We start from the raw sequence: 110,382 nt of genomic DNA, 5'->3' as shown, positions 1-110,382 counted from the left end.
GCTCCCAAGAGCTTTTTTAATGTAAATAGAAGGATGGAGGCAAGGTTTATTTTGCTGTGGAAGGCCACCTTGGCACTTGTATATACTGACCTGTTTCTCAAAGGAGTGGTCACAGGATTGTTTTGTCAAAATCTGCCTAAAAATCTTTCTGGTATGTTTTATCTTTAGCTTTTTCCTGGCTGTCCTGTTAGCCTATAAATATATAAGCAGACAATGTGTTTAGAGGAAACAAGATATACAACTTAACAAAGCAGGTTTTTCTGGTTTGAGACTGTATACAGTAAGCCTCTTGAAAATAGACATAGGAAATCACATTTATCTGGAGAGTCAATACATCATATTAAAAATAAACAATTTCTCAAACTCAGAACTAGCCTGAAAATTCAGGATCTATGTAGGGTTGACACGTGTCTTCGTCCTCTGATTTTTTTAGGCCTCATTTATTCTTCCCATGCCATACCCATTGGGGATTTCCCTGCCCAGCATATGTGCCATAAACAGAACAAATGGATCCAAAGTATACCTCTAATAACCATTATCTAAATAGGATAAGTATACCTTGTCAATAATATGTGTAGATTTATCCTAATAGGTCCAACACAGACATGAATGCTTGTAATAGTCCATTAATATTCAGTGATGCATAAATATTATGTTTATATACAGAGACAGCAGGCCAGATACATACACTGCATCCTGGAAGCTCTGTATGTCAGGGCTTTGACAACACCGTTTTGTCACAGGATAATTCACTTTTTGTAGGAATCAAAATTATTTCAGGAGAAAGCCAACTAAATAGACTTCAATCCTCCTCTTTCTCATTCTTGCCCTTTGGGAAACCCAAGTGGAATCATCATTTAATTGCTTACTGAAATTCAATGATTCAAATCCCATCAGTGAAAAGAGTGGCTTCTCTCTCAAAGTAATACTTTACCTTTGATCTTTGAGGATGTACCTCCCATACAAAGAGCATCAGAGAGTCAAGGCAGCTACCTAAATCACACAAATTCTCAATATAGGACGTTAGGTGATGGGATCTGACCCATGTAGCTATCAGATTCAATTTTTTACTTCCTACTGGATGTAGAAATGCAGCCTATGGTCTTGTTGTCTGTGGAAGTTACCATGCCCCATAAAAGACAAGTATTTATTTCTCCCCTGGAACCACTAGTCAGCCTGGATATTCATGAAAGCTTAAAGAAAGGGTGCCAAAATGACTAGCTCCTGGATTTAGACTCGTGGAATCTGAGAAGCACTTAGGGAAAATTCAGTCCATGGAGGGATTTCTGGTAGGTGAAGCCAGGAATCCCAAAGGCCAGTTGATAAGACGGTCTCAGGTCAGTTCCACTTGTGCTTGGAGAAATGTGTCATTTGCAAATGTATCTAGTCAAGAAGCCCTTTTGGAGTGAAGTGGTTGGGAAACTCATTTACTGGATCCCCCCCGCCAAAAATACCCCCAATCCTGCCATGGTTTTGCAAATACCACACTTTCCTTTGCTCTCAATAGCAAAAACCATGTTGTAATTTTTCACCTTTGTCAGAATCAAGGTTTCTGCCACCTGTGCAATATTTTCCCATGGAATACAGCAATAAATCCATGTAGGCATGTACTTGCACAGAGATGATTCTCCATAGTTCTGACTCCTGAAAAACAAGTCTCAGCAGCTCTTGCCTGGTGTGATGACTAAAAGTGCACAGCAGTTACACCCTAGTGGAGGTGGTTTTTCCCACTGAGCTGCTGTTTGACTCCAGGGGCCGTCCAGTTGTCCGCCTGAGCTGCTGGTTTGCTTCGCTTGTTCTCCAACTGAACCTCTCCAAGCCAAGAAAAAGGACCAAATGGGATTTCTAGTTTTTATTATACTTGCTATTTGAATCGGAATACTAGAGTCTGGGGGCATAAGAGGATTAAGTTAAAGCAAAGAATCTGAAAGAATTCTGAAGTGAGAGTTTTGAAAATAGAGTTGTCAGAGAAGACGAATGGTCTCAGTATCTGTCGTAATTTTGGACTAAACCTAGAAGAGTCACTGAGTGCCAAGCCAGGCAGGTGGCACTAGAGGCAGACTGTTCTGTTTGGGTGGAGTGAGTTCAAAGTTGCTCATCAAACATTTGCTTATGATTTTCTCTAAAGGAAAACCCAATTTCCTACTCTTCCACCTCCTTTCCTCTTATTCTACATATTGTTGCTGCTTTACTAAGAGACAACTTAGTAAGCCATTACACAAGCTAGTGCAAGGGTTGGTTTTAGAATAGATAACAGGGAATCTTAATTGAATAGTATCCAATCTCATAGCCTAACACAGCTAATTCAGGCAATGACAGAAATGAGAAGAAACAACATGATTTGGTAGAGGGAACATTTGATTTAGACTCTGCTCATTTTTCACCGTGTGACTTACACAAGTCACTTTATGTCCAACCCTCATTTTCTCCCAGATGAAAAGTTAAAGGGTTGGATTAAATGATTAAAACCCCCTTCCAGCCCTACGAATCCAAAGTATTATGATCTCTGTTTTACTTTCTTCTTTAGTAAGAGGCTCACTACTATAAAATGTTACTTATTTATATCTTAAGCTGAAGGAGCCCTCAATAATGAATAATCAATTTAGATTTTTCTCATCTCCTTTGGGGGAAATTAAATTCAAGCCTCTATTCATTTGACGTTTTACAAGCTTGGAAGGTGGCCACGTACATCCACAGTTTGGTATTTTGGGACACCAACAAGCAGCCTTTTAGAAAAGTTCCCTTTGCCTAAACTCACTGTCCTAGCAGAAGCAGCAATTCAGCTCAGGGAAAAACGCTGCCAGAGTTACCATGAGGGGACCTGATGAATCTGTAGGCCCACTCAAGCTCTTGCATCATTTCTGCTGTAGCAACAGAGCCCACTCTGAATACTCAAAACACTATTTTCTCCAAGTAGTCCTAATTGCCAACTCAGTATGGGAATTTGGGAGCCTTTGGCAAAGAAACTTGAACACTCTTATGAAATTTGGTGCAAGACTTACACAATCACAGCAACTGTCTGTAAATACCTTCCCTCTGCCTGTTTGCAGACATGCACATCCATTCACAAGTAAGCCGGACTGAGTTCTTTCTCTGAAGGGATATGCAGGAATATTTGATTGAATTCATTTTCTTGGTTTGTTTTTCATCATGGGCATCCCATTGCAGGTAGTAAAGCTTACAAGAATGGAGTTTTGTGACAATCATCACCCTCTTCAATGCCTGAGGAATTTCCAGGGTGGATGGGATACAATGCATGGTCCACAAGGTGCATGTCACCAGCCATCATTTTTAAACAACCTCTTGCCCTTTCTGGCACTGTCGTAATGGGCCATTGCTTGCATTTTTGCTTTGTCCAAATTTTGCTAAATACAGAGTAGAATTGGTATTTATTGTGTTATGAGCACCTTTATTGCCAGAGAAGACTTCAGTTCTTTAGGTTTTAGGGAGTGAGATCTAAAACTAGGATTAAAAGGATTGGGTTTTGTATGTTTGTTGGTTTTTTCCATTGGCACAAAAGACCTGATTCAAGGGCCACAAGATAAACATGCTTTTTTAATTGACCCGTATAAGAACCTGTAGAAAAGTGAGTTCCTATTTCATTCATTCTAAGTGATATCCTGAATAATTACGGATTCCTTTTTTTCCATATCCAGCCTTGCTTCACCTTCCAACCTCCAGGCCAAGTGTCCATTATGATATTTTACAAAGTCCTTCTGGTTGTTATGCAGGGCCCTTTTGTGCTGAGAATAAAATCTACTACTGGAAGAGAGCTCACTGCTTTGCAGAGTCAGCACTTGACCTAGAGAGTGGGTAGCCACGGGTCCTCAGTTCCTCTGGAGACACCCCCAGTCCCTGGGGAGTGTCGGAACCTGACAACGGACTGTTACCCTTGTTGTCATCCCCTGTGGAGATGGGGATGATGCAGTCAGAGCCTCACTCCTCTTGGGGCTGTTTGTTCTCATGGCAACCATTTTGCCTGCCTGGAAACAGCCTATTGCCTTTGGGAGGGGACAAATGCACACACTAGCCAAGGAAGTTGGTCCAGCACATCTCTGAGGTTTCTCCCCCATGGACCAAATTCTCTGAGATATATCAGAAATTTGGCTCTCTGGTGGTTTAATACTCCATGAGAGTTACTTTCCTTACTAGAAACATCCTTTGCCATCTAGATTCTTCTACAAATCACCTTAACTCCCTTCCCCCTTCTCCTGGAAAACCTCAGCATTGCATCTCCATGTTGCACAACACAGATCAGATTATCTGGTCACTATAGAGATTTGTATATAAAAAACTACTTTTTTGAGGATTTTTGTATATTGTTTTTCTATTTGTTTTCTACAGCTTGAGGAGAGAGCTGGCAAACTGTGAATCTAATTTGATCTTGTTGCCAGCAGATATATTTTGGCTTCCTGGTAAGAATCTCTGTTACCAGGGATAATATATTGCCCTCTGATCAGTATTGCACCCCAAATCCACAAATTCCTCCAGCCCAATCTTACATTCTTTTTTAACTAAATCCCCAACCTTCTTTGCTATTATTTATAAAGAGCATGAGAAAATGTATTTATAATCCTAGATATTATATGTTTAATATTAATTTAGCCTTTAATAATGTTATAGGTTTGTATCTATTCTTCAGAAATCATAAAGAACTCAGTGTAGACTGAATTAATCCATTTAGTATCTGTAATTTTACAGACAGATATTTTCTTACGGTATTTTCTATATAACCACACATGTAGAATTATAACTAATTAGAGCACAAGAAGTTTCTACAGCAATTTAGAGCTATCAATTGTTTCCTGACTATGTAATCACACTTGAAAAATTTAAGAACCCAGCCCTTAGTGATGCAATGAACAAAATGACCATTAAGAACAAGGAATTGTTTAAATTCTTTAGCTGGTTAGGATATATATCTAAATGATTAATCTTTTTAACTCAAGGAATGGTGCTGATTTCTTATTTTTGGTACCAGCCCTTGTTTTTCCAGCTGAGCATTCTAATTTAGCTTTTCTCTAAGACTATCAAAGACAAGGTAATAATAGTGGGATCATTTCTATATTAGAACGTTTCATGCCTTTTTAAATGTTTATGTGAAAATTGGCTCAGGAAAACTTTGAGTAGCAGAAACTGAGGATGAGTGCTACAGAGGAAATCAGGACAGATGTTTTGCATTTAATTCTTGCCAAGCAAATTGGTAGTAAATGTCACATTGTTACATGAATTGAGCACATATTTTTTTAAGAAAGTTTAAAAAAAAATTCTTTTCAGTACCAGCTATGAAGCAATACTGTGTCACTGGGGGCTGAAAGTGGGGGCTTAGAATCAAATTGAAATTGTTTAGAAGCAGCCCAGGTAGATTCTGTCCTCAGGTGAATAACAAACTATGTAACTTCCCCAAAAGCTAAAACAATAGCCACTGCAAAGACAAGGTGTCTTCCTTCCGCCAAACACACTTTCTGATCTGGTGGTGGGGCTAGTATTTTTACCATGTTTTAAAAAGTAGTCAGTTACATAGAAAATGTACTGGCATGTATTTGAACCTGCTCTTCATTAAGCAAACAAATTAGATGTGCCCTCAACTGGCAATGATTGTATCTGTTTTCAAGTACAGCTGGCTGTCAAAGCATGAAGCTCTTGTGTGTGCACACTGACACTTGGTTCACGCATGAAGAACAGTGCCTATGCACTTTGTGTAGCTATAATGTAGATATCTAGGTGTAATTTCAGTGAAATGGTGTATAGATGTATTGAAATTTAATTTATATGTTATTTTTGGCTATTCATCTAAATGCAGTAGCCATATTGATTGGTGTTTTGCAAACCCTTCTTTTCCCTTCTTAGATATCTAGCTGTGAATTATTTTTCCTCCTTGTCAATGTGGTTTGGGGGACCATATATGAGTGAAGAACTTATCTATGAATCCTTTGTACTGATGATTGTTTGAAAGTCTGTGTGTGTCCAGCACCTTTGTAAATACACAATTCAGAGCAGGGATGGGCTGGGTGTGTGTCCAGGTTCTTAGTGAAAGGTCATCCCATGTCTGTATAATATGCGGTGAATGCAACTGTGGAACTTTTGATTATCTAGGCTTAGGTAGGTTTAGAATGAGGACATTTACCTACAGTCCTCCTTCGCTTGGTGGATTGGGCTCAAAGAGACAAAAGGTTAGTCTGCCCCTGTGCATGTTAGCATCGTGTCCTTAGGGAAGGGTCAGCCTCTCTGGTTGCCAAATACTCATCATCATGCTCATGACTTAAAGGATTTGAAGAGCCTTGTCCCCCTTGGCTTCTTGAGTCAGGGTATGGGAAAAACATTTGCTGACTAACTGCCATGCAGGTGAAATCCCACAAAAGCACAGTTCAGGCTGTAAACTACACAGTTGTCTGTAGGAAGGTAGAACACTAGAAGCACAAGAATAGCCAGTGTGCAGATTTGGGGGTTGTAGAGGGACAACTGATGAAGCACAGATCCCACATATATGAGGGGGTATAACCTCCTCTACCTAATATGCTCTGTGTGTATGTTTTGAATGAATGCAGATGAGATTAACTAACGCAAATATACACCTGCCTCCTAAAACACATATTCTGTGTAGTTATCACTAAATACAATGCTGTGAGGTCTATAGTTCCTGTAACCCCTCTCTCCTCCCCAAGGACAGAGAAGAAGTAGCCATGTGCTTTAGGGAACACTGAGTGCCCCTCTATTTCCCAAGAGGAGTGAAGCCTAAGATATTACCCAAGGGCATGAAGCACACTAATTTGCAGTGGCTTCTTCATATGAGTGGAGTGAGGGGATATAGTGGACTGGCAAATTTTTCCTTGAAAATGTGGCTTCTTCAATGCCTGTCAAATTTACGATGGAAAATTTACTGAAAGAAAACCAGCCTGCATGCAGGATTCTCTTTGAAGATTCTTGTATGTCCAGAATGAAAGAATAATTGTTTCCCTAACATTCACAATCCCCCTTGGTCTGAAGTCATGTAGCATAGAGCATCAATAGCACATAGTGTTTAAAGACTAATGAATGCAGAAAGATAAAAGCTTCAACTAAATTTTTTGGTTGTTTCTTATATGTGATACTAGAAAATGCCTTGTTGGCAAAGCACATTTTGGGTAGTTGAGGTCTTTTGTTTTCACCTTTAGCTTTCTTACGATGTGGACTGATTACTGTAACATTTTCATGTGTAAAATAACTGGATATTCTTTATATACTGGAAATAACCTGTGAATCCAATGTTTCACTAAGTGTTTTAACTTTTATGTATATATCTCCCATCAATAAATGTGGATTCCAATTTCTCTTGGTGGTTGCCTCTTCTTCAATTCCCATTTTAGACTCATCCTTGGTTACACAGTGAGGGTCTCTAATGTTCCTTCTGGAGAAATTTATGGATTGAAGTCTACAGTATCCAAATGAATATTTTCTAGGAAGCCTAGATATATAGTGGAGTCACATCTTATGATTTAAAGTTAGTGAGTTGGACAAAAATGGTATATAATCAATGAATCAGGCAGTATGGGCTAGCCCCCAAATCTCAGGGCTTAAAACAACTGAAGTTTATTTCTTACTCATGTGACATGTCCATCACCAGCTGGCTGGGGCACCATGCTCCATGCTGTCCTCACTCAGGGAGTTCAGAGGGAGGCTCCGTCTCCATGTTTCTGCAGTTGCCAATGCAGAAAAAGAGGAACAGGGCGAATCTTACACTAACTCTTAAAGCTTCATCCTGAATGTTACAAAACCCCACTCCTGTTCATACTTCCATGGTCAAAGCAAGTCACATAGCTCCACCTAAGTTCCAGGGGGCAAGGAAGTGCAACCTTACCAGGTACACAGGAAGAAAACTGGAAATAGCTGGTGAATAGCTCTAATGACTACTAGCCCATGAAAATCCCTTAAATCATTCATAAAGGACAGTATACAAATACATAGTTTCTCAATAAGTCCAGCACAGCAAGCTTTTCCTCTAGTATTGGAAAAATCATTACTCTGGAAGTACGTGGAAAGCACTAAGTGATGTAGAAATAAAATGCATGATCTTTAACAGTAGGACCACACTCAACATGGTAAGAATCTTACATAGAGAAAGGTGTAGGTATAGGAATGGAGACCCTCCGAGAGAATGTCAGATTCTCTTTTTACACTCGAAGGCATTACTGGTAGATGGCCTAGATGCATTGCATTGTTCTCTTTCATTCTTTTTTTAGGGAAAAGGAGACAAATATTTGATTTTAAGTAAGTAAAATACATAGATGTGATACATCATAGTTCTTTCCCCCAGTGTCAGCAATTTATTTAAATCGTTGAAAATGGACACTTCACTTGAAAAGACACATTTTTTTTCTTTCCATGAATCCAAGTCTGCATCCCATCCTCATTCAAAATGTTATTAAAATCTTCATTACAGAAAATATGCTCATCAGTAAATTTACAAGCTGCCATTTTATTAATATTTTAAGGTAGCAAAGATCCATGGATCAGAGTTAAGGTAAAAAGTTCTTAATGCTTTCATATAGGTACAATTTGGTCAAAACCAGCCATTCCTTCCAAGGGTAACACAGCTACAGAGAAACTTGACTTTGCTTGCTCAAGAGTATGATCCCCTCTCTGCATCGGAGGTATTTAATCCATTCATTGTGAGAGCCTGTTAAGTGTTGCTTTTACTTACCAGTGCAAAAAATAAAAAGGAAAAAGAACTTGGGAGGCTGAGTGACTGGAAGAAGCAATTGTGTATCGAGAGTTACGACACAAGAGCTCTGATCTCTGCTCAGGCACTACCAGTCATACAAATATGCCCAAGTCCCTTTGCAATTTGGAAGTCATCTTGGCATCTATAAAATTCAGGGTCCAGATTAGATAATTTCCTTTTGAACTCTGAAATTTGAATTCTCTCACCCCAGGTAAGTCATCATGACTACAGATATATTTTAACGTTTAATCTTATTATCTTAACATAATATCTCCTCCTTACAAAAAAGTATATGTAACCTCTATCTCAGTCATGATATTCATGCCCACAAACCACTCCCCAGTGCAAGAACTAGAACATCACCAAGAGCGTTCCTTCCCCCCCACCCCATGGTTCCTCCCTGACCTCATTCTTCTGCTTGACTCTCCAGAGGAAGCTCGTGTTTGAATTTTTGTGTTTGTCATTCTCCTGCTTTTTGAAAAAATAGTTTTATCCCACACATATGCGTGCCTATGCCAGCTTTGCTTATCTGAGCTTTATACCAAGGGCGCCATACCGCATGGGGTCTTTTTGAACAACTGTTGTTCTACTCAACATGGTGTTTCTCAGTCCGTCCATGCTGTTTCAAGTAGTTGTGGTTTGTTCATTTTCATTGCTGTATAGTAACATGACAGTGTGTGAAATATGTCACATTTTGTCTATGTGTTTTGCTACCAATGGACAGGTGCCTCATTTCCAGGTTTTTTTTTTTGTTGTTGTTGTTTGTTTTTTTGACAGAGTCTCACTTTGTTGCCCAGGCTAGAGTACCCTAGCGTCAGCCTAGCTCACAGCAACCTCAAACTCCTGGGCTCAAGCAATCCTTCTGCCTCAGCCTCCTGAGTAGCTGGGATTACAGGCATGTGCCACCATGCCCGGCTAATTTATATATATATATATATATATATATATATATATATATATTTGTAGTTGTCCATATAATTTCTTTCTATTTTTAGTAGAGACGGGATCTCGCTTTTGCTCAGGCTGGTCTCGAACTCCTGAGCTCAAACGATCCACCCACCTCGGCCTCCCAGAGTGCTAGGATTATAGGCGTGAGCCGGCCCCAGGTGTTTTTTTAATGTCAAACATTCTATGAACATTCTTGTCTGTGTCTCCTGTGTATGACTTAGGAGGCTTTGGTACATGTACTCTTAGATACAATTTTTAAAATGTATGTGTGCATAATCAAAAAGTTCCTATTCAAACCTTCCCCTCATTCATCTACGGCCCCCTCGGTGGGCCCACTTGTGGACCACTTTGGCACCCCTAGTAACACGTGCACTGCTAGTAACACCCTAGTGATCCAGTCACTGGTAGTAATTTCCTAGTAATCCATACATGCACTGCTGGATGTTTAATGGAGTCCATCTTTCCAATGGGGATACTGAGGCAAACAAGCACAGATCACTTTTTAGGAGGGTAGTTTAAGGTTAAAAGCTAAGGCCTTCTCTCCTCAGGGTCACATGATAAGGCCTTTGAGCACAGGTCTGGTAGGAGCTAAACAGAGCCCACTTAGTCTTTGATCTCTTCTTTGAGCAATAATGTGAGAGGCCCAGCCATCTCCACCTGGTGTCAGCAGGATGTTCACCTTGATGTCTGCTGCCATCTGACAGATGAAGTTACAGGAAGTCACAAAAAGTCCCTCCACCTACTCCAAGAACTGCCAGAAGCCCCTTCCGCTACACCCCTGTCTTAATCAGTACCAGCTGCTGTAACAAAATGCCGTAGACTGGGTGCTTTATCAGCTACAGGAATTTGTTTCTCACGGTTCTGGAGGCTGGAAGCCCAAGAGCAGGGTAGCAGCGTGGCCGGGTTCTGGTAAGGGCCCTCTCTGGGTTGCAGACTGCCCACTTCTCCTTGGATCCATGGCAGAAGTGGGTGAGGGAGCCTCCTGGGTCCCTTTTATAAAGGCACTAATCCCATTCATGAGGGCTCCACTCCCATGAGCTAATCACCTCCCGAAGTCCCACCTTTAATACTATCCCCTTGGGGGTCAGGATTTCACCATATGAATGGGGGAGGCACAAACATTAAGTCCATTACAGCCCCCTGCCCCAAGACAGGAGGATCGTAGAACCACAAAGGGCAATGCATCTGAAGAGGGCGACCTGAGAGGCCTGCCACCTAAGGCATGGAACCTTGTGGGCATCTCCTTCCCAGCACAGTGACACAAACAGGAAGCCAGGGCTCTGTACATCAAAGAGCCACAGGTGACAGAAGGTTCAGGCACCACCAGGGGAGCTTTCCCATTTGTCACCTCTCAGCCCAGGCAGGAAGGTGTGGGTGGAGATGTGCACACATTTGACGTGGGTTGTGCAAGCACAGAAGACTGTGGAGTCCCTGGCAAAAACGCAAATGGTTTTAGCTAAATACTTTTTCTTCCTGGTAGTTTTCAAAGTTCATTTAATTCATCCTTCCACTGAAACAGTGCGAGGCCATCTTTAATTCCCGCTTTGCTGTGAGCACGCAGAATTAGGCTCACACTTAGGAGGGCTGATCGGGTCCATGCAGCTTATCCAAAAAGAATATAAAAAGAATAAAGCCATCCAATGTAAATACTGTTTTTACTCTCGAACATTGAAAAGCGGTGACTTTGAACCTTGAGGAAGTCCATAAAGCAGATAAATAAAACATTATTTCACTGCTTCCGCTTTCTTTTTACCAGGTGAATGAATCTGTAAAACCTCAAAGTCTTTTTTTGTCTTTTATTTCAGGGAATCAGATTTTAGCCTTCCAAATATTGTCTGGAAAAATCTAGCGGCCTCCAGTTAAGGGAAAAAAGGCAAATATAGAATTGCAGTCATCTGTGCTACACTCCTTTTGTTGCATGACCTGGCTCTCCTGGAATTCTCCAACGGCTTCTGTCGCTGCTCAGACGTTTCCCAGGCCTGGGTAACATACTGCCCAGAGGGGGAGGAGCCACAGAATCTCCCCTTCATCTGAGTGAAAAGTTCACTTGGAACACGGCCTTCCTTCTCCACCTAATCTCAAACTTTTCTTTCATCTTGACGAGGAGGACAGAGACCAATCCAGATTTTAAGGCTATAAAGGACCTCAGAGGGAGATTATTTGAAGTTTAGCCCATGTCTTTTTGCAGATGAGAAAGTGATACCCCAATTTAAATGAATCTGGATTAAATCTTGGTTCCATCCCTTTCCTGACCATGGGCCTTTGGATTGTTAACTTAGCCTCAGTCTTCTCACCTGTGGAATGGGACAGATCATGAGCTAGGGGATTTGATGACAGCACATCCATAAAGTGGTTAGCACAGTACTTGGCACATAGTGTTCAATCAGTGACAGCTGTCATTATCACCACCATCACCATCATCTTTATCATCATACTTAGCATCATCAATCACAACTGCTTTGTGACTAAGCTGGAAGAAGCCCCATCTTCTCTCTCCCAGCTTGGCCTTTCCCCCAACCATATCACATAGACACACCAGCATATAACCCACAGCTCAGCTGCTCTCCCAAATATCTGAGCTTTGTTGACTGCCCATGACCTCTCCTGACCAGCCCGGGATAACTCCTCCTTTACTCCAGAGGAGCTTCTTGGACGTGATGCGTTTGTGCTATCTGATGTTCCAGATGCCTTCTCTTACTTGCAGAGGCTCTGACGCTTGGCAGTGAGGAAGGCACTGGATTTCTTCAGGGAAAGAAAGTGAGTCTCAGCCTGGCCAAAGTGGCCTTTCACTGGGATGGGAGCCTGAGTTGGCCCTTCCAACAGGAAACAAGACATCCAGAGATGAAGCAAGTCTTTCCTTCCCTGGAGAAGTCCCTCAGGGAGTCCCCAGCTGACAGCCTTGCATGTCATGAGAAAGGCCATTTCTGTGGAATGTGCCTGACCCGGCAGGACCCTCCAGAACTCCCGTGGCTGGGTCTATTCCCAGAAGTTTCCCTTCCCATCACCATGTTCTCTGTTGCCCTGTCTTCTTTCACAAAAGATGTTCATTTTCTCACCCAACCCTTCCAAGAGCAGAACTTGGGAGAACCTCTTAGGAGCATTTTGGCTGGGGGAGCTGCTCCTTGGCTACACTAGAACCATCTCAAGATGGTGCCCTCTGTGGTTTGCAGCAGCTTCAGAGCACTGCCACTATCTTAAGAGTCTGCTATTTATTACTAATAGCAAATTGCTGACTAATAATTATGTTAATAATAATACAATTATTGACTGTATTAGGTGGGGATCCCTAGAGGCAGAGCCTGAGGCAGGACTCAAGTCCACATGATGTTTTGAGAGCGTGCTTTTCAGGAAGCCTCTGAAGGCATGAGGGAAGCAGGACAGGGAAAGGAAGGGCAAGAAGAGCGTCTCAGGGAAGGTCTCATTTTGAGTTTCCCCCCTTGAGGAAAGGAAGTGTATCTTCGGGCACCCGTATCAGTCAGTCATTGGCTGTGGGCTACTTACAGGAGCGGGTGGAACCTCTGGGTATAAGGGAGTGGCTCCCATCTGCAGAGAGCCATTTGCTGGAGAAGGAGGCAGCTGTGGGTTGTTAGCTGTCAACCCGGCAGTTGGGGGATGAGTGCACCAACCTGGGAAGGAGATCTGGGCAGAGCACCGACAGCATCTCCCAAATCTTCCATTCCCCACATGCCTACTATGCGGCAGGCTCTTAGGCACATTAGCTCATTCAGTCCTCGTAAAAACTCCGCGAGGTAGGTGCTATCACCCTCCCTGCTTTCCAGATAAGGAAATTGAGATTCAGAGAAGGAAACATTCACCCCTAGGAAGAAGCTGGCCTGGAAGTCTTTCTAGTTTCAACACTTCCCACTCGACTAGCTCCGTTTCCCCAAAGAATCCAGCGGAGTATATTGCCATGTTATAAGTTTCTGGTGGTGTTTGAACCTCTGTGCTGAGTGCAACCCTCCTTGATGTCTCATCTTGAAGCCCAATCATGCATGAGACTTTAGGGCATTCAAAGAGGATTGATTGTGTTTGTCACCCCATAGGGTTCCACATCACCTACTTGGCTGCCTCCTGGAATCATGAAACCTGTGTTTGATAAAGAAGAGATCTCAAAGGATTCCTGCAGCCCCTATATGCACCGGTAATAGTTGGCCTAGCTAGTTAGAACAGATTATTCTCTTCTCTAAAGCATTTGCTAAGTCAACAGGCCAATGAGTGTCATCTTGAGTGTCAAATCTGATCAACTGAGAACGAGGAAGATTCTCAGGCACTACCTGGGCTCACTAGGAAAGACTCAAAATTGACTGCAAAGGAAGAAGGAATGGGGAATGACTGATATTTTTCTTATATTTGCTATCCTTAAAGGTATCAGTCAGGATGGGCTGAGTTGTGCTGCAGTGACAAACAATAGCCAAATGTCAGAGGCCTCAACAATCTAAGTTTATTATTGCCTCTTATCATAATTCTACTGCAGGTCTGCAGAAGATTCTGCTCATTGTAGTTACTTGGGGACCCTACCTGACAAATCAGCCGCTATCTTAAACAGGCTTATGTTGTCATGTCAGAGGCAGAAAAGAGCTCTAGGAAAGTCCTTGTATGAGCACCTCAGCTCACAACTCACTGGCCAAAGCTAGCCACATAATCCCACCCAGCTTCAAGGGAAAATGAAATGCAATCCCACCATGCTCTCAGAGGGGGAATTGTGGGGGGGGGATTAGGGGGGATGAGGGAGATGGTAGGTAGAGGGAGAGATCCAGAAACATTTGGTAAACAGCACACATACATTACAACAGCCTGCTTCTTTGGCCACTTCATATTTGGTACACTCTGTTCCCCATATGCAAAATGTACCCACCTCCTCCCAAAGAGAGACCACATAAAAGTCCCATCCAGTCATGGCATCAAGCTCAAAGGCCAAGATCTCTGTGGGATGTGCGGAAGTCTCTACATACAGTTCAGATGTGGTTCCTGTTGCCCCATAAATCTGTCAACAGAAAACACAGATTTTCTGCAGCTCTTCCTCTCTCCCCCCCTCTACCTCATGCACACACACTCCAACGGCGAATCACAGACAGTTCAGTTACCATAAATACTCCTGTCTGGAAAGGGGACTACTGGTAGAGTCACAGGTCACTGAACCATAGCATTTCAGAAATCCTGATGGGCACACATGTGAGGGCCCTGACGTTATGCATAAGGAAAATTTCTTGGTTAGATCCGGATCTGGCCCCCTCAGGGGGGCTTCCCCCATCCATTTCCCCCTGTGGCCCTTAATTTCACCTTCTAGGAAGTCCTTCCTTTTTCTTTAGACTCTTTTGCTGCATCCAAAGAGAGCACTAGGGAATAATCTCTCCTTCAACAATATCCTCTGCTTACAGAACATTAGGGTTCAGAGCTCATTTTAAGTCTTGAACAGTTACAGAGTTTTCTAGTTGAGGTCCATGGTTTCTTTGGCACCACAACTCTTAATATCTCTGCTGGTTTTTATCTATTTGACTCCAATCAGCCTCAAATACCAATAGCCCTTTTAATTATGGGTAGTTTTAACCAATTAGGCTTAACGCAGAGAGACATATCCTCAGATTTATTGTTCCCTTAGCCATTTTTTAAATGAGAGAATATGCTGGATGCAACAATAGTTCATGCAAAGGTTTTAACAATAGTTATGGTGACCATGCACTTGAATTGATTTTGCCTTTGAGGCTGAGTTGGCTTTTACTGCATAAAGCATCTCTCTATTTTATCTTGTATTGTTTGGGATTGAGAAACAATTGCCTCTTCCAGCTCTACAAGTATTTACACTTCTAAAACCTCTCTTTCCCTTTAGCAAGTAATAGAAACATTTTTCATGGCAACTGTGCCATTGGTCAGGGTCTGTGAGGTACTATGAAGACAGAGCCTGTCTGGGACCTGTAACGAACGTATAGTAAGAATGAGCAATAAATCTTTGTTATTTTAGGCCACCAGGAGTTTGCAGTTGCTTATACTGCAAACAACTGACTAATACATTAGGCAAATTTATCTCCTGCTCTGGTGTTTCAGTTTAGATGTTTCTTCTCTGGTATAACGTCATTTGGAAACAAAATAAAACACTTCTTAAAGTGCCAGTAACAAATAGTGCCTTATGAAAATGATGTTTAACTGTCCTGAAGAAATCAGAACTCAATTACTAAATAAGGCTTCCAAAGACAGGATGGAGGAAAAAAAAAAAAAAAAAAAACCAGAATAGATAAAGTCAGTTTCTGCAGATATAATGTAATAGTTGTTTTCCTAAGCTTAAGCCTAGAGAGTTTCAGAATCACAGGAAATTATTTTTTCTACACCAATTTCAAATTTAAAATGAGATTTAAAGGCCAGGCGCGGTGGCTCACGCCTGTAATCCTAGCACTCTGGGAGGCCGAGGCGGGTGGATCGCTCGAGGTCAGGAGTTCGAGACCAGCCTGAGCAAGAGCGAGACCCCGTCTCTACTAAAAATAGAAATTATATGGACAACTAAAATATATATACACAAAAAATTAGCCGGGCATGGTGGCGCATGCCTGTAGTCCCAGCTACTCGGGAGGCTGAGGCAGTAGGATCGCTTAAGCCCAGGAGTTTGAGGTTGCTGTGAGCTAGGCTGACGCCACGGCACTCACTCTAGCCCGGGCAACAGAGTGAGACTCTGTCTCAAAAAAAAAAAAAAAAAAATGAGATTTAAAAACAGCTATGTTATTGGAAGCTAAAACAATGGATTGGTTGATTAAAAAATAATCAAAAACTAATGTTACACCGTTATTTCTACCTCCATGGGATGGATCTGTAGCTATCCCCTGAGAGATGGAAGTCTTTTTCTCCAGCTCAGTTCTTGCTATAGGAAAATGCCTAGTGGAGCACAGAGAGGATGCTCTCGTTCAACATGCTTTGAACATGTCCTAGATGCCAGGCACTGGTCTATGTGTATCTCATATGTATCGATTAACTGAATCCTCACAACTCAATGGCATAGGTACCTTTATTAACTCCATTTAAGAAACTGAAGCCCAAATGCATTAAGTAGGATGCTCTCAGGCATAATGTCCAGTAAGTAATGATCAGGAGGAAAGGATGCCCCAGTTCTGTTTTTTCTTTGATATTTGGAGGTTGTGAGGAAGACTAATTTTGCCAAAATGCAAACTACAACCAGTGAATTAGGTTCTTCTTTTTTTTTTTTAATTTTTTACTACATATGGTATCTCTTGCTATCATTCATTTGTGCATTTATTCAACACACATGACTGAGTATCTATGTGCCAGGTACTCCTCTAGGTGCAGAGGATGTTACAGGGAACATGAAACTTATTACGAAGATCAGCTACTGGTTGTTTGAAAGCCTCATATAATGATAGTAAGGGTGGGATGGGGGAGGGACACTGGGTTTCCTTACCCGAAGCCAGAAGCTGGCGTGTGTGTGTCCGTGTGTGTGTGTGTGTGTGTGTGTGTGTGTGTCTGAGAGAGATGCTTCCTCCTGGAGAGGGCAATGTGAAGAACACCTTCTTCTCCTCCTTTTAATTCCTGGACCTCATCTTTCTTCCTTTAACCCCATCTATCTCTGGTGTCCCCACAACCCTCCCTTTCTCCTCATACCCGCAGCCCCTTCCCATAGAAGACAGATGGTCCCCAACTTATGATGGTTTGACTTATGAGTTTTCAACTTTACAAGGGGTTTATTGGGATATGAAGTGCATTTTCGACTTAGGATGTGTTACAGGGACACAGTCCCATTGTAAGTCGAGGGGCTCTGTGATCCACTCTCTGCGCACTTCAGCTCTCTGTCTCCCCTCCGCTCCCCCAGCCTTCCATGTTGGCCACCAATTGCTCCCCTCCTGCATGTTGCAGTTGCTCCACAGGGATGAGGGTGAGCTCAGGCTCCGCGTCCTCTGGATTCTCCCGAGTTGAGAGCTTGTCTCTGGAACTGGAGGGGTAGGAGAGGGAACAAGGTGAGAGATGGCCACCGTGGGCTGTGCCGGGTTTCCCCTGGGTTACCTAAAATCAAATACATCTCACCACCTACAGGATTAATTTCCTTCAGAAACCCCCTGTGCTAACCTGTATGACAAATCCCATTTTCTCCCACTCATATTGACACTCTTCCTAGCAGAATTGATACCCTGGAATTGTTATGCTAAAAGAACATTTGCACCCAACCTTACCTCTGAGGTAATTTATCAGACAATTTACTGTTATTTAACAATAAAGAATATCTTGTCTGAATCATGCTTCCCTAACCCCTGGAGGCAGAGGGGAATCTCAGTTCAGCCAGTCCTGCTGATACAATTTGAAACGTGATCCATTTGTGTAATTTGTTAACAAGATTAGAGGATGCTTCTTAGAAGAGAAAACATTTCTAGCATAAAATTTCTGGGAATAAAAACTTTTCCTGAAAACAGATATTTGGTTGTCTATTTACCTTTCTGCAGAAATGGAAAATAGGTCATTGCTTTTGTATTTTTAATGTTAAATTCTTTTTAAGGAACAATAAAAGACAGCAAATAAGCCAATCTCTTCTTTGAGTAGTCCTAGATTCTTTTAGCAAGTCCATTTAGCCAAAAGAATCATTCCAAATGAAAACCAAGAGCCAAGGATTGGCATAGTATTGATCTTTTCCTCAAACACCAAATGGACAAGTAATCTGTGCTACTCTTAGAATTAACTAATAGACATAAACTGTTTTAAAGTCCTTAATAATTCTGAAACTTGTTTAGTAACTCATCAATGGGGACACCAGCTGTCTTGAGAGACTAACGAAAATTATTCCTGTTAAAAGGATTGGTGTGTTCAGGCAGAAGCGGCGTGGCATAGGAATTAAGAGAGCATGTTCTGGTTTTGGGCTGCTCATGTCGGCATCCAGCAGTTACTGGCAGAGTGACTATGCTCCCTGTGACTTGGATTTCCCATCTGCAGCTACAAGATAACATGTTACTTTATCTCACAAGGTTGTGCTGAGTCTCATTCCATTTTCTCATTTTAGTACACACTCACACAGTGTGCTCTGTGCCAAGCACTGTTCTGAGAACTTTAAGATATTAACTTGTTTAATTCTGATATCTTTTTAAACTATATTCTATTATCTAATAGAATTTAATCACAGAGAGGTTAAATAACTTGAGTTAATACATACAACATGGGCTGAGTGCAGTGGTTCATGCCTGTAATCCTAGCACGCTGGGAGGCCAAGGTGGGAGGATTGCTTGAGCTCAGGAGTTCAAGACCAGCCTGAGTAAGAGTGAGACTCCATCTCTACCAAAAATAGAAAAAATTAGCCGGGTGAGGTGGTGTGCACCTGTAGTCTCAGCTACTCAGGAGGCCAAGGCAGGAGGATCACTTGAGCCCAGGAGTTTGAGGTTGCTGTGAGATAGGCTGATGCCATGGCACTCTGGCAATCTAACCTGGGCAATAGAGCAAGACTCTGTTTCAAAAATAAAAAAAATTAAAATTAAAATAAAAAAAAATACATACAATCTGTTTAAGTGAGTGCCTGGTAGACGGGAAATGCCTGATGTCAGCCATTATAGTGTGATACTCTCCTATACAATCCTTTTTCATAGCAGGTACTTGGCTGCAATTGTCTGTGATGCTCAGATGAGGATGTGTAGCACAGCACATAGTAGGTATTCAGAAAACGATGATTAAATTGCAACTATAATGTCTCCTTCTCTTCATGATCCATACATCATTTTCAATACACAAAACGTTGATTATAAAGAATATCGTGGACCATCAGTAGTACCCTGACCTTTTGTCCCACCCAAACAACCCAGTCCCACTCCCATGTCACACTAAGCCTTGAGTTTGAGGGCACTCACCAGCACCCTCTTCTTCCCAGTTTTATCTTGGGGACTCAAGGACTGAAGTCAGGCAGCCGAACTCAATTTCCACGTGGACCAAGGGGACGTTCCGAAGCCTCCACTAGGGGGCGCGTGATCAACAGGCCAAAGAAGGCCAACAAGATGGCTGAAAATAGGAGAGAAAACAGTTTCTGGAAGAGATGTGAACTTGGATGGGGAAATTCCCATTCTTCACATCCTTGGCTTGCCAGATGAACACAGAGGACTTTTCTCAGTTAGCTCCTATGCAAAGGTCGAAATTTTGCCCTAGGGGAGAGTGATCTAAAACTAGGAGCTAGGGATTCCTTGTCTGTTGAGAGAGGTCCCAGTGCAGTGCCACACTAAGAGAGAGCCCGGTGTTGCCAAGGACTCTGCAGGCCAGGCCAGGCTTGGTACTTCTGAGCTGCTGTGCCCCTAAACCCATTGACAGTGGGTTCAGAGGGTGGAAGAGAAGAGAGGCCCAATGTGGCCAATCCAACCTGCTCTGGAAACGCAGCCAGCAAACCCCGCTGAGAATTAGAGAAGAGAGACTGAGACTCTTTGGGGATTACCTTATACCTATCAGGACTTATATATCTGCTATATATACATAGACAGTCCTATTAAATAGCTACTCACTTTATTTTATTCAGAACAATTGTAGAAATCTTGCTCTTCTTGGCATTTCTCTAATAATTTTTACCCTTCTGGCAGCTTTTCCTGACATTTCTCCCTTCATTTCTTAATGAGATTTAAAGAATCCTGGAGGAGTTGAAAATAAAAAGTAAAGCTCTTGCTGAACTCTAGTAACCCAACCTGAAATGTGAATTGTCCAAAAGCCTTTATTACTGAAAACCTGTCTCTCCACTTCTGCATGGACGAGTTCCCAAGGTCTAGGATCTTCAGGATCTTTAGAGCTGGAATTTCAACCCCATTTCTTCTCTCTCCCCATCTAGGAGCCACCCCAAACTTGGCTCTGGTAGGGCCTTTGTGTGGTAAGATGTTGGCAATAATAAATCTGCATATTCCATCTTTGCCCAGAAAGCAGGAGGGGGAGTCTCTTTTCCTTTTAATGGCTATTTGGAAATCTTAGGTTGGGAGGGGATGGGCTTTTAGGACCCCAATTCTTAGAATGGTTTGGGAGAGGCTCAGAAATTCTTGGAACACCTCTGACTTCCTACAAATATGGTTCATATTCTATCTAGGTCCCTGCTACATATCCACACACACAGAGTGTTGAAGATGGCAGGAATGAGGGGAGGAAATCTGTATACATCTATGATATTCCATCCTTTTACATAAATTATCTCATTTAATCCTCCAGCATTCTTCCCAGCAGAAATTATTATTCCCATTTTATAGTTGAGGAAACTGAGGCACAGAGCTGTGCAATAACTCAGGAGGTCCATACCTAAGTAAGTAGCAGGAGTTGGATTTGAACTGAGAGTCTTATTTTAAAGACCACCGTTTTATTAATAAAACTAAACTTTAGCTGCCTCTCCTGAGGTTCTTGCCATTCCTCTTTGGGGAGTGAAGAAGGAGGAAGTGGTTTAGACAAGACTTTTGGAAAACAGTAGTCAGTACATGATGAGATAAGCAGTCTGGAAGCCTAAGGAGGCGGGATGTAGTAGGCGGTTACAGTGAGGCATGACAGGCAAACTACTGGTGTTGAAGACCAGATGTCAACACAGGCAAGGAATGGGGCTTGAGGCTAGGGTACTCAGCCAGACTTCCTGCTCCCCTGACCCTTCGCCTGAGGCATCATGGCAACAGTCCTATTCACACATGAACTGATTCCTCCCCTCCCAATAAACAAAGCATCTATGAAGTTGTTTATGGTTTCCTAAATTAACTCCATTGTCAATATGGCCTAAATAATGAGTGTGTCTTTACTTACTCATCCCCACATCTTTCCAGTGGTTTCTGGAAGCCTCCTTGGCCCCACCAGGCACAGAAAGCTCTAGAGTGCTGACCTGGTTTGCAGCATTTGGAGACAATCCCTTAACTTCAACAAATTCAATTTACCAAGGTTCTGACAATAGGCAAACAGGCATGTTAGGTCAGAGACTTTGCACAGAGCTGAACTCCATTCCTGGTTCTACTTTGTGTGGTTTGGGGACCTTCATGAATTACTCTGCACCCTCCGGTGACTCACCTGTTATAAATGAGATAAGAACTTCTTTCTCATCGGTTTGTAGGGAAAATTCAAAGATATGTAAAACCAGTGCTCAGTATTGGTAATTTCTGAGACTATGGTTGAGCTGGGTTTTCTGATGTGCATTGGAGGTACAAAGCCAGATCCTGCTATCAAGAGGCTCTCCATACAGTGGAAGAGATGTGCTCATAGGCAGAATAATGAAATTCTAGAGTGAGAACTACATCAACAACATGTGGACAAGGTAAAGAGGTAGAACCGCAAAGAGGGGAATGAGGTCAGCCCAGTTAGGGGTGGGGTAAGACAACTTCCTGGAGATCATGATCAAAGGCATGGGCGGATGCCCAACTTTGGTTAATCTGCAGCCACAACTTGGATGGCCAAGATTTCATCAAAGGATGCCAGCTATTTGCTTCCTGGACTCCTTGCTCTTTAGCCTTGCTTTGAAAGCAAAAGACTTTCTATTAAAGTCAAAGGGCTTCCTTCAAGAAGAGTTTTGGATTCTGAAATAATCTGTTTCCAGCCACCCTAAGTTAAAAGCAACACACATTTGAAAGCTCGTTAGGGTTCAGAAAATTGGAGACGATGGTGAAGGAAGAAGTTAAGTACCTACTGTGCTTATGTGGAAGATGGCAGGTAGGAATTAATATTTTTGAGGACTTCATATACACCATGCACAGTCATGTAATTATTACCTCATTTAATCCTCATAGGCACCCTATGAAGGTTTTACTATCCCTCTCTTACAGATGAGAAAACCAAGACTTGAAGTATTTAAGATGTGTGAGAATCTAAGAGGGTTGCAGAGCTAAGCAAGTAGTAAAATCAGTATTAAAACCCTAGTTTGTTTTTGTCCAAAGCACATGCCTGTGCCAGGCAATCTCCCAAACATGTATTTGCACATGACTTTTCTCCTTCCTTTTCCAAGAACCATGGTATTTATGAAGTTGTTTATGGTTTTCTAACTTATTGCCAACCTGGCTCAAGTGGTGGGTGTTATTTTAAGCATAAACATGAGAGGTGCCCTTGAATCTTTCAATATATCTGTCAGAGATTGATTGTACTAATGACCCTGATAACTGGCCTCCTGGTAGCCAGAGTCTTTGTAATGTGACTTTGCAGCTTCTCCCGTTAGAAGGTAGAATCTATTTCCCTTCCTTTAAATCTGGGCTGCTCTTGTGACTTGCTTTGGCTAATAGAACATGGTGGAATGATGGAGCGCTAGTTCTGGGCCTTCACCTTAAGAAGACAAGTGAGCATCTGCTGTCACTTGGAACCCTGCCAGGCCTGGACCAGCCAGTTCTGGGCATATGATAGACACATGGAAAGGAGCTCCAATCATCCCAGATGAAGCCATCCTAGGTCAGACAGCTTCTAGCAGACCTGTTTGTTGATCACACATACATGCATGAGTCAATTCAGCCCTGCCCAGAACAGCAGAAGCACCCAGTCAACTGGTGGACTCATGAGAAATAAATAAATACATGTTTGCTATTTTATGCTACTAGTTTTGAAGTGTTTTTTTAATGCATCAATAGTTAGTTGATATAACCAAAAAGTAATTGTCTTTTTAATTAGAGGTCAATAAAGGGAAAACATTGATTCAATTACTAGTCAGTACTCCAACTGGGACTGATTGTTCTCTAGATCTGCTGTAAGCTGTCATCTCAGAATCTCCCTTTATCATCATTTTAGGAATGCCCTTTACTTTGTTTTCTAAGACTTGTGCCTTCCCCTTTCTTGGTAACTCCCTTGTTTTGATGGAGTACATCCTTTGGGAGTTGCCTGAGAATGCGTGAATAGTTCTGGAGACTATGAATACCTAAAATGTCTTTATTCCATCCTTATATTTAATTTGTGGTTTAGCTAAGTTAGAATTCTAGCTTGGAAATAATTCCCTCAGAATTTTGAAGGCACTGTTGCACAATCTTCTATCTTCTAATGTGGCTGTTGAGAAGTCTGATTCTATTCTGATTCTTTTTTTGTTTTGTTTTGCTTTGTTTTTGTTTTTATTATTTTTATTTATTTATTTTATTTCAGCACAGGGATGCACAATCTCACAATCTCACAATTTCAGCATATTATAGGGGTACAAATGTTTGATCTCCTATATGATACCTATTTCTCCTTTCTAGAAGCTTATAGGATCATCTTGTTGCCCTAAGTATTATGAATTTTTAAGATAATATCCATTAGTGTTAAGTCTGTTTTCATCCGTTGCACTAAGCACTCACTTGGCCTTTAGTCAAGATATTCATGTTCTCAAATTGGGGAAATTTTTCTTGATTTATTTCTTAGATGATTTATCCCTATTCATTTTCTTTGTTTTCTCTGTCACTCCAATTATAATAGATGCACGTTAAAGTTCCTGTACTGGGTCTCAATCTTTCTAATATAGTCCACTCTGTTTCCATTGGTTTGTTTTTGCTCTATTTTCTGGAGTATTTCTTCAGTTTTAGCTTCCAAACGTTCTATGGAGTTTATCTTTTAAATTTGTGATCACACATTTAAATGTTTAAAAGCTCCTTTTTTTAGGTGTTCTCTGTATGTTCCTCTTTATGCTAGCATTGTGTTTTTGCTTCATAGACACATTATCTCCTCTTATCTTGCCGAAGCTATTAATGATCTTTTTTAAAAAAAAGTTTCTTCTCTGTCAAGTTTTTTTTCTGTCAAGTTGTTTTTTCCTGTGTACTTTAGTACCTGTCATTAATATTGACACTTTCTTCAAATGTCTGGTGCTACTTGGCTGTGGCTCATTTGTGAGAGTGAGCCACACGAAGCTGACTGAGAGTGTTGTGTGTGTGTTGGGGTTTGAGATGAGATATTCACTGTAGATTGCTTTGTTGGGTCATTTCCTGGGGAACTACCATGTTAGTATCTTTAGGGTTTTCTCTTGGGCTTCTAAGATTCCCCAGAAAGACTGAGCTTCTGCCTGAAGGATATATTCCTGGCTGCCGGAATTCTGAGAGCCAAGCTCGGGGGAGAAGTCTAGGGAGCCTCAATATTCCTTAAGCATGGTTTCACTTTTTCAGTATGGAATTTCTAATGTCAGCTGTGTACATCATGCTGCCCTTTAACCAGAGACTCTCTATTTTGCCCTTTCCAGAGTATAAACTTCCAGACTTTTGCTGAGATTGGGAAAAGAACAGGACTCAGCTACATAGAGTCGGGAAGGGGACCAGGGGCTCTAACTGCTTCTTAAATAGACTTTAACCTATTCTAATTTTGGCCTCAGCTTCCCTGCCACTTCCAGAGTAGCTAATGAGCCTTTTGGTGGTTCCGCCATGTCAGTATAGTGGCTTCTCGACTTTTACCACCACTGGCTTCGGATTCAGTTTTTCCAGATTTGTTCAGTTTTACTAATTAGCCACCACCTTTCAGCTTCAAATTTTTGTTGCTATAGTTTTTTTCTTGCAAGCTCTTCAACTCCTTTGTTTTATTCCTTTTGGGGATATCTCTTCACTGTCTTTTTAAAGATGTAAATGAGGAAATGGAGGTGAGTGTGTTCACTCTCCTCTCTTTAACTGGAAGTTCAGGAGTAGTTCTTGGCTTTTAAAGAAATATCACTTCATAGTATCTCATTTAGTTTGAAAACTGTGGACCACACACCTCCTGTGGAAAAATCAAACTTTCTCCCTAAGAAGACTCTCAAGTGATGGAAACCTACGATTTTTCCTTTTAGAAAAAAATGAGATGAGTGTGAGCCTCAGCTACCTCAGAAGCCTTTGACTTTGTGATTCTAAATCACCCAGACACCCAGATAATCACAGTTGTGCCTCTCTCAGCCTCCCAACCCCTTAAATTAGAGATTCCTGAGTCCATTTCCTTTAGTCTTTTAATGTTAGCCTTTTAATATTTTCCAATAAGTGTTTTCAACTGAGCAACATACATCTCATGCTTTCCTCATTATTGGTCCATCAATAAATATACAAAAACCATAAGAAGGGTGTGCTCTGAAAAATCAAAGTAGCAATAACAATGGTCATCGTACAGTACATGCATGAACAATGAGCTATTCTTTGAAAACTTAACACAAATGATTTGCAAAAAGACACATCTATGACAGAAAGGTGAATGGACTATGTTATTCTTGTTCTTAAGTACATTTTACTCTTCCAGAGAAGTAGAATATTTCCTTCCTTCTACTCCTCTGCTGTAACAGTATTGAATGAATATTGGCTATAAAATCAGTTCTTGGTCTTATGGACCTCCATGGAAAACTTTTTGAAAGGTTCTTCTGGAAAAATCTCTTCTGCTAGGCTGGAAATATGGATTTAAAGGTGTCTTTTGCGTCATTTGATTTTTTTTATTCAGAGCTAAATTTAAGAGAAGTCCTCAGGAGACATAAAGGATTTACAATTGCAGGAAAAACTACATCTTAAGCTCTCAGGTTGCTTTGCAAAATAATTAAATTCTGGCCCCTTACTTTTATTAAGACCCAGTTTAATGAATTAGCCCAGGTCACCTGGTAGGAATGTAGTCAAGTTGTGCTTCCAGAGTTAAGGCCATTATGGTCAAGGGGGTGAGAAGGCATCCTAGTCCATGAACTTCAGGCAATATTTCAGGGTTACAACAAAGACTTGGACAGCTCTCCACTCATGGTGGCCACAGAAGGGAAGCTCTAAGACCTCCCTTATTTCTTTCTTTCTTTTTTTTTTTTTTTTTTTGAGACAGAGTCTCACTCTGTTGCCCAGGCTAGAGTGAGTGCCGTGGCGTCAGCCTAGCTCACAGCAACCTCAAACTCCCGGGCTCACGCGATCCTCCTGCCTCAGCCTCCCGAGTGGCTGGGACTACAGGCATGCACCACTATGCCCGGCTAATTTTTTCTATATATATTTTTAGCTGTCCATATAATTTTTTCTATTTTTAGTAGAGATGGGGTCTCGCTCTTGCTCAGGCTGGTCTCGAACTCCTGAGCTCAAACAATCCGCCCACCTCGGCCTCCCAGAGAGCTAGGATTACAGGCGTGAGCCACCGCGCCCGGCCTCTTATTTCTTTCTTGAGGACACAGAGGTATAGCCAATTGGGAGACTACAACAATAAATAAAAGGAAAGATGATATTTAATTCCAAAATAAAGTTGAAAACAATCTCCTATTCTAGCCTATTTGTTGGGAATGTCTAGAAGGGGTGGAAAACCATCCCTACCTGTGAGACTTGTGTGACTATCCATGGCCCCAAGCAGAATCTGGGGGACAGGTAGAACCTGGCACAGCCCTCTTGACTCAGGTCCCAGAGTGGCATGTTGCGTTTGTGTTAAGGAGCCTGAGTGAGCCTGTTTGGCTCTGTGGCAAACCCAGGAAAGCTCTAGGAAAATAAGGAGCAGTTAACACTAGTGGCAGTAACAACACAGAGTGGTCTAATGTCCTCTTCTTTCAACTTGAAAAGAGAATATAAAGAAAACCAGACAGCTGAATATGGAACTGGCCAATGATATTCACAGAGGAAGAGAAAGGAGGTTTTTCAAGATCATGGGGTGGGAGGGAGGGAGGAGAGAGGAAAGATACGGAAGAGCAGAGGTTGGGAATGAGTGCAGAAAGTTGGCATCTCTGCTTTAAAGATATCTGTCCTTCAGATCAACTCTTTGTATAAACCCAGCCCTGATTTAGGTTGGAGCTTTTCTTCTTTTCGCTTTGTGGTCTGAGAAACGTTGCCTGTAAGCCTGTAAGTTTAGGTAACAAGTGACCTTTTATGGGAGCCTAAGAAAGGGGGTCCCACTTTATAGGAACCCTTACTTTAATAGATTCAATGACTTCTATTGCAAGCGGCCTTTGGAAGTTCCAGGACCAATGGGACATCCTGACTAATGAATAAATGCCACAAAGAATGGCCAAGTGGGGGAAAATATGAGGTCAGAGGATAAAGCTATTCTTCCCTTGTTTGGTCCTAAGCTTGCCTATCTGATGATAAGATTCCAATGGTGAGAAGCCCTGTAACCTTTTGAGGGACTTCCCAGGCACTTAACTCATCCTGAATAGCAACTACCTCAGGGACAGACAGAAGCTTGTTAAAGTATATACACCTACAGCCATAACAATAGTCAAACAAACAGGAGCTATACTTCATCCTCCCCCTCCACAAGCCATCCAATCAGTTGGCCACTAACTGTACTCTTTCATTTCTATTGGCTTCTCCTTTTATTATCACATGTCAAAAGGCACTGCGTATCATTTATGGAAATCACTAATAGGGTTAGCGTCTATGAAATGGAACCCCACAAATGATAGGCCATGCAAACCTAATGTGGCTATTCAAAGCTCTTAACGAGAGAGAAAAGGTGGCCGTTAAACCACAAAAGTGGCTGAAGCTCCTCCACTCACAATTCTGACTCCAGGACAGGATGGAAAGCTTTTGGGCATCTCAGAAATCAAACAGTGCTGCCTTCCTTGATCTCCTATGAGATTTGGCTGAGTGGGTCTGAGTGGGGACTGAGGGGCTCAGAGATGAAGACTTTAAGGAGTCTTCCTCGCATTCTCAGATCTTCCTGGTGAGCTCTAGGGACCCAGACCTTGATGGTTTAGAAACTGAAGGATCACAGCACAAAAGGTTAAAATGGAAGAAGTACAGATGTTTATTGTGACTCAGTTTGAACCCCTTTATGCCTCTGACAAAGTAACTTTAAAAAAATCATACTGATCAAAGGACCTCCAGGGTTTAATATCTCAAAAACACAGATAAATAGCTTACTACAGATAAATAGCTTCACCCTTTGGGTGTCTCCCAGAAGCATCTGAAAATTTTCTAGGAGGTCTGTAGAAGGGGATGTATAACCAGTACACCCCAATCCCCAAACCCACGGGAAAGCGATGCCCAGGGATTGGGCTGCTGAGGGGGCAATAAGGACCAATCCCTCTTAGCCCAGGGGAATGTCCTTAGCTGATGGCTGTTACCTGGGGGTAGGGCTGGGGAAGGTTGGGGATCAGGACTATGTATTTGTAGCCTTTGTTAGAAGCCATCCTTAGCACACCCAGCGGAGGAAAGGCCTCTAGGTGGGAACTGGAACAATCACTGATTATTAACTGGGCCCTCATTTCAGAAAGCAATGCTGTTTTTATAAATTGGACCTGACTTTAAAAAACAAAACACAAAAAACAAAAAGGAATAGAAAACTTTATGCTAAAAAAAGATTCCCAATGAAACAATCAGTAGCACATTGCATCCATTAAGTGTCCCAGTTCCCTGTAATATAGTTATGTCTCCAACTGTTGTTTCTTTTCAAGATAACGGTGTCAGTGTTACACCCCAATCTTCATGTCCACATTCTGCAGGTTCCGTGTCTCATCGGCTGTCATAAACTGGTCTGGGGTCTCCGATGGTTCCTTGTTCACCAAATGCACCATTTCCTGAGACTTGCTGGCTTCTCCGTTGAGTCCACTTGGCTTTCTGTCCTCCACGGCTCCATTGCCATTGTTGATCACCAGCTTTTTCTTCTGCCCACACCTAGTAAGTTTTGGAAAATGGTATGAGAAAAGTGCAACGACTCAGTCATCATCATGATGAGCATCGCCCTTGTAGAGCATCATCACGATCATTGCTGTGGTTTATGATGGTCTTAGTATGTGCCAAGCACTGTGCTGGGTGCCTTCCTGACTTTATCTAAATGACTCTTGACAACCAGCACTTCTCCAAGTTAGGTCCCTGTGCCAGAAGTAAAAGCATCATCTGGGAACTTGTTAGAAATGCAAACTGCTAGTCCCACTCCAGACCTATTTAATCAGAAAACTCTAGGGCTGGGACCCAGGGTCTGTGGTTTAACAAGCCCTCACGGGGCTTCTGATACACAGTCAAGTTTGAGAATCGGCACCCACAACTCCAGGAAGCCAGCGCTATTATTATTCCCCTGTTACAGGTAAAGAAGCTTTAAGGGTCAGAAAATTCAGTAACATGTTCCCGAAGTTACTGAGCAAGTAATAAAAGAGTCAGGATTCAAACCCTGCTCTGCGTGACTCCCAAGTTCTAGTTCTCCTTCCACCATACTGCGCAATGGAAATGTTTGTCTCTTTTAACCACTCTAGCAGTCTCTGCAAGCTGAGCTCAACCATCAACAGGATGATTGTAAATCATTCTGATTTGTGTATTCAAGAAAGTCCTGTTACTTCCTCTTCCAGTCAACACTCTGTTGGCCTTGCTGGTGTTATTATTATAAGAACTGAGAAGAATAAAACATTTTTCTAGAAGTATAAGGTCATATTGATGTTCCCCTAATGTTGGTTAACTTCCACGTAATCCTGGCATAGGACGTTTAACAACATAAGACAAAGTGTTCACTGTTACTTTAAGGTTTCTCAAACATCACTTAAAGTTTAAATGCAGACGAGGGTTTCTGTGGAAGAGCATGACCTTGATCTTATCCCCCAGTACTGTCCATTGCCTCATCCCACCCAGCCTGACGAAATGCTTCCTCTTTCCTCTAACACATCACTGCTACGCATATCGGTAATAGAAGCAAAGTTGCACAGCCTCACAACTACAAGCGAGATGGGGAGGGGGAAGTGGACTAACATTTACTGGACACCTCCTGAATGCCAGACACTTCACCAGTAATTTCCTATAATTCTTAGAATAATCCCACAAAGCAGCTACTATCCCCATTGTAAAGCAGTGGAAACTGAGGCCGAGAGAGGTTTAATAACTTGCTGAAGGTCACAGAGTCCATATTCAAATCTAGGCCTTTATGACCCACAGCCTGGCTCTGCCTGGCTCTACCCATGCTGCCGACCATCTGGAGATTTGGAAACGTATGAAGTTGGAATCGTTCACTTTGCCGCTGGATATTTGGGAGCAGTAGAGACAAAGCCTCTATTATTCATGATCATGGGCCATTCCTTGTAAAACTGCCAAAGCCATAAACTTTAATCTCTTGTTTGGGGAAATGGAAATTATACCTCCTCAACAAGAGGTAGATCCTGTCTCCTCTGGCGTAAGGCTTGATGGTGGGGGGAGGAGGACGCGAGAACCATGAAACAGATTCATGGAGGCTGGGCATAGGGATAGAGACCACAGAGACAGCAGAGCACACTGGTCAAGCGGAGGGCTTTGGAAGACCTGGTTTTGAGACCTCACTGCTGTGTGACCTGGGGCAACTCACTTAACCTCTCTCAGCCTCAGTTTTGCATCTGTAGCATCAGGCTATTAAGAGTACCAATTATCGCAGGATGGTGAAAAGCCCTTGAAACAAGGCCTGGCAGTCAATAAATGAGTCTATTGTTGTTGTTGCTCTTACGAACAATGTGGGGCAACAAAACTAAGGCCTTGTGGATAAGCACTTAGAACAGTGTGTGGAACTCAGTAAGTGTTCAAGAAGTGCTGGCTGTAATTGTTAATATAACGAGATCCACAAGAAATCAATTTCACTTGTTTCTTCTGGCTACCTCCACCTGCCTTGGGATATTTACTATGAAGACGACTTAAAAGGCTGAAGGCAGAATGCTGCTTGTATTATTTCACATTCTCAGGTGCTACCATGTGTTCTTTGGAGGAAAGTTGTCTCATTAAAGTAATTCCCATTTGCCTCCCCAATGGGTAGTTGAGAGGTGGAATGAAATATTGTGGGCAAGTAATTTATGAGCATAAAAATAGGTCTGTGCATGGGCGTGGGGTGGAGATTAACGTTATTAATCTAAATGAAGCTGATTTCGAAAGGAGATAACACAAGACCTGCAGAACATGGGAATGTCGTGCTTGGGCTTGGGCTTCCCCCATTTCCCTTTGGATTTATGTATCTCTATTACCTGAATCTTTCAGGAGGATAGGACCATTCTCATACATAACTCAGTCTGATGTTTAGTGCTGTACGTATCTACTAAGTACTTTTAAAAGACAAATTCTAGTTTTTTCATTCTTCTTATTTATAGGAATTCAAGAAGGAACACTAGAGCCAAAGGTGCTCCTGAGATGGAGCCCAACCTCTTCCCTATGTAAACCAGACACTGAGTCCAAGAAGTCAAGGGTATTGTCTAAAGCCACTGCTAGCGATGGCACGGCCAGAATCACAACTTGGATTTTCTAACTCCAAAGATCAGAGATCCTCAGTGAACTGCATATTACCTTTATCTTCTCTTTGCTTAAATCTCAGGCATTAGCTGAGCATACGACAACCACAAAATGTGGAAAGAACTGGACTGGGACCTCACCAATGAAGGTGGGCAGAGTGGGTGGGATTTAGAAACCTGGCAACATACGTTTAGGGCATAGTGGAATTTATCTTAAAAGACTTACGTGGGTCACTTAACAACTAATTTCATCTCTCTTCTACCTGGCAATCCTTAAAGATATTTAGGGATTTATTTTGCATTGTTTTAGAGCAGTGCCACCCAATACAGTAGCCAACAGCCACATGTGGCTTTTTAAATTTAAACTAATTAAAATTAAATAAAATGAAAAATTCACTTCAGTTGAACTAGCCAGAGCTCGAGTGTTCTCTAGCCAGAAGTAGCTAGTGGTTATGTATCAGACAGGTGCAGATATGGACCATTTCAATCGTCATAGAAAATTCGGTTGGATGGCACTATTCTAGACAGCAGGACGAGATCGGGTGAGCGTAGATTACAGGGAGCTAGGCTGTAGCATAACAGAAGGAAGATGCTTCTAATTCATGGAAATTTATAGAGGGGACCTAACCAAGCAGAGTACGGGTGACACCCTGCTGGAGTTTATAGAAAAGACGATTATTCCCATGAAAGTGAAGGCTGGTGAATGCCTCTTCTGCACCATCAGCACAGAAACATTTTTAAATCATTCCTGTTTTGTGAAGCCTTCTCTGGTAAAGTCCTCCTATTTTTCCTGCTCTTCAGATGAATCAGATAGATTCTCTAAGGCAAAAGACCTCATCCAATATCTATCAACCCAACTGACACCCGAAACAATTGTTGAGTCAATAAAGTACGGTTTCCATCGGGAAGCCGTCATTCAGGAGTCAGGTGACATGAAGAACAGCAAAGAAAGCTGTTGTGAATGATGGCGGGGGCGGGGGGGGGGGGGGCAAAGCTGAAGAAATAACAGAACCCCCTAAACCAGCATCTTTAAGACGAAGTGACTCACAGATTGCTCCATCATGGGAGTCCTTGGTCAGTCCTTATACGCCCACTGCAGTGACTAACGCTTTTCCACTTTTGTCGTTTAACCGTAATTCATATAACAATGCCTGGCACAGAGAATGTTCTCAGTAAATATTAGCTGACTCCAATTCAACAGGCCAGTACTGCCACTAACCCTCAAGATCCTTTTAGGAAATGGAAGTTACTCTTCTCGTGTTTTACTTCCCTTCCTCCTCGCTGGTGCGCATAGTCTTAGGCGCCGCTCAGAAGATGTTTGCCCAATAGGTGAATCCCTGTTGGAGGCCCCCTTTTCAATCAAACTTTCCTTGATGAAAATAGGATTCTCTATCTCTCTTAAATGTAATGCTCAAAGCAGCAAGGCCTCAGCCTTTTAAGAAGATTAGAAATGGGTTGTCAGCTTTAGAAACACATTAAGGGGCCCATGCAGCCGTTAACCACCCTTTAGCTGCGTGGCAAATCTGTTTTCAATTATCAAATCAGGACATAGTAATTTATGGCATCCAAGCAGCTACTTTCCTGGTGAGATACTCGCTGTGCTGGGTCCTGTGTGTCCCTGTTTGCCTGTTGCTAGGGCGACTGCCTGTCTTGGGAGGCAGGAGAGGGTAGCAAGGAGGCCTCTTCTCTGCTGCAGACAAGACAGGGAGTGATGTGGGAGTCACCCAGCCACAATGCATGGGCTCCAGCTGCTCTTGGGGACAGCTGAGATGCTTCTCCTAGGTCTTCCCCACATCGACAGCTTATGAGCCAACATTGCCATGGTGACATGTGCAAAGCTTAAGGATTGTGTATATGAGCAGAAGTAGTGTATTCTAGGGCCTGGAACAAAAGGGCTGGTTCCAAACAATAGGAAATTCATATTTAATTGAGCAAGAGCAATTCAAGGGAAAATAAGGAAGCTGAGGGGAAGTATAAAGACTCTTTGTAAGGACTTCCCCAAGTCACGTTATTTAAATTCAACTGAAAAAAGAACGCTTTCCATTTAATCATAGGAGCCCTTTAGGAGGTCTTTTAAATTTTTTGCCCTAGTTTTTGTTCCTTATGTAATCAGCTATCATGACTGCTTTTTTTTATTATGCCCTCAAACATATAGATAGCAGCACAGCTATTTGATTTCAACATAGCATTTTAATTAACTTGTACCAGTGTAAAACGGCATTATCTGATTTTCTCAGATAATTAGAGAGGCTCCGTGGACTGCGCCTGGCATTGAAATTAGCTGTTTGGTGCTCTCCAAAAGCCAACAAGAAAGAGTCTATAATTCCCTTTATGTTTTCTCCCAAACTGAAGGCCCTTTTCTGTACTGTGAGATAATCTAGGGTCAATGAAGGTGGCCCTGCTTGGAAATAAGATTCTTTTACCTTATAAGAAGCAATCTCAAGGGATTCAAAAGGTATAATGTTCCCATGCATATGCTCGGAGAAAAATCGTGTATCTTTAAAGCATCATGGATAGGAAATTTAGACTTACACTTTTGGAGTAGCCCTGTTAAATAAAGTTCATTTCCTCTGTTGCTAGAATTATTATTTTCCTTCATTTCACTTTAGGTAGTGTTATTTCTGGAATCTGGTTATGGCTAAACCAGGTGTGTGTGTGTGTGTGTGTGTGTGTGTGTGTGTATGTATGTATCACGTAAATAAACTCCAAAACAATAGGACTTGTTTGGGGTAGGGAGAGAGAGTGGCTTTTAAAGATATGAAAACAGCCCACATGCTGGTTCTAGGAGCTGACTGTCTTCATTCAGACTTTCCTAAAAAAAGGCTCTTCATTGTTTCCTAGACCTCACTGTTGGGAAGCTCTTCCTAGGCTATAACCTGAATCCTTTCAACTGCAGCTTCCAGGAATTAGAAAATGCCATCATTATGAAAACAACAACACACAGAAACACAAAACCAATGCCTGCTTTGGGTAAAGGTTCTCAAAGGTTCCGTGGGCCTCAGATAGGCTATAGGAGATGACCAATTCCTAAATCTTCACACAACATTTTGTGTGCTGTGAATGTGCTTGCTATTTGTTTAATGAATAATGATGAATATATACTTTTCTATGCCTTCCTGGTGAGATATTTCATGACTTTTATCAGATAGAATCTCCATAAAGTTTAACTCTGAAAAAAATTAAAAACCACAGGATTCAACCACTATTTAAAAGTGGTGGTTGAAACAATGAGATGTGTCTTCATTCCCTAAATAAAGGGACAGACAAGGGTTTCTTAAACTGTACCCTGCACACAAATTCTGGGAATCTTGTTAGAATGCAGATGCACATAGGAGGTCTGGGCTTGGGTCGAGATTCTGCATTTCTAACAAGCTTCCAGGGTGCCCAGGCTGCTGGTTCCAGGGGCTACCCTCTGAGCAGCAATACAAAGCCTACGTTTAAATGATGCTCTTTCCAAGTTGAAATCCCCGAGGGACATCTCCTTACCTTCTTCGACTGTTGACAGCAATGCAAACTGCAAGGATCAAAGCCAGGGCCAACAGGGATGCCAGGATGATCAGCCATTCTGGTGTGAGTAAACCAAAAGACAGGTATGAGCTTCAGGAATATGCTTTGTAAAAACAAAAATGCACTCTATAAATCGACCTGGTCCAAACAAGAACCACAGTCATTTGACACCAATTGGGTATCAGACTGAGGTGGGGGGTGGGGGTAGGGGATGGGTGTATACCTACATGATGAGTGCGTTGCGCACCGTCTGGGGAATGGTCACACTTGAAGGTGCTGACTTGGGGAGATGGGGGGAGGGGGAGGGAATGGAGGTATAACTACATGAAGAGTGCGATGCGCACTGTTGGGAAATGGACACGCTTGAAGCTCTGACTCAGGGGGATGGGCGGCACATGGGCAATATATAAACCTGAACTTTTGTACCCCCATAATAAGCTGAAAAAAAAAAAAAAAAAAGAATCACAGTCAGCACTGCAGAAGGGTCTGACCAATACGTCCAGCCAATAGGCAGAAAATTCTGGAAGAGAAATTTTGCTGTGTTTGTCCAACAGGCTTCTTGCTTTAATCTTTCATCAGCAGTCAGGATTTTCAAGTTCCCCCAAGAGAAACATGTTTCCAGAAGTTGAAACTTGTAGACGCCTTTGGTGCAATATTATTAAGTAGATTAAAGGAAAGTATGTGTCCTTTGAAAGGAACATTCTTTTCCTATATAAGAGCACCCAGCTTACATTTTACTAAGAAACAAAAATGGAAGCCACCTCCTATTGATAGTGTATAGAGCAAAGGACACTCCAGGGGAGGGTGGAAAGAGAGTGAACTTGTGCCCACTCATTGGAGGGTCATTTGGCAACACTTGATAATAGCCTTCAAAATATTCCTGCCTTGGATCCAGGAGTCACACTTCCAGGAATTTATAGGACCTCAGAATTGGCTATAAAGATGTTTATTACATTGCTATTTATAATAATAAAAGTTGGAAACAACCTAATATCCAAAAGTAAGGAATTGGTTAAATAAGTTAAGGCATGTGTATTATGTCTACAATATATAAAAAAAATTGTATATGTTTAATCACATGCAAAGCTGTGGTCAACAAGCAGGGAATGTTTACTAAGCAGCATGTATGAATCATATTTTCGTACATAAATTACATTGAAAAAATGACAGGAAGGACATATAATAAAATACAGTAACCATGGCATTTCTGGATAGTGACATAGATAACAAATGATTTACATTTTCATCCTTTGTCTAGTTGTATTTTCTAAAATATCTTCAGTAATTATGTATCACTTGTGGACTAATAAAATATTATGCACATGTTTTAAAATCAGGCTTTAATAAAATTAAAATATGACTTGACAACTCAAATAAATTCAGTTGCAAAGTGGGTTTTTATATGGGTGCAATGAATCGGGGCCTGAGAAAGAAGAAGGATGGTAAGTCATTCATTGTCCCTTTCTCTTTGGAAGTCCTGATTTTCCTCTGATTTCCTGCTCGGCACTACCTTTGCCTCACCTCTATCTGGTTTAAAGTCTGGGGGCTGGCAGGAAGGTATCATGCTGTCCCCCCTTCCTACTCCACCCCGCCCCTGCACACCCTGGCCCTGGTCTCCAGCCCTGAGATGTCCCACGCACTCTCATGACAGCAGAGAATCCTGATGCCTGATGACAGCCAAGCCTTCCCACTTCCCCTTCCCCCTCCTCGGGGCAGCCCACCCATCTTTCCATCTGCTCTGCCTGGAGGTGCGCCCGGGCAAGTTGTGGCAAAGCAGCAAGGCCACAACAACCCCTTCTCCTTCCCCAGGGGTGACTCACTCTGGAGACCCCTGAAGAAGGGAGAATTAGAAGGGTAATTTACAACCTTAGGAGAACTCCCTTTTTTTTCTGTAATTTCCTTTTACAAATGCTCAAATTTGACTCCAAGCAAATAAAGACTTTACATCAAATGCCTTAAATCCTGACTCTCAGGAGAGCCTGGTGTCTCGGCTCCCTCACTGCACACGTAACACTTTCTCGGAAAAGTTTCTTCTGTCTGGATCAGCAGACAGACCCTCAACAAAAACCATGGTTTAGGGACCAGAAGAATGTTCTCACGCTACCAACACAAATGGCTCTTGAAGCTCCTCCCCGTCTGCAACATGAGAGGAAAATTGCATGCTTCACCCAGACCCCAGAGATAAAGGGGAAACTGGATTGGGACAGGAAGGACCTGGGTATGACATGGATGCGCCCGGATGATCACTCATTTGGGAAAGAAGCTTTAGTACCCAACGCAGTACTTCTCTGGGACAGGCCTGAATATGAGCTTAGCCAGTGTAAGGGACCCAGGGAGAAGAGAGTATTCCACCCTTTCCTACCAAGACTCTGTAGTACTCTCATCCATCCTTTAACTTCCAAAACAGAGCAATCGGGTTCAAAAGTTGGGCATTTAGGAGATATGCTTTCCAGTGGGTCTCTTCTTCCTTCCTGGGACATTCTGAGAAACCTGCTTTGAGCACCTTTTCTGCTTCACGGTTCGAAACTCACCTGGAATTTGGGGTCTCCTCACAGGACCTGAGGTTGTGTTTGCCCCACCTTCTTGGCTCCCACTTGAGTGTCCTAAGGGGAAAAACAACAACATTTCTCAACCGAGTTTGGAATGCACAACCGTGAGTTCCCTATAGAGCAGCACAGAGGCCCACTTGCCACTTTCTGAATCGCTGAGAAGCTATTCATGGATTAAAGCCACAGATGTTTATAAAGTGTTATATAAAAGATATTCCCCCCAAAAGTTCAGTTTGATTAAGGCTAAAGTTTGAAATGTTAATCTATATCAAGGAACATGAGAATTCTCAGTAGGAGTGTGCAGTGTTGAAGACTTTGGGCTCAAGAGCTGGGCAGCTCTGGATTCAACTCCACCGTCTGTCTCTTGCTAGCTAGCCATGTGTCCTGGGTCAGGTCACCCTCTCCAAGTCTCGGCCTTTCTCACTCACAAGATGATGGTGGTAATAGAATCCACTTCATCATAATTTTACAGAGGTTTAAAGAAGTTCGTAATGATGGTAGTCATGGGTAGTTTTCTATTTTCAATTTAGGCTATTGCTACTCAGAGTGTGGTCCCTGGACCAGCAACACAGACATCCTTGGGAGATTGCTATGAATGCAGAATCTCAGGCCTCCTCCCACACCGACCAGATCAGAATCTTCATTTTAACAAGCTCCCTAGGCAATTCATGTGTTCCAGAAAGTCCAAAGTGAATCTGAAAATGCCATCTAATATCCTCATAGAAGCCAACATCAACACTAAAAAATAAGGGTTGTGGGGGGGCAGTGGCTTTTCCTATGAAAAATCACCCTATTAGAGTCCCTCCTAATATATTACTGAAACACACCTTGATGGAACAATCATTTTCTACTGCTAAAAACACAATAAGGAAATGAATAAAAAAGACTCAAACTGGAAGGAAGGATCCCAAGTCCTTCCTAAAATGACAGTGGCATAATGCTTTAAAAGAAACTTCTAAGACATCTTGTGAAAAGACTCCCCTAAATTGAAGCTTTATGGATTTTTAAAAATTCTTTTTCCATTGCTTCAAAACAAAATTTGGAAATGTCTCATTAAAATGAACTTTCCCCCCCTAACTCTTGGGAACCCACTGCAGAATCCTGAAGGTTACCAAGGGGAGAAAAAAGCCCAGGGCCGTCTGTTGGGCTAATCAATGAATGAAGATGGTGAAAGCTTTCCTTAGAGAGTCAGACTTCAGACTGTGCACACTGAAATCTTGATTGCAGTGGTTATCTGGGGGTAGGATGGCTCTTGGGTATGCAATTTGATGTTTTGTTAGAACTCAAAAGAGAGCAAAACAAGTTCTTACCAGACGTCTGGCCATTTCAACATACCCCATCTCATTTTGACAGCAGCCTTTTATTTCCCAAGCCTCTAAAGGAGTCCAAGGCACTTTCCCTCCCCGCCTTCCAGTGTCCTTGGTGGTTGGCAGGTTTTCACCTGCACAAGTCAGGGGACATTGGCCAACTAAACTGGAGATCTTTGGCCTTGAAAACCACCTAGGCAGTACAGTCACTCTCGCTGGTTTCTTTTCTGACTCACAGCAGCCTTTGATATTTCAGAGAGGCCATTAGTGGATCATAATCTCTTTATTTTGATTTTCCAAAAAAAGTGCTCCCAGCAAGGAAAGATCTGGGTGTGTGTAGAACAAGATGAAACCTCCTGTTTGAACAATAGACACCTGCACAGGAGCCAAACAAAAGAGCCCAGCTCCCGCCCACCTGATTCTCACTTCAAGCAAAAGCACAAGAAGATGGACGAGAGACATCAGGCCCTGCCTTGGGCCCCAGACGTCCACAAATCCAGCCAGGGTAGGACTGGCCACGGTGACAAGTTCCCCAAAGAGAAGGGGCACTGGATATTCCAGTTGGGAAATGAGATCCATTCTGAGACATGTGCACAGAGATCATTCAATGGCTTCAACTGTGAGGAAAGCAGGCCAGGACAAGCTTCTCAAACTTTAATGTGCCTACAAACCACCTGGGGACCCTGGAGGTGGAGTGGGGGATGGGGGAGTCTGGTTAAAATGCAGATGCTGAGTCAGTAGGTCTTGGTTGGCCAGAGATTCTGCATTTCCAACAAGCTCCCAGGTGATGTCTGATGGTTCAAGAACCACCCTTGGAGTAGCTAGGTTCTCCCGACCTCCTAGTGCTCCTCCATAAAGGGTTATTCTCAAAGCCACCAGGAAGATATCCATCTTCATACTTGCTTTAAATGTGTGAACATTTAAACCTGATGGTTACCCTCACTGCAACTTGGGCATTAAAAAGGGAGGATGATAACGTATATGGATTAACTGGTTTGCATGGGGTCACCTGGGTTTGTGATGCCCCCAGAGACCACAGGTAAGGCAGAACCTTTCAGTAACCCCAGCATTAAAGGTCATTAGCAAATCTGCCTCATGTCAGAGTTTTGCTGCCTGGAGTAATGTTTACAGGGGTGTGATCTGAGTCACAACAAAGAGGAATCTGTTTACCAATGGATACCTGGCAGTGATTGTGGTCATTATGGAATGTTTTATCCAGACTGATTATAAGAAGTGATACGAGACCCCCGGGCCTGAAACCTGGCTCCACTACTCACTGGTCATGCCAACTCTGCCAAGCCACTTACCCTCTCTGAGCCTGATCCGTACTGGGCTAATAATAGTACTTATGTATATCAGAGTGTTTGTAGGGTGACTGAATGCGTTAATATTACGTGAATTCTGAATTCTACGAGCTTGCTGATACTGACTATTCTTGACCTACAGTGATGGCAGTTTCATATGGTCCAACCTACTACAGGTAAAGTATTTGGAGCAATGCCTCTTGTGCAGAGTAAATTCTCAATAAATTCCAGCTAATATATCATGTGCTGGGATTATGCTAAATGCTTTACATGTATTCTATCATTTAGTCTTTAAAACAATGCCCTGTAACGATTATTATCATCCCAAGTTTATTAGTGAGGAAATTTTGTCCCAGACCCTTTGAGCATCTTGCTCAGTTCATATGTGGAGCTGGGATCAAACTCAGGCCATTCTTATTCCAAAATCCATGCTCTTAATCACTCTGGCATAATGCAATGTTAAGTTGGGATACCACGTGAATTCTTCCCAAGCCTTTCAGACATGACACTTTTCTCCAGAGCAGCAGTTTTCCAAGAGTTGTTCCTGTCCCAGCAGCATCAGCATTTGTATCAGGGAACTTATTAGACATGCAAATGCTCGGGTTCCACCTCAGACCTGCTGAATCAGAAGTTTTAAGGGTGGAGCCCAGCAATGTGATTTAAGGAGCCTCCCCTGAATGTATGCTAAGAAAGTTTGAGAACCACTTCTCCAGAGGCACTGACTCATATTTCATTAATAATCATCAGGTTCAACGATCATGACAGTAAATTACTATAGCGGTTCCACACTCACCAGATGATTCAGACCCGTGAGTGGTACGGCCGCCCCAGCCGGAGTCCATGGAAGGGTCTTGGTCTCCTGTAATAAGTAATCGAGGAAGGTCAGGACTGTGCATTTCCATCTGCATTTCCTTATGTTTGCATTTTCATACAGCCCATCAAAAGTTTATAGACTTTTAGAAGTAACTAAAAAGTGATTGCAAAAGTGCCTTGAATGGGTCCATGATATTAATTACTGCCAAGCCAGGCATGGTGGCTCATCCCTGTAATCCCAACACTTTGGGAGGTTAAGGTGGGAGGATCCCTTGAGGCCAGGAGTTTGAGAGCAGCCTGGGCAACATAGTGAGACCTTGTCTCTGCAAAAAATAAAAAAGTTAGCCAGGTGCAGTGGTGCACACCTGTAGTCCCAGCTATTCGGGAGGCTGAAGCAGGAGGATGGCTAAGGCCCAAGAGCTCAAGGCTGCAGTGAGCTGTGATGGTGCCACTGCATTCCAGCTTGGGTGACAGAGCAAGACCCTGTCTAGAAGAAAAAAAAAAAAAAAAGGAAAAAATTACTGCTCTTCTGCTCTTTGCTTAATCCACTGGGTAGTAGGCTAGAGCTTTACTTAAGGAAACCAGAACAGTAAGAAGGATGATCATAGGAAGTTTGGTAGAAACTTGGGTTTGGTAGAAATCCAAAACATGTGGCAAGGAACACTTTAAAAAAATATCATGATGTCTTCGCAGGTCTGAGGTTGAGACTAGACATTGTGTTTTTTAAATAAGGACTATATGAATTGGATTATGAGAAATATGATCCCTGGAAATGGGTATACTCTGTCCTAGGGCATGAGACATTTAAAGAGATTTCTCTGAGGCAGGAAATTGGTCTGTAATAAAAAATATTGGGATTGAATGACATAAAGATTCAAAGAGAAAAGACAACTACTTATTTTGAGAAAAAAGAGTTTGAAAATAAATGAAAAAAATAATTGGTGAGATGATAGCTAATAGGTAAACAATGTGTACCTGGGTATTAGAGTAAGTTTAAAATACTAATTTTTAAAAGTTAAGCCTGTACGTTCAACATGAATAGTAATATAATCCCATCTTCTCAAACTTCCATCACCAGAAGTCTTTAGATCAAGATAAACGTATGAATTGCTACAAATCTAAATCCACAGGTCAAATCTTGAAGCCAGGATATGGAAACTCCCTCCCCTGCCCTTATTTTTCAAGAGTATACTGGAATCTTTTTTTTTTTTTTTTTTTAATCACAGGACAATGGTTTCGGAAAATGGCTGTAGTCATCCATTCTGAAGGAGGCTGTAAGGAATGTATACAGTAAGCTGCTCATCACCATTTCCTTGATGAGACAAAGTGTGGGTGGGTGACCTGTAATCACTCATATAATTGTATTGAAGAGACAGGTTGCTCTGTTCTTTGGCTGACAGCTAAAATAACTGAAAACAACATTTGCTGAAGTGTCACCCCCATGCTCCCACGACCAAAGTCACCATCACCAACCCCATCACCATCACTGTCACCACCACTCACTGTCACCGCCACTGTCTCCACCACCACTGCCACCACAATTCCAAATGCTTTAGTTCTTAACATGAAGCATCAAGATTACTGAGAAAATGTATGGGCAGAAATGAGACTTATATGAGTGTTTTAGAAGAAAACCAAAGATGAGAATTGGGTCACTTAATCATTTAATCCATAGAGAATCACGAAAAATCTATCCATACCACTGTGAAATAGAGAAGGAATCAGCATGGGTGAATATCATATTGATTTTGTATAAAACATTTTATTTACTAATAAATTGAGGATGTAAGCCCTCGAAAATACTATAACTATTAAAATTGCAGTTTAAAATTTAAATTCATTAGGTTGCACACCAGGCCTTATTTTGTCAAGAGAAACCAGGTAGTGCTCTAAGATTTATTTTTGCAGATCAATATTGACAGTGGTACTTGGAATGTTTAATAAGTGAGAGCAGGACCCTGCTGAATAAAGAACTAGCAAGCATAAGGGGCTTTGTTTTGCCAATATCACTGAGGTAGGTATTTTCTTAAATTGTTTTCCTTGAAGCCCTGGGGTGAGCAGCCCAGAGGGAAGAGGACAAGCCTGTGGCATTCTGAATTTTCTGTACCCATCACAACTGTCATCTGTTTTATATATCGGGTTCTTATTAGGTATCTTTTGCTTCTTTTTTTTTTTTTTTATAGGCGAAAGGATCTCTGCTCCAAAAAATAAATATGTAAAGTAGTCACTAATTTCTAATATGCCTTAGTGACTGCATTCAGACGCACTTAAAAAACTGGTATTAGGAGGAGAGAATCAGTTTTTAATTTCTTCACCAGAGTGTGCATTTTCCAGTTCCCCTTTCTCAGAGTCATTTCCTAATGCAAATGGAGAAACAAAGAAAAGCAGAAGAGAGGATTGCTTATTTGAGGGGAAAAAAGTCTCATTCCAGGGCCCATGTCAGACTTAATTAAGTCATCTTCAGTCATCTCTGCCATGACAATAAGAGAAGTGGCCCCTATTCATTATTAGTAGATTGGATCATGAAGTTTTAAGTGTGCATTGGAACTAGAAGACATTTACCCACCGACCCATCACCAAAAGTAAAATTGATCAATCCATCACACCAGAAATAATTTCAGAGCAAAGATACTAGTATATGAGAATTATTCGTAAGTTGGATAAAACCTTATCAAAAAGGCAGCATATATTCATTGAATCAAATGAAAATGCTAATATTCAACTATTTTGACCCACAGAATGATCAATTTCATATGGTTCAACTGGATATATCACAGGATCAGGAACAAGACAAAGCAATTCCAGCATAACAACCAATCAAGTTCTCATACACACACACAATTGGAAAGTACACTGGCAAATGAAAGCATTATTTTATCTGAAATAAGTCCAAGTTTCCTTCCACTAGAATTGATGACTAGGGATGAAAGCCATTGCCTATCACAAACCAGTCTAATCACAGCCTATGCAGAAAATGCCCCCTGTGATATGGAAGTATATGTTGTTTCTCTCTATAGAGAAAGCAGACCCGATAACAAATGGCCAAATTACCTGGGAAAGCATGATCAAGTTTAGAGTTGGAATCTCCAACAACAGTAACTTCAGTAACTCCAGAGGACTCAGTCTTAGCAGGGGTCACGGGGATGAGGGTGTTGTTTTCCTTTGTGTCTGGGTAATGAGGTGTATAATCTTCCAGTAAAGTAGTTGAGCCTTCAGAAGGATTTTGACCTCTTCTTCCACCTCTGACAGGATTCCTGTCTGTGTGGAGGTGGAATCAATGATAAACCCACATTTGCAAGATTGCCACCCACCGTGTGCTCGTCTTCAGAACATGCAATTGCTGCAAAGGCTTTCCACTTGTTATCCACAAACAAGGAGCAAAGATAGTGAAGTTTGTCACACTGTTGAAGAGAATCAATATTTTGCAATAGACACAAGCTGGGCGTCACTCAACAGAAGAGATTTTGGTGATCCTAATACCCAGAAGAGGCATGTGTTGTAACATCTGCCTGGGTTATTAAAGTAAGGCTTATGCTACTACAACTGAGACCTTGAAGTCAATTCAGGTACTAGATAATCTTGAGCTCTTTCTCAATTGGATCCACCTTTGACGAAGTGGAGGCAACACACCATTGGATTGAAAGGTAAAATTATGCTGTCTGCAGCAGGAATAGCAAATGCAAAGTTTCAAAGACCTGAGGCTACTAATTTAATTATTATTTCCTTTGCCAGAAGGGAACTCCTTTTCAGTCACCAGCACCATGGAGTTGAGGTTCAGAGGACAAAGGGCAAAATAACTTTAATGTAAGGAATAGAGAGAGTGATATAATCAGACTTTTACATCAACTATAAATTGAATATATACAAGCCATTATTTTTAAACCAAGTCACTAAATCTACAGCGTAAGAAACCCAACCTTTAAGGAATTACAGTTTTCACTTAATATACAATATCTTCTAAGAGGTCTATAAAGCAGAAAAATTAGAGAACCATCACCAGACACACCTTTTGATCAAAAGTAACAGCATAACAGCAGCCAACTGATGCACCTCCACCAAAGACACTGCAAAAGCACCCATAATTTATTGATATTTATCATTAGCTGGAGCCAACCGGGCTTTATAATCCTTACTGCTTGTTGTTGGAGAAGAAGTTGTTGGATGGTCTTTATCTTCTTCCAAGCCTCCATGTGATGTAGAGAAGCTCTGAGAATGACTCTGCTCTGTTTCAACAAGGGATGAATCCACCATTATTTGAAGCCATGATATTAATCCTGTTATCTGCTAACGGGGAGGATATAGCTATAGCAGTGTCAGATGGGTAGGTACCCAGGAAGACCAAGATCTGTGCACAACATTCTTCTCTGATTGACAGAAATATGCAGATAAATTCTGTTTTACCCCCAGTTGGCCCCTAAGACCCTTGTTTCTCAGTGTAGTCTACAAAGGTAAAGTGGCAAAGTGAAGGCTGAGCTAAAATTTTGTCTACCCTGGATCGTTCTGGCCCAATTGGAGTATTGCTCCCAGTCACTCAGGAAAACCAGAGAACATAGAGACAAGGAAAAAGGAATGTCCGAATTCCAGTGTTTCTGTCAATAACCAAGAGCACCTAACTGTGCATCAAGAAGTGTAACTATAGGGAAAATAAGCACTATGATAGCCTATAGTATGCCTATAACCACAAAAGAGAAAGAAGCTCATCTAGAATGACCTGCTCAAGTACCTCAGATCAAATGTATACAAGGAAATACTTAGCTCCCTTATAAAGACTATTAAATTAAAGATACCATTTTACTCTATTATTAGGTTTTTGATCTCATCTGTGGACAGGGATTCTCATCATTGCTCCAAGGAAACACTTGCCTGGGCAAACACAGGGACCTCAGTGACATATATCAATCTCAGGTTGAACCATTGCCCATATCTGAAATCACTTTGACTGTTTGAGTTCATTTCTTTTGTGTTCTTCAAAGAAAGGGACTGACCTCTCAGTTGCAGGTGCAAGAACTTCATAAAGCATACTCATAAGCCATGTCCACCACCAAATAAATATTATAACCAGGAGAGAGACATTCACCAGATCCCAAACCCAACATTAGAACAAAAGCCAACACTGACATAAAATGGAAATACAGGCCTATTTGCAAATCCTTTGATGCTTAACACTGTGCTATTTATATTGCTGATGGTGAACACATGCTTGCTGATTTTTTCCTTTGTCTAGAGAGCTCCTATGAAGGACTTTGCCCATTACGTGTAGCAAGCAGTAAAATAAGGCCCTCTTAATTCTTCATTTCCTTTACATTCTGCCAAGAAATATGAAATTATGAATGACTTTGGGCTGATCTCTAGGATATCTCTGCACATATAGTAGAAATTAAGTGTACTGGAAGTTTAACATTGCTTCCTACCACTTGCTCACTGATAGAAAGAGATACTAGCAAATGTTTCTTTTTTTATTTCCAGGACCCTGCCTCCTTTGTCAATCGTCAACAACATGCCTTGCCACTTCTCCACGGGTGGACATGATTTCCCTACTCTCTATGATTACCTAGTCCCCACAATGTCTTTTCACAACCATGCAAGCAATCCTACTCCTCTTCTGCCTTGACTAGAGAAAGGATGGGAATCGAAAGGAGATGGTCAGTTAAAATATAGAGGAACAACTGTTCTGCCTGTGGTCAGGTTTCACTGATAAAACTACTTAGAGAAGGAAAAGTGAGTTGAATGGAGTCCCACATCCTTTTTTGTTTTTTTAAACATAAAGTCATTGAATCTGGGAGGCACCAAAAATGAAGGCAAAATCAGGTTTAAAGAACCCCACAAGAAATGTAGACAATGAAGGCAGTTTTACACTCTGGGCTGAGCTGAGCCGTTCACCATTCACCACCATCAAGCTCTATATCCTGGCCAATGGTAGCAAGAGCTGAAGCAGGAATAAGGAATTCAGGTCGTTATCCTTACGCGTTGTCATTGAAAGAGGTCCTGTCCTGTCCAGGTCTTCCACCAAACCTGTGTTTGGATCTGCAGTAGGTTGAGGCGTTGTACTATGACTGGAGTCCGTATCTGAAGGAATTAAATCAATGTTATTGCTTGATTTCCTAAGCTACTACCTGAAAGTGGTTTATGGTCTATAGCTGAATTATTTTTATATTCAAATCTGAATAAGAGGAAAGAAAGCACATACTAATTTATGTCTCCAAAATTGGGATACATTATTATTTCTTCACAAGAGTATTGCAAGAACTGGCTTTCCTTTAAGGGCTGAGTTGTATGAAAGCTACGACTTTTGTTTGTTTGTGCTGAGCCTCGAAGGACTCTACGTGAGCACATGATGGGACTCCCAAGCCTTGCAGAGAGACAGAAACATCGCCTTTCTTACACACACCTGCAATCTGACACGTGGAAAAAAGAGAAAGAGCCCAGGCTCAACACCATTTTGTCACCTCCCCCTTGTAAGTCATAAGGGCTTTCTTTTAATAGCTCTTCCCTCATTTACTCCTTTTTTGCTTCACAAAAATCATCATCCAATACCATTGAGGTGGAAGTACACAGGGGCAAGAAATAAGAAATAGTGGATGTCACTGAATTATTCTTCTCATAAACATGAGTATGAGGAGGTCTTTGGAATTTAACATGTACAATGTTGACTGGTACTGAAATTTCACTGAAATATTTACAAATGTTATTTTTCATAGTTATTACAGATCTACTCTGCTGAAGTACCAAGTTCTGAGTGCAATGGGGGACAAACAATCCATGAACATCATCAGCGTTGCTGGCTCTCCAATTCAGCCAAAGCCCATGCACACTACTGCCTCTAGGGACTCTTCATCAGTTCCAGATGACTCCAGAGGGACATGCTGGAATGTTGGGCACCCACATCTGCATTGCAGCCTTAACATGCTAAAAGAAAAGAATCAAGATCTTTTCCAGCCTGAGCAACATAGCAAGACCCTGTCTCTACAAAAAATAGAAAAATAAGCCAGGCATGGTGGTGTGCATCTGTAGTACCAGCTACTCGGGAGGCTAAGGCAAGAGGATCGGTTGAGCCCAGGAGTTTGAGGCTGCAGTGACCTTTGATGATGCCACTGCTCTCCAGCCTGGTCAACAGGGTGAGACTCTGACTCAATTAAAAAAAAAATATCTTTGTAGGACAAAAATGTGACTGACTCTACTACCCCAGATTTCAAAAAAGAGGAAAAGTCAGCTATCCCAAATCAAAACTCCAAATGGATATTCTCCCAGAAAAAAGTCCTGCATGCCTGTCTGATGATGGGTTCTAGACGCTTGTGTTCTTCTTCCCTTTTATAAGTAGAATCCTTCAAGAGGCATCACACCATTCTACAGTTGGAGCCAATTGTACTGTCCTTGATCTGTTCATCAATTTCACGGAATCTCTTTCTCTTCATCAATATGAAGTCTTAGTATTGATTCTCACAATCTTTTACTGGCTTGGTTTTCTCCCATGGATGTCCTCAGAGCCCCCAGGCACCTTGTGCATATACATGTGTGTTGGGTCTGCATGTGGCACACCAGTCACTTAACATAATGGCCCTGACCTAGCCACTCAAACACATCTTCCTTTAAACAAACAGATCCTCTCACTTTGACATATTCATACCTTGGATTTTCTTCATTCATGCTTCTCCTTACATGAGTCTCCTAGAAAAATTTCCCTCCATTTTCTTTCTCTGACTATCCAGGTTTTTTTTGTTTTGTTTGTTTTTGTTTTCATTTCTCAAAAACCAGATCCAATGCACCTTTCTCTGATGCTCTTGCAGGGTGTGGGAGAGTTCTCTGAATTTCTTCAGCATTAATTGTTGGCAACATTCATTTCATATCTATTACTTACTGCCTCACATTGTTAGGTATGTTTTGATGTTAAATGTTTTCTTTTGCCAAACCTCCTGCTAAATTCTACGCTTTCTGCTAAGGACTTCCTATTCAGATGAACATGCATATCATTTCGACCAAGAAAATTAATTTTTGAAGAAACCTCCAGTCCCTTAGAAAAGTAGATTGGTCTAAAACCAAGGGCATATTTCTACATATTTCCAGAACAATAGTCACTTGGTAGATTTCAAAAACATAATATATAAAAAAGTTCAGAGACTATTACCCTTCCTTCTTTCTGTTTGATGACTGTGTCCCATTGGATGTGAGATTGGGTCGAGAAAATCAGTCCAGGAGCTGTCCTGTTGGCTCTGTGTTGTCATTCTTTGACTTGGATGGTTGGTGTAGGTTGAGGCTGTTGTGACCATGCAGTTTAAGCAATTATCAAAGTGTTAATGAATACTTGGCCAGGGATACACTGATTTTTTTAAAAATATCTTATTCTATAGACAAGACAATAAAACCATCTTGCTGGTATAAAGGGCAAGGAAGTTGCATAAATGCAGAATGTTTTAGCGGGTTTGGGTTCATTCATGCTCATTTTCTTAGCAATCAGCACAAGAACCGGAGGACAAAAGCATGAACAATTTCCGCAGTGGATAGAGGATGAGTTATAGACGTCAAGGAAAGATGAAGGAAAAGTAGTTCTTGACTGACGCCATGCTGCCACAGTCCCTAAGGGTGGAGGTAGAAGAGCCCGAGCACATGATGTCATTCTGAGATAACCGCATTTTAGCAAAATGCACATGAGGCTGGTAGTGATCTTAGGAAGAAAACAGATAACAGCTTCTCATGTGATAAACAAGAAAGTCAATGTCATTCATCTCAAAAGCATGAATGAACTCCGTTAGAAGCATTACCTTCTAACAATGGGATTCATAGCATAAATGACATGTAAGAATGCAGCACATTGCTTCATTCTGAACCAATGGAGAAGGATAGGTAAGAAAAGATTACAATAGTATCCCCTTAGCAACAAACACACCACATAGCCAGTCACTGAATCCACTGCTCTGCCAGTAATTCATTCAGAAGTTGCCATGCACTGGAAGGACATTATGCATTATATTCTATATTGCAAATGGAAACATGGAAATATTTCTCACTGATACCAACTGAGAATGTGAAATCCACATTCTTTACCAGGCAATGCATTTCAATACTTATGTCACACAGAGAAAAAGATCATGCAAGGAGTTTGGCAAGACTGAAGTCTAATTTCCACAGTCACACAATTCAAGAGTACAGAAGGTGTCTCTTTGTAAAAATAAGAAAAATACATTATACACCCAATGAGAAATTACCAAACAGACATGATCAAAAGGCCAAATGACATCAGATAGGTGTCATTTTTCTCATAATGTCTGGCTCCATTTCTTTAAACACTGGGGTTCTGGAAAAATGCTTTCTTGCAAGCCAGTGTTTCATAGAACCATATTGTAAAGTCTGGACCCACACATAGAGTAGATTCTTTGACAAAACAAAAGGGAGTATTTTAGAAGATCCAGGTCTCGGCTACGGCCTCACTACGGAATTCCCAAAACCAGATCTGAAAGTGACATACACAAGGGCACAGTCCTGTGTGTCCTTTATGTGCTTGTATCCGTTCTTGTTCAGGTGATTTGTTACGAGCATGTGAGGTTTGGCTCACTGTTAACTGCAACATAATTTATTGAGGAACCTAATGTCTTATGACAATTCCTTCAGTGTCCTTTTGTTAGTGTCCTCCATGCCCAACATTTAACCCAAAAGGAAGTTCCCACCCAAGTTTGCTCGTTAAGCCATCCATTACCAGCTGTCCCTGCTGCTGAATGAGAGTCTTCTTTTGGTGTTTGGGGATACTCCCCAGGCCCTCCGTTGCCAAACCACTGTTCTGTCTGGGTAGCTGTTTCTTCAGTTGTGCTACTAGGAGTTGCCTGGACTGTGAGAAGAAGGTCAGTTGTGAGCTATGGTTGTCTAAGTTCCTCACCAATAGCTGTTACATATCTTCCTATTTTAAGGGTATATACACATGGGGAGAGAAGGCAGGAAAAGAAGGCAGCAAGGAGACAGGCCACTGATAATCGGAAATAGATATTAGAAATTAAATGGATCAATCCTTTAATTTTTCATATGGGAAAACAGAGGCTCAAAGAGCATTTGATTTGCCTAAAATCATATAGTCAAATTGGTATAAAGCTAGGACTAGATCACAGCCTATGAAGTCCCAGTATTATCCTTATTTTACTGTAGCCTATGGCTTCACGTATCCTGTCTGAGAGAGCTGTTTGTTCAAGGAATAACCCCTTTGCTCTGGTCATTTTGGGGAAGGAATATATTGTATAATGACCTATGACAAGATTTAGCATGGTAGGGGGCCTTCTCAAACGGTGGTCACGTAACCCATGATCCCACACACTGGCAATGCACCAGCGGTGGATGTGCCCAGTGTGAAGACGTTGGGATGGCTGGGATGCTACTCCACTGACACATTACATGGTTATGCCCTGATGGCATCTAAAATTGCTAAAATCCAAAATCCTACCTAACGGGTGCGATGAACACCATTCGGGCAATGGGCACACTTACAGTTCTGACTCAAGTATTCAAAAAGCTATCCACGTAACAAAAACACTTACACCCCCTTAATATTTTGAAATAAAATTATAAAAAAATTAAAAAATACAATTGCTAATGTCACTTTTTAACAAAATTAATTTAGTGGAAGGAAAACTAGTCTAGCCACTTTGGGGCATTATATAAACAATAGCAATGTGTGGCAAACTTAAAATGTCAACTATTGTTTTAAAAAGGACAAAATGAGCAGAATAAAATTCCATCAGCTTGTCTTCAGGAAAAGTCAGAAAGCCACTGGCATTTTTGTCTTTGGCAACTCACAGTAAATTTTTAGTACATCAAGAAAATGAGAGCCTATAAACTTGCCAACTTGTAAAATTGGATGTATTTCATTATTTTAGAAAATGATACATGTGAATTGATGACAGCAAAGACATTTTAAAAATAAAACTTTCTGTCTTCATTTTACCTTTACATTGGCCAAACTGTTCCTGGGGTTAACTGTTTATCCAGAGGGAGAAAAAAAGGCCAAAATCTTAAGTTTTACCTCCTAATGACTAAATCACCACCTCCTGACAAATAATAAAGTTAGAAAAACCACTGAATGTAGTAATTACAAAAAAGGAAAATTTGACCCAAGCATAGTCTGCCATGTTACTCAAAGTTTAAATAAAAGAAAGAAAGAAGAGTGCATGTGTGTACAGAGAAGAACTCTATCTTCCTTCTATCACCACTTTTATAAACAGAATGACTTTTTGAGTGTCCAGTAACCCCCTATTGTTTTCAGCATAGATAGGAATGGTTTAGCAGAACATAGGATTTCCATTGTGAAAAATGAAGGCTGACTCTCTTCTAGAAGTTGTGATGTTCATTTGATAGAGCCCAGAGGTCACCAATCATAATCCCTTTAAATTTTGCGAGTACAGATAAGAGAATTGCCACAGTTGCCGCCTTCTCTTTGTTAAGTCCCATTAAATCTGATTTTTCAACTACCCTCTAGCATCGATGCCCCTCAACTGCCACTTTTTGACAACAGGCTCATTGGTTCCAAGCTTGTGAAGTAGCTTTCTGCTCTGTAAGTACAAACTGTCTAAATAATCTCTAAGATATACTGTTAGGACCCAAAGGGAACTGGTACAGAATCATATTCCAGAGAGATTTCTGCTTCCTCTCTATTTCCTTTTCTTATTAGAAGACTTCTTTGTTGACTCAAGCCCATAATCCTTACGCATACATCACATCCACTGGGGCAAGTGACAGGAGGTAAAGCCTGTTGAATATGTTCAGTACAATGCCCAGGACTTAGGAACCCACATCGTAGCTGATGTCTGAAACTTTTCTTTTGTTGTCTGAAAACATCTCTCAAACCATAAATTCCTAAACCCCTTTGGTTTCTAAGTGGCTGCTTTCTCTTTAGGCATTTTGAAGGCTGTGAGAATGATAGTTGATCCATTGTTTTAAAGAAGTTTGGATGCAAGCTGTTATCCAAAATAAATACTTCTTTGATTTCAAATAAGATAGGCCTCTCTCAGTGGCATAGAGGAAAGAAGAGCACACATTTCTTACTGGGCAGGAGAGGGGGTTTATCCTAATAGTCCACTGATGGCACTTGAGATTGTTTTAGAAAACCTGAGATGTTTGTAAAACAGTAGGAGTAATAGTAAGAGCATCAAAGCCTCCCCTAAGTTACCTCGGGCCTAAAAATAGAAAAAGAGCAGTTGTAGAACCAAATATAGACTATATAAGCTACCAATTTTCCTCTAGAGACTATAAGTGATGCCCTTCTATAATACAGCGAGGAACAGAATGTGAAAAAGAAACTGTATTCATTAAAGATCTTCACAGAACATAAGGATCCCAAAGATCATTTCACTTGTCAAGCTTTCTTTCCAGATTCCACTACTAAGCACCAAACAAATACACTCTTCACCACACACTTCCATAAACACACACAAATCACCCAAATGGAATCTCTAGGAACCTTTAACACAAAAATCGGATCTCAGATCTACTTCTCAAACATTGTGGCCTTTGGGCAACCTAACAAGTTAGCATTTTTCTTCCAATTTCTAAAAACCGTGTGCAGATTTGGCAGCTTTTCAGGCTCTGGGGATAAAAGAAATTACTATGTGGAAATAGAAGATGTGGCCAGTGTCTAAACAAAGTCTTCCCTGTCTCTGGAATGTCTTTGCTAACTCAGCTAGACCAGAGCTGCTGACCGCCATCCTTCTTACTTGTGCTTGCAGAATGCGGGGTCTCCTCTTCGTCATGGTGCTCACGGTGAATGAGAGGAGGGTGTGGTTCCTGGGTCCAGTTTTCTCCATGAGCATTGGTGACACTTCTGTCTACATCTGCTGTGATGACGGTTAAATACACTGTGACTTGTTATCAACCAACTTTTAATGACTCTGTTCTTCCGTTAAAGTACCTGCTATTTAACAGCTGTATGCCTAACTGGTACCTCTAAGCATTCAATAATTTTGAGTGTCTTCACTAATCTGTCCCAAGAGAAAATCAATGGGCATGGAATTTCTTCATGATTACTTGTTATTCCACTATAATCACTTTGTCAAGAGCAGCACCATAAAGCATTAGAATATATGCATTTTTATAATGAAGTAACATAATGCCCTGTGCCCAGAAGGTATGATTGATAAATGACTCCTAAATGGAACTGAGTACCCTCATGAAAGTTCACTAAGAATTTATTGAAGAGAGTTAACTAAATTTCCTACTGTGTCCCCATCATTGACCTTTGCAGCATCATAGGCTTTGAAAAGAAAAATAATTCTTTAATTAAATATGCATAACCCATTACCAGTCATCCTTGTCGTTGTCTGAAGTAGTAGTTCTGGATTTGAATGGCTTGGGTTCCACTGGGTCCAATCCTGGTTCTGTTTTGTGTGGTCAAAAACCCGTGGTGTGGTTGAAACTGTGATAATGATGATTGAAGCAATTAGGAAAATGTTATTTCTTGAGCCTTCACCACTTGTTTTGTGCATTTCTCCCTTCTGCAGTCTATGCAATGAATCATCTATACCAGGTTGTATAGATGGATGCATGGAAATGGAGGGAAAGCAGAGAGTGCCTTCAGATTAATTCAGCCACTTGGTAAGCATCTCAGTGTCCTTTGCATTCTGTCATACCTTGGGGTTGAGAACATGAGATCTTCCAGAGAAATCAGCCAAAGAAGCTGCAGCAGCAGGAAGAACAGCTTTGGAAACACCAGCCCTCCACCGAGGATAACCAAAGATGTCAGAGTTTTGCCCATCCATGCAGTCTGTAGCATCCCTCTGCACTTGAAAGTCCAAGGACTTTGTGTCACTACTGCTACCTGTGGATCCTCAGGCAGCAGCAGCAGATAACTGAAAGCTATGCAATGATGATCACTTTATTCTGTTAGTAATTTTGGTGGAGAAAGAAACACCTGAGCAGCCAGAGCTTTCCTATAAATGATTCTGAGAACAAACAGCTACCTAGACCAGCCAAATGGTTTAGCTATACATTTCTGAATATTTATCAAACACGTATGTATTTTCATCAGATACATGAGCAAGTCATTCATAGCCGATGAAAGAAAAACGAGACACATACATACAGTAGAATAAGGCCACAGGTAACCAGCCACCATCATAGAAGCACCAGTGCCCTGATATTGTCACCAATATGTTGGGGCTAGAATGGGAGATGCACCGAATAGAAGGATCATGATAAAATCAGAATCAATATCTTTAGTGAAAAAGTCATTTGCAAATCTATCCTAATTCTTTCAAACTTTATTTTTATACCCAACAAATACAAAATTCTTTCTAGAACTGTAATACTATCAGCTCTATTTCACAAGTTATAAAAATCACATTTAAAACCATTAACCACATTCTCAGTAAGCATGAAAAAGTGGCAGTTATCATACCCCTCAGAAGAAAGAGAGCATTCTGTTGAATTATGTGCACAGGTGGTAAGTAGAAAAGTAAACAAATAGGAAAATATGCCATGGAGATTAAAAAAACACCAAAGAAAGTTCTTCCCTGTAGCCTGACCATACACAACTTACTTGCAGGTTGATCTGTTTGGGTTGCCACCCAAGGAAGTTTAATTTCTCAAGTATTAAGTAAGACAACATCTTTAGGAATGAGCCACCTGCAGGGCTGGGCCACACAATAGTAAAGCTCTAGTGTTTTTGGTTATTTGTTTTTTTCCCTGAAGTTACTAAAAAGAGTTTCCTTTTTTTCCATAGACTAAGCTCTGCAGAAGTATCAGGTCTAAAAAATACAGCACTTAAAGGTTTGTGTATACAAATCTAGTTCATCTCTATTATTTGTTGTATCAATGCCATATACCCAGACGCCTTCAAGGCCTAAGCTTGTTTTTTTTTTTTTGGGGGGGGGGGGCTCCTCCCTCCCTAGGTACTACCCATTTGAGGATGAAACTCTCAGGTTTTAATGGGATGGATAGAACTTCAGTGACCTGCATTGAAGGAGTCAGGTTCAGGACTCTCAGCTTTGTTCAGCAAAATCTTAGGCCATTACAGCTATGTGCAGAAAATTCAGTCATCTGGCAGAATATTAGGCAAACCTTTGTATTTTTTTAATTTTTTAAGGACATTTTCAGCTCAATTTCCATCTCATTCTCAAAAAGTTTTATAATTGTCACAAATATTATGTACAAACAGTGGTTTCACTATTTGCTTTTAATAATTGGCACTGTCTTGTTCAAGTTAAAGCTGAGCTGACATTTGCCTTACCCTTCATTGTCCTTCTGTTATATTGGTGTCCAGCTCATTTGTTAAGACTCTGGATTTGTTCTTTTGACCTCAACCAGGTTTGATGACCTAAGACAATTCTTGAGTTCTAGCGCCCATCTTTTAAGCCTTCTAGGGCCTTCAATTTGGGAATTTCTACAACTTTTAATTAATACCCTCCTAATCACATTCTCCAAGTCTATGAGTTCCTTGAAGGCAAAGGTTCTTGTTTTTTCCTCTTTGTGTTTCCTGCATTTAGCACAGTAAGTACACAATGAATATTTGCTGTAATGTTTTAACATGTCCCTTCTCTGATAAAACTTGATAATTCAAAGAAAATCTGTAGCAGAGGACCTCATAGATAAAACAGGAAGAACATAATGCATTAGAGATTTTACAGGAGATATTTTTCCCATTACTTTTCTAAATATATTGTGGCTTCCACTCAAAATATTCTATTTCTTCCTTCACAATCTCATCAAAGTATAACTAAGGTATGATCATAGGTTCACTCATTTTTCGCATTAACTATTTCCCAAGAGAGATAAGATACTATTTGGTATTACTCAGGTGAATCAGTAAGCCTTGCATAAATGGTTCTACTGTAATTGATTATTCTTACTGGTACTGGAGATAAAATCTTCATCATCATCAATGCCTGATCCAGAAAAACTGACGTGTTTGTCTCTTTCATCTTCATTTTCTTCATTTGGCTCCCAGCCTGCTGAGATGGTATTTGAATCCGTACCTGTTGTGGTGACTTGCATTAGTGGTTGAGCTGAATGCCAAGCAACCCACTTGCAAAGGAAGGAAATCAGGCACAGAAGGTATAATGGGTTTCCCAAGATTTTAAAAGGAAAGTGAGAAAGTTGACTTGTATACCCCAAATTCTTATGTCCTGGCTCTGAAGTTAATATATAGATCTCAAAACAATTGGCTGTGATCTTCACAACTGAACATTCTCTTTAAGGAATTTAAAAGAGTAAATACAGATATAACCCCACCAAAGAATTTTTTAAAAGCCAGTGGAAACTCCCTCATGCTTTCAGATGCATTTATTAACTCATTAAGCATGTACAAGCTAGGACATCAAGAATAGATTGGAAAAATTTCATGTGCCTATTTTCTTTGTCAAGACACCTTCAGAAAAACCTTGGAATATAAACCCATTTCAGTCATTTCTAAAATCCCACAGTTGTGTTCACAATTTGCTGATTCATTTTTTGTCTTCTCTAGCATGAGATCATTGTAACTCTACATGCAAATGGAAGCTATACTGCAGTTCCCGACAATACCTTAGCACAGAGCAAAAAAAGTTAAGTCAATTAGCAGAGAAATAATTCTTGGCATTTATTAACTAATCAAAAGGTTAACTAATATGACTGTAGTTGAGGTTTTGAGAAATTCTCACTTTTTTCTTTCTGATGCAATCATAAACAAAGAGATGGAAACCTTCCATTTCTTAGTGGTTATTCTAGAAGATATCCCTTTACTAATAAAAAAGAGGTTTTCTGCATTTTGAATGAGATTCAGGCTACCTTAGGGAATGACCAATTGTCTTTTCATACTATTAGTGTCTACCCCAAAAATAGTTCCATTGATGAAGATTTTTATATATTTTGTCAGATCTAGCTATGCTATTTTATTTTTTCATGAAACGTCAAAAACTTTTTCTGACGTTGGTAATTTTAGGATGTATGTGAGTCATCTTTCAGAGTCACCATTTTGTTCTGTCATCAGAAAAGACCTGACCTCTCTTCACAGTCTCCATATTAGCCTCTTTCTGGGATATAATAATCCTATAGAGTAGAAAGAAGAAATCTGCTTATTAGCACTGTAAAATCAAACGTATAGATCCCAGAGCTCATGAGTCCTTTTAAGTCATTGCGAACATCTGTGAGAACAGAATTGACTTTAGGCTTTAATAACATCAATTTTCATTGACAGGTCAATGAAAATTGTTAACGATTATCAAGCAAACAGATGATATGAGATAATCGTAACTCATTACCAGCCATTTGTGTTGTGGTGTGAAGATGATTCTTGGACTCTGATGGTTGAAACCACCATGAAAACCAATCCTGGGCTTCTTGCCTCTTGGTTGCTGTTTCAGGAGTTGTAGCACTAGAGCTCACCAAAGCTGTTGTAACCATGATTGAATTGATTGTTGAGAGATTAATTAATTGTCAATTCCTAACAAATAGCACTGCATATGTTTGCCCTCTTTTACTTCTCAAGAGAGTCATCTATATTTGATATAGATGATGGAAAGAAAGGGAAAAAGCAAAGAAATTCCATTTCTTTCAGAGGCCCAAACTGGACTTCATAGAATGTCAGAGATGGAAGGACCTTAAATATCATCTGGTTCATGCTCCTCATTTTAAAAATGAAAAAATTGTGCTAGACAGAGCCTCTGACCTGTCTGAAGTCAGAAGGCTAACTAGCAACAGAGAGGTCTCAAGGAGGGCATGAAAGCTGTTTTTGAATTTTGAAAGTCTGTAACATAAAAGAGGGATTAAATTTTTGTCTCTGGATTCATGAGGCCGAACTAGGATCTGTGGTGAGAATTTCAAGGCGATGGATGTTCTTCCAAATATTGGATTTAAAAAAGCAATAATCTGAACTATGTAACAATGAACTTCTTCATATAGTATTATTATTGTGCTCCCCATCATCAGAAAGATCATTTGGCAGGAAAGTTGTGTAAGAGATTAAATGATTAGAAGTGTTGACTGAACCAGACCATTTAACATCCTCTCCAAATCTGAGACTTTATGATTCTAAAATCCAGGTCTTCAGAGTCCTAGCTCCTTAATCTTCTCTGCAATCTATCTTGGGCAACCAATATCATTCTCCAAGAATTTGGGATATGATATTTCTGCCAGCAATCACAGACACTTAATCCCAGCCATCCAAAACACAGAGAAGAATGGCATAGAAGTAGAAGATTGGAAAAGATACCTTTCCACTTTTCTCCATTTAGAGAAATCTCTAGCAATCTTGCCCAAGGTCATCTCTTATATAAACACTATATTTTGCAAAGCAGTACAGATATTTTAAGTCTCATTTTTTGAAAATAGGATAATCAAACAGGACAGACAGAGATGAAGTGACCCAATGATCCCACTAATAAGACCAGAAGCAAGAGTCTTTGATTTGAAAACTTCCAAAGACTGCCATTTCTGCAGTCATAATGTGCATCAGAGAATGTTAGATAATAGTAGACAAAAAAAAAAAAAGAGAACAAGTTCAAGCAGAGAAGCTGAAACCATCATTAAATCCCCAAACACAAAAAGTAAGGTAAGTTAGATTTCTTTTTCCAGCTATCAAGAAAGCCCAGAAATGACCCAAGATGAAACACTGCCAAGAAGACTTTTTCCTTTACACTGTTTGTCCTACAAAGATAAATATCGTAAACATTGCAAAATAGCATTTTCATTATTTTGCGATCTCTCTCTCCCCCTCCCCACCCCAGCATGATCTTAATCACTGTGACATGAAAAGCGTAACATAACATCAGCACTGTTTTCCTTACTTGATTATTCATAGAAATAAAGGGTATAATCCATCCAATGTCTTCTAAGCTAAACAAATGTAAAGAACCAATTGTCCATTTTTATTACTCCCCTCTGCAGAAAGAATGTCTAGTTATTTTGAAATACATTTATTACCTCCATCAATGAAAGTTAATAAATGAAGATATGACTGTAATCTCCCATTGTTATAGATTTTGAATCTTTTTCCCCAAAGCTCCCATATCAAAACACTTTGCAGGGATTTAGAGCTAATAGCCAAACATCCAAGGAGCTTATTAGAGCCCTAGATTCTATTGTAGAGCGACAGGTCATTTCCTAACTTTACACTTGAGGTTTAAAGTGTCCAAAGAAGTGCTCAGGGCCTACACTTTAATAATAGAAGGAAACCAGCCTTTCCTTCAATTATTATTGACTGTGATAATTAGATTGGTAGAAAGCAGGAACGTGCATTTTCTGGTAGGCTTCTTTCTAGAGGACATTTTCTGAATGAATCACATAGTCAATTCATTCATAGTTTCATTCATTCCTTCAGAACATTCATTCAGGTTTTGCTTCCTTTGAAGGAAAAATAATTCTGGTTTTCTGTACACATGGCCAAAAGGAAAACAAATAGGGCATTTGGGAGTGTTCAGTCATATCCACAGATCCACAAGACTCTTTGATAAATAAAATGGTACCAGACCTACTCTGACTGCAGATGGTGAAGGAGGACCAGTAGGGAACTTTGTCATGATAATGGGTATCCTTTTCATTAATGCTAAAGGACCTGGCATTCAGGACAGCTGACAAGCAGAAGATTTCACTGTTTACCTGTTGTTGCTGCTGTTGTGAGATCCTGAGTCTTAGGCTGGAAATTACCAAACCAGGACCACATCCAATTATTTTGCTCCTGAGCTGCTGCGTGGCTGTTTGAGTGCACAGTTGAGGTAACTGGAGCAATTATGAAAATACTATTTAGTGTGGTTCCCTCTAGAAAAACCTTTACTTTCAGTTCTGTCTATATATGAGGTCTGTATCTATTACTGAACGGAAATCAGAAAAGAAAATCTGGGCCTGGGTTCATCTTTCCAGCCTCCTAAAGTCTCCCAGAATGTTAGAACATCATCAGAAATGCAAATTCTGTGTGGATATCAATTCAATGCTATTCATTCTTCAAACTGAACCCCCCTGAATTCATGATTTCAGCAAAATCAAGCAGCAATTTAATAACCTCTAATGGAAAGAGATTGTCTGTTGACTTGATTGGGCTGGATTTATAGCCGAGGTCTTCAAAGCAACATTTCAAAGGTTGCTTTCATTCATTTATCTTTGGGGTTGCTTGCCTGTATCTTTCACATCTGTCTAGCATTGTACCCAGGTAGCTTGTGATGACAACCGGCATTTCAAAGCTCCACTCACACTCATCAACAAGTCAAACTTTATACTTGAGCATGAACTTTGCAAAGGGTGTGTGTTCAAAGTGTTGAAATCAGATAAAACTTTCTCAAGTATCTATCGGTCACTTCTGCCACTTGGATTCTTGAATTCAGTATATGTTTTTGGAAAAAAAACCCAAACTTGCCAAAGTTAGAGAAATTCTGGACTCTTCTCAAATTAGAGAAAGGATAATTAGTAACGTTTTGCAATTGGAAATCTCTCATTTGACTCTTAAGTTTGACTTGAGTCCAAAATGTTCTCCTACTGAAGCAGAATGGCAAAAATCATTGAGATAAATATCTAAGCCAATCGAGATTTTTTAGAAAACCATCTTAAGTCATATGTTCCCTTGAAAATCTGACATAAGTTATGGCCTCTGTCCTCAAGAAAAGTAACCCTATATATGAATACTCTCAAAATTTTGCATATTTTTCAGGTGGCTCTTGAATATCTCATAGCCTACCATTGAACCTACTGAACGTCTATAAACCCTAGGTTAAAGATTTCGACTCTATGTATTCCAAATGCCACCGATTGGCATGATATGTTCTGTGCTATGAAGAACACGTTAGGTCAGAACACAGAGTTGAGCGACAGGAGCCAAGTTCACCCATGATGCTCCCAGATAAACCGGAGCAGCCCCTAGAAGATCCAGACCCCGCCTCCAATTCTCACTCCAGAAACATCATTAGAGAAGCAAACTTCCCACCACCCTCATCTCAGAGTACACCAGGAAAAAACAGTACAAGAGGAAATAAACCCACATGACAAGATAGACAGAGGTGTTATTTCTGTCTTCCTGAAAGAAGTTGTATGAGAGGGAAAAATGGAGACAGCTACTGCTCAGCCAGCAGAGTTTCCAAGTTTCCCCACCCAAGTAGGCCATGCCAGACCCAAAAAAAAAAAAAAAAAATATTCCTTTGACATGCAGACGATAAGGAAATAGAGTGTTCCAAGGCAGGTGTCTGCTTCCTGAATTAGTTTAAGTTTCTTGATTCCAGAAAGTTGCAGATCACCAATAGGAAGAGGCCAATGACACGCCTCCAGGAGGGCTCTTCCAAAAATAACACTTATAATAAACAGCTGGAAGTCCATCGCTACCCAGATGTTTGTTCTTATTAGCCTTCCCTAATGCCACCCACTAAGGACCCTTAAGGAAGGAATGAGCTAGCTAAGCCAGAGGCAGCTTCTCCTGTACACTCAGCCAGCCCCTCTTGACCTCCACCCTTTTGCAATCACTCCCTCTCACTCCCTCTCACCCTGTCCCAGCTCTCAGTCCAACAGCGATAAGGGTTTGGGAATCTCCTTGCTGGACTCTGAAAACATGATTCTATTTAGGAACTTATCAGCGCTAACTTTTCCTGGTATGCCATGTACTACATTCCAGTTTCCACCTGGTTGATTTCTTGGGTGCTCTTCTTTGCATGAATTGATCTTCTTGGAGTTACCATTGGCCTTCATGGATCCTACAGTACTTCAGTGATTCTCAAGTTAGCCCTGGACTCATCTGGTAAACAACTTAGTCTCTTTCTTCTTTAACTGCTGAAAGAAACTCAGCTAACTGCTCTGGAAGAAGGAAAGCACAATTCTTTTCTCAACCCAAATCCTGAACTGTATTTTATTGATAGTTAAGTCTCATAGCTCTTCTTTTCCTAGATTTCTGAACTAGTAGTACGTTGTCTCCATGAAGGTAGGTCCAACTCTGAGTTCCCAGTAACTACAGCAGTATCTGGCCCAGAGGAGAACTCAAATATTGGCTGAATGACTAAATATCCCACTAATCCTTCCTTTTATTCAGTATTACTTTCTAAGTGTTTGCCACCAGATCCCAAGCATTCTAATAGGCCTGATACATGGTAGGTCTTCAAAATAAATCTGTTGACTAACTAACTTAGGCAGGAAGAATGGAGTCCTTAAGAGATGTGCTATGGATGCTAATAAAATGTGCTAATTGCCTTTTCTAAAACGCATATGAAATACTGTTTTATATAGGCTATTAGTGGCTTGGAAGTTAACTTAATCTAGTCCTCACAAGTTATGTTTTGTCAAGATTTTCTTCTTTGGTGGGAAATGGTACTTTAGGGCAGACCTGTTCTGCTTCCTGCTGAGACCGCTAATTATCGTGTTGGCCAACATTTGGCAAAATTGCATGCCCTAATGATAAACATCTCCAACATAGTTACTTGAAAAAGGCCAGAAACTCAAGAGGCAGCAAGTAGCCAGCCGCACTGCCTCAAGAAGTGTTGCCCACGGAGCTACAAACAACAAGGTGATATCATCTCCAGAGAGCCAATAACTCAGGAAAGCATGGGCAGTTTGAAAATACTTGCTTTTCCAAATACTTCCAAAGAATCTGCAGGGAATCATGGGAACCCCAAGCCTATTTCATATCACTCCCTCCCCTCAGCCAACTACTAAAAGAAATTTAAAACACCGTTGAGCAAGTAACATTAAATTAAATCAGAGTGCTGTGGGTGTTTCCCTGGCTTCTGGGTGACACGGAATAGGAAACAGTCCTGTCTTGCATATCCACAAGCCAGTACATTTCTGCCACTGTGTGGAGGCCAGAGTTCCACCCCTCCGGAGCTGTAGCCAGGAAGAGAGAAAATGCACACCATACTAGGAAAACTGCTTGAGATTGCAGATGCCCTTTTTGAGTTGGACTAATCCTTCACAGAAGGAACACAGCCAATCTGGAAACCTGTTTTAAAACAAACCACAGGGGGAAAGCAAAGAGGGAAGAAAAGGAGACAAGAGGGAGATGTAAACACTGCCCAATGAACTGATGCACAAGGCACAAAAACCCGAAGAAACGTAATGCCGCGTTTGCTCAGTTCCACTTTCACAGCCCCAAAGAACGAATCACCCATGCACACCAAGTAAGCATTAAGAACTCGCGCCAATAGGCTGGGATATAGAACTCTTAAGCTGATTCGATTTGATTACAGAACTCCTCCAGATATGCTTCCTTGGGCCAAAAAACAAAGGAATTATTTAGTAAGTCATGGTCGATGAATGTGACTGACTATTACACAATCAATAACACGAGTATAAATCAGGTTAAAACATAAAAACACAAAGTTAGGTAAAAAAAAAAAAAGGTGCCAACGGAATGGTATGCATACTCTGTGATCCCAACTTCATGAAAAGAGTCTTATCCATAGGTGGATAAGAACAAGATGGAGACATGCAAAAATAAAAATAGTTTTTTCATCAGGCTTGAATTGTCGTCATATGCCCAGGGACAAGAGAATAGGGGGAGCTCTTCTAAAAAACTTCCAATATGGCACTTCTTATCCCAAGGTAAGAAAAATAGAGTTATAGATGGAAACAAAAAATGTAGGCAGTAGTAGTCAATGTGTGCAGAGCACCAACAACCACAACAGCCCACTTCCCCAAATGTCACCTACATCTAGATGTCCAGAGACAGGAGAAAATCAACACGTGAGTGGGTAACACTCAAGAAGATCAGAGATATTTTGCCAGGAAATTGCTATTGGAAAGCACAACGATTCATTCTCCTTACTGGTAGCAGGGGTACTCTCTGTGTTGTCGAAGATCGAGGAACCATCTTGGTCTGTGGTAGGGTATGCGGTTGGAAGGTGGGTGTAGAAGATGCTGTAGCCTCCTGACGTGCTCCTTTCACCGGGGGATCCACTGCTCATATCGTCCTCAGGAGCGTTGCTGGGGTTGATGTCATCAGGGTTTGTTCTGTATTCTCCTGTCTTGGTGTAGCGAGTGCCATCACGGTTAACAATAGCTGGGAGAGAGAGAAGGTATCTTAAGAACTTCATGGCTGATATTTTGAGTATAGGAAAGATGGCGGATTATCATATAACATAGTGACTTCAAAGCTATTTTCTTTTGTACTAAGAAAAACAACACCTAGTGGTGGGAGAGAGTGGCTGATGCCCTAAGAAAGTTCCCCATCCCCTGGAAAGGGGGAGGGAAAAGAGGAAGTTCTGGGAAGTCCTCATGTTTGAATCCCAGCTTCATATAGCCCTAGACAAGGTAAACTCTCAGAGCTTCAGGTTCCTCATTCATAAAACGGGGACAATATAGTACTACTTTCTGGATGGGGCCGTTATGAACATTATGAGATACATTGTAAGTAAATTGCTCAACACAGCATTCAAAATAGAGTGGATGTTCAGTGAATGAGCTAGACATTCAGCAGCTAGACATTAAGAACATTATTTAATTTTTCTTACATTTAAATTTATTACTGAGGTTGCCTTCTCTTCATGACAAGTGATGTTGGTGTTTTCCATGTGCAGTTTCTTTTTTGTAAATAAATGTATTTTAGGTAGAAAGGAATGGGTCAATCAAATGGAAAATATCAAGCTGTGTACATGGATACGTCAAAAAAAGGTGAAAGTGATTTTCAAATGACTGAAGTTTGAGGAACATTAGAGTAAACCAGGGAGCAATTTTAAGCCATTGCAGAAAAAGGGGAAGGGACACTGAATTACAGCCAACCATCCCTAGCCCTAGGGAAATGACGAATTTCTATTCAAATATAAACCATAGAGAACACACTGATCCTTTTCCCAAGAATGAGAAAACTCAATCAAGATTAGAAGAGACACGTACTTATGCGAATTTCTCCAGCAAAGGCGTTGGGCAGGTCTGTGACTGACGTACAATCTTCTTTTCCCTCTGGAGCTATGGGGTTGAAAAAAAAACAACCATGAGACCTCTTAAAAAATACAATCAAAATCCATCTCCATTTCTATTAGTCAGTTATGATGGAGTTTTATTATAACTTATACCAAATAATTTTCTTTTTCTGAAACTCGGTAAGTCTCCTAGAAATGTTTCTGCCCTTCATGACACATTTTCCATTTTCATTTAATTTCATAAATTCCTGGAAACTTACTTACCACTCCTACCCCAGAAAATTCATTCGTTAACAAATATACATGTTCTGTATCACACACCGTGGAAGCCTGGGGCTACCGTTGTGAATGAGACAGGCGTGGCTCCTTCTCCAATGCAGTGTATGTTAGGGAGGATTTTTTTAAATTTATTAATATAAAAGTAATGTGGAAACATCATAAAAAAATTTAAAAATAAAGAAATGTATGAACTATCATGAGAAAATCATTTATAATTTCAGAAATCCACAGAAATGATGTGAAAATATGGCAGACACACGTGGGCGAATGTCCATCAACATGAACAGCATAACATCACCAACAAAGAATTTACTTGATCAGAATATTTAAAAACAAATGAATCTCTAGTCTTTCATTGACATAGTAATTGATCTCGAAGCTGATCTTTCTAAGTGCCTACTCTGTATAGACTACTTATCAACATGTGGCTTTTGAAGTTGGCCACCTTTGGTCTATGTCCCCAGATTTCCCAAAACTGCTATTTTGGCATATCTCATCACGGGCACCTCTGACTCGTTTTTGGTTTGTTTTCCATTTATCTTCTACTCCTTTACTGCTTTCTTCAGGAAAAAAGATTTCCACATGTACTTTGGGCCCATCTGATCACCCATAGATCTTACTGGAAGCCCTCTGGACAACACTGTGTAAAGCCCTCTGAAACAGGCCCTGAAAATTCCACTCTGCATGCGATCCCTTGGGTCTTAAAAGCAGACAGCGCAGTAACTTAACCAACCATTCCATTCATGCCAAAATGTTCCACCCTGTGACTAGAACTTGTGTTGAGCTCTAAAAACTCAGAGAGCTTTAAACTGGTTTTGCTGCGATGGGAAGGCCGGATCCATTTGTGCATTACAGTTTTTATGCCGTGTGTGTGTGTGTGTGTGTGTGTGTAAATGCTTAAATGTAAAATGGCAATTTATTTGTTAGGTTGGTTTCTCCCAGAGTTGCTTTTGGCAAAGAGACCGGAAGAAAGAAATGGATGGATGGATGGAGAGATGGATGGAGATGGGTAGGCAGGCCGGCAGACTGCCATCACAAGGAGAGCTGTTATTACAAGTATTTTATGTGACCTGCCATAAATTGTTGGGTTCTCATAACAATGGACAAAAATACAAATTGAATAAACAGGTTTTGTTTGCTTCCCAGTACCCGGGAGCATCTTTTCCCAGCAAGGACACCTACAGAGTTAACTTACAAAATGGTCTGCACGTATATATAAGTCAAGAAGCATTTAGATAAACCCTGATTGGTAATGGCATAAGAAATAATTAAAGAAAGTTACAGATATAACTGTTCATTTATTCTTTTTAAGCATGTATGTACTCAGCACTCATACACCAGACCATATAAGAAAAAAAGGAGAAAAAAGATGAACATGATTCTGTCCCTGCTTCCAAAGAATTCAAAAGATCATGGCAGTGGGGGTGGGGGGAAAGGGAGCAATAATAGTTAATACTTCTTTAGCTTTTTACAGTTTTCAAAAAATTTTTTGGAAATTCTCTCACTTGAAAATAAAGGCATATGATCAACCTGGGAGAGTAATCTACCTGTGTGTCTTAGAAATGCCACCAGAGACCAGCCTAAGCTATGAGACACTTCTGATGTTCATATGTTGCACATACCCAGAAACAGGCCTTGGGTTATGGCTTGTTGATGCCGGGGATGGAACAACCACCCCCAGATTCAAACACAACTGCAGATAACAGTGCACTGGGAATTTCCAGGAAGTTAGTTGTAACAGAATGGGGCATGATGTCAAAAAACGCTAAGACAGTTTTGTAAATGATTAGAGCATTTATTCAAATGGACCCCCTTCATGCTCCAATTCACCTTAACTTTTACAAAGAACATCAGATCTGGCAAGTACACTAAGATGGATGGTGACCCAAATGTGCAACTAATATACTCATACTCCCATGAATGATCCCAGGGCCTCATTAGACAGCCTTTCATTCTGTTTAATGAGCGCTGTGCTGCTTGGAAAGTTAGACCTGGTGATGTGTCCATGAACCAAAGGATTTTTTAGAAAGTCTCTAAGGTGGGAATTCTCAGAAACCTTGGCTCTAACTCACCAAAATAATCAAGAGAAACATTAATTATTCAGTCTAATCACTAATCACTGGGTGTCAGATAGAAAGGTACCTTCCTTAAAGCTTGACACATTCTCGGTCTCCCATAAATATTTTCAAATAGTTGTTGAATGAGTGAATGAACAAAAAAATGAATGTAGAATATTCCCTGTAATTCCATCTTCAAAATAAAATGGGGCACTTTATTGAAAGCAAGCTAAATAAATGAACAAATTCAAGTCAGTTCTCTGTGTTGTTCATACAGAAGTCACCAGGCTCATGTTGGGCCTTAACTACTGAGCAATGAGATACGAAGCCTTTTCAGGGTCTGCCTGATTTTCATTTGTAAGCCACAGGCCATGTTTTCCAAAAACTACTGCTAAAAATTTTAAGCTTATGGATGCTATCTGCTAAGATTGAGCTGGCTTTGGTCCCTGTGGCCCGTTTATGGGGGGATCACAGTACTGGAACACGACCACCTGCTGGTAGTTCCCTAAGTTAGATTCAAGGATCTTTCCAGAAAGATCCTTTGCATGGAGCAGAAGCTTATCAAGATCTTTAGCTCAGTCAACACCCCTATCATCTGATTCCAATCTAAGACATTTAGAATTTATTTATCCTTAGACACATTTATCCTCTTCTCCAGTTTCTTTATTCTTTGTCTCACTGCTTCAACAAGATTGTTAATTTAAGACAAGAAATATAGCTTTTGGTTCTTTCATACCCCCACTCTGCCTAGCACAGTGTTGAGCATGTAGAATTGATCAATAAATATTCTCTTTAAACTTAAAGAAAAACTGACAAAAGCAGCCTGTCAGCATTGAGTCAATTTGGAAAATAGAGAAAAGGGAAAACATGATTTCTAGATGTACCATTTAATGTGTCCATTTGGGTATGCAATGCATCCCCAGCACTTCTCAAACTTTTCAGCTGAACTCCAAGGAAAGGAAAGTTAATCAATGCTATTGATTCCCACTCTGGGGATGGGCCCAACCTCATAAGCAAAATTAAGGGCAGGGAGAAAATTCTCAGTAGCAGCCTGCCTGGATGGCTTTCACTCCAGGCCATAAAACCATGTGAGTGTCTAGCTTTCTGAGTTAAGGTTCTTTCTGGCAAGTGCTACCAACTTGTAAAACAGGTGGGACAATGTGGGTTTGCAACTACATAATCTATTGCATACACGTACTCAACAAGATTCAGTGAGAAATGCAACAAGCAGTGCCCAGAGACTCTCAGGAGCACCCAGTCTCTCACTAGCCCTTTCCCACTTGAATAACCCCCTCGTCTAGAGCACAAGCTCTTCCCAAAGTCTTCTTTTGACCTCTTGCACCAAGATGGAGCTAGCTAGACCACATGTTGCTCTATGTCGATTTTCTGTTTATTCCTGTGTGGTTTTTCTCATTATAACATCATTAGAATGGACATCTGGGTATGGTCTGGGAACTGGGTATGTATGGGCCACGTACTTTTCAGCGGCAGTTGGATTTTTCTCCTTTTGGTCAAACTTTATCTGTGTTCTTCATTCATATGACAGGAAGGAGTAAACATTCTACAGTTTTCTCCTCCTTGTTTTGTGTGTCTCTCCATAGGTTTAGTGACCTGCAAATATTTGCCAAACTTTACTGGCTTCACATGCTCCATTTCAACTAGCCAGCCCTGATACTTTCCCCTAAACCCTAGATTTCCTCTCTCAATTTCCTCTCTGATCCCTACTGCTCATGTAACAATGGGTTGGTGGAGTAGCCTAAAGCCACTGATGTAAGCTCACTTTTAATGTGTTCCTTTTTTATATCTATTTTTTATTGGCAGGTAGAAGTAAGATCTCACAATTAATTTGATGTTCCTTCTGTAGCTTAAAATCCCATGCAGATTTTATATTGTACTACCACATACATCTGTATTTATCTCATGCAGACAATGTCTTAGGTCACTTTCCAGCTAATTTCACATGCCCTTCCCATCTTTAAGGGAAACTGACACTTCAGGAAGATATACCAAGTTTACCTCCAGGCTTCCTCTTTCCCTCCTCACTACTTCATACCTTCAGGGGGAACATAAGGCCCAGTTTAAGAAGTAAGACTTTTTTTTGGCACCCAAAAATTCGATAATTGTGGTTTTGATCCTTCTCAAAAGACTCTGAGAAAATTCATGATGCATAGAACTCTTTCATTTTGCTGGGGCTCAAATGAGACTTGTAAGCATGAGTTTCTAGACTAGTGGTTGGAAGAAAGTCCCATAGACAGGAAAGGAGGCTGGCTAGCAGCCCAGCATCTACATCTGAACTTAGCTTCTTTAGTCTCTGGTTCTCTCAACTGTTGGGTAAGGGACATTCAAGAAGGTCAAAGGCCTACTGTATATCCTCCCAGCCTTTTCTCTGGCCCCCACATATAATAAATACCTCTCAGCTCAGACATTTGGCTTGCACCTCAAAGCTATCATTAGATTCGTGTCACTCCCCTATTTAAAACCTGCAATGACTTCCCATCACACTGAGAATGAATCACCCTACGTGCTCTGGCTCCTGCTACCACTCTGACTTTATTGCTTGGCATTCTCTCCTCTGATCACCAGACTTTAGCCACCTTGGCCTCCCTCATGTTCTTAGAACAGGCCAGGAGGCACTCTCCCCGACCACCGTCTCCGGAAAAAAGCACCCTTAGCACGTTTGGGTCTCATATTCTGCTTTCTTTTTTATAGCACTTATATCACTCTCTGACTTCATATAAGGTATCTAATATTTATGTGTTTACTGGCAGCCTCCCCAACTTGGCATGTAAGCTCCATGGAGACAGGCATCTTGTCTCTGCCGCACAGGTATTTAGTGAGTATTTTTACACGAATGGAAGCTGTGTGAATCCCCACTGAAGGCGAGATCAAAAGGCCACACAGAAACACGCCGAGAACCAACCTGAAGCATTGAAGCAATACGTGTCATACTGGGAGTTTTCGGAAGTGAGGACGTACACCCCTGTGTTGTTGGCTGCACAGATGGAGTTGGGGTGGATCCGGGGGATGACCACGTGCTCGTCTATAAAACCGTACCTGCAAAAGAAAAACAAGAGGCTGTCGATCGACCTGCAAGGCTGTGACGGGAATTTCATGACACCCCATCGAATGACATTTCACGCAGTGCACGGCTTCCTTCAATTCACCCCCAGGGATGTTAGAGGTTTCAACAACTGAGTTATGTGAAATCCAAGAATAACAGCACACACAGAGACTGAAAGACATCAACAAGGCCAATACAGACAAAGTGATTTCACTTAGAGAACTACAAAGAGCTTCTCTAAAAAAAAAAAAAAAAAAAATAGATTTATGAAAGAAAAAATTTGCGCCAAATAAAATTTGTGGTCAGCAGTGTCAAGTCAGTTTGAACAAGCAGAAGGAAGCCTGAGTCACAGAAAAGAGAACTTATGATGTGAGATTCAAGCTGGCTCTCAGTTATCTTCATATTTTCCAAAAAAAAATGGCTGGCCAACATAAAATGGCTGGCTCCTATAGATAATGAAGTGCTTCTTCATTTCCGTGCGCAAATTTCAGACCTGCTCACTTACCCCCCTCCATTCTTTGCTCCTGGCCTCACCCCTCCTGCAAGCCCCTCTCTCCATATTCCACGATTCTGAACACGAAGCCTTGTTCATGTGCCAAGGACACAGCACATTCTGCCTCCTGAGCTTCCCAGGCATAATTCTATTGCCCGCGGAAATAAATTAACTGCCACTGCAATGGGAATAATAGCAATTAAGTAAACAGATAGCAGTGGCTTATTTAGCCCAGGAACTTTCCAGAAGCAGCACAGCCAGACAAATGCTTAGCCCTTCTCCCCTAACCAAAGTGTTTGTGGGAGCTCGCTATAGCCGGAGACCCTTTCAGAGACGCCATACAGAGCCCCGCCTCTCCTAGTAGCATCTTGGTGGCCAAAAACTCAATTATTACACAATTTTTTCCGAATAGAAAATGTCTCCAAAAAATGAGATGTGGGCTGAGAAAATACCACGTGCAAGGGAAGCGGTGATGCAGGGGGAAGACAGAGAGGACGAAGTTAAACCCAGCAGGTTTTTGAAAATGCGATCCTGGCTAAAACACATGACGTAGATCCTGTCCATCCTTCCTGCCAGGGGCAAGAGCACAGAGCGCATCGCCCTGCAAGACCCACAGAAACATCTGTGAGTCTGAAGTTTCTCAGCAAAGAGAAATCATTATGTCTGTGTTGCAACGGTAGCACGCATGACTAATTCCTCATCTGAACGGACAGACTGGTTTCCCCAAAGTCTCCTTAGCTCGGTGGGGGGAGGGGCACAATTAAATGTTAATAAGTTTTCTTATATCTGAAGGTTGCTACTCGTCAGGGTGGGGCAGACAAAAGAGAGTAGCTGCTAAGGTTTTATCCCAGCCTAGGAGACTCTGCCATCTGTCCTGTGGCAGATCTCTGATTCATAGCTACCTAAGCAAAATTATGGAAATGAGTTTTGCAACACTTAATACCAGTTATGCTGAAATGATAGATTTCTTTGGCACAGTTTTTCCTTTTCATTTTCTAAATAACCCCCCTTGGTGGGCCCACTCCCCACCCTATTCCCACCACAAGGATGTATAACACCGACATTCTAGAATCTAACATGCTCCCTTTGTCAGTTACTACTGAGTTTTCACCACGTCATGTTGCCTGACAGTTTTACGTGTCGGGCAATAGGTGAGTTGGGGGCATTAAAATTTATATGTGTGTGTGCAGCCTGAGCAAGGTAGTATTCACAGGGAGGAAAGAAACATTCAGCAAATGCACGTAGCATACTTCCCTTTTCTTTTGCTCTTAGTTCCTTGGACTTGGTCATTAAAAGTTTGTCTGGGCTCAGAGTAAGCAGGACTGAAACCCTGGCTCCTCCAAGGGCAAATTGTGTGGCGCAGGACAAGCTTCAGAACTTCTCTAAGCCTCCTAAAAAGTGGAGTGATAATATCCACGCATAGTGCAGTTTGAGGATTAAGTGGGGGGATGTGGCCAGTGGGAAGCAGGGCTCCCCGCAATTAAGTGCTTCAAGATTGATTGGCCAGTGGCAGTAATGAGAACTCCCCTGGTTCTCAGCATATGAGATGACCTCTGTATTTTACAAGTATGTCTTCTCTACATTTCACAATCAAAATTCAGCTTACTAAATCCACTTTCTTAGGCTAGTGGCCTAGTCAGGGTCATAGTTAAACAATTAGCCTTGGGAACAGAATAAATGGATTTGCTAATTGGCCTTCCTTTGCTGCAGCAGCCTCCAGCGCAGGTTCAGTAGCTTCCAGAGCTTTCTCCCTTTCTCTTGTCTATGTGCAGCTGCTCTATAGAACTTTCTACAATGATAGAAATGTTCCATAATCGGCAGCATCCAATACAGTAGCCACTGGCCATTGGCGGCTAATTGAAACGTAGCTGGTGCTAGTGAAGAATTAAAGTTTTAATTTCAGTAACTTTAATTAATGTAAGTATAAGTCGCCACAAGTGGCTGGTGGCTACCATGTTAGGCGGTGCAATTTTAGATGAAAGATTTTCCTTTTCCCTTTCAGCAAAAAGGGCTCAGCCACCACTCATAGTGTGGGTGCAAGACTCTGTGACCAATCCTGGGGGACATTTAGGTGCATTTAGCTTACATGTCATGGTTTCCATAAAGAGTTCTGCTGCTTGACTTTTCAAAAGCAGTCTGTGTACATTGCAGAGAAAGGGGAAACACGTCACCTAAGGACATGGCAGAAGCACAGAGGGGTTGCTACGGCTGGGATGGAGATGACCAGACCTCTCCTACCGAAAGCAAACCAAACCCAAAACACTTCACGGTGGTGGTCCCCACAGCTTGCTCTTCCCGTGCACCTCTCCCCTCGGGGCCATTGGAAATTCAAAAAACAAAGCCTTTCCCTGTTATGATTTTCCTGGAACCAGTCGGTTTGAAGAAGCTTCTATGGAGCACTGAGATACCTCTCAAGCCTCCTAATAACAGTGTATCTTAATATAATATATCTCAATAACTTTCATGACTTTTTATTTACTTTCTCAAATCACACCAACACAGAAGAGAAACCAAAAAAAAAAAAAAAGAGAGAGAGAGAGAGAGTTGTTTGAAAATCCTTCTTTGAGCCAAGTCTTGCAGGGCCAAGACTCTACCAGCCACATATTTATTTTAAACACTGTTATTTGGTTTACATTTTCTTGTGGTTCCGACAGTGATCCTGCAGCTTCTTCAAAGCCAGAAGAGCGCTGTGGAAGCACGTTAGACAGGAGGATTCCAACCAATATGACCCTTAATGGCTTCCTCTGGGCTCCCCCTAATATGACTCATAAAGGTGTCTTTAGCCAACTTTAAATTCTGGTTGTCCTACAGGTTCCCAATTGACTTGGCCAAATTAATAGGTGGGGCAGAGTCTTTTGGCAATTATCCATTCAGCTGTCAGGGAGGAGCCTTCTGGCTCCAACTCCCCTGCCCCCGGGGGCCAGGCCACCACCTCTCCCCAGTGCCCGGGTGCTGGTCCCTTACCTGCAGGTCTCAAAGCCAATGCTCAGGGCTTGCTTCATCTGCTCCATGGTGGGCAGGGTGCTGTTGAAAGCACTGCAGAGGTCAGCTGCCTCCGTCCTAGAGATGCTATAGCGACCATTTTTCTCCACATGGAATACACCCGAGTAGCGGCAGGTGATATTTAAATCTGTGGGATGAAACAGAAATGTTGAGATTCTTTTGCATAAATAATTTGGGAACAGTAAGAAGTTCATTTTAGGCTATACTCCTTAAAAAGCGAAATACAATTCTCGACTGGCCAGACCCTTCAAAATTCACTCCAGCATTCCAAAGTGCCATTACATTAAACTCAAATCTGAGATAAGACACGTTAAAGTAGCATCACTCTTACATTCTCTCCATCAGCTGCTCTACAACAAGGTTTCAAAAGACATGATTTACTTCTGACTATTAAAGTAATACAAACTCACGGAAAACATACAAAATTCAGGGAAGTAATAAAGGAAAACAAGTCCACCACTAAGAAAACTGTAGCAAACATTTTGCTGTAACTTCTTCCAGTGCTTTTACTGAATACACACATGCTCATGCACACACACATACATGATATATATATTACATCATGTATGATATATACGCACACATATGTTTGCATAGTTGAAATAGTACTAATTCTACAGTTCTAGTGTTGGGAGTCTTTTTTCCACTTAATCCTGTATTACAAGCATTTTCCACAATCAAGTGCTGTTGCTCCCTGGCTTATAACCTCTGATAGCTTTTGGTTGCCCCAGAATAAATTTCCTTGTCATGGCCAAGACCAACATGATCCGGCTCCTTTTTCCCTCTCTAATGTCAAAGTAGCTGGCTCTGCTCTAAGCACAAAGTTTTCCTCCAGTTCCCTCAGGCACTCTGAGCTCCTTCCCATCTTAGAATATTTACGTCTGTGTGCCTTCCCCTCTGTCACCTGGGTGGTTTGGCTTTTGTCATTCAGAATTTCAACTCCACCTCACCTCACCCAAAACACCCTTATTCAACCCCATCCTCTCCCTCTCCTCATCTGGCTTTTGTGTCTTCACGACAACGACAACGTGTTCATCTGTCTGTGCCCATGGCGATTGTCCATCTCTCCTTCCTGTAATAAAAGTTCTGAGAAAGCCCAGGCCTTCTACTCGTTTGCAGCTGTTTCTCCAACACTACAACAGTGCCCAACAGAGAGTAGATGCTCAAAAAGCACTTCCTGAATAAATAAATGACTCACTGAAATTTCCTCAAAAACACACTTTTAATATATTGACAAGATCCAAGACCTGCTATTTCTCCCAAGAGTTAATGGCATTGAAAAGGAAACCAACCACTGTCAACTGGGTAAAGAATTCTACAAGGTCTGCTGTGAGCTTCGTAGATACTAATCTGAAATCTCGATAGGAAGCTGGAAATCATCCTGTTCTACTTGATCCTGCGTAACAATCTCAAAAGACTTCAAAGACCTTCACTGAAAATTCATTATTCCTCTGGAACCACATTATTCCGTTTGCACTTGAGTAAACTCCACACAGAAAGGTTAAGTCATTGAGACTGTCCTGGTGAAGTCTGATTCCTCCTGAACACTTCCTTGGGTCTCAATAACAGTCCTTTTCCAAGGAGACAGGCTGACACCGTCTCTGGGCAGTGGCCCAGGTGCCAGGCCAGGAGCCACTCTGTGTTAGTTAAGAGCCAGGCCTGGAATCTGACATAAGTGACTTTAACCCAGACTCTGTCTCTTCCTTGCACAGGTCCAAAGGTGTCTGAGAAGATTCTACATATTTCCCAACAAGAAAATTAAGAAGTGAGTTGCCCAAGGAAGTGAGTATTTCTATCTCGAACCTACTGTCTCCTTTTCAGATGCCAGTTGCTTTGTTCTACTTCTCTGAGTTGACAGAAATAAGGGAGGAGACCTATTACTGCAGCGTCCCTATGTACCCAGCACCTCTAAGGTTCTGTGTTGCATCATTTTCACCAGAACCCTGAGAGGTGAGTTTTATGTATTAAATATGTATGTACTATTTATAGGTGAAGAAATTGAAGGTCAGGAAAATTGAACGACTTCCCAAAGCCACCCAGCTCTTAAGTGGCAGAGCCGGAAATCCATCTGTGTAACACCAAAACCCATGGTTTGAACCACTTTATCATGTGCCCAGGGATTCTTTCGTATCATTAGTGCAACTGGAGAAAGAAGAGAGGCACATCTAAACAACTGTTAAATAATGACGAAGATAGGGTCATTTCTAGTGAACGATACAGGCAACAACTGCTTTCTCCTTCCTGAGGAGGAAGCAGGTTTCAACCACTAGAAAACAGTGTCTGACAAATGCAAAACGAGATAAGAGAACTGTTAAAATTCTATAGTATCTGAAAACAGTAAAAGGAAATAAGAAATAGAGCTTGCAAAGACATAAGCATCTTTTGTTTGCATCCTTAACAGATGGGTGCTTAAAAAACTCCAAACATCAGAACTAGGTGAAATGGAGAAAACACGTTTTTGTGCAGCTAATTCTTTTTCCGGTCTAATGGCATCCTCTTAAGACACTCACGCAACACTTGGCCGACGAGGCACCCAGAGCACACAGGAGGGAAATGTTCAAGGCGCTTTTGCAATCCTATTTGTTTTTACTGACATTTTCAGCTTGGGCCTCAGTTGGCCAATCTCACAAAGGGAAACTGTCACTCTGCATGACAGCCCTTCCGGGGCCTCTTCCTTGTCCAGCACATGAAAGAAAAGCAAATCATCCCAATCAGCTTCTTGGAGGTGAGGCTGATCGGGGAGACTTCGGTTGGACGCCAGGAGTGGCAAACTACTGGCCTGTCCCTAGCCCAGGTGCTTGTCGTCCCTCAGGTTAAAAATAAAGTCTGAGGCATGGACAGTGGTTTTGAGCTAAATAGCAGTTTTTTTCTTATTAAAATCATTTCCAGCTTGCCACCTGGAAGACAGAATATGCAAATGCAAGAGGAACCAATGCAGGCTGAGACTTTTGAGTAAAATCCCTAGAGTTTCATGTGCAGAAGGCAACATGACTTCATTGACAATACATGCATTGTGTAAGTGTGTCCACATGTGTGTACGCAGGTGAGTGTGTGGTTTTGTGTGTGCACGTGATCAGTCAATATAGGATGAAACAGATAAATCCAACCTTCAGCTTTCCCGGGCTCGAAGGCTTAAACAGGGCTTGACACATTGTAGGTGTCTGCAAAGGGCTGTGAATGAATGACGAAATTCTACACAAAGTAAAAATTCCACAGCTTACATTGATCTTCATCTCGTGAAAAAGTCCAGCTCATAACCCTGATGGCCTTTAGCCATAGAGGAATCGCAACGATAGTAACAAATTCTTCATTTCAGGACAACTATCCTATGAGTGTTCACAATCCCCCTCCTCTGGGCTCCTCTTGCTTTAAAAGGGATCGAAAACTTCAGGGCTGTGTATCATTTAAATCTGGATAAAGTATGAAGACATTCCATCAGGTTTCCTTAATACTTGTGCAAACCCAAATTATTACCCCAGAGGGTATTAATAATACCAAAGCAATAACAGTGGCTAATACTTATTGTGTACTTATAATATAGATGGCAGGCACTCTTTTAAGCACTCTAGAAGCATTAACTCATTTTATTCTTAAAACAACCCTATGAGGGGTAATATTATTATCCCCACTTTCCAGATACAGAAACTAAGGCACAGGGATGGGGAGAAAAAAAGAAACAGCTCTGGCTTCACAGAGGTGGTAATGGCAGAGCCAGGATTCCAACCCAACCAGTCATGGCACCAGGAGCCCACAGGCTTAACCACTTGGCTACTACTCCTAACCCCAGTTTAGGTAACTTTTTCTGACCTCTCAGCATCCCCAACGCATCGCTGCCAATATTCCCCAGGTTTGAGTAGAGTTTAGGTAAGGTTGAGACGTGAGTAGCCACAGGCCACAGAACCCTGCTGGGCAGAGCTCCAAGGCATCTGGCAATGGCGCTACCCGCGCTGCAAACCACTGCGCAGAGGCAGGACTCCTCTGATGTTTGTGTGTCTGTCCTGAGAAACAGAGACCTCTGTGATTCAGGATTCACTTTGACTCAGGAGGCTAGTAATATAAATGGCTGCTTGCATCTCTCAAACAAGCCCTTCCAGCTGGAAATAAATCAAGAATGTTTTCCGTTGTGTCCTCTGGTCTCCAATAAATCTCCCGTATCATGTAATGAGTAAACTGTACCAAGTCCCTCCCTCTGAGAGACAGAATGAGCTCAATGGAAAACCGTGATGGGTTGAGGCCACTTTTGGCTTCAGAGAGGAGCCTCCCCGAGGGAGAAATGCCACTGGGCCTTCAGGGCCTCATCGCCACCAGGCCCAGCATCCAGGAACCTCATCTGCCCCGGTGGGAAGAGGTCTGCTAGGGAGCTGTCAGGAAGGCGAGGAAAAGGAGCTCTCCAAGAGAGTTACTTTATTCTGTAAAACTAGTCTCCAGCACCAAAGTTATATGAAGGTCAGTCTGGTTTAGACCTGCCCATACCTAGCTCAAATCCTGACCCTGCCACTCACTCCAGGTTAGACAGCTAGTTCGTACTTAACCTCTCTGACAGTCAGCCTCCTCCTTGATGGGATGACAATGCCAACCTGTCAGGGTTTGTGGGACTCTTAGATGAGATAAGATAGGTCAAACACTTGCTATGGTGTTTGACAGTGAATAATTAGAGCCAATGGGTATTGCATACTCATTAGGCTCCTTATATACATCAGCTCATTTAATTCTCATGGGAATGCTGTCAGGTAGGCACTATTGCCATACCCATTTTAGAGACAAGGAAACTGAGGCATAGAGTGGTGAAGTAACTTGCCCAAAGTCATCCAAGCAGGAGAATCTGGGTCCTAACCTCTGTGCTGTGCTGGCTCCTGGTTAAATTCACTAACCATGCAGGCTCCTGGTTAAATTCACTCTCACTTAGACAAACCATGGCTGACCCATCTCACCATTATCTTATCTATACTTTCCCCTAAACCTCGGGTCAAGGAAAATAGATCTCTTTAATAAAATCGCTCAGCACATTTCAAAACTTTGCCTACGTTGTAGAGCCTTAAAGGGATAGCTTCTTGGTCCACCATAGTCATTTTCCAAGTGGTAGAAAATCCCGTCTAGTCCTAGGGAGAGAGTATTGTGTAATTTTCACAAAGTTGCCATTCTCTACGTCTTCTCAAACTTTCCTGAGGAATTGGGCTGGCTGACACAGGTGCCTAGTGATGAAGCGGGGAGGCAAGACGTTTTCAACCTGGAATCCAGGAGTTGGTCTTCAAGGTGTCTATGAAGCTGTGAGAATGTACGCAAAACTGTGTGTGCATGCATCAGTGTGCATTCGTGTGTGTGTGTGTGTGTGTGTGTGTGTGTGTAGGCATTTAGGTGGGGCAGTGTCTCTGGGTTTTATTGGTTTCTCAAAGTCTGTGACACAACCAGGCAAAGAATTACAAGAAATTATTATTTCCAAGGTCTTCTCAGGAATCAGAAATTCCAGAATTCTAGAATTTTGGAACTTCCCTGTGTGCTTCATGCCAGCAGGAATTGTGTCACTCTTCCCCACATTATATCCCCGGTACCTCGCACAGCCACCCATGGGAGGCAGATGTTGAATGAATGAATGGATGAATGCTCTCTTTCTGCTTTCCCCTCCAGGAAACAGACTGATGGGGTGCAAGAGGATCACCTATCAGGTCGCTTTCCTAACATCACAACTAAAAAATGACCAGCTGGTCTCTGTTGAGAATTCCCCAATAGACACTCAGAATGTCTTTTATCTGAAACTTTGCTTCTGCGAACATTTGCTGTTTTCCCTGAAAGCAAATGTTTCAGGGAGCAATTTTCAGTTTTGTAACTGGCTTTGTCTGTCTGAACGTTCAAGCCATCATCTCAGCAATGTCACGTACGGTCGCAGGGCCATCACTGAGGCAGATGTCATGAGAGAGGACGGCAAACACAGTGCACCCCACATGAAGACCACCAGGAGACAACCTACATCACACTACGCCCAGAGAGAGGCCTGTTAGGTCTCCAGACCAGGCTTTTCCAGATGGTCCAAAATGGATGGATTTGTTTTCCAACATGAGCTGCCCAGATGTGCCCGGTCTCTATCTGTCATCTCTTCAGGACAGATGAGGCAGAATTAAATTTTTTTTTTTTCCTACTGATTTGGTCCAGAATGGGATGTGTCTGGAGAAGTTGCTTTATCTTGAAGATAGGAATAAGGCCAGCTCCTGTCGTCAATTCCCAGGGCTCACTTGTCGTGAGCCATGATTGTAACAGCAAGCACGTACTGAGTACCTGTTCTGGGCTCAAGGTATTCAACATTTTACACCTAATAATTCAGTTAGTTCTCACAGCAGTCCCATGTGGTAAGCACTTTTATTATCCCCATTTTACATATGAGGTAACCAATTCATTGAGAAACATTAAGTAAATTGAGCTAGTTGCTGGTGGGCCCAGGTCTCACACTGGGCAGTCTGAGGGATGACTTTACAATGTTCATCTGTAGCTTACGCATGGGACAGATACCAAAACCACAGGAAACTCCATGTGATTTTTAAAGTGTGGAGAGGTGATCATTAAAAGAGAGCTCTTGAGAAAATAATTTGAACATATTGAATATTATTTTAAGATCAGAGGTCTCTCAATTTTGGACCACAAGGCTTAAAGGGGCAGGGGCTTTGCCCAAGGGCTTAGTAAGGCTTCAGTGAAAAAATATGCACTAATGGAACTTCCACTCTCTCTCTGGGGAGAAGCTTCTGAAGTCTCAACGTTCACTGGCTTTCCCCAGCAATGAGCCGGCTCCCTCTCTCTGATTCTACCCGTTGGTCTTCCCATGATGCCCTTGGGAATTGAGGGTCCAACCCCAACTCAGCCCTCAGGCCTCCTGCCCCTCACTGCCTGAATGCTCTGGCCGTGGCCAGGCAGAGCTAATGAGGAGAGGACTTGGGACTCAGCCTTGGCCCAGGGCTGGGTTTGCCATACCACAGGCCATTCTTGTGACATTTTGAGATGTCTGCTGCCAAACCCAAAGACCTAGACCATCCAGGCTGAGACGCCCGGTTGATCTGGCTGCTGCATGGCACGCTGGGCTGACAGCATCCAAGGTGATCCAGCTCCTGGGAGGCAGCCACACACAAACCACTTGGGTAGTGACAGCCAGAAGCACTGGTGAGCTCTCCAGAGTTTTCATTTTTACAGTGTTTATCATTAAGAAGCCAGGATTCTATTTCTGTCCTCTGATTTGCTGAGCTCATGTCCAAAACAGATTACACAACTCATAAACCTAACTGAGCTGATTCTGATCAGAAGTAGAGAGGGGAAAGGCCAATGTTTGTTTTTAAAGCATTATTGCTAATTGGATCATCTACATATAAAGCTGAAAGGGACAATGGGAAGCCTCTAACCAAAGTCTCTTGTGACACAGAGCCATAATATGTTGAAATAAAGAAGAAAAAAAAAAAAAAAAAAAGAATGACTGAGCATAGTCTCCCAGCCAGTTATGAGAAAAGCAGAATCTCAGGGATCCATAAATGCAGAGTCCTGACTCTCAGTCCAGTGCTCTTGCTACTGAACTGTCTTTTGTAAGAGGTCTGAGCAAGCTGTTCTCAATAAAGCCACAACCTACTGCCTTAACAGGACATGAAGAAATCTGTTTTTCATTTGTTTGAAGTCTTCCAAGCCCAGAAGTTTCTATCTGGGAGTCTCTCTAGCTCTTGGAGCCCCTGCTGCCCCCAGGCCTGCCAGTCCAGAAGGCCGCAGCCTTCCCTGTGCCCGGCTTCACTCGCCCCCGTCTCCTGATGCCCATGTGATGGGCGCCTGGTGAAAGGGCATATTGTTCAGCATCCACTTCTGAATGAGGCCAAAATCACACTTGGTGGCCGAATCGCCTTTGGCTGCCCAGTGCAGACCATGAGTCTTGAGTGACTCAGTCTCTCCCGGAATTGCCCTGGAGGCGGATGAGCGTTTAATGAGCAGAGAACACAGTCATGCACAATCATACCCAGAGAACTTCCTCCAGAATGTGTCTTGGGTTGCTTTCAACTGAACCATTCATCACTTGACACTTACAAAGGAAATGCACCCCAACTTCTTGGCGCCTGGCTGGGGCCCCTGACCTCTCAGCCTTTTGTCCGTGGAGCACAGACCCTGTCATGGCAGCCAATGCTGAACCAACGGGGGCCGGTCACACCCACTCTATCGGAGAATGCCGAAGGTTCTCTCCTCTGTTACCCTGGCCCTTCAGCTAAGGCCACCAAATGCCCAGCCCAATGCACAGTCTAGAAAGCTCTTGGGTCATTTTCAGAGTTGGAACAGAGGCCCTGTCGCTGCCTCCTCGTGTGACGGGAGGACTTGGGAAGGGAGAGGGCATGGAGAACCTGTTTAAACCCCCACTCCCGGTCCTGGATCTAACAGAATCTTTCCGGCAAAGGAGAGCATGTGTCCCAGAACAGTTGCTTTACTGCACAAGAATTCTGTAAGGCCAAGGGGACTTTGGTGAGAGAGTCTCCAGGGAGAGAAACAACAGTGTGTACCCCTGTGTGTTGCCATGGCGATCAGGAAATCCTCTGGCCTCAAAACCTTTGTTTTCTTCTTTTTCGGTTCTTACTGATTTAGCAGATTGATGAGCACAAACCCAGGATGTGGTAAATGAAATGAAAAAGCATCTCTGGGGCCCACATAGGGGTTTTCCTGTTGCAAGTAGGAAAAAAAAGATGGTTCCACTTTGTTTTGTAATTTGCGTGTTCTTCCCCCACCCCCCAGGTAGTTACAGTGACTGCGACATCACCTAACTAGTGTACAGTTTCTGCTCAGGACTGTAGCTGGCACTTTGAGGAACTGGTTCACTTTGGTTTGAGGGAAATATCTCAGGAGAGTTGAGGTAGGCTGAGAAACGGTTACTCCCAGGTAGTATTTCCAGTTCCGGGGTGATTAATGGGTCACTGATGGGCTGATGAACCAGGGGCTCCCACCTGGGAGTAAGTGTACTAGTTCTAGTCTAAATCCTGTTAATTATAAGCTATGTGACTTTGAATAACTCACTGAACCTGTGCTCCCCCAGGCACATCGAGCCTTTCTACCTCCCAGGATGAAATAAGAAGTTACGAAAACTTTGGAGCTTGTGGGATAAAAGTGGGAGTGTTGCTATGCACACCTGGGACAGTATTCAAATCTCAGAAAGCTTCTCCAAAACCCCGTATGAATGGACACACATTTCTCAACAGAATAGAAGGGATCACAGCACAGCAGGCTCTGGTAATCTCACCATGTACGAGTTGTCTCCACCCACTACGAAACACTTTCACATCCAAAGGCAGCCCCGTGAGGCCCAGAGGGTAGGTGCTATGGATCCATTTAACAGATGAAGAAATGAAGGAATAAGAGTTTGAGACTCAAGAGTCTTAACAGAGAGTTTGATAAACTCAGATTTTCCAAGTCTGCTGGTTTTTCCATTCACCTGTGGTACTGCTCTTGCAGCCTGCACTGTCAACAGGCAAAGGGACCAGTGGCAGCTCTCAGAGAGGGGCGTGATGGTTTTCAGACTTTCCCTCCTCTCCCCGCCATGATGTCTTCAGCAGAACCACAATATTTAAGATGGCAAAAAGTAGAGCTTCCCTTGTGGGAGCTGGAGTGAGGGTGGAGGGGCAGACCCAGAGCCTTGTTCCCCCAGATGCTCATTCATGCCCAGCACCCACCCCAGCCCACCCATGGTCCTAGCACCCTCCACAAAGCCCTAGGAGGCTGGGAGGAACAGTCTGGAAAACACTGTGGTAGCGATGACAGCCACCACTTAGTAAGTCCTGCGGTGCACCAGGGGCTCCAAGGCACTGGAAGCCCTAGGAGGGTAAGTCACCCCACGTGCTGGCTTTAGAAAGAGACAGTCATGGAAATTAGCACAGGGTCCGGCAGCCCAAATGAAATGTGTGGCGTAAAAATGCCATAAGTGACACAGGCTTCATATGAGTAGTTTTGTATTTTTTTTCCCCTCAGTATCAAGAATAAAAATACCCTGCAACTTAAAGTTCTTCATAAAGACTGTCCCTAGTTCACCACGCAGAGAGGAGATGGCAAAGCCTCAGCGTCCAATCCTACCCTACAGGGACCTGCGCTGGGTGAACAGTGGCCTTGACCGTTATTATAGAATCAGAAGCTGCAGTAAGGCTACTTGTCCTTCAACATGGAGCCACCCAGACAAAGAGGAGCAAAAGGCCACCCCTCCAGCCCCCAGATCCCGACTTTGGCACACGGCCCAGGGCATCTCCAACTTTGACATTCTTCCCTCTTGCTTGTCTCTTTTAGCATCCTCTCAAGTGAGAAAAAGAAGACTCTGGAATGTATGGAGCTGCTACTCTGTGCTGGACTGTAGGCTAGAGGCCTTAACAGATGTTATGCCATGTGATTCTCAGGGCACCTTGACATCAAGTTGTCATCCCCACATCACAGATGAAACAAGTAAGGTTCAGAGCACAACTGATCCAACATCTTACTAGGAAAGTGGCAAGAGCCAAGGAGTCAAACCCCAAGATAACACCTGGTCTCTCAGCCAAGACTCAGTTTACCAAAGCCACACCTCGCTGCTTGGGATCTGCAGATTCTCATATTGGGGGCGTGAAATGCAAGTGAACTATGGGCTAAAGGATGTGGTTGGGACTCTCCTGCTGCTGAGCCCCTGGCTGGGCTTCCCAGTCATGTTAACAGAAGAGCACCTGCTAGGTGCCAGGCTCGGTGCTAGGTGCTTGGACTATCCCATTTAAACCCTGCAATATCACATGAGGTAAGTACTATTGCTATCATCAAACCTTTTACAGATAAGAAAACGGAGGCTGAGAGAGGTTAAGCAACCTCTGGAAGGTTGCACCATCACGGGTCAGGTAGACCGATCCCTTCTTTCTCGGCTGCCACATGCCAATGCCTCTCTCTTTGCGGCACTTGACTTCAGGAAGAGGCAGGTGAGAAGCAGTATCATGCCTCTTCCAGGTAGTTTGAACGTCATTGGGTTAATATTTACTAATGTCGTGCAAATACAGCTGGAGGATGGGAGCAGATTACTACTCTCTCCTCCCAGGAGGAAGCTAGCAGACCAGAGGAGATGGGGAGAATTTCATAGAAAAATCAGCCCTGCACTGGGACTTCGGAGGCCTGAGCTTAAATAGGGCTGACCCTCTAGGGACCACAGTAAGAGGAAATGCTCGATGAATGGATTGGATTTCTGCCTGGCTGGGAGAGTAGACAGGTCACTACCTCTGTTCTTCCCAGGACAGATGGTATCTGGTTCAGATAGCCCATAACTTAATGCTTTTTAACCCCTTCCCCCACACCACCACTTCAATTCATAGGGGACACCATGCCAGTCACGCTCCAGTGGGAACTAAGTGCCTTGCAATCGCCAGTGGCCTCTTTCCCTGTGACTCAAAGAAGCTTATCTGGATGCAAGCGAATGCATGTGCATGCTTTTCTAGGAATAACTAGGAGCTTGCTGCAGTATAGAAGAAAAGTAAGTCAGTTATAAACCTTGGCGGTTGGTGGCCAGTAGCCCTGCCCTACAGTTTACCTTACAGCCAATACTGACTTACAGTTGGACTCTGACAGAACAAGAGTCATGCCTTTAGCTTACCCTTTTCCTCCTCAAATACTTCAGCAGCAAAGTAACGTAGCTGCAAAAATATTCATTTGCAAAAACAAAGCATTGCAAGTGATGAAGCGGAGTTCTAGATTTCCACTGATTCTGAATTCAGAGGGCTCGGAAATCGCCAGGTCACGTTTGAATAACTCAGTCTCTCTCTTTTCTCATCCTCTTTCCCTTTTTCACATGCGCACAAGCACACACGCACAAGAGGCAGAGTCCCCCTCCCAGTCTAAGAACCCTAGCACTCACCGCTCATTCTGCAGATATTTTTCGTAGTTACGCAAACATTTCAAAGCAGAAGCGCTACAGAAGGAGGGGTTGGATTGTGGGGACATTTTAAAAATCTGGGCCAAAAGATTTCCAGGATTACTACAGTTCCAATTGCCCTGTGAACTCATAGCTTGTAATTGACACCTCTTCCTGAGTTTTCAGTCCGTGAAATCTCAGCTGTAACTGCAGATGCCAGTCTCAAATGCCAAGCTCCAGAGAATTCATTCCTGACAAGCTTTTAAACCCAGTTCAAGCCACAGAGTTTGGACCAAAATCTTTACCATTTAACATTCAGCTGGAGCAGGCCAAACATAACTTCCTGCTTTTAAGGAACATGGCCCATGCAAAGATCTAGAGGCTTGGAAATGGAGGAAGTTCCAAATGACCCTTCTGTGGAGTTGTCAAAAAAAATAATGACTTGATTTTCCTTCAAATAAATGGCTGGCGAGCATGACAAGAGACCACACCTGGAGAAGCCCTGTTCTTTCACCACAGGCATTGGACGGCAGCTCTAGAAACGTCGGGGTGAGGACAGCTGGGCCTCCTCCTGTGAAACCTGTGCCTCCCAAAGCCCCGTTAGTCCCCACAGGGCATGGGGCAAGGTGTTATGGATGCTATGTGCAAGATACGATCCTGGTTTCTGGAGAGACAGACATGGTCCCTGCCCTCCAGGAGCTTACCTTCTAGTGTGAAGAGATAGTGTACAGGTAAGTGATTAATACATGAATAAGGTAAGTTCAGGTACTGATAGTGCTCTACAGAAGACGAAAGAGGATATTATAATCGAGAATGACAGAGCTGCTTTGACAGGTGGTCAGTGTGGTCTGGGGCTCACTCTTCTACAACCTCATGGGCATAGTTTACTTATTCACATAGGGCTTTTGGTGGTCCTGGATACCCAGCAAAAGGAAATGTACTTGCCCTTCCATACACCCAGATTAAATCAGATTTGGAATTCATCTTGGCCTTCCAGGGTCCATAAGGAGATGTCCCTAGAATCTGGACTTAGTATGGTAGACAAGGGAGACTTAGAAGGCAAAAACTGCAACAACTGAATGACGTGGCTTTAGGGACAAGAGTTCCATTTGGGTCACCAGCTGGGCACAGAGCTGGTGTAAGTAGGGCTGCATCTGCCCCTTCTGGGTCTAGCCCAGAAATTCAAGGCAAATCAGACAGATTTGCAGAGCAGCCCAGCAGAGCGCACCTGTCATGTGTCCACTCCCAAGCCCTCTGAAGGCTTATGAGACTCTCCTGGCCCCCTGACAACTATGCCATCCATTATTTCACAGTTGCTGATAACTGGTGAATGGAGCAATGTACCCCATGGCATTGTCAGATCATAGTGGCCAAACTCACAGTCTTTTATATCAGGAAGACTTGGGTCCAACTCCCAGTGTAAGCTCTTGTGGGATGTTTGTTTCCTTAACCTTTAAGCCAGTTTCTTCATTAGTAAAGTGAAGGTCATGCCTTTTTATGGGACGCTTTTAAGGATTAAGTGAGGTAATACACCTAAAGCACTGAGCAAAGAACTTGACTCTTAGCAAAGTGCCTGGGATTTCATAGATATTAGCCAATCATCTCAAAGATTAAAGTGCATTTAAGGCAGCTTACATGTAAAGTGCCTCTTATTCTAACTTAATTCTTCATTAACTGGTCAGCCACTTGCTGTATCCTTGGTTGTGGCCATGCAAGACCTCCAGACCTGCAGTTAATTCAGAGCCAGGAGTCTAATTATCCTGAAACATGGGCTCTTACTCTCTATAATATGTGTTCTCTCTTTATGGATAGATACATAGATAGGATAGATTTGAGACAGACGGGTGATAGACAGATGAGAGAGAGAAAGAGAGAGACCAGAGAAGGGAACAGGGCTCTACCTATAAAGCATCATTCTAGGAAGAACACTGTCTCAAGTGGTGCCAACCCAGATGAGCAAAATGGGTTCCCAGGGGACCAGGCCTTATCCATCTTTACATCCGCAGCGTCTGACATACAGTATGATGGCCCAATAGATGTTTCTTTGGTTTGGTGGGAAAGGCATTAGGTTGGAAGTTCTGAGACCTGGCGTTTAGCACCAGGCTTCTTACTGAGAAGCTGCGAGTACTTGGAGAAGTCACTTTATCTCTCCAGGCCTCATTTTCTTTATCAAACAAGGAAGAGGTCGGATTTGAACATCTCTAGGTTCCCAGCCAACCCAGCCCTCTGCCTCCAGAGGGAGAAGTCAACATTTCTTTCTCACTCACTTTCCAAACCCTCGAGGAACCTGAGTGCTGCCTCTTGCCTGCAGAGTAGCGGCATTTCGCTCTGGTGTCAGAGTGGCTATGGTGTAATGAATGCGTCAGGCAGAGTGGACTGGCCAGTAAAAGGAAACAGTAGATAAAGCACGAGAGAGAGTGTTACAAGCATCCTGCTCTCCTGTTACACCAAATAAACGCCTTTCAGCACAGAGACTAGAACCTGCCCCATTGAAGCCGGAGGGAAAGAATGGTTTCAATTAAGAAAAAGGCAGCAGTTACTGATGTCCTTAGGGAGACTCCTCCTAAATTACTACAAACAGTCCCAGTGCTCCCTGCAGGGAATTTCGGCATCTTGGGCCAATCAATCCAAACCAGTCTTCAGTCCTGAAACGACCCTCCTGCTGGGCAGCCCCCACCTGAACAATGGGGAGTCGAGATTCACCCCCCACTAGCTCCCTGATCTTTGGTGGTCTCGGAGGCCTCACTGCACAGAGAGGAAAGTTCCCATCACCTCCTTTCCTGAAGGTGCCGCCCCACACTTCTGAATTGTTTCAAGCCCTGTAATTCTCAAGGAGCCAGAAAAATCCACACTCTTAGGAAAAGGAGATGCCTTGAATTTTCAAAGCCTCAGTTCTGGGCATGGAAGAACAAGATTAACCCCCAAAGCTGAATGGGAACTTGCAGTGTGGTGCTACAAGGGACAGGGGGCTCTGAGCCGAATTCCAGTCCCACCAAGTGAGAGCTGAGCCATCTCAGGCAAGTCACCTCCCCCCTTTATGAGCCTCAGTTTCCCAGCCTGTAAAGTGGCTCTGATAAAATTCAGCCATTCGTTTATTTAGTAGCTATTTCGCGCACACCTCAAAGAGCAGTTGATGGAAGTTGGATAATAAATACCCATTAAAGCACCAGCGTAGGGTCTGGATCATAACAGATGCTGAGTCAATGCCAATTTTCCCCCTTCTCCCTCAGGAAGATAAAACCCTGGACCACTGGCCCCAGCTCTCCCGGACACCAAGGGGACTCTTCGGTTCTCATTTACGATGTGTTTGCACCAAAAAAAAAAAAAAAAAATTTACACTTTGATAATCTACTGTTTCATCCCAAACGGCAGCCCAAAACTACACTCTCATAAAATTAAAAGCAAGATGAGAACCTGACACATGTGCAATCACTGCTATTAAAGGTGCAAAAGCCTTACTCACTTCTGAGGTGTGGCTGGGAGTGGCCAGATCTTCCTTTCTTTAGAGAAGAGCAGAACTGAGCAGTGAAAGGCTTAAAAGGTATTTTTAGAGATTTGAGAATTGATTAAAAAAAAAAAAACCAAAAAACTATTGACAGGTGTGAACTTTATGCACTCAGAAGCTGGCCCCTCATTCCCAACCGAGAAATTCTAAGCTTGGGCTTCTGGGGAGGAAGCGGGCTCTGGGCAACTCCAAAATTCCCAGAGTGGGAAGGAGCTACTGTACTAAACTGCCACCAAGGGCCCCTCTGCACTGAGGCCAGGGAACAGGACGGTACAGAAACATTTCCATCCAAAGGAGAAAAACACAATCTCTTCCTCCAGCCCCACCATCCCCTGCCAGGACGGAAGGCAGGAAGAGGCTGATCCTGCTGAGACAAGCAGCCCGGGAGATTGACTGTAATTGTGCAAGTAAAGGCAGGACCTGGAGCGCTGTTCCCATTCACTTTAACCAGCGACAGCAAGAACCAAGGTTCCCGGAACATCCTATGCTGCTCCAATCTGCCCAGCAACAGTTGTTCCAGTAAGCACGCATGTGGCGTCAGCGGTCTCTGTGCCCTCCCCACCTAATTAAATGAGAGTTTATTGACTGACATTTTGCCCAGAAATGGAATTGAAAATCTTCCAAACGCAGCTGGAAGCATTCCCAGCAGGAACAGCCAGGGCTGAAGAGTGGAGGGAGAGGTCCCAGCTCTACACCTAACAATGATCATAATTATTACTGTTGGACGCTTACTCCACACCAGTCAATCTGCCAAGGGCTTCATGGACGCGATCGCATCAGTCCTTACACAAGCCTTGGCCATAAGGATTAGAACTCTGTTAGAGATGAGAAAACGGAGGGGCAGGGAAGTTCAGTAAATCACTTCAGGCCACATAATTGGTGAGTAGCAGGACTCAGCTCTATTTCCATGAGCGCCCAGGACACCAAAGTCGAATCCTCCTGGAGCGCAGAGACTCAACTGTGTGGGCCGGAGTAGACATTCTGAGTCTAGCCTGCAGGGGACAATGGGACACCCCGCTCTGAGAGACACTGTTCCCTGCTGGCCTATTTGAGGACGGGCCTGTTTCTGAATGTCTCCCAGGGCTCTGGGAAACTCCTTATGGAGAAGAAACCACATGTGTTTTCCAGAGTCTTTAACAATGCAAACAATGCAGAATACAAAAGCGGCTGTTGACTTTAGCCTTCCAAACAATGTAAAGAACAGGAAGCTCAGGCAGATAATAAGGCTCCTCTCCTCTACCATGAGAAATGGCCCTAAAGGAAGCCTGGGATTATCTGATGATGCTTATTTGAAAGGAGGAAGAGCTTCCCCAAACATGTCCCTGAAGTGAGCCACAGGGAGCCCCTCTCTCTGCCCCCAGCAAGGAGTGGAGTGTCCAAGTCTCCCCAGACCTCCCCCCAGCTGGCCCTTCCCTAGAAAGAAAATGTTTCCTCCTTGTCTTTCACACTCATCCTGAGTGGTCAGATGTTGCATGTAGTCAGCTTCCCTTGTAGTGCCCTTGCAGGAAACTGTGGAAGAGACTGTTTCTTAGGTGATACCAGCCAAGGAGGCGGGTGAGGGAACTGGAATGGCACAGAAGCATACAGAGGAAGGAGGGAGAGAAGAGGTGGCCTGTTCGCTGACCCTTGTTTGCTTTCTAAGCACTTGTCTCTCACTCTCATAGTAATAAACAGATAGACAGATAGTAGCCAGATAGATGAGAGGTAGACGTAAGTAGATAGAGCTAGATAATAGGTAAATAGATAATAGAGAAGGATGGTAGATGGATAGATAAACAACGGTTTCTAAAAAGCTGAATTTGGAATTCACAGGCTGAATCCACCAGAGTAAGCCACAGCCCCACCAAAACGACCACCACCCCAGCACTGAAGTGGGTACAGGTCTTCAGAAAAGAGGAGAGGATCTCAGTCCCCACCCCACTGATTCTACAGCCTTCATCCAGTGCCCCCAGGTGCTGGGCACTGTGTAGGCACGGGAGGGAATGAATGAGGCAGACAAGGTCACTGTCCCCATGGAGGTTATGGCCCAAAGGGGAAGACAACATTAAACAAGTTGACAACACAGAATGGTAAACGCTGTAACAGAAATACAAGGTGCAGCGGGAGCTGAGTGCAGTCTAGAGGGGAGGACTTTGCTGTCCCCAAGGCAACCCCCTTCCCGAGGAAATGCCATTTCATCCGAGAACTGAAGGATAGATTAGGAACTAGTCAGGCAGTCGAATGCTCACAACGCTTGCAGTCGGAAAATTCACCCTCAAAATAAAGCATAAATCATTTTGGTTTAATAGAATCCATTGCCTCAGCTCTTCATCATTAGATACTTAAAAGACCTGGCCCCCTTCCTGTGTAAGAAACAATCACACCCTTGAGGTCCATCTGTAAACATCCCTGGATGCAGAATCATAAATCCTTTAACTATATTTCGGTGATACAAAAGGAATGGGAGACAAACAGAATCCTGAAGCCCTCCCCACCCCCCACACACACAGATTCACGAGCTAACTGCATGGAGCAGGGGACTGACCCAGAACACCCTCCTGTTCATCTTGGGGCTTATTAAAAGGTAAAGATGTTGGACCCTTGAGCTTTGGATTCCAAGAAACTATTAGGAAGGACTTCTCCTACCTATGAGAGAGCAATTATCAATATAAAATTCAATAGTCAATTCTAGACTCCTTGAAAGCAAGTCAGGTCTATTGGGAGCCTAGGTAGTGAGGTGACATGGACATCAACTCTGGGGTAGAAACGGGGGTTCAAATCTGCACTTATTAGCTATTACATCGACCTTAATGACTTTGGAAAAGTCATTAAACTTCCCTCCCGTATAGGAGGACAATAATGCCAACCACGAAGTTAACAAGTTAACGTGAGGGCTGGATTAGATAATGGAGCTGAAAACACTTCACACACATTAAAACACTCTAGGAGTGTAGTAAAAAGAAAAGCAGGCCAGCGTCCTGCTGTTCCCTTGAGTGTCATCATCTCACAATTTAGAGGAAGAGATGCTCATCGAAGGTCATAGTAATCCTTTTTTAATGGACCACGACAGAGCAGTGGTCCCCATGCATGGTGCAGCTCCAATAGCAAAAACGAGTTGCAAGTAATGAGTTTCTAATATTAAAGTACTCAAGTGTGCAAAAGATTGACTATTTCTTGTAAATTGTAACAGATTTCACATTATTCCCTGATATGATTCTCTTTTGAAAGTATAAAGTTATAGCTATTGTGTTAAGTATATGCCGTGGACCAGCTAAAGCCTCAAACTGTAGTGTGTCCCCCATGTGAACTCTATCCACGAGGTGTGTCTGCTCAGAAAAAGGTTGAGGGTGTGGCTCAGGAACACGAGAACTTAGCCTTGCCTTTCTTCTTTAGCCCAGACAGAATCTCAAACCACAGCTCTACCAGGTGGATGGATGCCCTTTGGGGCCTTAGTCATTGTAACAAACATGGTTATTAATGCAACAAAATTCTTCCAACTGAACCTCAGTTTTATTCAGAAACCTCAAACTTGAGTTTCAGAGGAGGTGAGACCCTGACTCTCTGTTCCAGTGGGTGGATCAGGATTGGTCTAAGTCAAGCACTGTGATCCAAGTTCTCCTTGCCAGTGACTGGTTAGACATGGGCATGTGACCTCATTCATCCAATGAGGAGTAAAGAGAAGTCAATTAAGAGTTTTCGGAAAAACCATTTCCTTTAATTTAAGAAAAGATGTTTGTGAATGAGCATACCTTCTTCTGCTGCTGGATATTTATCTTTTTTTCATAGGATGCCTGGAACTGTGAGAGTCAGTTTAGGAACGTGAGAGGTGCTAAACTGTAGGAAGACACTGGGAGTGGTAGGGTGGAAAGTTGGGGAAAAACCTGGGTCTTGATAATATCATTGAGCTCCTGGGATCATCCTATTCCCCAGATTTTATGAGGGTTGATTGTTCTGTTACTTACAGAGATATTCATCTATGTACTGACAGGGGCATACCAAAACATACGTGAGAGATAACAATCACACCGTGCACACAGCATGGTTGGATGCACAGAGGGGTTGTAGCTTATGTTCAGTCACGGTAGCTGTATCTCCCTCCCCATCTCTCCTACCCAAGAAAGCTCGTCTGAGTAAAAGTGAGTGAGAAGGATGTGATCACCATCTCTGGGGGAATAACCTTGAATCTATTTTCATTTACAAGACACAGTTGTTTACATGAACCATTTGGATGAGCTGGTGCCTATACTCTACCGATTTTTAAATATTTTATTATTATATGTGCTTGCACCTGAAAGCATCTTAAGTGATATTTTTGTTTGTACTTTCTCACCACATCTGTCTCACTGTTCTCAAAGAGTCCACTCTGGTCATCTCTAAGACATCACCAGCAGCAATGGAGCTAAAGGAGTGAGGCCGTTGGAGCCAAATGGTTGGGTATCTGTATCCCAGATTTCTCGCCTATTCCTCCTGCCTGGACCCCAAGAGGTGCACCTGCTTGGCTATTGAAATCATCCTGCAAACCACCCCCTACACACATACTAATGGAACTCTGTGCCCAAGCTTCAGCCATAAACCAAGAAACTTTCAATAAAATGGCTAAGATTTGACCCAAGATCCCTAAGTAAATTATGGATTTTTCTCTCCATGGCTTAAAATAACTTCTACATAATATAACACCTTTTGTTTCTTCAGTAGTTCCACTGCTCCCCCAGCATGTGCTTCTAAAAGCCTGAGCCAACTTGGAGTTTCCCATGATTCTCTTCCCACCACTGTCTGTTATAGGGCAGATGTGATAAACCAGTTGCTTTCAAGAATTTTGAGGAGTAAAAATTTTTTTTCTTGCTCTCCTACTCAGAAGACTCAATGATGAGATAGTCAGAAGAGAGGCTGCTCTAGCTAGCACTGCAGTGGGGAGCTTTGATCACACCCACCAGACTGTCCCCTGGTCCTGAGAGTTGGTGGGGCTCTGAGAAGTCCAACAAGTAGGGTCCCTATGGAACTGTAGGGATCCTGCAAACATAGGTAATGCTATGCATCCTACGGGTCTTGGGAGGCTTTCCCTGTTGCTTTAGATCAAATGAGATCTCCCTGTTACATCGTCTCCCAAGATCCTGTGCTTCTCCTTCATAGCACTTACCACAAGTGTAATTAAATAAAGGCATCACTAGTTGTTTACTGTCTGTCTTCAAGATAGACTGTAAGTTCCATGAGAGAACAGACTGCCTCTCTTGTTTAAAGTTCTGTCTCCAGCACCTAGCACAGTACATACATATTGGTGTTCAATCAGTATGTGTTGAGTAAACAACTGAATCATTTGAAAACCATTGATCATTGACTCAGCTCACAGAATTGCTAGGTCAGATCAGGTTGCTTTGGACTGTCTGGTTTCCAAATGCTCATTACGTCAAAAAGGATCAAAACAAATGCCAAATGTGGATGTGCAAGATAGTGCATAGGGAACCAGGTCCAAGTGTAGTGAAGGCTCCAGTGGAGTCTAAACACCTACACCATTTCTCATTGTGCCACTAAAAAAAAAAAAACAGGACTCTTTCCTCTTCCTGTCTTTTCACATTCCAGGTCTTCTTGTCCTTGTCAGCCCATTGTCCTCTTGTTTAGTGCCCTCTCCTCTAATGTCTCAAAGGGTAAAATAGAAAGGGTACTTAGATGCATCAGAAGACCAGGATTCCGCCACTAACTAGTTGTATGATCTTGGGCAAGTCACTTGCAGTCCTTGAGGCTTCCTTTCCTTCTCTTTCCAATAAAACAAGTGGGCTACATAATTTCTAACACCCTTTCCCATTCTGACACACCATCATCTTTGGCTTTTCATCACCGGCTGTGATAACTTCCCACTTAGGGTCTTTCTCTTTGTCTATTCTTCTTTGAACCCTCTTTGAACCCATACTCTGGTGCTGCTGTGTTGGCCCAGCTCAGCCTGCACCTTCTAAGGTGCCCCATCAGCCCTGGCAAGGCATCTGATCATCATCTCATCTCCACCTGGAGCCCTTTTATGGGCTACCCCAGCAAGGTCATTGAGAGCCACCTTGGCAGTGCACCCCCATCCCTCGCCAGCCTGAATGCATTTGCAAGCCTCAGGAAAGGGCACAACCAAGAAGCCTGAGCCAACTCAGGGCCCTCCTAGATAAGGAGGGGACAGCAGCTCCGAGGAGACTGGTGAGCATTCCGAAGAATACAGTTTCAGTGATTGGGGTCAACCAGCAACAGGAGACATAGATAGAAGCGAAAGTTACCCCAGGTAATAATAGGACCTTGTAGTTTTACATCACGTGCTTCTGCCTACCGGCACAAAACACTTTCACACCAGCAGGCAAAGGTGGAGAGGTCTAGGGGAGGCAGAGGGATTATTATCCCCAGGTGGTTCACACAGTATATTGAACCATTAGACAGATAAAGCCAATAGCCCAAGGTCAAACAATTAGGCTTTCACAGGGTGGGAATTAGAGCAGAGTGTCCTAATCTTACCCAGGGGCTATTTCTAGTAGACTCTTGATGGAGCCTTTTGTTTATACTTTGGTTCTATCTTATCTCACCTGTCCAGGTAGAGAGCCTACTTTTTCCCCTGGGGATGAGTGGTGGGAAACTTGAGTGGCCCAGAGGGGGCTGGCCAGCCTGAGTTCAGAATCCAGCCTTCTTGACTCGGATGCTCAGAGCAGGACCCAGTGGGGCCAGTCTGTGGAATGCTGCTACTGTCTGCATTTGGGAGGCACACAAGAGCTCCCAGTGGCAGCTGAGAACGCAGAGGCTCCAGGGCTGATAAAAGTTGTAATTAACATGCACGTACAACCCTTTCATCTTCAAAGGCTTTACTTGCATTAGCTAGTTATTCCTCCTATCACCCCCATGGGTGAGGCACCATTTTTGTCTTCTCAGTTTGCAGATGAAGAAGCTGATGTGGAGAAGGGGCCCTTTGCCAGGAGGTCTGGCCCTTGTTCAAACAGAGGAGATTCCTGGCTCCCAGTATCTAACTTCACTTGGGGAAATGGGAAAATATAATGTGGGTGAATCCTAAGAAAAGGCTCAAGCAACCAAATTGTGTCCTCTGAGTAAGAGGCTGCTTTTATACTATTCTGGAAGGAGGTAGAGTCTTGGTATGGCTAGCTGGCCAGATTCCAAAATGGCTAAACTCCCAGAGAACTCTACATACAACTGTCAGAAATATAAACAAGAAAAGCCTGCTGCTCTGCTAGGGCGATATCCGTGGGATACATAGCATGCCCATGCAGACATCACTAGTAGATCACAGTACTCTCCACACCTGAGCCGAGGTTTGGCTTCTTAGCACAGCACTCCAGGTAGTCTCTGGTAATCAATGCGAAGTGTCTCATAAGCTGAAATCTATTTGCTATTGATGCTGTAGGCCTTGTTTGGGATTCACTTAAATGCCATTCTCCAACCCAGGTAGAGTTGCCAAAGTTCTGTCTCAGTATTGGAGCTGGCCTGCTTCTGAACTCTGTCTAGCACTGTTGGAGAGGGTGAGTCATGAGCACTTCTGAGTTTCTGGGGCAGAAGAATTGGATCTTCTGCCAGTGGACAGTGCCACTGTTACTTGATCGCCTGGAGTCTGTCCAACCACTTACCTCACTGTTCTTAAACATGGACACTCTCATCCAGGCAGGCTGACCCCTCTCTTGACTCCAATTAAGCCATACTTATTTCCCCCACTTTAACCTATGCTTTACCTTTCCCTGGGTTTTTCTCCTCTCACCCCCTCTCTGTCCATCTCCTTGTGCACACTCAACTCATCCTTAAATTCCTTGAGGCCTTCCCGTATAATCACAGCTCACGGAGACATCTGTTTTTCCTGATCTTCTGACACTTGGTTAGATGCTCTCTTGTAGAATTCCCTCACCTGTTTAACTTTTCTTCCACCAATTTGCAAGCTTTCCAAGGACAGAAACTAAGTCTTCCACTTCCCTAACTTCTTTCCATGGTGTCAACCACGTGATACATTTTAAGGAATTGAATTGGTCAATTTGTCACCAATTTGTAACTGGGGAGACAGATGCAACAAGTAAGGGAAAGACCTTGCCCACTGTCACCCTGTGACTAAGACAGAGAAATGCCAAACCTCTGCTGGCCACAAGTGGGTTCTCACTTCTAGAATATTATGTCTATAGGATTAGCTGGAGATACAGATGGCTGAACCATATTCAGCAATAACTGAGGGCATCACATGTGACACGAGACCTGAACTCATCTGGGATTCTATTTCAATTCATGGTCAGTGGATTCAGATGGATATGAAATGCGCACAGCCAGAATGGGCTGTGATCTAAGAACTTTCAGTGACTGATAGAAGGCCAGAAACCAGACAGGGGATTTAGCCTTTGACCCACTTTGACAAACTTCTAAGTAATGCAATCTTCACAACTTCCTCCCCGCACCCCCCAAACAAGAGCTTCTCTGTTTTACAAATTAAAAAAAAAATCTTAGTGGAGGTCTGAAAAGCTCTCAGTAGAAGCAGCAATTCACCATCTCATAGGTCTCTCTTGCTCAGTGCCTTGATTGGGTTTTATGTATATACAACAACATATATTTGTTCTTTTGTTTTGTTTTGTTCTCAGATTCCCAGGCTCCCCTAGATGCATAGGATACTAGAACTCATCCTCTAAGTACTCCTTTGGCTGAATTTTGTCTTTCATTTTGCACCAACAAGTTGCAGGTGTCCCTTGAAGAAAGCTGAGACATCCAAAGTGCTCATGAAGTTTTGAAAGTGAAGGGTACAATCTTTTCCCTCCTTCAGGGGTTGGCTTTTTTGGCCACGTGAAGAAATGTTTTTTAAAGTACAGTGTGAAGTAAAGATTATTGCATTCAGATCCTGCAGGTAATCCAGGACTGGCTTCCTGTAGTTTTAGCTATGTGACTGGGACATGTTGCTAACTTCTCTGTCCAAAGTGTCTTCATCTCTCCACAGCACACATGCTGAGAGGATTCAGTGGAGTACTGTGAGCAAAGCACTTTGTCCCCAGGAGTCACTCCTGCCCACTGGAGTTTACGTGTAATTGGGTCCATATGGTTGTTTCTGGCATGGATTAATAATTCACTTCGGACATTTAATGCAAACCAGGGATCACATTTTTTGACACTGCATTATAGTAGTTTTATGTTTTTCTTTCGATTAGTTTTTATGAGGCTTAGGTGTTAGTAGGCCCACAGAGTGGTAGATTTATAGAACACGAGGTCTGGAAAGGACTTTTACAGACCAACCAGGATTCACTCTCTCATTTTACACATGGAAAAATGGAGGCAAATAGGGGTGTAATGATTTTCTCAGCAGCATGTAGTGAATCAGTAATAGAAAGAAACTATAATATAATGTAAATTTCTATTCTTGGGACACCTTCTATGTGCCAGACATTCTGCTTTAGTTATTACGTGCTAAATATATTGTTCTAGACACTTTACACATGCAACTGCCCAAGCTCACGCGCTGCTCTTAGGTGACCGAGGAAGCAACCAAGCAGAAGTCTGTCTTGTTTCTTTGCCCTTACACCTTCTACGTGGCAAGTTTTTATGAATGGTCAAGGGTAACAACTGGTAAGCAATAGGAGAAAGTAAGAGTCACTTAGGAGAGCCTACAGGGATGTACCTGACCTCTAAGGCTGATACTGCGAAGACAACCAGTCCCACTACAGGGGATCCACTGCAAAGACACACCTCTGGGCAGGAGATTTCTTCCCCACACTTTATCCCCCTCTGCATGACCAGTACTCTTGTGGGTTACTGAACCCCCGTCCTCTCCTTGCAGGCAGGTAAGGGCCCCGCAACTCACCAGTGGCCACGGGGCTGACTCAGGGACATCAGCTGATGGCCTGCAGGCTGCAAGATGGGGCTTAGCTCCATTGGATTCTACTTTCTGGACTGGAACACTCAGCAATGGCAACATTTGTGACTGGCACATAGTAGAGACCCATTTAATGTGTTTAGAATGTACAAAGACTGCAGTCAGTGGCCTGGGCAGAAACACTCTTCTACGCCAAAGGCAAGAGACCAGGCACGGGCTGCATGGCATTGTTCACTTCTTCCCGGCATCTTAATGTGCATAATGGCGAGTACTTGTGTAAAGGCTTTACTGTCACCACACTACTGCCTTGGAGAAGTAGGAAAATATGCTGTCTAGTTCCATGATTGGTGCATGGGTCCTTCTAGAAGGCACTGCTTAAGTGCAAAGAGATGCAGTGAAATTGAAACAGATGGGGAATCTGGGATGAGTCCCTGTCCCGGGCCAAAGGCCCAGGTCCCCTCCTGTAGACTGAGTCAGATGTCCCCTGGGGGCTTTGCCTCCTTGCTTCCTGGGTGGCTTGTTTCTCAGCCAGGGCCACCCAGAGGAAACGCTCTTACTCCTGCTGGGCCAAACACAAGCCTGGTCATCTGGTTAGGCTAAGGCCGAGAGAAGGGCTACTGCGCACTTCTAGCTTTTGCCAAATTCCTTGTGCCCTGGATGTGTGTAGCCTGACTCCTGAAAGCTTCCTCTCTCAGTTTCCCTCCCTCACCCATCAATGCTAGCTGGTAGAAAGAAGGCTCTGGAACCAAGGACCCTCGAGCAGAGTGCAAACATTTTGCTGCTATTCAATTGGCTCATTTCTCAGTCAAAATCGTAGATGATGGAGAAATACCAACCAGCAACCCTCACTTTCATCCAGGTGACAAATAATGACATGGTAATGAATAAACAACTCAAGCCACCATCCCTTTCATCCCTACGCCTCCCCCTCCCCAACTTCCTATCACATAGAAGACAGCGGAGCTATTCAGGGCTTGGAATGAATGAGCTGCTCAGAATATGAATTGGAGGGAGTTTCCATCACAACTTTTTCCTTCATTTTTGCAATTCCAGCCCCGTCCTCTGACATCACATTTTAAAAAGGAAGAAGGCGAAACCAGCTCTGTGACATTAGGACCCCACACACAGATTCCGAAATGGAGTCTTTAAAAACAACCAGAGTACTACCAGGTATAACCATGCGGGTTTCTGGGGTGCCCTGACATCTTAACATACCACGAGAAGCACTGTCATGCAGTGACTAAGAACATGACTGTATCCAGTCCTCCTGAATCCCAGCCCCATCACTTACCAGCTGTGTGGCCTCAGGCAAGTTACTTAAATTCTCTGTGCCTCTGTTTCCTCACATGTAAAAGAGGGATAATAATAGCACTGCCTTCCTGAGGTTGGTGTTTACATTAAACAAGTTAGTATATAGGGAATGATTAGAAAGGTGCTGGCACGTACCACTATGTAAGTGTGCACTATTATTATTAATAATGGTGATGGTTTCTCAGAACATACAACTAGCTGCAAACAATAAGCACAAAAGGCACAGGAGCTCACAAAAAAATAAAAAAAGATGAACTTTTTCAGGCACTGCCAAAGGAGACTTGCAATGACACCCTCTCAGATGCTCAAAATTGCTCTGGTCTATGTGAATAATCTTTCTCCCCCACTGCGGTTTTGCAATTAACCTTTACTCTCGAAAGCTGAAGACTTAAGGAAAGGTTTTGGGACCTGAGTTTTGCAAATCACCTCCTTGGTGACTCAGCCCCTCCCCACCCACCTGGGATCTGTCTGCCCACACTTGCACTTAGGAGGGACACTTGCCTCAGGAGGACACACCCAGACAGCCAGTGCACCCCAAACTTGGGGAGATCTGGCTCTATGAGTTTCTGCTTCCCCACCTGCCCCCCCCCCAAACATCCTCCCCCTCGTTCTGTGTTTGTCTCCCTGTCTCTCAAGCCTCGCTGGGTATTCAATCCTTGGAAAGGCAAGACCTGACCCAGTTATGGGTAATTTCACACTTGGGAGGATCTGTGGAGAGGAGACACTGTTTGCCGTTGCCAACGTGGGTCCCCATCAGCTGGCAGGCCTCCCTGCAGACTTGGCCCTGGAGGAGCTGCAGTAGCACCAGGCCAGAGAGCAGTTTGATAATTACCCAAAGAGACCACAAGGCAAGGGTCTCCTGTGAAACACTCCTACTTCTCCCCCAGCTGCCAGCACCTTCCAGACGCAGGCCCCGGGGGCTGGAAGGGTGCGGGCCTCTCACCCAATAATTCCAACCTCATTGCAGCGTCTCCAGAATAACTAGAACTCCAAGCTGGCTGCTGCTGGGGAGTATTTTATTTTGAGGCTTAAATTTGGGGTTGGTGTCATCATCCTGCCTGCTCCCACTCCCTTCTCAGCCCAGCTATCTAGTAACCCTGTCCTTAGACAGCCGTCCCCAACTGTCACAGCAAGAAGCCACCAAAGCCACAAATAAGTGGGTGAGTTCCCTATTTGGGCAGCCCAAACATGAGCCCTGTGGTGGGCAGTTGGCAAGCCAAGGGCCCTCCTCGGCCCTGCCCTGAGCAACACATTTGTCACCACTGTTACCATGTACACGTAAACATATTTGCACCTTAGCTCTACTGACCAGTGTACTCCCATATATATTTCTGAATTCTAGGCACTCATTTCAGTTCAACAAACAGTTACTTGTCACAACTATGGACAAGCATCAGGATCTGGGAACAGAAAAATAAATGAGATACAATCTTTGACAGCAGGGGGCTCCCCGAGAGAGAAGGGACTCCCCCTTCTCTTGCTGCAGAAGACAGACAAGAGAAGCTATGTTGGGTTTTGCCCTGTTGTTGCTGTTTCCCCCTCTAAGGGGTGTGAAAGTCTTTAGGGCTCCTTGGTACCACCAGCTCCCACCACACCCACATATGGGTTCAGGTGTGTAGATACTTACAGGCACACCTGCGCCGTGTGTATGCCCACATCTAGCAAACAGGAATCAAATGCTTGGCCTTTCCTTGTACTTCACACCCTCAGGTGATCAAGAAATGGACAGGAGAGGAATATTCAATATTTCTCTCCAAAGTACACACTTTCCTAACCAAACATCCATTGAATCAACGCCAGATTCATTAAGAAGTTAGAAAGATGTGAATTTCTTTATGTAAAAAGCCTTACAAAGTGTTTGACTTCTAATCACATGAAACCATGCATCTATTTGTAAAATATATATATATATATATTTAGTCAAAATAGATACTATGTGCCAATTGCTAGAGTATTTGCATATTCAAGATCCTGACTGTCCCAGAGAATGTGGAACCACCAAGCACTGTATCCACACCAAGCCAGACTCCTGAACCATGAACTTTAGAAAGCGCCCCTTCTGGCACTCAATTGGGCTGGCTTTTCAAACCCTGTTGGGCAGCTTTGGAGGAGTACACCTTTCGAAAAAAAAAAAATTTCAACCTGCTAAGTGTAGACAGAAGGAGGTAGAAGGCGGAAGGCACCAGCCTACCCTGGTAATTCTAAAGAAAACTGTGTCCTTCCCATTCAAGCAGGGACACAAAGGAAATTGAGTCATCAGCTTCACGCTGTCCAAACCCCTAGATTTTCTCTCTGAGGCAGAAAACATCCCCTTTGAAAACTACGCCGTGCCTGGCAGCACCTGCCACCTGCTTCAGCTCAGTCTTTCACAAGAACCACTTCCCGTTCAGGCTCCGGGTGGAGTCGGCGAAGACAGAGGTGCTTGGGAAATACAATTGCAGCCCGTATCTTGTTCCCAGCCCCAGCCCCAGCCAGGAGGGACTGCTGAGGAGGCCCCACCACCTCCTCTCCATCAGGGGACCCCAGTCTGGAAGCCTCTGACACCACAGGCTGATCTAAAACCTCACTTGGGTGGCCATGTGTCACCCAGAGCTGCACACTGGGTTTCAGCTCAGGACTCTTGACTTTTGTAGCAAACCGTACCAGCCCCCTGCCTGGGTTGGTCCTCAAGACTTTCCCCCACGGAGGGCCCACACAACCTGGGAAGGAGCATGTGACAAGGGGGCTTGCTGGGTCAACGCATCTGAAACTCTTGCAGGGGTCAGCGTGAGAACCTCTGGAGGCCTCTTTCCTAATTTTCAGGCACAAGGCATTGCCCTAACTTGTCTCATAGACAAGGAACAGCCTCTCCCTTTTCTCCAAGCTTGCAAATGAGAGCATGTCTAGAAGGGCAGCTGGACTCTGATAAGGGAATTGACTTATTTTAATAACAAATAATTTGGTTGACATCTCTGACAGCTGTGGCCAAGCTTGGGAAGAGACAGGCCAGAAGGGCAGGGTGCCAAGAGTCAGTCCACAGCCTGCCAGGGGTGGAGAGAGAAGCCACTCACGCGAGGCTTCACCTATACTGGCCATAGGGGACAGGGAGGGTGGGAGAGCCATGCACAGTTTCTAAAGTCCTCCAGAGGCAACGTAATAAATGTACAGAGCATAGACAGTGAAGTCAAACATGGAAGGATGTTAGACCATGGGGAAATCACAGCTCCACCACCAGGTCCTTGGGCAAGTGATGCCACCTCCCAGGGCTGCTGTCAGGCTTATGTAGGATGACCTGTGCTAACCCCTGGCTTTATGCCTAGCATAGCTGGTGTCACTAAGTGTTATTTCCTAGGGACATAAGGCCCTGGTTTACACAGGACCGATGGTACAGTAGCAGTAGTCAGCCTTTTAAAACGTGGGTGCTCCTAACCTTCCGGTGATGTTCCAGGCAGTGTTAGAAGCCTCAGGACAACACAGAGAATCTTTCTCAAGCATCAACTTTGCTTTATGGTAAGAAATGCATATCATTATTCTTATATTAAACTCAAACTGAGTATATTGTGGAGTAAAATGTAAAATTGTAATGAGTGTGTAGACAGTATTTAAGGTGTGAGCAAATGCCGTTACCCCGGCAGACACACCCTCCCCGCCCACTACAGGGGGTAAGGGTGGGGCTCCCACAGTCCTGGACGATAGGGGTATATCAGAGACCAAATTGTATGAAAAGTGTCCTGCCCTAGTACCCTGACAAGTCTCAGAGAGGTGTCAGTAGTTCTTCTCTTTCGGGGTGTGTTTCCTTCTTGGGAAAAAGAAGGGGTTTTTCTAAACGATCCTTAGAGTCCTGGTCTCTGAGTCTATGACAATGAGTCAGGAAATACTTCCTGAATGAATGGAAGGAGATCTGTCATAAACTAAGAATTTCATGCTGTCCAGCATCTCCTCCTGTGTGGGGCACTCTGAAAGAAAACGGAACTTTTTTCTACTGGCTGCCAGCCTCCATGACACGGACTTGTCACCATGCCTTTGCAGGAAGTAGATGTCCGATGTCCAAAAAGGGAATAACTGAATTCCTTGATGCTAACCTCGGCAGGGATGGGGCTATGCTTTCTGGCTTCTTCACGTGGGAAAACACAGCCAAAACTCTAACTCCTCGCAAGGGGAGGAGTCTCTAACGCTCAGTGGGACCAGAAATGTGGGTGCCTCCCCCAGACCCCAGGGCTCTCAGATGCTCCCCTATTTCTCAACGCTAGGGGGCAATTCCCTAGTGACGATCTCTGGCCCACAAAGAGAAGGAGTTACTTGCAGGGAGGACTCATCTCCTCTACCCTCTCTACCTAGGGCCACTTTCTTCCTCTCGCACGGGACACCTAATTCAACATACCTGTTCCCCAACTCAGTTCCTGGGTCCAATGTAACTACAACTGAGCATTTCTCTACTTTGTACTTGCTTATACAAAGATTGGACCCTTCCTTCCTCCCCAAAACCTTGCTCCTTTCCAAAGTTTCCTCGTGGTCTTCCAGAGCCCACCACTCCCCAGAATGAGGTAACAACAGTTCCTTTCCTTCACCACTCCTCTTTCTTCTCCCACCCCCATGCCCCCAACCTGCCCAGCCCTAAACTCAAGTCATGTCTCCTTTCCAAGTCTCAGTTCCTTCCCAACAACTTTCCAAGCACATGAAAGCTGGGTCCCAGGCAGTTATTGCTACCGGCACTGTGTTAATGCTTCTCCCAAATGGTTCTGCCCAGAGAGACCACGGACACTCAGGGTCAGAGTGAGGCAGGGGTGAGCCTGCTTATCTCTGGGAAACCCTCAGGGGTTAGGACAGCACCAAATATTTGGGGGTGGGGCCCTTTAGAAGAATCAGGGAGACAGGTTGAAAGGAGTCAGAATTCTCAGAGACAAAGCAGAAGTCCACACTGGTAGGTAACATCCAAATAACCTTCCATGGAGGCCATAGGGAAACCACCATGGCCTCCCTTCTTAAAGGCCAGGCTCAGGGCTCTCTCTGCTCTCAGGTCACCCTCTTCTTTCCCATCCTGAATGTTTCTGCCTTCCAAGGACCTGTTCAAACTCCAGTTCCCTTAGGAAGCCTCACCCGAGGTCCACCAGCAGCTCACCTTCCCCCAAATCCTCTCCGAGTTTGCCCATCCCGTACAGTCTAACTGATTCTGATTAAGCCTCGACTTTGCAACTCAGTGGACTTGGGTTCACGCCCAGCACATTCCTGGCTGTGTGAACACTGGCAAGTCACCTAACCTCTCTGAGCCTCAGTTTCCCTCCTATGAAACAGACCTATTAACAGGACACTTCTCACTGAGCCATTCTGAAAGTAAAACAAGACGCCACATGTAAAGGATTTAGCATAGCGCTGGGTGCAGTGAAAGTGTCAGTAAGTGGTAGCTAGTGCTGTTATTGCAATAATTATCATTATTGCTTCTGCTTCAGGAATCTAAATGCTAGATGCCCAGATCCCCACCTATCCTCAGTAGCCATGTGGGACTGTGTGTTTTGCTTCCTTGGTAGCCCCCAAAACTGGGTTTAATAAATACTTGCTGAGTAGGATTAACTGTAGGCTGAGCTGTCTTAATGACCCAGCTGGCACTTCTTAAAAGAAAAATTAATTTTGCTAGTAATAAGCCAATCAGCCATGTAATTATCTGTACGTACAGAAACAAAGAAAGGGAACGGTTGGGGTTGAGCCACGCTAGAATACCTCACGGCGGCCCCTTCCCTCCACAGCCATGGAAAGGCGCCCACCCTGTTTGGATGTGATACTGGAGCCCCAGCTCCAGGGTCCCTGATGTTACCATGGTATGAGATTCCCCTCCCAGCTCTGAGGCTGCCAGGCAGGGAACATGAGCCACCCTACTGTTTGGATTTCCCCAAACTGATTGGCAGAGACAGGAGGTTGCAAGGACTGAGCAGCTGGCCCGGTCTTGCCCTCCTGTTCATACTCCCTGCCCGAGGCTGAAACCTCATGGAGACCCAGGGCCTCGGCGCAGAGCTGGTTCAAGTTCCCACAGGCTAAGGTGGTCAGTGACAGGGAGGAGTAGACTGTAAGCTTTGTAACCCAGGCTCGGTGGGGAGCCACAAGGATCCAGGACCCTTTTCTGGAAAGCCCATTGCCACCCGCTCTTACGCACGCAACTGGGAGCGCCTCTGTAGCCACCTTGCCAACAGCCTCTACCCCTGTCCCAGCCCCGGCTCCAGCCCCGGTCCCTGCCCCGCCCAGCTCTGCCCAGCCGGCCACAGCCCCTTGGGCAGCGGAGCCTGTTAGTCCAGACTCGGAGTGCGCGCATCCAGGAGTACAGTTACTTTCTGCCCTGCGCTCCAGCTCCAGCCACCTCACCCAAAACTGCGCGCCGCAGCCTGCCCGGCAAACTTTCTCCTTTCTCTTTTCCTTTCAACGAAAGAGGGCTTCCCACTGACAAACGCTCCAACAGCTTAGCGCAAATCGCTAACTGCTTTCCTGAACGCAACACATGTCGCTCGTCGCCCAGTTGACTTCAGTTCCGCAGGGCCAGGGCCGGCTTAGCCTGCGGGGCTGCCGCGGCGCCCGGGCTGGCACCCCTGGCACCCGCTCCCTCTGCCCCGGCTGCGGCGGGCACTCACCGATCTGTGCCAGGCTCAGCTGCACGAGGCAGATTCCCCAGGCTGCGCGCCACCAAAACGTGTCCATGGCGTCGGGGCGAACCGAGAGAGCAAGCGAGTGCAGTGGAGGGTCCCGGGGCGCGGGGCGGGGGCCGGCGGACCGAACCTGTCGGAGGCTGGGGTCCGCTGGGCAATGAGGCCGCCTCGGAAGTTGGCTGCAGTTTTTATTAGAGGTTTGAAAGAGTGACCTAAGACGGAGGGAGGGAGCGAGCTAAGGACACACCCAAGCGAGGGGGCTGTGACTAAGCAGCCGGCAGAGGTTTAAAGACGTACCAGCCCTCCTTCGTGCTGCCCCTCCGCCCCGCCCGCCTCCCTACCGGGACGGGGAACCGGGCGGCCGGGGCGGGCGCCGGGAGGGCCGCTGGGGACCCTTCCTCCGAGCGCCCACCGGCCCGCGCGCCCCGGGACGCGCCGCAGCTGGAAAGGCGGCTTCTGCACCGAGGATGACAGAGTCCTAAAACCTCGCCCCGTTGTATGCAGCCTCCGGCCTCTCCCTTCTCGCTAAATTTATCTTTGAACCCGGCTGGAGAATGATTCTCTGGGTTTCCCAGGCAGCTGGATATCCCGGGAGAGGAGCTGGGAAGGGGCGAGGTCCTGCCCTGGATGGTGGTGCTTCTCTGCCCGAGCTGGGGAGTGAGGGGTGGGGAGCTTGTAATTCGTCCCAGGGGAGGGAAGAAGAGCTCATTCGTCTTCCCCTCAAAGAGAAGGGAAGTCCACATGGCTTGGGCAGATTTTTGCTTCTTGTCACGCGACTGCTGGGGGAAAGCTAGCCATGGCCAGTCATGGGACTGGTATTTGGCTCCACTAACCCATGTGCTCCTCCGGCCCCCGCGCTGGCACCTCTGTCCATCCACCCACGCACATACTCATTCATCCTCCCAAATATCCATCCATCTTCTTGTGCACTCATTATCCACTCACATCCATCCATCTTCTATTCATCCATTAATCCAACCACACAACCTTTCATCCAGCCTTCCATCCAACCACCTATTCTTACGTTCAGCCTCCCATACTACAACTTATCCATCACTCCATACATCCTTTCTCACATCTCTTTATAAAGCTACGTCCACCATCCTCTTCTCCACCTACCCACATAACTGTTCATTGATGTATCCACTCATCTCCCATCCATCCATCATCAACATATCCATCCATCATTTTATCCGTCCTCTCATCCACCCACACATTCATCTACTCTTTCTTGCTCCCATTTATACTCCTTTCTGTGTAAACACTAACCTGTTTTTCTCTCTGTGTTCTACCCAGTAGATCTCCAAGAGAGTGGGGGATTGTAATATTTTTCAGGGGAAGTATTTTGAGTTTGAAAAATCATACTTTGAATCATAATTCCATATCTACCTATAAGATACTGTGGTTTAATATTTGGAAATCAAAAGCAGTATTTATTTTTAACATGAACTACTGAAAGTAAGTCTGAATGGACTTCTTGCCTGGCAAGTTACACAGAAAATGAAAGTGATTACCAGTGGCTGTGGCACAACCCCGAAGGCACCAAGCCAGAATTTCTGAAGGAAGGTAAGAGTTTGTTATTTATTGAAAGAAGTTGGAAAATTGAGAGAAATGCACCCAGCCATCCACCCACCCATTCATTCATCAATCATATAGTGAGTACCCAGAGGAATCAGGATAAATAAGGCCTGGCCTTGTCTTCAGGGACCTCGCACCCTAGTAGGGAATCAGACTCACAAGTAGGCTATTACCACATAACATGAAATATGCTGCAAAACATGTGTGTTATCAGTCCTAGAGAAGGGAGTCACACTTCTTCCTGGGGAACACCAGGGAGGATTCACAGGGGAGGTGATATTTGAGCCAAGTCTCTTAAGGAAGGGGAGGAATTCTTCAGATGAGACTTCAGGGACCAGTCATCCGCAGGGAGTACTCTGTAGAGATGAGTAGCAAGGATGCAGAAGCCAGAACATGTGCGTCCAAACCCTGTCTTGGGTGCTTACTAATTGTGTGGCCTTGACTAAGGCAATAAGCCTTGATTTCCCCAAACATAAAATGGGTTTAATAATATTAATAGTATCTACCTGCGTCATAGAATTAGTGAGGGTTAAATGGCTCAAAAGTCCTGCATATATTAAGCGCCAGATATATGTGTATATATGCATATAGTAAGCACTGTATATAAGTGTTTGCTATTATTACTAAAAGCAAAATTGTATGTTAGCATAGAAAAGTGAAAGAACGTGGCTTGTTCAGAGAATGGAGAGCAATTTGAACTGACCTGAACATTAGAGCAGATGATGAGGCTAGGAGGGGGATAGCAAGACATGAGGCTATAGAGGTGGGGGGTGGGGACAGGTTGTAAACTGTGCCAGGGAGTTTGAACTTGACCCTATGGGAAATAAGGAGCCAGTGTACGTTTTTAAAATTATTATTATATTATTATTATGTTAAAATACACATAATATCAAATTTACCCTTGCCCATTTTATTTTTTTATTTTTATTTTTTTTTGTTTTTTATTTTTTTTTTGAGACAGAGTCTCACTCTGTTGCCCAGGCTAGAGTGAGTGCCGT

General features: G+C 43.1%; 1 protein-coding gene across 7 annotated transcripts; it reads right to left on the bottom strand.

Annotated features, from left to right (window-relative positions):
- Positions 1 to 28,470: 28,470 nt before the first annotated feature.
- On the bottom strand, positions 28,471 to 107,971 carry CD44 (CD44 molecule (IN blood group)). Of its 7 annotated transcripts, XM_069469811.1 has the most exons (18): positions 107,792 to 107,971; positions 74,715 to 74,880; positions 71,117 to 71,250; positions 65,835 to 65,906; positions 64,768 to 65,001; positions 58,301 to 58,429; positions 56,912 to 57,037; positions 54,367 to 54,480; positions 53,783 to 53,899; positions 50,785 to 50,913; positions 49,219 to 49,347; positions 47,061 to 47,162; positions 45,230 to 45,319; positions 44,148 to 44,354; positions 41,077 to 41,142; positions 37,655 to 37,726; positions 35,103 to 35,181; positions 28,471 to 29,064 (listed from the first exon to the last, which is right to left on the bottom strand). In XM_069469811.1, exons 1-18 carry the CDS (start codon positions 107,856 to 107,858, stop codon positions 28,860 to 28,862), a joined length of 2,238 nt encoding a protein of 745 aa, XP_069325912.1. In that variant the 5' UTR covers positions 107,859 to 107,971; the 3' UTR covers positions 28,471 to 28,859. The 7 variants fall into 7 exon arrangements, with proteins under 7 accessions (XP_069325912.1, XP_069325913.1, XP_069325914.1 ...); XM_069469812.1 differs by lacking the exon at positions 58,301 to 58,429; XM_069469813.1 differs by lacking the exons at positions 49,219 to 49,347; positions 50,785 to 50,913; positions 53,783 to 53,899; ... (1 more) ...; positions 56,912 to 57,037; positions 58,301 to 58,429.
- Between the last annotated feature and the right edge of the window lie 2,411 nt (positions 107,972 to 110,382).

This window comes from Eulemur rufifrons, chromosome 6 (genome assembly GCF_041146395.1).
Source record: "Eulemur rufifrons isolate Redbay chromosome 6, OSU_ERuf_1, whole genome shotgun sequence".
In the NCBI taxonomy this organism is placed as follows: Eukaryota; Metazoa; Chordata; class Mammalia; order Primates; family Lemuridae; genus Eulemur; species Eulemur rufifrons.
This window is presented reverse-complemented; position numbering and strand designations above follow the sequence as displayed.

Excerpts from the sequence above, each read along its gene's own strand:
- CD44 (XM_069469811.1), bottom strand. The coding sequence starts at position 107,858 with ATGGACACGTTTTGGTGGCGCGCAGCCTGGGGAATCTGCCTCGTGCAG. Across the intron at positions 53,900-54,366 it reads GACAACGACAAGGATGACTG|ATGTAGACAGAAGTGTCACC; the intron begins GTAATGGGTTAT and ends TCATCACAGCAG. Across the intron at positions 47,163-49,218 it reads TCAAACAGAAAGAAGGAAGG|ATACGGACTCCAGTCATAGT; the intron begins GTAATAGTCTCT and ends TAATTCCTTCAG.